A 144,179-nucleotide genomic window follows, 5' to 3' on the forward strand; every position below is an offset into this window, starting at 1 on the left:
TCCCACATCTCGCAACAGTAACACATCACCTGCTCCATTCTATGTAATTAATTAAATTTTTTATTGTTAGTTATGGACACCCTCTGCCCGATTTTAGATGCTAGTATCCCCTTTAATTAATTGGATTTAAATTAAATCAATCCCTCTAGTTACACCAGTTAAATTGTTTACCAACAGTCACTCTGCACCAGAAAGGCCTTATTAACTCCAACCCACAGAGTTAAAGTTTGAAAAGACTTTAAGGGTGAAAAAACACCCCACTTACCCTATCTCACACTTACCCAAACTCAGAGCACTCTTTGATGACTCACACTCAGTGCTTGCTTGCACTAGGACTGGTCTTTTTATACTGTTTGTTTGTTTACAGCCAAATGAGCCACCCCTGCTGATTGGTTAGAAAACTGGTTTCCACTGCCTGCTGTGCCAATTTACTCCTACTGCAGTGTAACCTTGTTTTACTCTTCTTAAACCAACAGAATCCCAAATATTTAACTTTTCCCCTTTACTTAAACTGCTTAAATAATCTTATCAAGAATGATTTAAAGAGAAATAACAATTAAAGAACTCTCACAATTACCTACACTCAGAGCACTCTTTGATGACTCGCACTTGGCAATAAATGAGGCACTTTCTGCCCGGTTCATTAACTGCTAAAAATAATTTTGCACTCAAACCTTTTCATAATTTTGAATACTTAACTAGGCTCCCCTTAATCTTCTCTATTTTACTGAACACTGTTCTAGTTGTTTTAAGAGCGTAGATCTACCAGGAGTAAAGGTTTTTAAAAATTCGTTTATGGGATGTTGGCATCGTTGACAAGGCCAGCATTTATTGCCCATCCCTAATTGCCCTTGAGAAGGTGGTGGTGAGCCGCCTTCTTGAACCGCTGCAGTCCGTGTGGTGAAGGTACTCCCACAGTGCTGTTAGGGAGGGAGTTCCAGGATTTTGACCCAGCGACGATGAAGGATCAGCGATATACTTCTAAGTCAGGATGGTGTATGGCTTGGAGGGGAACTTGGAGGTGGTGGTGTTACCATGTGCCTGCTGCCCTTGTCCTTCTAGGTGGAAGAGGCCGCGGGTTTGGGAGGTGCTGCCAAAGAAGCCTTGGCGAGTTGCTGCAGTGCATCTTGTAGATGGTACACACTGCAGCCACGGTGCGCCGGTTGTGGAGGGAGTGAATGTTTAAGGTGGTGGATGGAGTGTCAATCAAGTGGGCTGCTTTGTCCTAGATGGTGTCAAGCTTCTTGAGTGCTGTTGTAGCTGCACTCATCAAGGCAAGTGGAGAGTATTCCATCACACTCCTGACTTGTGCCTTGTAGATGGTGGAAAGGCTTTGGGGAGTCAGGAGGTGAGGCACTCGCTGCAGAATACCTCACCTCTGACCTGCTCTTGTTGCCACAGTTGTTATGTGGCTGGTCCAGTAAGTTTCTGGTCAATGGTGACCCCCAGGATGTTGATGGTGGGGGATTCGGTGATGGTACTGCCATTGAATGTCAAGGGGTGGTGGTTAGACTCTTGCTTGTTGGAGATAGTCATTACCTGGCACTTGTGTGGCGCGAATGTTACCTGGCACTTATCAGCCCAAGCCTGAACGTCGTCCAGGTCTCGTTGCATGTGGGCATGGACTACTTCATTATCTGAGGTGTTGTGAATGGCGCTGAACACTGTGCAGTCATCAGCGAACATCCCCATTTCTGACCTTATGTTGGAGGGAAGGTCATTGATGAAGCAGCTGAAGATGGTTCGGCCTAGGATACTGCCCTGAGGAACTCCTGCAGCAATGTCCTGGGGCTGTGATTATTGACCTTCAACCACCACAACTTTGTGCTAGGTATGACTCCAGCCAGTGGAGAATTTTCCCCCCGATTCCCATTGACTTCTGTTTTACTAGGGCTCCTTGATGCCACACTCGGTTAAATGCTGCCTTGACGTCAAGGGCAGTCACTCTCACCTCACCTCTGGAATTTTTTTTTACATTTAATTTATTTGTTTTTGGGATATGGGCACCGCTGGCAAAGCCAGCATTTATTGCCCATCCCTAGTTGCCCTTGAGAAGGTGGTGGTGAGCCGCCTTCTTGAACCGCTGCAGTCCATGTGGTGAAGGTACTCCCACAGCGCTGTTACAGAGGGAGTTCCAGGATTTTGACCCAGCAATGATGAAGGAACAACGATATACTTCTAAGTCAGGATGTTGTGTGACTTGGAGGGGAACTTGGAGGTGGTGGTGTTCCCATGCACCTGCTGCCCTTGTCCTTTTAGTTGTAAGAGGTCGCGAGTTTGGGAGGTGTTGCCGAAGAAGCCTTGGCGATTTGCTGCAGTGCATCTTGTAGATGGTACACACTGCAGCCGCGGTGGTGGCGGGAGTGAATGTTTAAGGTGGTAGATGGGGTGCCAATCAAGTGGGCTGCTTTGTCCTGGATGGTGTCGAGCTTCTTGAGTGTTGTTGGAGCTGCACTCATCCAGGCAAGTGGAGAGTATTCCATCACACTCCTTACTTGTGCCTTGTAGATGGTAGAAAGGGTTTGGTGAGTCAGGAGGTGAGACACTCGCCACAGAATATATATATATAAATGATCTAGACAAGGGAACTAGATGTAATATATCCAAATTTGCAGGCGACACAAAGCTGTGAGGAGGATGCCGAGAAACTCCAGAATGATTTGGACAGGTTGGGTGATTGGGCAAAAGCATGGCAGATGCAATATAACGTGGATAAATGCGAGGTTATCCACTTTGGTGGCAAAAACAGGATGGCAGATTATTATCTGAATGGCAATAGATTGGGAGAAGGGGAAATGCAATGAGACCTGGGTGTCCTGGTGCACCAGTCGCTGAAGGTAAGCATGCAGGTACAGCAGGCGGTTAAGAAGGCAAATGGCATGTTGGCCTTTGTAGCGAGAGGGTTTGAGTACAGGAACAAGGATGTCTTGCTGCAGTTGTACAGGGCCTTGGTGAAACCACATCTTGAGTATTGTGTGCAGTTTTGGTCGCCTTATCTGAGGAAGGATGTTCTTGCCATGGAAGGAGTTCAGCGAAGATTCACCAGGCTGATACCTGGGATGGCAGGAATGACGTATGAGGAGAGATTGGGTCGATTGGGCTTGTACTCGCTGGAGTTTAGAAGAATGAGAGGGGATCTCATTGAAACTTATAAAATTCTGACAGGACTGGACAGACTAGATGCAGGAAGGATGTTCCCGATGGCCGGGGAGTGCAGAACCAGGGGTCACAGTCTAAGGATAAGGGGTAGGCCATTTAGGACAGAAATGAGGAGGAATTTCTTCACCCAGAGAGTGGTGAACCTGTGGAATTCTCTACCACAGAAGGCAGTAGAGGCCAATACATTAAATATATTCAAGAAGGAGTTGGATATATTTCTTAAGGCTAAAGGGATCAAGGGGTATGGGGAGAAAGCAGGGACCGGGTACTGAATTTGGATGATCAGCCATGATCGCATTGAATGGCGGAGCAGGCTCAAGGGGCCGAATGGCTTACTCCTGCTCCTATCTTCTATGTTTCTATGTTTCTATGTAGAATACCTAGCCTCTAACCTGCTTTGTTGCCACAGTATTTATGTGGCTGGTCCAGTTAAGTTTCTGGTCAATGGTGACCCCCAGGATGTTGATGGTGGGGGATTCGGCAATGGTAATGCCATTACATGTCAAGGGGCGGTGGTTAGACTCTCGCTTGTTGGAGATAGTCATTGCCTGGCACTTCTGTGGTGCGAATATTACCTGCCACTTATCAGCCCAAGCCTGAACGTCATCCAGGTCTTGTTGCATGTGGGCATGGATTGCTTCATTACCTGAGGAGTTGTAAATGACACTGAACACTGCAGTCATCAGCGAACATCCCCATTTCTGACCTTATGTTGGAGGGAAGGTCATTGATGAAGCAGCTGAAGATGGTTGGGCCTAGGACACTGCCCTGAGGAACTCCTGCAGTGATGTCCTGGGGCTGTGATGATTGACCTTCAATCACCACAACCATCTTCCTTTGTGCTAGGTATGACTCCTGCCAGTGGAGCGTTTTTCCCCCAATTCCCATTGACTTCAGTTTTACTAGGGCTCCTTGATGCCACACTCGGTCAAATGCTGTCTTGATGTCTAGGGCAGTCATTCTCACACACCTCTGGAATTCAGCTCCTTTGTCCATGTTTGGACCAAGGCTGTAAAGCAGGTTATTGGTGAGTAAGTGATGTTTGATAGCACTGTTGAAGTCACCTTCCACTACTTTGCTGATGATTGAGAGTAGACTGATGGAGCGGTAATTGGCTGGGTTGGATTTGTCCTGCTCTTTGTGGACAGGACATATCTGGGCAGTTTTCCACATTGTCAGATAGATGCCAGTGTTGTAGCTGTACTGGAACAGTTTGGCTAGAGGCGCGGCTAGTTCTGGAGCACAAGTCTTCAGCACGATAGCCAGGGATTTTGTCGGGGCCCATAGCCTTTACAGTATCCAGTGCGCTCAGCCATTTCTTGATATCACGTAGAGAGAATCGAATTGGCTGAAGACTGGCTTCTGTGATGGTGGGGACCTCAGGAGTAGGTTGGTAAATGGAGTCGAGGTACAGATCAGCCATGATCTAACTGAATGGTGGAATAGGCTTGAGTGACTGAATGGTCTACTCCTGTTCCTAGGAGAGTGTAGATCCACCAGGAGTAGAGAATGGGCACACACTGATCAGCCATCAAGTCACGGTGCCACTACATTACCACAGGTCAAATAATCCATTAATTCTATAACCAGTTACTGATTTGGAGCTGTAAAAGATTTTTAAAAATCATAATTGTGATGAAATATGCCATTCATCAGGCACTCTGTATTCTCTGTGTTTGATTGTGCCTGTGACTGTGACAAGCAGGGGAGTTTAGTTTCAGTTTCATTTCCTTACCTGTATTGTATTGTGTGTAGGGCTCTGCCCATACCTGGCCCCTACTTAAGCAGGCCCCAGCGTGTCTCACAGGCAGTACAATAATTACATTGACTTAGCTAATATTAAGATAGCATCTTGCTAACACTTTAGGGTGCTTTAAAATAAAATCATAGCTGTATTCTGGGTGCTGGGTTGATTGAAATTTTCAAAATTGAGATTGATAAATTTTTTATTAGGTGAGGTTATCAACCATGATCTAATTGAATGGCAGAACATCCTGGAGGAGCTGAATGGCCGACTCCTGTTCCTATGTTTACTGCCTGGGACCTCCAACAATACTGCCTGCTTGCTCACTCACACAGCTCCAAAAACAGTACAAGTGTCATACTTACACCAACAGCATAACTTCAACAGTCGGCTGCTTAAAGGCACAGGGTTTCGCGTGAACACTTTCAACCATCTGGATAATTGTCCAGACAAACTTTCCAACTCGCTATAATTCTGTGAATTCTGTATAAAAATAAAGAGACCTCGAGTTTGAATGGATGTTTCCCCGGGCTGGGGAGTCTAGAACCAGGGGTCACAGATTCAGAATAAGGGGTCGGCCATTTAGGACTGAGGTGAGGAGAAATTTCTTCACTCAGGGGGTGGTGACTCTTTGGAATTCTCTACCCCAGAGGGCTGTGGAGGCTCAGTCGTTGAGTATATTCAAGACAGAGATCGATAGAGAGCTTTGGGCACGAAGGGAATCGAGGGATATGGGGATAGTGCAGGAAAGTGGAGATGATGTAGAAGATCAGCCATGATCTTATTGAATGGCGGAGCAGGCTCGAGGGGCCGTGAGGCCGACTCCTGCTCCTAATTCTTATATGTTCTTATAAAACAGAAGGGAGAGTTATCTTAGCAACCTGTGTGGAGAGAGCTGGTGTTGAGCAGTTATCAGTCCATCCACCAGTTTTGAAAATTTAAATGGACCCAGCACCCAGACAGGGATGCCTGGCAGATACAATACAATTAAATAACAAAGGTGCATTCACATCTGGTGAAGAAAATTGTAAAGCACTTTTCAACCACAAGGAGGTACACTGACTCACTGAGCCCTGAAAATATTCCATCTGTGTACAGCTAGTTAAACCATTATGCTGCAACGGTATTTGTTATTTGAATCCTCCCTGATGTGGTGACCAGACAAAAATGGAATTTTCAATATTGTCAGCTGTTAAAATGAGCAGGATGTGACACTAAGGGGGCGAGCTTGCCAGTCCTGGGGAGGCGGGTTTGGAGGCGGGACTGCCAGGAAAATGGCAGAATCTGGGGGCGGGTACCCATCCCGCCCTCAACCTGCCTTCATGCCATCTTCCCAGGAGACAGGTACCCGACCCGCGCCGGGTCTCGTCTCCTGGAGGCAGGTAGTTAACAGGCAGTTAAGAGGATTATCCGCATTTTTCCATCAGAGGTGCGTGTTGGATCCGTGCTTCAGTGGATATGCTGTTATTAAATAATCACACGGATGCTGTACATTAACAATAAACAGGTCTTTACTGGAGGAGGGTAGTCTCAAGACTGGGGGTACAGTGGCATGCGCAAAGCTTATATACAGGTGTGGTCACTGCCGGTACTACAGTATACAGGAGCTGTAAAAGTAGTTCTGACTTAAAGGCACATACACTACAATTCCTCCGCTTTTAGATTAGTAGTACCCCTAATATTCAAATAACAATGAACATTTCAACATGTACATTAAACAACAAAAGTCCATTTATAGATTCAGCCTTTGGGGCGGCTTCCTGACCCTTTCAGGATAGCGCCTTTCCGGAGGTTCTTGTTCTTGGTGCAGAGGCGATTCTGACCCCTTTTCATCGGGTAATTCATCGGTTTCCACTGCTACTGGGTCTGAGGTAGATGCTACCGGTATGTCGGGTTCATCCCCAGGTACTCGAGACATGGGGTTGACGCGTTCCTGTGATGCTAAGATCTGATCGACGTGGCGTCTCACAATGTTCTCCCCGACATCCACTTTGTACATTAATGGCCCCTGCCTTGTACATATCGTTCCGGGTTGCCATTTCTCTGTTCGATAGTCACGGGCCAAGACTGAAGCTCCTTGTCGGCTTCTCATTGATGTGCTGGAATTGTTTGTCCTCAACATTTCTTCACACATTTGGTCTGAGCAAGTCCAGACAAGATCTCAACCTTCGGTTAAAGAACATCATGGCCGGGGTCTGGTTGGTAACTGCATGTGTCGCGTTTCAGTAGGCTAATAAGAAATTGTCCATCTTATGCTGTAGTGGAATTTCATTGTCGCACATGGCCTTTATCGCCTTCTTAAAGGTTTGTACGAACCTCTCAGCCAATCCATTTGTGGCTGGATGATACGGGGCGGATGTGTAATGCCTTACCCCATTCCTTCTCATAAATTTTTGGAACTCGTCGGACACAAACTGTGGTCCATTATCAGAGTAAATCTGCTCTGGCAAACCGTTTCTGGCAAATATGGTCCGTAGGACTGCAATCGTTTTCTCTGTAGTGGTTGAAGACATTTTTATCACCTCAGGCCACTTTGAATGAGCATCCACTGCTATTAAGAACATTGAGTCCATGAATGGACCAGCGAAATCAATATGCATCCATTGCCATGGAGAGGAGGGCCACTCCCATGGGTGTAGAGGGGCATGTGGTGGTGTATTTTGGACCTTCTGGCATCCTAAGCAGCTCTTAGTTAGGTCTTCGATTTGTTGATCGAATCCCGGCCACCACACATAAACCCTAGCAAGGCTTTTCATTTTCACTCCCCCCAGGTGACCTTCATGTAGCTCATTTAGCACTCTCTCCCTTAACTTGGGTGGAATCACCACTCTGGATCCACACATCACTGTCCCCTGGCATACTGACAGCTGTTCTCTTCTGGATGAGAATGCTGGCAACAGTGAGTCGCCATGAGTTGGCCATCCCCTCACCGTCAATTCATATACCCGAGACAGCGTCGGATCATTGCGGGTCTCCTTCTCTATATCCGCGTTCGTTACTGGCAATCGTTCAATTATTGACGAATAAAATATCTCGATAGGGTCCACTGCTGGTGCTTCCTCCACAGTAGGCAGTGGCAGGCACGATAGCCCATCAGCGTTCCCATGCTGTTTTGTGCCTTTATATTCTATTTCATATTGAGTCGCCCCTAGAAACAGGGACCATCTTTGTAACCGCTGTGCAGTCATCACTGGAACGCCCTTCTTAGGATTAAAGATGGAGACAAGTGGTTGGTGGTCAGTCAGCAAGGTGAACTTCTGCCCATGCAGATAGCGGTTGAATTTTTTTACTCCCCATACTAGGCTGAGGGCCTCCCTGTCAATCTGGGCATAGTTGCGCTCGGCTGAGGTTAGTGACCGAGACGCAAAGGCTACTGGCCTCTCCAACCCGTCAGGGAATTTGTGCGACAGCACCGCTCCAATACCATAGGGTGATGCATCACATGCCAAACGAATTGGTAGTGCTGGGTTGAAATGGGCCAACACCTCTTTTGATGGCAGATCAACTAAATGCATACTTTGGGTCAGTCTTTACGAAGGAAGACACAAAAAACCTCCCTGGGATATCGGGAAAAATAGGGACATTGGCAAAGGAGGAACTGACGCAAATCAATATCTCTAAGGATATGGTGTTAAGGAAGCTAAAGGGATTGAAGGTGGACAAATCCCCAGGGCCTGATAACATGCATCCTAGGGTACTGAAGGAGGTGGCCCTAGAGATAGCGGATGCACTAAGGATGATTTTTCAGAATTCATTAGACTCGGGAACAGTGCCGATGGATTGGAGGGTAGCTAACGTTACCCCACTATTCAAAAAGGGGGGTAGGGAAAAAGCAGGTAATTACAGACCTGTAAGCCTTACATCAGTTGTGGGCAAAATGCTGGAGTCCATCATTAAGGATGAAATAGCGGAGCACTTAGCAAATGGGGACAGGATAGGACAGAGTCAACATGGATTTACAAAGGGTAAATCGTGCTTGACTAATCTATTGGAATTTTTTGAGGGAGTAACTGGTAGAATAGATGGGGGAGAGCCAGTAGATGTGGTGTACCTGGACTTCCAAAAGGCCTTCGATAAGGTCCCACATAAAAGATTAGCATGGAAAATTGAGGCTCATGGGATAAAGGGGAAAGTTTTGGCGTGGATAGGGAACTGGCTGTCAGATAGAAAACAGAGAGTTGGAATAAACGGCTCATTTTCTGAATGGCAGGCAGTAACAAGTGGGGTACCACAGGGATCTGTCCTGGGCCCCCAGCTGTTCACAATTTACATTAATGACCTGGATCAGGGAGTCGGATGCAGCATTTCCAAATTTGCAGACGACACTAAACTAGGAGGGGGGGTGGGCTCAGAGGAAGAGACCAGGAAGCTCCAGAGCGATTTGGACAGACTGGGCGATTGGGCGGATAAATGGCAGATGCACTATAATGTGGACAAGTGCGAAGTTATCCACCTTGGGTGCAGGAACGGGAGGGCAAATTATTATTTAAATGGCAATAGATTGGGAGAGGGGGAAGTACAGAGAGACCTGGGTGTTCTTGTACACCAGTCACTGAAGGCGAGCATGCAGGTGCAACAGGCGGTCAAGAAGGCAAACGGTATGCTGGCCTTCATAGCAAAAGGGTTAGAATACAGGAACAGGGATACCTTGCTGCAGCTGTACAGGGCACTGGTGAGACCACACCTCGAGTACTGTGTACAGTTTTGGTCGCCTCATCTGAGGAAGGATGTTCTTGCCATGGAGGGGGTGCAGCGGCGATTCACCAGGCTGATACCAGGAATGGCGGGAATGACCTATGAGGAGAGACTATGTAGTTTAGGGATGTACACACTGGAGTTTAGAAGATTGAGAGGGGACCTCATAGAAGTGTATAAAATTCTGACAGGTCTAGACAGACTGGATGCAGAAGGAATGTTTCCCTTGGCGGGTGAGAACAGAACTAGAGGACATAATTTAAGGATAAGGGCTAAACCATTTAGGACAGAGATGAGGGGGAATTTCTTCACTCAGAGAGTGGTGAACCTGTGGAACTCATTGCCACAGAGGGCAGTGTACGCCAGCTCATTAAATATATTTAAGAGGGAATTAGATATATTTCTACGGGCAAAAGGGGTTAAGGGTTACGGAGAGAAGGCGGGGACGGGATACTGAATTAAAGGATCAGCCATGATCTCATCGAATGGCGGAGCAGGCACGAAGGGCCGAATGGCCTACTCCTGCTCCTATCTTCTATGTATCTATGTATCTATGTATGTGATCAATTCTTTACACTTCTGCAAAGCTCGTCGTTCGTCATCCCACTTCCATGGTACCCCTGTTTGCAGTAGGGTGTTCAGTGGGTGTAATACCGTAGACAAATTTGGTAAGAACTTGTGGTAGTAGTTTACCAGCCCGAGGAACGACCTCAGTTGTGACACATTTTCCGGTGCTGGAGCCTTGACTACTGCCTCAATCTTGTCAGGGGACTTATGTAACCCCTCTTCATCGATGACATGGCCACAATACGAGATCTGTTTCTGGAAAAACTCGCACTTGTGGCGATTAGCTCGTAGCCCATACTCCTTTAATCTGGTGAGCACCTTCTCCAAGTTGGCGAGGTGATCACCGTCATTTTCGCCCGTGACCAAGATGTCGTCCAAATAACACTGGGTCCCTGGAATCCCTTGCAGGACCTGATCCATCGCCCTTTGCCTGATAGCCGGAGCCGAGGCTACTCCAAACACCAGCCGGTTGTAATGATAGAGACCTTTATGAGTGTTGATCGTAAGGTATTGTTTCGAAGCTTCATCTACCTCCATTTGCAAGTACGCCTGGGCTAGATCAATTTTGGTGAAGCGTTTACCTCCAGATAGCGAGGCGAAAATATCCTCAATTCGTGGAAGCGGATATTGTACCGTGTGAAGGACTGGGTTCACTGTCACCTTAAAATCCCCACAGATGCGGACCTTCTTTGGTTCCCCAGGTGTATTACTCAACGACCTCTTCATTACAGGAACGATGGGTGTAGCCCACTCGCTCCAGTCCACTTTGGACAGTACTCCTGAACGTTCCAACCCTTCCAGCTCTGCTTCAACAGCTGGTCTGATCGCATAAGGCACTGGTCTGGCCTTCAGAAACTTTGGGCTTGCATTTTCCTCTATTTTAATCGTTGCTGTTATTCCTTTTAGTGTTCCTAGTCCCTCCTGGAACACTTCTTTTGCGTCAGTTAGCATTTTTGACAGTCGTCCAGGTGTGACGTCGTCCTCCTTTTTGGCCTCAACCTTCAGTGCCTGTATGGAATGCCAATCTAATTGTATCTTCCGGATCCATTCACGTCCTAGCAGTGGTTGTCCTCCATCTGGCAATACATATATATCCATTTTAGGTATTTCCTGGCCTTTATATGTCACTTTCACCCTTATTTTTCCTTTGGGGTAGACTTTTTGCTCCGTATACGTCTTCAAGACAATCTCTGTAGCTTTCAAGGGCATGTGTGAAAATAGCCACTTGTAGTCTCTTTGACTTATGACTGTTAGCGCTGACCCTGTGTCCAATTCCATTTTCACTTGGACTCCGTCTATCTTGAGTGTAACCCAGATAGTCTGGTGATCCTCCATTTCTGTCACCTTATGTAGTTTCAGACAACCCAGCTCCTTGATTCCGGAGTCTGTGGTCTGTGTCACTTTTCTGTTCGTCTGAACCACTGTCCATCACCTGGTGTACCTTTTTGTACTTCTCCTGTGGAGATTTCTTACTGTTGGTTTTCTTCCCAGACCTGCAGACTCTTGCTATGTGTCCTGCTTTCCCACACTGTCTGCACACTTGGTCCTTGAACCAACAATCTTTCTGGTCATGTGTTGTTCTGCCGCAGCGATAGCACTTCCCTGTTCCATAGGACATTTCATTGGTGCCATATTCTTGCGGTGTCCGTTGTATCTCTGCAGCGCCCCTTGCGGCTGCTTCATGAGATACTGCCATACTGAAAGCTTTGTCCAGCGTAAGGTCCTTTTCTGATAGAAGCCGTTTCTGGGTTCCTTCACTTTGTAGCCCACACACAAACTTGTCCCTTAACGTATCTGCTAGTCCCGCTCCAAACTGGCAGTGTTTCGATAGCTTACGCAGTTCCGTTAGGTACTCAGCATTGCTTTCGTCTTTGTGTTGGTTCCTTTTATGGAACTTAAATTGTTCTGCTATCAGCAGCGGTGTGGGGTTTAAGTGGTCCTGTAGGATTTCTACTATGCTTTCAAAATTCTTGTTTACCGGCTTCTCTGGGGTTTTTAGATTTTGCAGTAACCCATAAGTTTTTGCACCCATGGAATTTAACAGAACCAGTGCTTTATTAGCATCTGGCACTTCATTCGCCCTGCAGTACGCCTCAATATGTTCCACATATGTCGCCCAATCTTCGACTTCATTGTCGAATGTAGAGATACTGCCACTCTTCGGCATCCTTGGGTGTGAATTAACTGTCAAAAATGGCGCCTCCCGCGCTTCCCCTTCTTCTCCGCTGGCACAAAATGGCGTCTCCCGCGCTTTCCTTCCTTCCCGCGCTCGCCCTTCTTCTCTGCTGCGGCTTCTAAAAATGGCGTCTCCCGCGCTCTTTCTTCTTCTCCGCCTCGCGGACCCTGTTCAGCCCGTGAGCCCTGGCTGTGCTCTGCGCGTTCTTCTTTTTATATTTTTCGACGCCGCTCAGTCTAGAACCCGGCTGTTTCTCTACCCTCTCTCGCTCCGGTTTGTTTTCTTTTTCTCGACGCCGCTCGGTGTTCAACCCCCGGCTGCGCCCTGCGCTCTTCACCCTCTGTCTTACCCCGTCAACGCTGCTCGGCTTTCTCTCCGCTGTCGGTCGGCTCCAGCCGCCGCTGCTCGGGAAGGGTCTGCGTTGGACCTGTCGTCGGTCTCTTGCTGCTCGTCGTGGCTGGGGAACCAAGCCCGGCTCTCCACAGCCTCCCCTGCGAAGTTCAATCTCTGCCTGACTGCTGGGCGATTGCTCGTGGTCGACGCCCGTGTTTCTGGCCTCGACTATATTTATTTTAATTTTTTTTATGTTGCAGGTAGATTCGAATCGACACTCGTCGCCACTGTTGGATCTGTGGTTCAGTGGATATGCTGTTATTAAATAATCACATGGATGCTGTACATTAACAATAAACAGGTCTTTACTGGAGGAGGGTAGTCTCAAGACTGGGGGTACAGAGGCATGCGCAAAACTTATATACAGGTGTGGTCACTGCCGGTACTACAGTATACAGGAGCTGTAAAAGTAGTTCTGACTTAAAGACACATACACTACAGTGCGGGCTTCCCGACGTCGGGAAACCCCGCCAGGGTCAGCGAGGCGAGCAGTGGGTCTGCGGGGGTCGGGGGGGGGTCAAAAACTGTGCTGTGGAGGTGAGTGATGGGTGCAAGTGTGGAGAGGTAAGTATGTGAGGTGAGTGAAAAGTGATAGAAAAAAGTTTCCTTACCTTTGTTTCTTCCTGCAGGCTTCAATCGTTGGGGATGCAGAGGCTCCGGCATCTCAATGGCAGAGATGACATCTGCTTTCTGCTCACAAAACAGGTTTGATGCGCCTTGAGTACAAGAACTCACCAAACAACAGAGAACGTCAGTTTTTGACAGCTTCTCAAAGCTGTCAAACGATGACAATCCATCTGTCAAAAATTTTTGGCAGATGGAACGTCATATGCTGACGTTCTCTGTAACCGGCTTTCCCTTAATTGGCCTGCTAAACCCGCTGGGCGGCCTTAACAAGGTCAATCAAGGGAAAATAGCGTGGGTTGACCACAAGTCGATGGAGGCGGGACTAAGACCCGACAAGCAGCAGTCCCGCCTCCAACGCGCCCCCATTGGCAAAATCACCCCCCTAAGATTTTTCACCTTCTGAATTGACTGGAGACACAGTGAGCATCATTCAGGTTCACTGGTGAGAAACTTACTGTCACTGAGGTTACCGAAACTGCTTTGCATCAAAGCACAAGTAACAATGTAACTGCACCTTTCTTGGAATGACTCAATTGAACAGTAAAGACCGATTACTCACCAAATCCTTGTATGCCAAATTACGGTACATCTGTCTGGAGACCATGTGCAATGAAGCACAGCTCCCACTGCTCGTGGCCTGTCAATCTCAACTCTCCGACTTTGAGCCTGGCTTGTTTCCAGCAGCTGTACAGAACATTTAGGTAAGATGGTGATGGACTGAGACTGATCTGAAGGGTTCAGTCAGTTTAAAAATGTCAGTGGGAATACAAGATAAAACAGGCCTGCTTCGAGAATGACAGAGAAATGAAAGGCTTGTGGAGCTGTCCAGGAGATGAGGTAGAGGTGTGGTAACTTGCGAAGCTCACGCTTGAGAACAACATCTGTCTACTGACAAAGTAAGTAAAGGGGACCTTAAGATAAGGGGGGACAACATCGGCAGGTGCCTGTGTGCTCTGAGTAACCAGATGCTGTTTCCAGGCAGGTGGAGTGTTTATGTGATTTGGTAGCTGATTATTTCCGCTTTCCTTCCCAGTCCATGTGCCTGCCTCAGAGTTTCCCCCCAACCCTAATCTGCTCCACACATCTGCCTCAAAGTTTCACTCCATCCAATCTATGTTCCTGCCTCAGCGATTTCCCCCTCTGTCTGCTCACGCAGCTGCCATAAAGAAAAAGAAAGATGTCCCAAAGCGCTTTACAGCCGATGAAGTACTTTTGAAGTGTAGTCACTGGTGTAATGTGGAAAACGTGGCAGCCAATTTGCGCACAGCAAGCACCCACGAACAGCATTGAGATAACGATCAGATAATCTGTTTTAGTGATGTTGGTTGAGGGATAAATATTGGCCAGGACGCTGATTAAAGCTTCTGATTGGGTGCACCTGCCTACCCCAGAGACCCCCGGTTATTCCCCCTGCCTACCCCAGAGACCCCCGGTTATTCCCCCTGCCTACCCCAGAGACCCCCGGTTATTCCCCCTGCCTACCCCAGAGACCCCCAGTTATTCCCCCTGCCTACCCCAGAGACCCCCGGTTATTCCCCCTGCCTACCCCAGAGACCCCCAGTTATTCCCCCTGCCTACCCCAGAGACCCCCGGTTATTCCCCCTGCCTACCCCAGAGACCCCCGGTTATTCCCCCTGCCTACCCCAGAGACCCCCGGTTATTCCCCCTGCCTACCCCAGAGACCCCCGGTTATTCCGCCTGCCTACCCCAGAGACCCCCGGTTATTCCCCCTGCCTACCCCAGAGACCCCCAGTTATTCCCCCTGCCTACCCCAGAGACCCCCGGTTATTCCCCCTGCCTACCCCAGAGACCCCCAGTTATTCCCCCTGCCTACCCCAGAGACCCCCGGTTATTCCCCCTGCCTACCCCAGAGACCCCCAGTTATTCCCCCTGCCTACCCCAGAGACCCCCGGTTATTCCCCCTGCCTACCCCAGAGACCCCCAGTTATTCCCCCTGCCTACCCCAGAGACCCCCGGTTATTCCCCCTGCCTACCCCAGAGACCCCCGGTTATTCCCCCTGCCTACCCCAGAGACCCCCAGTTATTCCCCCTGCCTACCCCAGAGACCCCCAGTTATTCCCCCTGCCTACCCCAGAGACCCCCAGTTATTCCCCCTGCCTACCCCAGAGACCCCCAGTTATTCCACCTGCCTACCCCAGAGACCCCCAGTTATTCCCCCTGCCTACCCCAGAGACCCCCAGTTATTCCCCCTGCCTACCCCAGAGACCCCCGGTTATTCCCCCTGCCTACCCCAGAGACCCCCAGTTATTCCCCCTGCCTACCCCAGAGACCCCCAGTTATTCCCCCTGCCTACCCCAGAGACCCCCAGTTATTCCCCCTGCCTACCCCAGAGACCCCCGGTTATTCCCCCTGCCTACCCCAGAGACCCCCAGTTATTCCCCCTGCCTACCCCAGAGACCCCCGGTTATTCCCCCTGCCTACCCCAGAGACCCCCGGTTATTCCCCCTGCCTACCCCAGAGACCCCCGGTTATTCCCCCTGCCTACCCCAGAGACCCCCAGTTATTCCCCCTGCCTACCCCAGAGACCCCCGGTTATTCCCCCTGCCTACCCCAGAGACCCCCGGTTATTCCGCCTGCCTACCCCAGAGACCCCCGGTTATTCCCCCTGCCTACCCCAGAGACCCCCGGTTATTCCCCCTGCCTACCCCAGAGACCCCCAGTTATTCCCCCTGCCTACCCCAGAGACCCCCAGTTATTCCCCCTGCCTACCCCAGAGACCCCCGGTTATTCCCCCTGCCTACCCCAGAGACCCCCGGTTATTCCCCCTGCCTACCCCAGAGACCCCCGGTTATTCCCCCTGCCTACCCCAGAGACCCCCAGTTATTCCCCCTGCCTACCCCAGAGACCCCCGGTTATTCCCCCTGCCTACCCCAGAGACCCCCGGTTATTCCCCCTGCCTACCCCAGAGACCCCCGGTTATTCCACCTGCCTACCCCAGAGACCCCCAGTTATTCCCCCTGCCTACCCCAGAGACCCCCGGTTATTCCCCCTGCCTACCCCAGAGACCCCCGGTTATTCCGCCTGCCTACCCCAGAGACCCCCGGTTATTCCGCCTGCCTACCCCAGAGACCCCCGGTTATTCCGCCTGCCTACCCCAGAGACCCCCGGTTATTCTGCCTGCCTACCCCAGAGACCCCCCGGTTATTCCGCCTGCCTACCCCAGAGACCCCCAGTTATTCCCCCTGCCTACCCCAGAGACCCCCGGTTATTCCCCCTGCCTACCCCAGAGACCCCCAGTTATTCCCCCTGCCTACCCCAGAGACAACCGGTTATTCCGCCTGCCTACCCCAGAGACCCCCCGGTTATTCCGCCTGCCTACCCCAGAGACCCCCGGTTATTCCCCCTGCCTACCCCAGAGACCCCCAGTTATTCCCCCTGCCTACCCCAGAGACCCCCGGTTATTCCCCCTGCCTACCCCAGAGACCCCCAGTTATTCCCCCTGCCTACCCCAGAGACCCCCGGTTATTCCCCCTGCCTACCCCAGAGACCCCCGGTTATTCGGCCTGCCTACCCCAGAGACCCCCGGTTATTCCACCTGCCTACCCCAGAGACCCCCGGTTATTCCCCCTGCCTACCCCAGAGACCCCCGGTTATTCCACCTGCCTACCCCAGAGATCCCCAGTTATTCCACCTGTCTACCCCAGAGAAGCGTCCACAACGGGTGCTGCTTCGAATTCCTCCCACTCTCCCATGTGTCTGCCTCCTCCCACTGTTCCACGTGGGCTGCTCACATTTCTTCCACCCACTCGCCGTGCTGGCTGTGTATCCGTCCCGCCTGCTCCAAGCACATCTCAAGAGTAACGCAACTCATGCTACTTTTAAAAAGAGTTAATCCCCAAACCACAGCTCTGTGTTTCAGTTTATCTTTCATTTTCCATAAGTTGGTTTGTAATAGGCACAGCACAGGGAGTGCGGGACAAACTAGTTGCATCTTTGAATTCATTACATTTTGTCTAAATTCATTACACTTTAAAAAAAAAACCCAAAGGAACAGGCAACAAGGCAAAAATAGAAGTGTTAGTGCATCATATTTTCCTTTTAACAAGTGCTGTGGTTAGGCATTGCACTAAAGTTGCAAACTGGGGTATAGCTTAATCCAAAAAGGTACAGCATATTTCAATCTACAGGAAATAGGTTAATTTTGAGCATATCAAATACCACGCAGGCAAAAATGGCTTGATGCAGCTACATTTTGCTAATAATAGCTACTTGGGACAAATTGCCTTATATCCAAACTAACTTTAATTGGCTGAAGCACACTGGTTCAGACACCCTGTCTGAATCTTAATCTAAATCACCCAGCCCTACTATCCTATAAATTAAAAAAAAAAGACTTGCTTTTATATCATGGCTTTCACAACTTCAGGACGTTCAAGTACTTTTGAAGTGCAGTCACTGTGTAATGTTGGAAACGTGGTAGCCAATTTGTGCACAGCAAGCTCCCACAAACAGCAATATGTTAATGACCAGATAATCTGTTATATTTTGTGATATTGGTTAAGGGATAAATATGGGCCAGGACACCAGGGAGAACACCTCTGCTCTTCTTCGATAGTGCCTTGGTATCTTTTACGTCCACCTGTGAGGGCCGATAGGGCCTCGGTTTAATGTCTCATTCGAAAGACGGCCCCCTCTGACAGTGCAGCACTCCCTCAGTACTGCACTGAAGTGTCAGCCTGGAATACCTGCTCAGGTTTCTGGAGTGGGAATTGAACCCACTACCTTCTGACTCGGGCGAGAGTGCTACCCACTGAGCCACGGCTAATATCCTCTCTGTAAATGGGAACTGAGAGATGTGCGAGTGCGGCCCAGGACTATCCTCGCTGTAAATGGGAGATATTGTGAGTGTGTCTCAGGACTATCCCACTGTCCCAGTCCTCCTTGGAAAAGTGACTGGTCTCTACTTATTCCAAAGTAGCTAGGATCAGGACCTTACCCTGAGGGAACTGAGCCTCCAACCTGAGGCCTACCATTCTGTGGTACAGAGCATTGAAGTCCCAGCCCTAATTGCACTGCAGGTTAATAAGGTTCCAGACTTTATGGGGGCGATTTTCCCACTGGAGGCAGGATGGAGGCGGGGTTCGGTTTGGGTGGGTTCGAAACCCACCTCCACTGATAGTTTTCAAAAAATTGCGATTTTCCCCTGATTGACCACTTGATTTCAGAGGTGTGGGATGCCCTTGGTCAGTTAGTGTTTTGGGACTGAAACTCGCCTCTGCCGACATCACTTTTCCAGCCTGATTTTAGGGCTTCTTGATGCCTTGGCTCATTCCACAGGATTTCTGCCTATGCTGCACCACCTGCAACATATTCTGAGAAACCACTATGTCCAATTCCAAGGCAAGGGCCTCCCCGAGGCTCTCGGATGAAGCGCTGCAAATGTTGTTTCAGGGGGTGACAGCTAGCAGGGAGGTGCTCTTCCACTCATCTGGGAGGAAGAGGCCTCCCAAAGAAACCAAGGCTGTGTGGGTCTAGCTGGCAAGGGAAATAACCTCCAGATCTGTGTGCAGATTGGGAGAATGTTTCTGTGTATTGATGGAAAGCATTAAAATGATCTGATGCCAAAATGTTGGCGTTATGTCATCTGTTCTTTCGCCTTAGGCAGCTCCACATTGCGGGCTCCGCCACATTTGCGTTGTCAGGTTGGTGGCCTGAGTGAAAGGAGACCAGAGAGTCATGTCCATTGTCAATGAAGTCCTGGCATGGAGCCAAGGACATGTGCCAACTTGGGCAACCTATGCAAATCTGGCCAGGATAAGTTCATCCCTTGCATCCCGGGCAGCCATGTGCTCGCGTGCTGCCGCTGCCACTGCCGCTGGTCGATACACTGGCGCTCTGACCTCCTCCTGCTCCTCCTCCTCCTCCAGATCCTCCTCCTCCTCCAGATCCTCCTCCTCCTCCTCCTCATTCGAATCTGAGGTCCATGGTGAAAGGAAATGAATGGTTCCCATGCTGCTTGCAGATGCCTCCATTGAGGAAGCGCTCATTGCAAGCGGGGAGAGGGTCTTCCAAGGAGGCCCCACAATTGATAGATTCAAGCTGCAGCATCTCCGACTTCGGAAGGCCTTCTAAAAGTGCTCAAAGACCTTTTAAAGCAAAGTTCTGCCACCTGCAACTAATCCCTGATGAAATAAATGATTTAATGTTGGACCTGCAGCTGTGAGGAGACCACCCACTAGTCAACCCGTCAGGTTTAGCTGGCGTGGTTTAGGAGGGTCATGGAACATGCCGAAATGGTCGAAAAGTCACGAGGGCCTCTCAAAATAGGCTTAGCGAGGCCCTTAACGAGCATTTAATCCTCTTAACAAGCGCTCTGGCCAGCTGGAGGCGGAACCGTTTCCCGCTCTGCAAAACCGGCACTGGCAAAATCCCGCGGAGGCAGGTTGGAGGTTGGTTCCGAACCCGCCCTCATTGTTTCCGATTTTCCCGCCTTTCCCGCCTCCAAGCCTGCCTCCTCTGACATCAGAAAATCTATGCTTCATCATTACTTTACTTTAGGAAAAGGAGTGGGCCTTTGGCGTAGCGGTAGCATCCCCACCACTGGGCCAGAAGGCGTAGGGTTTCGAACCCCGCTCCAGACAGTCCCGGCAAGTGGAGTCGGAGCTCCAGCTCTAAATTCTGGGTTGACATCCAGCAGGATATTTGCGTCCGTGGGTGTGGGTGGCCCCCCCCCTCGTATGGGCTGAGGGAGCCCGTAAAACCCTCCCGCCATAGGATTAACCACCCTAATGGCTGGTACGAAGATGGTTACGGTCACGGAAGGAGCGTTAATCGCAGCCAGAAATCCTTCCACCACTTCATACAGTTCCCCAAAGGGAACAGTATGAAGACACGTACGACAACGACAACAACTTTAGGAAAAAAAATCTCGGTCATTTGCACAATTGAAAAACAAGGTCCTAAAGCTGCCAGATGTGTAAAGTGAGCCAGCACCTACACGGTTAATAGGTGCTATTGACATTATAGCAAAACATCACAATAAGAAATGCAATGAACAACAAGGACCTGTCAAACATCGATTCTGGTTAAAACTAACACTGTAGTTTCCTTTTCAATAAGATTATGATTTAAAATGGCGAATCATTGAGCAGTGCGTGGGTGTATTTTTCATCTTATCACACGATCTTGCAGACCGTGGAAATATTTACGTCAGAAGATGGTTTGGCTGTTTATGCTAAATGCCAACATCTAGAGCATCCACAGAACCTCAAAACTGTTGTTTTTCAACTGTGCCACAAGGAACAAGCTGAATTACTCTGATAGAGAGAAATGAAGGAAATAAGATCTGATTGAAATATGGGATGTAATCAAGAAGTGCTGTGTGATGGAACAGATTCCCTGCAGAGCAAACTACTGAAAGGTAAGAATTCAGTTTATGGATGACAAATTGTTTGTGTGGCCTTTTAAAGGATAATAATGTTTGGAGTGCATTACCTCTAACATGGAGCAGACATTCTAAATGTGCACAATGCTGGAAAAGCAATATCCTGGAATATTGACAGCTGGGTGCTTTGCGTGTAAGGAATTAGCATTTTGTTTTTAAGGGACATGAGTTAGATGACTGGTTTTATTTTGGGAATGATGTTGAACATGTTGAAGTACCGACAAACATTGGCACAGAGAGATGGGATAGGGATTTGAAGAAGAAGACTTGCATTTATATAGCGCCTTTCATGACTGCTTGACATCCCAAAGTGCTTTACAGCCAATGAAGTACTTTTTGAAGTGTAGTCACTGTCGTAATGTAAGAAATCTGCCATTCCCCCCCCTCTATTATGCCCTCCAAGCCCACTCAACAATTCTATCATGGGAGGTGTCACGAAATACCTCCACACGCGAAGGAAAGGAGCAGAGAAAGATCCACTCCAGGCTGCCAGTCCTGGTGACCTGTTTCAGAGCAGCGCAGGAGAAGGCTGGTCACGCATAAGGTCAGCCTCAGGCGGTCGGTGCATGATGCAGGAAAGGAAAGGCAACATAAATATCACCAGTGATAAAACACAGTCAGAATTCTGGAAATGTGAATGTGACTGCCGCAGCAATTAGCAGCAGCATAGAAGATAGGAGCAGGAGTAGGTCAATGATTCAATGAGATCATGGCTGATCATCCAAACTCAGTACCCTGTCCCTGCTTTCTCCCCATAGCCCTTGATCCCTTTAGCCTTAAGAAATATATCCAACTCCTTCTTGAATATATTTAATGAATTGGCCTCCACTGCCTTCTGTGGTAGAGAATTCCACAGGTTCACCACTCTCTGGGTGAAGAAATTCCTCCTCATCTCTGTCCTAAATGGCTTACCCCTTATCCTTAGACTGTGACCCCTGGTTCTGGATTCAGCCTATTTTCTTTCAATAGGCGATCTATTTTATAGTAAAATATTTAACCCTTTCTGGTCCAGAGTGACAAAGCACTGCTTTAGCCAGCAACAGAAATAAAAGCATTTCTCATATAAAGCACTCATTTGGATTCCTGAGTTGTGTAAAACTTCACATTCATTTAGGCTGATGTCGCCATTTTTGAACGTGATGCAGCAAGGGGTTATTTCTAGTTAATCCTGCACACTACCTCATCCGATACATACAGTAAGTTTCAGGAATTGTTTCAGCAGCTAATTGTGTGCGGTACTGATGAGGATAGAATGATTGATCTGCTTGACGGTGAGAACTGGGAGACGTTGCCTTAATATCAATCCTACAATTAGACACAGACTGATGGGTCACGCAGTCAGAAACATTAGAGTCTGTAAGGCAGTAATGAGTTGCTGAAAGTGAAGTTGTTTAAAACCAGAACAGATGAAGTTATTCGTTTTCTTTAGGATTTGATGCTGGATTATTAGGACCCTAAAAATAACATTGTGTAAAGTAACACTAGAGGCCCAACTTTATTAACTTTACAGCACATGCTACAGTGACTAGTTAATAGTGGAAACCGTTGGGAAAAGGGAACATTTTAGCTGCTTTAGTAGAGTTTGGATTCAGAATAGGAAAACTAATGTTCAGATTATTGCTATAACACACTAATCAATGTTTGCTATTTCCTGGCTGGGAGGGAGCAATAGGGGGAAAATGGCAGGTGCAACTCCCAATCCCATCGCTCCGCGCCACGGTGCAGTGGTATTCCAACATGCTCATCATCCTTCACAAAATAAAACCAGCCATCTAATTCGTGTCCCTTCAAAACAAAATGCGAAATACCCACTATTAGTAATGTTGATGTCAGGGGTTACAACAACAACAACTTGCATTTATATAGCGCCTTTAACGTAGTAAAATGTCCTAAGGTGCTGCACAGGAGTATTTTAAGACAAAAAAATTTGACACCGATCCACATAAGGATAAATTAGGGCAGGTGACCAAAAGCTCAGTCAAAGAGGTAGGTTTTAAGGAGCGTCTTAAAGGAGGAAAGAGAGGTAGAGAGGCGGAGAGGTTTAGGGAGGGAATTCCAGAGCTTAGGGCCTCGGCAACAGAAGGCACGGCCACCAATGGTGGAGCGATTATAATCAGGGATGCTCAAGAGGGCAGAATTAGAGGAGCGCAGATATCTCGGGGCGGGGGGGGGGGCAGGGGAGGGGGGGGCTGAAGGAGATTACAGAGATAGGGAGGGGGCGAGGCCATGGAGGGATTTGAAAACAAGGATAAGAATTTTGAAATCGAGGCGCTGCTTAACCGGGAGCCAATGTAGGTCAGCGAGCACAGGGGTCCTTAATGCCTCTAATGTAGTAAAACGTCCCAAGGTGCTTCACAGGAACGTTATCAAACAAATTTTGACCCGAGCCACATAGGGAGATATTAGGACAGGTGACCCAAAGTTTCTTCAAAGAGTTGGGTTTTAAGGAGCATCTTAAAGGAAGAGTGAGAGGTGGAGAGGTGGAGAGGGGAGGGTATTCCAGAGTTTAGGGCCCAGGCAGCTGAAGCACGGCCGCCAATGGTGGAGCGATTAAAATCGGGGATGCGCAAGAGGCCAGAGTGGGCTTATGTTCCAGAAAATGCCTGGAAACTCAAGCCTCAAGGATTTTACAGCAGCTCAGAATCCAGGGAGTTGCTTTTCTAGTTCCCTTTAGCTGGAAGTGTCAGGCCCAGTTCGTACCACCGTTATCGAATGGAGGATAATGCAGCAAAAACTGTACGCAATTGTAGATACTTTAAACAGATTATTCCAAGAACGATGTCAATCAGTATTTTTACTTTTAAGAATATTTCTGCTTTATGAATTCAGCGTCGAAACTTAAGAAATGGCATTTCGATTATATTGATAAAACCTGAGGATAGCATTTGAATATTGCAAAGGATATTCAATAACAACAGGGTTAATATATAAGCACCTTGTGAACTACTGTACCTCCGATCTGTGCTGTTTGTGGTTGAACAATGTCTTCTTTCAGATAAATCTGTCACATTGGCTGGACACTGTTATATTATAAGCCCTGAAACTGCAATGCTGGACATTTCAAGGCTGTACCCACCTTCGGAATGGGCAAACTTGTATTGGTAGCGGGGAGGGCTGGCCTTGCGAAAACGTTGTGAGCTAGCCACGCCCCCTAATTGTAATAGGCTCCCAATGCATGGAAAATGGGTGCTGGGAATTAAGCCCAGCAATCAGCAATACAGTAGGAAAGGTTGGTAAAGAAACTAAGGAAAGATGGCCACCTCCACATCAAGATGGCTAAATTCAGGAGAGGAAATGCAACTAAATATGTCTGTTTCCACCAAAACATAGGAACATAGGAATACATAGGAATGGGAGAAGGCCATTCAGCCCCTACAGCCAGTTCCGTCATTCAATTCGATCATGGTTGACCTGTATCTTAACTCCATCTACCCGCCTTGGTTCCTTAATACCCTTGCCTAACAAAAATCTGTCAATCTCAGTTTTGAAATTTTCAATTGACCCCCAGCCTCAGCAGCTTTTTGGGGGGGAGAGTTCCAGATTTCCACTAACCTGTGTGTGAAGAAGTGCCTCCTGGCATCATCCCTGAACAGCCTAGCTCTAATTTTAAGGTTATGCCCCCCCCTTGTTCTGGACTCCGCCCACCAGAGGAAATAGTTTCACTCTATCTACACGAGCGCATCTTTTACTCAACTAAAGCACTTCAATTAGATCAGCCCTTAATCTTCTATACTCAAAGCAACGAACTCGCAGAGTGGAGATGTAGATATGAGAATGCAACAACTGCTGACTAGGCCGCTGCCTCACTAACGCGCCCCTTTTATTTGGACGCCAGGGGAAACAGAGGCTGAGCGCGTCAAAGCAACGTGAAGTTTGGTGTGGGATCTCATTAACATAAACCCCTCCTTCACGAGTAGGCCGGCTCAAACCAGAACCACAGCCTCCCTTTGTCCTACCTTTCTTTCCTGAAGCAATCCACGTTCACCAATGACATGGTTCCCCTTCCACTAACAGAAGCTAACGATTTTTGGATCAACATTCTCTCGATTGAGAGCTTTTTGACGAAAACATTTTGTGCCCGTATTCAGAGGTTGCAATTGTTCATATTGTTGAGGTGTCTCCTAAAGCTGTTTTCTGCCCATCCTACACATTCCTTGGAAGCGTGCAAGTGCATATTTACTTTTTATGCTGATTAGGAAATACTAGCAGATACATGTTTTATTCACAATTTTTAAACCACTGTCTGGATGTCTGACCTTGAAAGCTTGGCCTTTTAGAAGAAAAAGGACCTCAACAATTATAGATGTTGTGTGTCCAATCTGACCATTGGAGACAAGGGGCAATTATATTCCTTTCTTGTTCTTCTTTATAAGCCGGGCGGCTAATTTTACGAGTTTCAACTGTCGACAAGGAGCCTTGCTGTAGGCTGCACAGAGTATAAGAACATAGGAGGAGGAGTAGGCCATTAAGCCCCTCGAGCCTGTTCCGCCATTCAATGAGATCCAGATGGCTGATGGCTGACCTGTGACCTAACTCCATGTACCCGCCTTTGCCCCATATCCCTTAATACCTTTGATTAACAGAAATCTATCAATCTCAGATTAAAAATTAATAATTGACCCAGCATCAACCATTGTTTGCAGAAGAGAGTTCCAAACTCCTACCACCCTTTGTGTGTAGAAGTGTTTCCTAACTTCACCCCTGAAAGGTCTGGCTCTAATTTTTAGGCTATGTTCCCTAGTCCTTGATTCCCCAACCAGCAGAAATAGTTTCTCTATCTACCCCATCAGTTTCCCTTACTACCTTGAAAACTTCGATCAATCACCCCTTAATCTTCTAAATTCCAGGGAATACAACCCTAGTTTGTGTAATCTCTCCTCATAATTTAACCCTTGGAGTCCAGGTATCATTCTAGTAAATTTACGCTGCACTCCTTCCAAGGCCAATATATCTTCCCTAAGGTGTGGTGCCCAGAACTGCTCACAGTACTCCAGGTGTGGTCTAACCAGGGCTTTGTATAGCTGTAGCATGACTTCTAACCCCTTGTATCCTAGTCCTCTAGATATAAAGGCCAGCAATCCATTAGCCTTTTTAATTATTTGTTGTACCTGTCCATGACATTGTTGTACCTGTCCATCCAATGCACTTTATTATGGTTATGTTTATGTTAATGTATTACAAGCCAAATGTATGTTGAATGTTTAAATGTCTTAATCTAAATGTACACTCTCGGGAGCCGCAAGCCTACATTTCGTTGTACTGCACTTGTGCACTAACAATGACAATAAAAGTTGATTTGATTTGATTTGATTAATGATCTATGTACATGGACCCCTAAGCCTCTTTGAACATCCACTGCTTCTAGCTTTTCACCATTTAGAAATTATTCTGATCTATCTTTTTTAGGTCTAAAGTGGATGACCTCACACTTGCCTATATGGAAATCCATTTGCCACAGTTTTGCCCATTCACTTAATCTATTAGTATCGCTTTGTAATTTTATGCTTCCTTCTGCACTGTTTACAATGCCGCCTATCTTTGTGACATCGGGTCACTTGGATATGTGGCTCTCTATCCCGTCATCTAAGTCGTTAATAAATATAGTGAATAGTTGAGGCCCCAACACAGATCCTCGTGCGACACCACTAGTCACATCCTGCCAATTTGAGTACCTGCCCATTATCCCTACACTCTGTCTCCTGCTGTTCAGCCAATCTCCTAACCACGCCAATAATTTGACCTCAATTCCATGAGCTTCAAATTTAGCTAACAATCTCTAATGAGGGACTTTATCGAATGCCTTCTGGAAGTCCATAGACATTCATTCCCCTGTCCACTACTTTAGTCACCTCTTAAAAAAATTCAATCAGGTTCGTCAGGTATGATCTATCTTTCACAAATCCATGCTGGCTCTCTCTGATCAGCGGAAAATTTTCAAGGTGTTCAGTCACTCTATCCTTAATTATAGACTCTAGTAATTTCCCGACAACAGATGTTAGGCTAACTAGTCTATAATTCCCTGGTTTCCCTCTCTCACCTTTCTTAAACAGCGGAGTGACATGTGCACGAAGTCATGGGCTTGCTGCCCTTGATTAGTTCAAAAATAGCGGGCCATGTGCCCACAACTTCCTGATTTAATACCTCTGGTGGGCAAGACTCCTGCCAAAAGTGTGGACTCAGAAAATTACCTCAGTGTCAAGTCATTACTTGAATAATAGATTCTCTACAAAACTCACTGTAGGATCCGATGTTTAGGATGCAGCAGATACCTTCTCGGGTTCAGTAGTGTCAAGTAAAAATAAGCAGATCTCATGTCCCTTATGTTTCGGAGTTGACTCATACTGCCCAATATGTAATTATGATAGTATAACTGAGGAGATGTAACAATGCGCCCCTTTGACAGATGAACTGGATACTGTTAACTCCCACGTGCACTTTTCCGATTTTCGATAGGTGGAACTCATGAACACTCTGGTGAGACAAAGTCCATAACAAATCAAGAAGCTGGTTTCAGAATACCCGTGACTGAACAAAAGTAGCAACTCCAGACTTTTTAAACTTATAAGTGCTTCCCGTAACAGCATAAAACAATAAAACATGCTATACTATTCCCAGTAGCTGATGGAACATTCACATTTTGCTTTATTTCCTTTTGGGTCAGCTTCTAGCTGGAAAACTCAAACCTGCTGTATCTTATGTCCCATCTCAGGCCAAGACCTGCCTTCTCTCAGTCTTTGTTAGTCCTGCTGACCCTGAATATGGGGTTTTTCACTCTTTGTCCTGACCCCAAAATGTGGAATGTTACTGGAGTACCCTGACAACGACCCCGAACTGAGTCATCTCACCATTTTTTTTATTCGTTCCTGGGATGTGGGCGTCGCTTGCAAGGCCAGCATTTATTGCCCATCCCAAATTGCCCTTGAGAAGGTAGTGGTGAACCGCTGCAGTCCATAGGGTGAAGGTACTCCCACAGTGCTGTTAGGTAGGGAGTTCCAGGATTTTGACCCAGCGACAATGAAGGAACAGCGATATATTTCCAAGTCAGGATGGTGTGTGACTTGGAGGGGAACTTGGAGGTGGTGGTATTCCCATGCACCTGCTGCCCTTGTCCTTCTAGGTGGTAGAGGCCGCGGGTTTGGGAGGTGCTGCCGAAGAAGCCTTGGCGAGTTGCTGCAGTGCATCTTGTAGATGGTACACACTGCAGCCACAGTGCACCGGTGGTGGAAGGAGTGAATGTTTAAGATGGTGGATGGGATGTCAATCAAGCGGGGCTGCTTTGTCCTGCATGTTTTTGAGCCTCTTGAGTGTTGTTGGAGCTGCACTCATCCAGGCAAGTGGAGAGTATTCCATCACACTCCTGACTTGTGCTTTGTAGAGGGTGGAAAGGCTTTGGGGAGTCAGGAGGTGAGACACTCGCCACAGGATACCCAGCCTCTGACCTCCTCTTGTAGCCACAGTTTTTATGTGGCTGGTCCAGTTAAGTTTCTGGTCAACGGTGACCCCCCAGGATGTTGATGTTGGAGGATTCAGCGATGGTAATGCCGTTGAATGTTAAGAGGTGGTGGTTAGATGCTCTCTTGTTGGAGATAGTCATTGCTTGGCACTTGTGTGGCACGAATATTACCTGCTGATGTAATAAAACTCACTACGCACTTGGTTTGAGTATAAAGCAAGGCTTTAATCAACTTGTTTCAGAACATGGAGGTCTAGTTGTACTTCACTAGCTCCTTGTCTTACAAAATGTCCCTGGCTAGCTGGAGCCAACGCCCGAGTATTTATACTCCTTGGAAAGCGCCACCAGCTGGCCATCCAGTGTTATTTTATAGGTAGTTTCTCGATGATGAGATTTATGACACCTGCCACTTATCAGCCCAAGCCTGAATGTCGTCCAGGTCTTGCTGCATGCGGGCATAGACTGCTTCATTATCTGAGGAGTTGCAAATAGAACTGAACAGTGTACAATCATCAGCGAACATCCCCACTTCTGATCTTATGTTGGAGGGAAGGTCATTGATGAAGCAGCTGAAGATGGTTGGGCCTAGGACATTGCCCTGAGCAACTCCTGCAGCTATGTTCTGGGGCTGAGATGATTGGCCTCCAAAAACCACAACCATCTTCCTCAGTGCTAGATATGACTCCAGCCAGTGGAGAGTTTTTCCCGATTCCCATTGACTTGAATTTTACTAGGGCTCCTTGATGTCACACTCGGTCAAATGCTGCCTTGATGTCAATGGCAGTCACTCTCACCTCACCTCTGGAATTCAGCTCTTTTGTCCATGTTTGGACCAAGGCTGTAATGAGGTCTGGAGCCGAGTGGTCCTGGCGGAACCCAAACTGAGCATCGGTGAGCAGGTTATTGGTGAGTAAGTGCCGCTTGCTAGCACTGTCAACAACACCTTCCATCACTTTGCTGATGATTGAGAATAGACTGATGGGGCGGTAATTGGCCAGATTGGATTTGTTCTGCTTTTTGTGGACAGGACCTATCTGGGCAGTTTTCCACATTGTCGGGTAGATGCCACACCTGAATAGGTGTGAATGATTACAGAAATAACCAAACTAACTTTCATTGTCTGAAGCACACTTGTTCAGATACCCTGTCGGAACTCTAAGCTACCTCTACTGTCCTGTAAATGTAACCCCCGAGAACTAAGTTTAACTCAATAGCATCATTTTTAATAAAAACAGAAAATGCTGGAGATACTCAGCAGGTCAGGCAACATCTGTGAAGAGAGAAACAGAGTTAACGTTTCAGGTCGATGACCTTTCGTCAGAACTGGAAAAAAGCAGGAAGTGGTACAGGTTTTTAAGGAAGTGCAGGGGCTGGGAAAGGGGGGAGGGGGTGAAAGAACAAAAGGGAAGGCCTGTGATAGGATAGAAGGCGGGAGAGATTAAGAGACATTAAGAGATATTCAAGGAAAAAGGAGGTGGTAATGGGACAGGTTAAGAGACAAAGGATGGCTCTAGATGAAGTGTGAATTGCGCTGGCAGAATGAAAGACAGCTGCCACGTGGGAGAGAAGAAAAAAAGACACAGACAAAAAGAGTGGATAAAAAATATATATGATAGGGGCCGAGGTTATGATCTGAAATTGTTGAACTCTATGTTGAGTCCAGAAGGCTGTAAAGTGCCTAATCGAAAGATGAGGTGCTGTTCCTCAAGTTTCCGCTGAGCTTCCTTTGAACAATGCAAGAGGCCGAGTACAGTGAGGTCTGAGTGGGAGTGGTGCGAAGAATTAAAGTGACAAGCGACCGGAAGCTCGAGGTCCCCCTTACAGACTGAACGGAGGTGTTCCGCAAAGTGGTCACCCAATCTGCATTTGGTCTCCCCAATGTAGAGGAGACCGCATCGTGAGCAGCGAATACAGTAAACTAGATTGCAAGCAGTACAAGTAAATCGCTGTTTCACCTGGAAGGGGTGTTTGGGGCCCTGGACAGTGGGAAGGGGGGAGGTATAAGGGCATGTGTTGCATCTCCTGTGCTTGCACAGGAAGGTGCCGGGCGAAGGGGAAGGGGTGTTGGGGGTGATGGAGGAGTGGACCAAGGTGTCATGGAGGGACCGGTCCCTTCGGAATGCTGAAAGGGCAGGTGAGGGGAAGATGTGCTTGGTGGTGGGATCACGCTGGAGTTGGCGGAAATGGCGGAGGATGATCTGTTGAATGTGGAGGCTGGTGGGGTGAAAGGTGAGGACAAGGGGAACTCTATTATGGTTCTGGGAGGGAGGGGCAGGGGTGAGGGCAGAAGTGCGGGAGAACGGACACGGTCGAGGGCCGTGTCAACCACAGTAGAGGGGAATCCTCAGTTGAGGAAAAAGGAAGACATGTCGGAAGCACTGGTATGGAAGGTGGCATCGTCAGAGTAGATGCGGTGGAGACGGAGAAACTGGGAGTCCTTACAGGAAAATGGAATAGAGTCCTTACAGGAAGCGGGGTGGGAGGAAGTGTAGTCCAGGCAGCTGTGGGAGTCAGTGGGCTTGTAGTGAATGTTTGTCAATAACCTATCCCCAGAGATGGAGACGGAGATGTCGAGGAAGGGAAGAGTCGGAGATGGACTATGTGAAGGTGAGGGAAGGGTGGAAATTGGAAGCAAAGTGAATGAAATTATCTAGTTCAGGGCGAGAGCAGGAAACAGCACCGATACAGTCATCAATGTACTGGAAAAAGAGGTGAGGGAGGGGACCTGAGTAGGACTGGAACAAAGAGTGTTCCACATATCCCACAAAAAGGCAGGCATAGCTAGGACCCATACGGGTTCCCATAGCAACACCTTTGATTTGGAGAAAGTGAGTGGAGTCACATTGAGAAGTTGTTCAATGTGAGAACAAGTTCAGCCAGGCGGAGGAGGGTGGTGGTGGATGGGGACTGGTCGGGCCTCTATTCAAGGAAGAAGTGGAGCGCCCTCAGGCCATCCTGGTGGAGGATGGAGGTGTAGATGGATTGTACGTCCATAATGAAAAGGAGGCGATTGGGGCCGGGAAACTGTTAGTGGCGGAGGGGGTGGGAAGAGGCTGGACAAGGGGAGAAAAAATAGAGTCAAGATAGGAAGAGATAAGTTCCGTGGGGCAAGAACAGGCTGAAATGATGGGTCTGCCAGGGCAGTCCTGTTTGTGGATCTTGGGAAGGAGGTAGAAGCAGGCTGTGCAGGGTTGGGAAACTATGTGGTTGGCGGCTGTGGGAGGAAGATCTCCAGAGGAGATGAGGTCAGTGACAGTCTTGGAAACAATGGCTTGATGTTCGGTAGTGGGGTCATTGTCCATAGAAACATAGAAACATAGAAGATAGGAGCAGGAGTAGGCCATTTGCCCCTCGAGCCTGCTCCGCTATTCAATGAGATCATGGCTGATCACCCAAATTCAGTACCCTGTTCCTGCCTTCTCTCCATATCCCTTGATCCCTTTAGCCTTAAGAAATATATCCAACTCCTTCTTGAATATATTTAATGAATTGGCCTCTACTGCCTTCTTTGGCAGAGAATTCCACAGGTTCACCACTCTGAGTGAAGAAATGCCTCCTCATCTCTGTCCTAAATGGCTTACCCCTTATCCTTAGACTGTGACCCCTGGTTCTGGACTCCCCGACCATCAGGAACATCCTTCCAGCATCTAGTCTGTCTAGTCCTGTTAGAGTTTTATAAGTTTCGATGAGATCCCCCCTCATTCTTCTAAACTCCAGCGAGTACAAGCCCAATCGACCCAATCTCTCCTCATACGTCATTCCTGCCATCCCAGGTATCAGCCTGGTGAATCTTCGCTGCACTCCTTCCATGACAAGAACAGGTGGAGGTAGGAGGGTGTGTCCGAGAGTTGGCGTTCAGCTTCCGCTAGGTAGAGGTCAGTTCGCCAAACAACAACAGCACCACCCTTGTCAGCAGGTTTAATGACAATGTTGGGGTTGGATCTGAGAGAATGGAGTGCTGCAAGTTCAGAGGGAGGTAGGTTGGAGTGAGTGAGGGGAGCAGATAAATTGAGACGGCCGATGTCACGCCGGCAGTTTGCAATGAAAAGGTCTAGAGAGGTTAAGAGGCCAGAGGGAGTGGTCCAGGTAGAACAAGAATCCTGAAAGTGGGAGAAAGGGTCAGCCGTGCGGGGGGAAGACTCCTGGCCAAAGAAGTGGGCATGGAGACGAAGGCGGCGAAAAAAGGCCTCAGCGTCGTGCCAAGATCGAAATACATTGAGGTGGGGGCGTAAGGGAATGAAGCTCAGGCCTTTGCTAAGGACTGATCGTTCGGGGTCAGAGAGGGGAAGGTCAGAGGGGATAGTGAAAACGTGGCAGGGGGTGAGATTGGGAGAAGGGATGGGGTCATTTTTAATGTGTATTATGCCAAAGTTCCCTTGTGGCAGTATAATGAGAAATCCTGAAATGTGTACGATTGGGTTAGTTAATGAAATGAAAATTGACTTCAGCCTATCACCACTAATACTTTCATCCGAGAATCTGCCATAATGACAATTCCTAGAGATATTCAAGTAGGAGAAAGTTAAAATGACGGAACAGCTGCAATGAACTAGATGAGAAATGGTACCGAAGGATTACTGACATGGGCTCTAATCAAACATTGATTTGGTTCAAGATTCAGAATTTTCTAAACTAAACCGGCCACAAGTGACAATGTTTTCTGAGTCCTACTTACAAATATGGCAGACTTGTAATCATCAAGGCAAATGTCATTTTTGTGGCTCCCAGTCAATGGTGGATAGAAAAGCCAACACAAGACGACATACAACACTTCCCTGTCACACTGGAGCATCATGGGCACAGCCCAATGGTTGTCAGCTGTGGCTCAGTGGGTGGCACTCTTGCCTCTGAGTCAGAAGGTTGTGGGTTCAAGTCCCACTCCAGAGCCTTGAGCACAAAACTCTAGGCTGACACTCCAGTGCAGTACTGAGGGAGTGCTGCACTGTCGGAGGTGCCGTTTTTCAGATGAGATGTTAAACAGAGGCCCTGTAAAAGATCCCATGGCACTACAGGAAACTCTTTTTTATCCGGCACCGATGGGACCGACGTGGTGCCGGTTCATCAAAAATTCCGGATAACCGAGAGCTATAGTAAAAGATACGGAGAGCTGAGAGCTCCGTATAAAGCAACAAACCCTGTTGCTTAGCAACAGGTGCAGAACAATGGCCACAAGTTCCAAACGTCTCTGTAGCTTAGCAACAGCTGCAGCCACACCCAATTGCACAGCAACAGATCGAGGAAGGCAAGTAATATGAAGTAAAACTTACCTGAACCTACTCCTGAATTTTGCCGGTTAACCGAGATTTCCGGTTATTTAGGTGCCGGTAAATCGAGAGTTTCCTGTATTTCAAAGAATTATCCCCGGTGTCCTGGCCAATATTTATCCCCCCAGTCAACATCTCTAAAACAGATTATCTGGTCATTATCACATTGCTGTGTGCAAATTGACTGCTGCATTTCCTACATTAGCAGGAAATTCAGGTTTGCTTGGTTTTCCATCCTGGTTTCACACTCATCCCTAACGGTACTTGACTAGACTCATTCTATGACACCTTGGAGGAGAACTTGCTGAAAGCATGCTGTGGCAAGGTTCATGTAACAGAGAGGATGTGCATTAAGAGGCTATTGACTATGGAAAATATTTTACTCACGCCTTGATCACAAAGACCACAAGCCACATCCCGCCAGTGCTGCTGTGGTAATGACCTGAATATTTTCATCAAGTGTAATTTCCCCCGCTGCATGTTCTAGTTTTCCCATGAAAGTTCATGCATATACCTGCTCTTTAACCACCTTTCTCAATTTTTAGACTCTTTAAAAAAAAAAATATCGCTTATGCCAGGCAGAATATTACTTGCAGTGCTCAGAAACTGGGTAAACGAAAAGCAAGAAACTGCAGGTGCTGCAGTCCTTCCAGTTGTATTTTATATTCACCAATTGTGCTGCATTTCCACAGCGCATTGTTTCTCGATTAACGAGGGCCCATTAACAATGCAGGTCATACTGAGAGTATGCTGTAAGAAGTCACACAACACCAGGTTATAGTCCAACAGCTTTATTTGAAATCACAAGCTTTCGGAGCGCTGCTCCTTCTTCAGGTGAAGTGGAGAAATGCATAAAAACACAGCTTATATAGTCAGAGAATCATGTCAGATGTTTACAGGTAACCTTTCCAACTGCCATTTATCACACCTCGGCAGAGAGATAATCACAGCAGTCAAAGGTGTGAATGGTGTCCAAACAGGTCAGTCAGGGAAACATTACATCAAAGAACAATGAGGTGGGGTCACAAGGGGTCAAGTATTGCAGATGCTGGGGTCTGTATGAAAAACAAAAAAACAGACAAAAAACATTTTTTTTGGCTGGAAATCACAGCAGGTCCGGCCGCATCTGTGTAGAGAGAACAAGCCAATGTCGACTCGAGTCTGGATGACCCTGCATCAGGTGGGGTTACATGTAGCGTGACATGAACCCAAGATCTCGGTTGAGGCCGTCCTCATGAGTGCGGAACTTGGCTATCAGTTTCTGCTCGACGATTTTGCGTTGTCGTGTGTCTCGAAGGCCACCTTGGAGAATGCTTACCCGAAGATCGGAGGCTGAATGTCCTTGACTGCTGAAGTGTTCCCCGACTGGGAGGGAACACTCCTGCCTGGTGATTGTTGCGCGGTGTCCGTTCATCCGTTGTCGCAGTGTCTGCATGGTCTCGCCGATGTACCATGCTCCGGGGCATCCTTTCCTGCAATGTATGAGGTAGACAACGTTGGCCGAGTCACATGAGTATGTACCATGTACCTGGTGGGTGGTGTCCTCACGTGTGATGATGGTATCTGTGTTGATGATCTGGCATGTCTTGCAGAGGTTGCTGTGGCAGGGTTGTGTGGTGTCGTGGTCGCTGTTCTCCTGAAAGCTGGGTAATTTGCTGCGAACGATGGTCTGTTTGAGGTTAGGCGGCTGTTTGAAAGCGAGTAGTGGAGGCGTGGGGATGGCCTTAGCGAGGTGTTCGTCGTCATCGATGACATGTTGAAGGCTGCGAAGAACATGGCGTAGTTTCTCCGCTCCGGGGAAGTACTGGACGACGAAAGGTACTCTGTTGGTTGTGTCCCGTGTTTGTCTTCTGAGGAGGTCTATGCGATTTTTCGCTGTGGCCCGTCGGAACTGTCGATCGACGAGTCGAGCGTCATATCCTGTTCTTACAAGGGCGTCTTTCAGTGTCTGTAGGTGTCCATCGCGTTCCTCCTCGTCTGAGCAGATCCTGTGTATTCGCAGGGCTTGTCCATAGGGGATGGCTTCTTTAACGTGGTTAGGGTGGAAGCTGGAGAAGTGAAGCATCGTGAGGTTGTCCGTGGGCTTGCGGTAGAGTGAAGTGCTGAGGTGTCCGTCTTTGATGGAGATTCGTGTGTCCAGGAATGAGACTGATTCTGAGGAGTAGTCCATGGTGAGTTTGATGGTGGGATGGAACTTGTTGATGTTATCGTTCCTGGACACACGAATCCACCTGAGAGAGCAGGCGCGGCCTCGGTTTAATGTCTCATCAGAAGGACAGCACTCCCTCAGCACTGCACTGGAGTGTCAGTCCAGATTTTGTGCTGAAGGCCCTGGAGTGGGACTTGAACCCACAACCTTCTGACTCAAAGGCGAGTGTGATACCCACTGAGCCACAGCTAACAGATAATGAGATTTAAGATAGAAAAGTCTGCAGGACCTGATGGTTTCCATCCCAGGGTATTAAAAATAGGCGAGGGAATTGCAGGTGCATCAGTCATCATTTTCCAAAGCTCTCTAGATTCAGGAATTGTGCCCTTGGGTTGAGAAATTGCAAATATCACTCCAATATTTAAAAAGGGAGGGTGGGAGAAACCAGGTAACTACAGACCTGTCAGTTTAACATCATTTGTGAGGAAGCTCCGAGAATCTGTCATCAGACACAGCGGGGGGAATTTTTCCAGCCCTGGGGAGGCGGGACTGGGGGCGGAAAAATGACAGAAACTGGGAGCGGGTACCGACCCCGCTCCCAACCCGCCTCCATGCCATCTTCCCAGGAGGCGGGTCCCCAACTCGCACAGGGACCCGTCTCCTCGAGGCAGGAAGGGGATTAGAGCCAATTAATTACTTGTTAACAGGTAGTTAACAGGAAGTTTTGAGGCTTTTCCTCATGTTACGCCTGCAATTGCGGGCTTGCCGACAGCTGCGAACGTCGTCAGGGTCAGCGAGGCGAGCAGTGGGTCTGCGGGGGAGAGAGGGGTCAAAAGGTCCGCTGTAGAGGTGAGTGATGGGTGCAAGTGTGGAGAGGTAAGTATGAGAGGTGAATGTAAAGTGTTGGAAAAAGTTTCCTTACCTTTGCTTCTTCCTGCAGGCTTCAACCTTTGAGGATCCGGAGGCGCCTCATCTCAACGGCAGAGATGACAGAATGGTTGCTGCATTCCCAGATGCAGCAGCCATCTGTTTTCTGCTGAGGAGAGAGGTCTTGGTGAGCCTTCTGTGCAAGGGCTCACCTTAGAACAGAGAGTGTCAGTGTTTGACAGCTTCTCAAAGCTGTCAAACACTGACAATTCATCTGTCAAAAAATGTTCGACAGATGAAGCGTCATACGCTGACGTCCTCTATCACCAGCTTTCCCTTAATTGGCCGGTTAAGCCCGCAGGCGGGCTTAACAAGGTCAATCAAGGGAAAAGAGCGTGGGTTGGTCAGACATCATTGGGGGTGGGACTGAAACCCGAAAACCAGCAGTCCCACCCCCAACGTGTCCCCATTGAGAAAATCCAGCTTAGAGTGACTGAGCACTTGGACGAGTATCAGCTGATCAAAGAGATTTCTGAAGTCTAGTTTCAATTTTTGAGGAGGACACTAGCATGGTGGATAGGGGAGTGTCGACATTGTCTATATGGACGTCCAGAAGGCATTCGATAAGCTTCCGCACAAAAAATTATTAGAAAAATAGAGAGTGCACAGAATTGGAGGCAACCTTGTGACATAGGTCAGTAATTGGTTGGGAGGTAGGAGATGGAAAGTAGGGATAAAGGGCTCATTTTCTGATTGGCAACAACAACTTGTATTTATATAGCGCCTTTAACGTAGTAAAACGTCCCAAGGCGCTTCACAGGAATATTTTAAGACAAAAAATTTGACACCGAGCCACATAAGGAGAAATTAGGGCAGGTGACCAAAAGCTTGGTCAAAGAGGTAGGTTTTAAGGAGCGTCTTAAAGAAGGAAAGAGAGGTAGTGAGGCGGAGAGGTTTAGGCAGGGAATTCCAGAGCTTAGGGCCGAGGCAACAGAAGGCACGACCACCAAAGGTTGAGCGATTATAATCAGGGATGCTCAAGATTTCGCAGGATGTAACAAGTGGTGTTCCCAGGGATCTGTATCTATTTGGGGCCTCAGCTTTTCCCCATATGCATTAATGATTTGCATGAAGGGATAGAGAGTTGTATATCTAGGTTTGCAGATGACACTATGTTAGGAGGCATTTTAAGTTGTGTGGATGGGAACAGGAAGTTGCAAAGAGATATGGGCAGACTAAGGGAGTGGGAAAAAGTTATGGCAGATGGAGTTCAATGTGGAGAAGTGTGAAGTCATCCATTTTGGATCCAAGAACGATGATTTGAATATTTTCGTAAGAGACTGTGGAGGACCAAGTCCTGTTCGCCCATCACCCCTGTGCTCGCTGACCTACATTGACTCCCGGTTAAGCAACACCTCGATTTCAAAATTCTCATCCTTGTTTTCAAATCCCTCCATGACCTCGCCCCTCCCTATCTCTGTAATCTCCTTCAGCCCCACAACCCCCCGAGATATCTGCACTCCTCTAATTCTGCCCTCTTGAGCATCCCTGATTATAATCACTCAACTGCTGGTGGCCGTGCCTTCTGTTGCCTAGGCCCTAAGCTCTGGGATTCCCTCCCTAAACCTCTCCGCCTCTCTTTCCTCCTTTAAGATGCTCCTTAAAACCTACCTCTTTGACCAAGCTTTTGGTCACCTGCCCTAATTTCCCCTTATGTGGCTCGGTGTCAAATTTTTTGTCTTTTAATACTCCTGTGACGCACCTTGGGATGTTTTACTACGTTAAAGGTGCTATATAAATGCAAGTTGTTGTTGACCAAAGGGATTTGGGCGTCCAGGTACACAGACCACTAAAAGCTAGTGCACGGGTACAAAGCAAAATCAAAGAGGCAAATGCAATGTTGGCCTTTATGTCAGGGGAGTTGCAATTCAGAAGTGAGGAAGTTATGCTTCAGTTGCACCAAGGCCCTGGTCAGACCCCATCTGGAGAACCGTGTTCAGTTTTAGGCACCGAATCACAGGAAAGATATATTGGACTTGAAAGGGGTTCAACGCCAATTTATCAGAATGATACCAGGGACTAAAGGATTAAATTATGAGAACCGCTTGCATAAACTCAGCTTCTGTTCCCTTCAATTCAGACGGCGGAGGGGTGTTCTAATCGCGGTCTTTAAAATGATACAGGGATTCGATAGGGTAGATACAGAGAAACTATTTCTTCTGGTGGGAAAATCTAGAAAAGGAGGGTATAATCGCAGAATCAGAGCTAGGCCATTTAGTAATGAAATCAGAAAACACTTTTTCTCAAAAAGGGTAGTGGAAATCTGGGTCTCCCTCTCCCAAAAGGCTGTGGATATTCAGACAATTGTAGCTTTCAAGACTGAGATAGTTTTTTTTATTAGACATGGGTATCAAGGAAAATGGAGCAAAGGTTGGTAAACAGAGTTGAGGTACAGATCAGTCATGATCTAATTGAATGGTGGAATGGACTCGAGGGGCTGAATGGTCTACTCCTGTTCCTATGGGAGCGTAGATCCACCACGAGTAGAGAGTGGGCACATAATGTACTCACTGATCAATCATCGGTCACAGTGCCACCGTATTACCACAGCTCAAATAACCCATTCATTCTATAACCAGTTACTGATTTGAAGCTATAAAAGATTTTCTTTTAAATCGAAAATTAGATGGGTGGTGTGAAGGAAAGTATGTACATTCTGCATTTTGAAAGCTGACAGTCTTTCTCCAAGGGTAATGATTACACAATGATAACCACAGGGAAGCTCTCTAACAATGTACATAACCGAACTTGGACAACCTCAAGTCTAGAAATGCCCCTGCAATAGTACAACCTCTTTACCCTGCCCCAACTCCTAAAGGTATCCTTCTGTGGACATACTGCACAAGTACACCACCCAGCAGTGTTGAGAAGGAAGAGTCTGAAAGTACAAAAATGCCCCTCTTTATCAGGAACAAAAGTACTGAACCAGGAAAGCCCATCAAGCCCATTACCTCCACAGCCCATGTAACAATCAGCCCTATCATAGACTTTGCCTAATCCCGTCTCGATCTTGTGAGGGAGCCTGGTAAACCTCTGCAAGCTTCTGCTGCTGTTGACAAGAAAACAAGTTAGCACAGAGTGGTTTTAAAAAGAAATCAATTGCTCGAGTTAATGGACCATTAGTGGTCACATCCACCTCATCTGACACAAACAGAGTTGTTATACAGCACCTCGGGGGAAAAATTCTGTATCGCCCCATTTGAGGCGCCGTTATCGGCCATGCGCAAAGTTTAGTGCCTGGCGCTAATTATCGCCTCCGACAGCAAACTTGGCTTTTATCGCCCCTGAAGGTGATTGGAGCGCTAAATCAGGCGCTTCACACCTGTCTTAAGGCGCAATGGCCGAGGAGCGGGGCGCTACCTCAGAGTGCTGGCGAAGCAAGGAAGGGCAAATCAAAATAAACCTGCAAAGTGCTGCTCAGTACTCAAAACTCCTTCACACAGCGTTGAATCTCTCCAGAAGTCTCTCTCTCTCTCTCTCTCAGAATGCGTGGTGCAAAAATGTCACCGACAAATAAAGGCAGGAAGCGGTCACCTTTAAATAGTGCTCCCCTAGTCACTTTCTGACAGCATAACGCTCCCCTCAACCTGTCGTTGCTAGCGGCAGGCGGTAAGGCAGGGGGCGCCACTCAATATCCGGCCCGGGGTGCTAACAGGGCGTTGCGCACTCGACTGACGTCACAACCTGCCAGCACAGGAGATCGTGGCGGCAGTGTTTAGCACCGCCGCAAAATGTCTAGTTAATTTCACGAGTGGCACAAACATTGCCGCGCCCGGCCTCTAGTTGCTTTGCGCCCCAATTGGCGCCCTCTTAAGGCGCTAAGGGGAGGCGCAATCAACTGAATTTTTCCCCACTCATCTTTCGATTAGGCACTTTACAGCCTCCTGGACTCAACATAAAGTTCAACAATTTCAGATCATAACCTCGGCCCCTATCATATATATATTTTTCATCCCCACATTTTGTTTGTGCCTTCTGCTCTTCTCTCCCATGTGGCAGCTGTCTTTCATTCTGCCAGCGCATTTCACACTTCATCGAGAGCCATCCTTTGTTTCTTAACCTGTCCCATTGCCACCTCCTCTCGCCTTGAATATCTCTCAATGTCTCTCAATCTCTCCTGCCTTCCAGCCTATCACAGACCTTCCCTTTTGTTCTTTCATCCCCTCCCCCATTTCTCAGCCTCTACACTTGCTTAAAAATCTGTTCCATTTCCTGCTTTTTCCCAGTTCTGACGAAAGGTCATCGACCTGAAACGTTAACTCTGTTTCTCTCTTCACAGATGCTGCCTGACCTGCTGAGTATCTCCAGCGTTTTCTGTTTTTATTTCAGATTTCCAGCATCTGCAGTATTTTCTTTTTGTCATTCAGCTCGTCGGTTCTGCCAGCTCTCATCCTACCTAATCTTTACCAATCCTTTTTTTTAAACATTGTAATCATTTGTCTTCTCAACTTCTGCTACGTTTAAGCTGCTTTTCCAATGACGTTTGTCGATGTAGTATTTCATCCTTAGTTTCTCCTTTTCTCCGTTGCCCTCTGACTGAAGAGTGGCTAGTTACAGGGAACTGGAGGATATGAGCTGGAATGGAACATCTCCTTCCTGTAGCAGCAGGTAGTTTGCTGCAGAGAAACATTCATCCAGTGCCTGCAGCTTGCCCTATCATTTAGATCCATGGCTCCACCGACTGTTGGTAGCCCTCCCTCTATCTCGAGAACCAGCTCTGTATCCTTCTGCTCCCTTGAATTCTGTCCATTTTGAGTTTTTTTTTTTCAGATCTCCAAGACCAGCTCACATTTCTCCCCCTCTACTTCCAATGTCTTCCCTTATCTCTCCCTTCTTAAAAATGGTGACTTTAAAAGGATTAATTAATGGCCCGGATTTTGCGGTCAGCGCCGAAGGAACGGCGCTTGCCGTTCACCTCACTGACGGCTGCCCACCAAGTTTAGGCCAGCTTTAGAGCAGAGACTTCCTGTCACCGGGTGTCTGTTCCAGCATGGCGCCCTCTACAGGGGATCTGTGGCATCTGTGAGCAGGTCAAGAAACAGCAGTGCTCTTCGACCAATCAGATTGAAGAATCCTCATTGAGCCATGAAGAGTCCAAACCAGGAAGTATAAAGCAGGAAATATAAATTAGATTTAAATCATGTACAGAAAGTGAAATAAAGATTAGGAAAGACAGATGGGATTAAGGGAGAGAGATAAAAGAGACAGACGGAAAAAGTTAAAAAAATTACTGTAATTTTTTTTAAATCCCCAATATTAATTTTCTTCTGAGGGAATAAGACTCCACACTTGTAAAAATAAATTTTTCAGTGCCAGAGAGGTTGTTCAGCAGTAATTATCACTTATCACGCCATTAAAAACTCACTTACTGCTGACTGCACCAGCCCTAACCTTTTCAGCCGTCTTTAGTGGGGAAGTAGTGGGCAAGTACAGCAAGTTCATGCTGTTGCAGTCATTTCAGTGCTGAGTCTATCGGCGAGGGCTGTAACACCGCACCCTGTGGAGGAGCAGGGTAACTCTTACAGCAACTTCTGAATTTCCACGTTTAACTGTGCATGTGTGGACCCCAGAAGTTGGTGTCCGATTTACCCCATAATAACGGTGAGCGCTGATAGCCTCACCATTATTATTACTGCAAAATCCAGGCCAATGCTTTTGTAGTAATAATATAGAGAAACTTCATACAGGTCTGTTTCTTATGAATATTGCACAGTCTGACTTCAACTCAAAAGATGAGAACTATTCGGGCTTATTAAATCTTATTAATCTTATTCAATAGCTTTTCATTACCAAGCGTATACAGGTAGTGCTGGGTGGAGTTACAGAGCTGTCCTGGTAATTCCTATTCAGATGTGTAAATGCTGCCCACTAGTGGGGAAACTAAGTCACAGCCAATTACCTGGTATTTATTTGATTTGGTGAAGTTTGGAAATCTCGTACTGAATGTTGCTGACAGACACTGCTTAAATATATTTGTGATGGCAACATACTCTGCTGCATTGGATCAAATCTTTGAGATTTTGGAGGAAAGTATTGGTAAGCTATGTTATGACATATGAATGAAGCAGGATGACCATCGACACTCTCCTCGTGGACACTGCTGGCTGCACAGTGCTGCTCAGAACAAAATCCAACTCGATTTGCAGTTTGTCTTGTAGAAGTCTACAAGGGTTTGTTTCAAATTCAGTCATTGCCTCTAAAACATCCTTATGGTATTCTTTTCTCTTTAGACAGTGGGGGAAAAATTTGGTTGATTAGCACCTCCCTTTAGGGGCGCAAAGCAACTAGCACCCGAGTGCGGCAATGTTTGCGCCGCTCGCAAAATTGACCAGACATTTTGCGGCGGCGTTAAACACTACCGCCACGATCTCATGCGCCCGCAGATCGTGACGTCAGTTGAGCGTGCACCGCCCCTGGACCGGACATTGCAAGTTTGCAGACAACACAAAGCTGGGTGGGCGTGTGTGCTGTGAGGAGGATGCCGAGAAACTCCAGTATGATTTGGACAGGTTGGGTGATTGGGCAGAAGCATGGCAGATGCAATATAACGTGGATAAATGCGAGGTTATCCACTTTGGTGGCAAAAACAGGAAGGCAGATTATTATCTGAATGGCAATAGATTGGAAGAAGGGGAAGTGCAACGAGACCTGGGTGTCCTTGTGCACCAGTCGCTGAAGGTAAGCATGCAGGTGCAGCAGGCAGTTAAGAAGGCAAATGGTATGTTGGCCTTCGTAGCGAGAGGGTTTGAGTACAGGAACAAGGATGTCTTGCTGCAGTTGTACAGGGCCTTGGTGAGACCACACCTTGAGTATTGTGTGCAGTTTTGGTCGCCTTATCTGAGGAAGGATGTTCTTGCCGTGGAGGGAGTGCAGCGAAGATTCACCAGGCTGATACCTGGGATGGCAGGAATGACGTATGAGGAGAGATTGGGTCGATTGGGCTTATACTCGCTGGAGTTTAGAAGAATGAGAGGGGATCTCATTGAAACTTATAAAATTCTAACAGGACTAGGCAGACTAGATGCAGGAAGGATGTTCCAGATGGCCGGGTAGTCCAGAACCAGGGGTCACAGTCTAAGGATAAGGGGTAAGCCATTTAGGACAGAGATGAGGAGGAATTTCTTCACCCAGAGAGTGGTGAACCTGTGGAATTCTCTACCACAGAAAGCAGTTGAGGCCAATTAATTAAATATATTCAAGAAGGAGTTAAGATATATTTGTTAAGGCTAAAGGGATCAAGGGATATGGAGAGAAGGCAGGGACAGGGTACTGAATTTGGATGATCAGCCATGATCTCATTGAATGGCGGAGCAGGCTCGAGGGGCCGAATGGCCTACTCCTGCTCCTATCTTCCATGTTTCTATGTTTGAGTCGCGCCCCCTGCCTTAACGCCTGCCGCTAGGAACAACAGGTAGAGGGGAACGTTTTCAAGTCGGGAAGGGGCTGGGGGAACGCTATTTAAAGACGGGCGCTTCCTGCCTTTTCTTGTCGGCAAAATGTTTGGTTTTTAATGCTGTCCTAAGGAGTTTTGGCCCTCAGCACCACTTTTGAGGTTCCTAAGCGCCGAACGCTTTCCCTGGGCCTATCCATTAGTGCTTCCAACACAATTGCTTTTGAGGTCTCTCCAGGCCGAGATTCAAGGCTGCAATGAGCATGGTGTGGCTGGCCAGCAAGATGGCCCCTCCCCTTCAAGAACTGGACGGCGCCAGTCTGTCTGGCTTCCATAGTAACTGGCATCGCCTGAGCTTCGGTAGCGTTCTGAGGTAGCGCCTCGCTCCCTGCCGTTGGCGCCTTGAGAGAGGTGTGTAGCACTTGATTTAGCGCTCAAATCACCTCCACTAAAGATGGCGATAGAGGCGAACTTTGCAGTCGGAGGCAATAATTAGCGCCGAGCGCTAAACTTTGCGCCCGGCCGATGTTAGCGCCCCAAAATGGGCGATACCCAATTTCTCCCCCAGTAACTTTTCAAGGTTTGTGCTAAAATGACAACTGTAAAGTATGGAGGGTGGTTTGCACGCTGGATTTTAAACCTGATTGAGGTTTCTGTGCTGCGCATTGCCTGACCTCCGTTTGTACAGCCAGAAGTTCCATTTTATTGAGATATAAGTCAAAGGTTTCCCACAGGTAAATGCTGATCATTAGCTGGCCCCCAAGCAGTAATGTGCAATAAAAGCAACACCAACCTGCACTTACATAGCACCTCTCAATGTAGTAAAATGCCCCAATGTACTTCACAAATGAGATTAGTACCAAGCAGGAGTTAGGAGACAAGTTAGATGATAGGATCAAAAGCACCGTGTGCCCATATAGACGCACTTACAGCAGGGGTCACAATACATTGATCGGGCCTGGGAACCCTGGCTGACTTTCCCCTGCCTAACCCAGGAGTGCTGTGGTTAATTTTACCATCTCTACTGCTGCACGGACTGGGGACTTGGACCTTATTGGTGTGTACGGATCAGATATTAGGAAACATGACCATAAGCTTGCTTAAAGAGGTAGGTTTTAAGCAGCGTCTTAAAGGAGGAGAGAGAGAGGTGGAGAGGCAAATGGGTTTGGGGAGGGGATTCCAGAACTTAGGGCCTAGTTGGCTGAAGGCACGGCTGCCAATGGTGGGGCGAAGTAAGTAGGGGATGCTCAAGAGACAAGAGTTGGAGGAACGCAGAGTTCTCAGGGGGTTGAACGAGGTTATAGAGGTTGGGGAGGTGAACCATTGGAGGGATTTGAAACGAGGATGAGAATTTTAAATTTGAGGCATTGGTGGACCAGGAGATAATGTAGGTCAGCGAGCACAGGGGGTGATGGGTGAACGAGACTTGGCCTGAGTTAACCTAGACCGGCGCTTCAGTTACTTACTGTGGCAGTGCAGCATTAACCTGAGGCCCCATCGGCCTACTCAGATGGGTGTAAAAGATCAATGGCTCCATTTGAAGAAGAGCAGGGAGTTCTTCTGGTGCTTTGGCCAACATTTATCTCCTGACCATTGTCACCAGCAACAGATGAACTGGCCATTCCTTCATTTGCTGTTTGTGGGACCTTGCTGTATGCAAATTGACTGCATCCAAATTACTTGCGTAGCACAAGGATCGCACCTCAAAAAGTAATTCATTGTTAATAAAGTGCTTTGAAACATCCTGAGGCCTGGATATAAATACTAAGGCCCTGAAATTCTCTGGAGGTTGTCCCTGTTTTCTATTGTATCTTTGGTGGGAGATAGGCAATAACCCCCCCCAAAAAATAACTGTAACCCAGTAACGCCCGAGTTACGATGAGAGACAACACCCGAGGAATTTTGGGGCCTAGTTCTTCCCTTCAAGTCTTGGCATGGGGCTCAAATCAACTTCCAGACTCGGTGTTGAGAATGCTGCCAAGTTGCAATAGCCCTCAGCTCTGGAATTCCCTCCCTAAACCTCTCCGCCTCTCCATCTCTCTCTCCTCCTTTAAGACACTCCTTAAAACCTACCTCTTTGACCAAGCTTTTGGTCGCCTGTCCTAATGTCTCCTTCTTGGCTCAGTTTCTATTGTTTTTGCCTGATTACACTCCTGTGAAGCACCTTGGGACAGTTTACTATGTTAAAGGTGCTATATAAATGCAAGTTGTTGATAAAAAAAATCTGTATTTACCATCTCCCTATGATTGGAATACTGCTCGTAGAATTGATGGCAGATTGTTCAGAACCCTGCCTTTTTACTTCTGATGCCTGCATTATAATCCAGCTTTGACTGATGGGGCAAGTTTCCTCCCTGCAACAACTATCAGAATCCTTTTATGGAATGAGTTTGGAGAGTTTCAGTTGCTGAAGGATGTGCGGACATAGTAAAAATAAACTATCCATAGGCACGGTGGTAGTGCTAACATGGATGGGGATCTGATAAAACACAAAGGACCGTAGATGAAAGAGATGTCCCTAAATTGTCAGACTGATTGTCCGGCATCCAGTTCTGGATGAGCAGAAATTTCCCCCAACTAAATTTTGGGACAACCGAAGCCATTGTCTTTGGTCCCCGCCACAAACTCCGTTCCCTGGCCACCGACTCCATCCCTCTCGGAGGCTGAACCAGACTGTTCGCAACCTTGGTGTTGTATTTGACCCCGAGATGACATGTCCGCGCCATCACTAAGACCGCCTAGTTCCATCTCCGGAACATTGCTCGATTCCGCCCTTGCCTCAGCTCATCTGTTGCTGAAACCCTCATCCATGCCTTTGTTACCTCTAGACTTGACTATTCCAACGCACTCCTATCCTCTGTAAACTTGAGGTCATCCAAAACTCGGCTGCCCGTGTGCTAACTTGCACCAAGTCCCGTTCGCCCATCGCCCCTGTGCTCGCTGACCTACATTGACTTCCGGTTAAGCAATGCCTCGATTTAAAAGTTTTCATCCTTGTTTTCAAATTCCCTCGCCCCTCCCCATTTCTGTAATGTACTCCAGCCCCACAACCCCCACCCCCCGAGATATCTGCGCTTCTCCAATTCTGGCCTTTTGTGCATCCCCGATTCTATTCACTCCACCATTGGCGGCCGTGCCTTCAGCTGCCAAGGCCCGAAGCTCTGGAATTCCCTCCCTAAACCTCTTCGCCTCTCTTTCCTCCTTTAAGACGCTCCTTAAAACCTGATTCTTTGACCAAGCTCCTGTGAAGCGCCTTGGGATGTTTTACTATGTTAAAGGCGCTATATAAATACACGTTGTTGTTGAATTTAAATTTTCAATCTGCTTTGGTGGGATTTGAACTCGCGGTCTCTGGATTATAAGTTCAGTCATAACCCCTACACTACCGCACCTGTTATCTTTTATTTCCCACTGGGGAGCCAGGCTTGAAGAAACTGAGACAGGGTCTCAACACTCTAGTGAGGATTCTCCTTTCCAGCCCGGCACCACTCTGGGTGTGTGGGGACCAGTGAATTTACCCTTGTATTTGCTTCGTGTTCTCCTCAAAACTGGTCACTTGTTTTTGAAGCTTAAAAATAAAATTTTCATGTTTTGCACCAACCTCCCGTGGATATCCCGTTAAGAGTCTTTCGAGACAAGGGGATGGATTTGGGTCTTCACCGTCTGGGCAGAGGGCAGGAAGGAAAACCTGGCGTGGAGGATCGCACAGCCCTTACAGAACCTGCCTTAATTTGAATGGGAGGAACATCAGCCGGTTTCCGATACCGGCGTATAATCCTCCCCGCCAGAAGTTCCTTTCTACCCAGGCCGTGCTTAACACACAGATGATAAAGAGCAAAATCCACCTCAAAGTGTGTAGGGACCCTAGTGTTGGGTGCGGCTGCCCTGGATTGGGAGTGGTGATATCAGCCAGCTTCCTGCATAGTTATCCCTATCGGAATCGTGTGGGTGTGAATATCGGATGAGGACAGGAGTGGGCTCAGCCCTGATGCCTTCCACAGCTGAATAGCCTGCCCACACTCACCATTACAGTTCCCACATAAGTAACGGACATATGGGTGTGATACTGAAGAATGACCGGCCACCTATGAACTGTATCTCAGTGAAGGTTTCCTTGCTCTCAGCAGAGGAGGTAGTAGAAAGATTGGCAAAGAAATTGGACAGAATTTAAAAATCTAATGTTGCAGCTATGCCTGTCTCCACCAGGTGGAGCTCTCCACCATGGAGAATGAAGGCGCTGTTACTGCAGTGGAACACTGCGACCATTAGCCTGAAGGAATCTAAAATCAGCTGCTTAGTCACTAACCTGGAGAAGACCAGACCAAAAAACAAAGAAAAGCAGAAGTTCCTGAAAATATATTTTAAAGTCAAAATATAAAATGTAACACAGTGTACGGTTTTGGAACTGTGCAGAGCCATTAGCTCTGAGTCAGCCTTAGCCCAGTGTTCGATTCTTGAAGTCAGAAGGTTGTGGGCTCAAACCTCTCTCTAAAGACTCGGGCCCATGATCTGGGCAGATACTTCACTGAGGGAGTGCTGCACTGTCAGAGGTGCCAACTTTTGGATGAGATATTGAACCAAGGCCTCATCTGCCCTCTCAGGTGGACGTAAAAGATCGCACAGCACTATTCAAAAACACAGCTGGGGAGCTATCTCCCTGGTGCCCTGGTCAATATTCATCCCTCAACCAACATCGCTAAAAACAGATTATCTGGTCATTATCTCATTGCTGTTTGTGGGAGCTTGCTGTGAGCAAATTGGCTGCCGCATTTCCTACATTACAACAGTGACTCCACTTCTAAAAGTGCATCATTTTCTGTGAAGCGCTTCGGGATGTCCTGAGGTTGTGAAAAGTGCGATATAAATACAAGTTCTTTCCTTCTTAAATTGTTCACTGGAATTTACCCATGATTACTACTATATCTCCAGTCAATCCAGAAGGAATCCAGAAAGAACCACTTTCTAGATGGTTGGAATGGATATATACTTTGCTGGGCTTTGGGAATAGAGCAGGGGACTGGGACTAATTGGATCACTCTTTCAAAGAGCCGGTATAGGCACGATGGGCCAAATGGCCTCCTTCTGTGCTGTATGATTCTATGATTCAGTCTTCAGGCTAAAGTACTGATTTACAAATAGTTGATTTATAGAGTCAATGATACAGATAGATAACATACAGCACAAACAGCAGTATATAATGCATATGATTAAAACAACTGTTTAAAAGAATCTGTTATCCTACCAGCTTCTTCAGGCAAACTCTTGAAATGATACGACACTCAAGACACTTAAGCCCCGATTTTAACTCTGTGCCTCAGGCTCATCCCGGCTCACCAACGTGAGGTCTCAGGCCATTTTAATTCCCAGGCCTCAAATTTAGATAGACCAGGCCCGAACCCAGCATCAATACCGTCAGGCCAGCGGGTGGGAGTCGGGTGAGTGCAGCACGGGGCTGTGTCCCAGGGACTCGCGGGAACGGTCCCTGGCAGTCGGCTAATGGTGGGGCGGTAGGCGCTCGCGTTCTGGAGAGGGAAGTCGTGGGCCCTAGGTTTCCAGGTGGGGCCTGGAGAAGCTCCTCCTCGCCCACAAGGAAGCTTTTATTTTTAAAATGGCTTACCTTTCTGACCCTCTTCCGGGCCAGTTGCTGCTACGTGCCCGGCGAGGGCGGCAACGGGTGCCGCTGAGAGCTAAAATATAGTCGAATGACATCATCCGACCCGACCATTATATTTCATTGAGGGCCTCGCCAGCTGGCCAGAAAGCTCCTGTTAAAAAAGGCAGGTGGCCCGCCGATCGGGTGAGTAGGTCACTGTAAGGCTTTTAGCCGTCGCAGGCTCTGTTCTCATTGGGCGAAGGGGGCGGGGGGGAGAGGTTAATATCCAGGACTTAGAACAGTAACTCCACTTCAAAAAGTACTTCATCTATATATATAAATCGGTCGATCTGTCATTCTGTCTGTCATTCTGTCATTCTGTCTGTCATCGCGTGTGCGTCTGGCGGGCTATGCGCTCGAAAGTTACAGGGCGTACCTACACGCGCGTTACCTCCAAAGAAAGCTTACGCTTCCGAGACGGTTTTAAGCGTATTTACGTTTCGGCCGGGCTAAAATCGCGCCCGCGGTATCCCAAAAACCTTCAACATTCCGCTCATTAGCATCTCATTATCCGCTCATTAGCGACAGAGTGACCTCGAGCTCGACCAATCGTACGCCGGGTTGCTGGCGTGTGCCGCCGGGCCAATCGGTGCGTGTGTGGCCGGGCCTTATCGTTCTGAACCGAGGTGAGTCGCCGCCATCTTGATTCCAAACTTTTCCTTTCTTTTTCCCGCTTTCTGCGTCTTTAAAAAAAACGTTGCTTTTAAAACACATATTGTTTTTTAAAAAAATGATTTAGAAACGAATTAACTTATCTAATCTCATTAATTTTCCTACCTTTCCCCATTTTTCCAGGTAGGCCTCGAAGCCTCGGCTTCTCCTCCGCGCCCACGCCCGAGCTAGGCACCTCCCGGCCCCACTCAAAGGCTGCAGGGGCGGGCGAGCCTCAGCCCAGCGCCGCTACCTTACTAAAGGGTGCGCGCGCAGCAGGAGCTGAGACGCGGCGTCTCTCTCTGGCTCGGCCGGGGGGCGGGGCTTGCTGAGCGTCAACGGTTACCCTGGCAACCGGGCCCGCCGGCCATCTCGCACAGCCGCAATCGGCGGTCTTCACCTCGGGGGGGGGGGGCGCGACCCTCGGGGGGGGGGCGCGACCCTCTGCGGGGGCCGCGACCCTCGGGGGGGGCGCAACCCTCGGGAGGGGGGCCACGACCCTCGGGGGGGCCGCGACCCTCGGGGGGGGCCCACCGCCCTCCCCCCGCCTTCACCCCCCTTTCCCCCCTTCCCTCTCCCCCCCTCCCTTCCTTCCCCCCGCCCTCCCTTACCCCCCCTTCCCCCCCGCCCTCCCTTCCCCCCCCGCCCTCCCTCCCCCCCCCCAGTCGCTCTCTCTCTCTCTCTTCCAACAACAACATGCCCTCGAAAAAGCCTCGGCACCGCCGGGCACTTCAGCTAGTCTATATATATAAATCGGTCGATCTGTCATTCTGTCTCTCATTCTGTCTGTCATTCTGTCTGTCATTCTGTCATTCTGTCTGTCATCGCGTGTGCGTCTGGCGGGCTATGCGCTCGAAAGTTACAGGGCGTACCTACGCGCGCGTTACCTCCAAAGAAAGCTTACGCTTCCGAGACGGTTTTAAGCGTATTTACGTTTCGGCTGGGCTAAAATCGCGCCCGCGGTATCCCAAAAACCTTCAACATTCCGCTCATTAGCATCTCATTATCCGCTCATTAGCGACAGAGTGACCTCGAGGTCGACCAATCGTACGGCGGCTTGCTGCCGCATGCGGCCGGGCCCTCCTACGGTCGAGTGACGGGACGATTGACCAATCCTACGCTTTGGTGATCTGACGGTCGACCAATCGGTGCGTGTGTGGCCGGGCCTTATCGTTCTGAACCGAGGTGAGTCGCCGCCATCTTGATTCCAAACTTTTCCTTTCTTTTTCCCACTATCTGCGTCTTTAAAAAAAACGTTGCTTTTAAAACACATATTGTTTTTTAAAAAAGTGATTTAGAAACGAATTAACTTATCTAATCTCATTAATTTTCCTACCTTTCCCCATTTTTCCAGGTAGGCCTCGAAGCCTCGGCTTCTCCTCCGCGCCCACGCCCGAGCTAGGCACCTCCCGGCCCCACTCGAAGGCGGCAGGGGCGGGCGGGCCTCAGCCCAGCGCCGCTACCTTACTAAAGGGTGCGCGCGCAGCAGGAGCTGAGACGCGGCGTCTCTCTCTGGCTCGGCCGGGGGGCGGGGCTTGCTGAGCGTCAACGGTTACCCTGGCAACCGGGCCCGCCGGCCATCTCGCACAGCCGCAATCGGCGGTCTTCACCTCGGGGGGGGGGGGCGCGACCCTCGGGGGGGCGGGGGGGGCGCGACCCTCTGCGGGGGCCGCGACACTCGGGGGGGCGCAACCCTCGGGGGGGGCCACGACCCTCGGGGGGGGCCGCGACCCTCGGGGGGGGCCCACCGCCCTCCCCCCCCGCCATCCCCCCCTTCCCTCTCCCCCTCCCTTCCTTCCCCCCGCCCTCCCTTCCCCCTCCCTTCCCCCCCTCCCTTCCCCCCCCTTCCCCCCCGCCCTCCCTTCCCCCCCCCGCCCTCCCTCCCCCCCCCCAGTCGCTCTCTCTCTCTCTCTTCCAACAACAACATGCCCTCGAAAAAGCCTCGGCACCGCCGGGCACTTCAGCTAGTTTATATATATAAATCGGTCGATCTGTCATTCTGTCTCTCATTCTGTCTGTCATTCTGTCTGTCATTCTGTCATTCTGTCTGTCATCGCGTGTGCGTCTGGCGGGCTATGCGCTCGAAAGTTACAGGGCGTACCTACGCGCGCGTTACCTCCAAAGAAAGCTTACGCTTCCGAGACGGTTTTAAGCATATTTACGTTTCGGCTGGGCTAAAATCGCACCCGCGGTATCCCAAAAACCTTCAACATTCCGCTCATTAGCATCTCATTATCCGCTCATTAGCGACAGAGTGACCTCGAGGTCGACCAATCGTACGGCGGCTTGCTGCCGCATGCGGCCGGGCCCTCCTACGGTCGAGTGACGGGACGATTGATCAATCCTACGCTTTGGTGATCTGACGGTCGACCAATCGGTGCGTGTGTGGCCGGGCCTTATCGTTCTGAACCGAGGTGAGTCGCCGCCATCTTGATTCCAAACTTTTCCTTTCTTTTTCCCGCTTTCTGCGTCTTTAAAAAAAACGTTGCTTTTAAAACACATATTGTTTTTTAAAAAAATGATTTAGAAATGAATTAACTTATCTAATCTCATTAATTTTCCTACCTTTCCCCGTTTTTCCAGGTAGGCCTCGAAGCCTCGGCTTCTCCTCCGCATCCACGCCCGAGCTAGGCACCTCCCGGCCCCACTCGAAGGCTGGAGGGGCGGGCCTCAACCGAGCGCCGCTACCTTACTAAAGGGTGCGCGCGCAGCAGGAGCTGAGACGCGGCGTCTCTCTCTGGCTCGGCCGGGGGGCGGGGCTTGCTGAGCGTCAAGCGTTACCCTGGCAACCGGGCCCGCCGGCCGTCTCGCACAGCCGCAATCGGCGGTCTTCACCTCGGTGGGGGGGGGGCGCGACCCTCGGGGGGGCCCGCGACCCTCTGCGGGGGGCGCGACCCTCGGGGGGGCCGCGACCCCCGGGGGGGCCGCGACCCTCAGGGGGGCCCCCCGCCCCCCTTCTCCCCCCCTTCTCTCCCCCCTCTCCCCCCCTTCCCCCCCCTTCCCCCCTCCCTCCCCCCACTCCCTTCCCCCCCGCTGCCCTCCCTTCCCCCCCGCCCTCCCTCCCCCCCCCGGTCGCTCTCTCTCTCTCTCTTCCAACAACAACATGCCCTCGAAAAAGCCTCGGCACCGCCGGGCACTTCAGCTAGTTGGCTATAAAGTGCTTTGAGACGTCCGGTGGTCGTGAAAGGCGCTATATAAATGCAAGTCTTTCTTTTCTTTCTTTTAGTTCCTTTTTAATATAGGTAAAGGCTCTGAATGTAGAACAAAATAGCTCTTTAAATAAAATGTTCTGCAAGGTTAGGAAATACAGGCTTAATGTCTGTAACTGGTTCACATTATCATCTGAGATGGCTTTAGAGGAGGAGGTAAGCGGTTACTTAACTTGTCCCACCCGAATCCAATTTTTGCTCCGTTAATTCCACTAATTGGGGAATATAATGACGGAAAGAGGAAAGGGCTTGTAGCCTGCGGAACTGCTCCAATAGACTTTGTACAAGTCACACCACCATGAGCTCTCCCCAACTCACCCCCTCAAGTCATGAGGGCGAGTCCGTGACAATGTAAGTTGTATGAAATTAGTTCTTTTACATTTATTGCCAACCACATTCTTGATCTACCCAGCTATGTGTGGTCATCAGCGTGATTCGTTTTTGCCTTATTCCTGCCTTCACTGAAATTCTTCCAGGACATTTTCACTCCAGCCCACTTGTGGCATATATTTCAAAACACAGTGGTTCTAAATGAAGATCTGGCTCCCAGGGTGCACCATAATTGCTCCAAATTGGCCACGGCCAATTTAACAAAAATCTGGATTGCACACCCCAGAACACATGGCTCAGTGATTAATATGGGATTACCACATTATTGGCTGGTGAATTTTGGGCCATCTGAAGTTAAGTGTCAGCTTGACTCAGTCCATGGCACTGAGTTAGAAAGCTTCGCCCCTCCGTATCACTTAAACTTCCTACAACCCTCCGAGATCTCTGCGCTCCTCCAATTCTGGTCCCTTGCGCAACCCCGATTTCCATCGCCCCACCATTGGTGGCCATGCGTTCAGCTGCCTGGGCCCTAAGCTCTGGAATTCCCTCCCTAAACCTCTCTGCCACTCCACCTCTCACTCCTCCTTTAAGATGCTCCTTAAAACCTACCTCTGTGATCAAATGTTTGGTTACCTGTCCTAATATCCCATGTGTCTCGGTGTCAGATTTTGTTTGATAATCGTTCCTGTGAAGCACTTTGGGACGTTTTACAATGTTAAAGGTGCTATATAAATGCAAGCTGTTCTCTTTTGGGGCTTTTATACAAGAATATTTTCCTTGGGTCCCCATCACTGGCCACTCCTATAAGTGGACTTCACATCATTTTAAGGTGCCAGCCTTGGCTCAGCCTCACTCCTGCGTCAGAAGATTGCGAACGCAAGCCCCACTCCAGAGACTTGATGACATATCCAGGTTGACACTTCAAGTGCACTGTTGGAGGTATTGTCCTTGGGAGGAGATGTTAAACTGAGGCCCTGTCCGCCCTCTCAGATGGATGTAAAAGTTCCCATGGCACCATTCAAAAATGAGCAAGGAGTTGGTATCCTGGCCAATATTTATCCATCTTGCAAGATCACCAACACAGATTAACTGGTCATTTATTTAATTGCTGTTTGTGGGATCTTGCTGTGTGCAAATTGGCTGGCGCATTTCCCTACATTACAACAGTGATTTTCTGACTTACTTCCTTCCTTCCATAATTCTTTCTTCCTTTGCCCACACATATCTAGGTAGCTGTAGCAGTGGTTAAACAGTGAACCCTTGTCCCTGTACTGCAACCTACTGGAATAGCTCTGGCCATCTTTGCGGGCTAAAGGCTGCACACTCTGCAACTCAGGGTATAAAGCAACAGACACATTTACTTAACACTAAACAAGTAAACGAACAGTGCCCACCGCAAACGGTAATTACAAACTTCATTATTCTCCTTGAACTATCAGAACAGCAAAGAGGCTTTGCCTGCACTAACACCCAACCTGAAATTGATTCTCAAAACATTGTTGCTCACTTCTTACATTTCGTTACCATGCAGTTTCTGATTAACTCTGTATTCCTGGCAGCCTACAGACCGCAAAGATGACCAGAGCTATCCCCATAGGTTGCAGTACAGTGACAGGGGTTCACTGGAATGCAGGCAAGCTGTAACCTAAATTTCTAGGAAGCAAAAACAATCAGCAGATGCTGGAAATCTGAAACAAGAACCAGAAAAATACCGGAAACGTTCACACCATCGATCAACATCTGTGGAGAGAACTGGCAAAGTGTCCACCCCCAAAAATGTTCCCTTGTCTGTTCTCTCCACAGATGCTGATCGCCTTGCTCAGTGTTTCCAGCATTTCTGTTTTATGTCCTAGGAAGAAGACTTGGAACAAAGGAGATTAAAAACCATCACCTCAGGGCTGTCAATCAGGCAGCTACTTCAAAAAGACCCTCAGAGCGTCAATCACACGGGGTATTGGAATGGGATGGAACAGCTGGACCCATTTATCAATCTGTGATTGGATGAAATGAGCACTTCTCTAGCTCGCAGGGACAATGACTTTGAGCAGAATAGGACCAGTGGCGCTGCAATTAGCAGACATTAGCATATTTAACGACCCTTTGTTCTGCACGACCAATTTATAGACACGTATTAATGCTTTGAGCATCAATCATCTTACCATAATGCATATTCTCTTTAGCTTGAAAAAGGTCAACGAGCAGTGATCGATTTTAATCCTGTTTGTACCAATACCCAAGATAAAGAAATAAAATAATACACCATGTTTCATTTTTGCCACATCATAAGAAACACGCTCACCTCTTGAGCAGTGTGTGTTCCAGCTCCACTCCACAACTGGAGCATAATCAGTGAAGTACTGAGGGAGTGCTGCATTGTTGGAGGTGCCACCCTTGGGATGGGATGTTAAACTGAGATCTGTTTGCTTCTTTAGGTGAATGCTGAAAATTCTTAGGCACTACTTGAAGAAGAACAAGAGTAGGCCATTCAGCCCCACCAGCCTGTTCCGCCATCCCATTAGATCATGGTTGATCTGTATCTTCACTCCATCTACCGTAACCGTTAATGCCCTTCTTAACAAAAATAACTGTCCTGGCCAATATTCTTCCCTCAACCAATACCACCACAAATAAATTAATTGCTTGCTCATCTCATGCGGTATATGAGATTTTGCTGTGCATAAAATGGCTCCATTTCAAAAGTAATTAATTCTCTTTGAAGCGCTTTGGCATATGCTGTGACTTGATAAGACACTGTTTACATTATTTGCTAAGCCCCTGAGTTGTTAGTAAGTTCAGTGTAAGTGCAATGAGTGCCCACTTCTAGTGCAGACAGACCAGCTCCAGATTCCAGAGTGCCTGTAATAGAAACCAATCTAACCAAAGTATCACTGGCTGGAGTCTCCTTCAACTGCTTGCTGTGATCGGTAAAACTGTCAGGTATAGGCACCGTTCAAAAATCTCCCATCGCACATCAGCAGCCTTGAGTAATGGAATTGCTTACTTCAAACCACAGCTGAATGTTCTCCGCTGCCCCTCCTAGGCTGGGGCACTCTGAAGCCAGCTGTGCCCATCCCAGGTTGTGGCTGATCTCAGCTAATGACACAGCTGGAGGCTTGAGCCTGGGCCGTACAAGTTGATGGGTCTTTTAGCATTCACACCAAACCAGGCGACTCACATTTCAATCACACAGAATCCCCACAGTGCAGATAGAGGCCATTTCGGCCCATCGAGCCTGCACCGACACATATCCCACCCTATCCCCGTAACCCCACGTATTTAATCCCCTAACACTAAGGGTCAATTTATCATAGCCAAATCAACCTAACCCGCACATCTTTGGACTGTGGGTCTTTTTAATCGCAGGGTAATTCTGAAATCTGAATGTAAAACCCGTTGATGCCGATGCTTTGCTCTTCCCATTGTTTCAACTATGTTCCCTGTGAAAAGCTGAACGGTTTAATCACACCTTTATCCTGTACAAACAGCCGAGAATAGACCCTCTCCTAATTGGACAACCGTGTATTCAGAAAGTGGCAGTGTTTGCTTATGTGTCTGGTGACTGTTTTTGCTGGAGGATACGATGACTTTGAAGTATTGTAACCCTCAGATATTCTTTGTGCTATATACATATTTTGTGGGTGGCGTGGATGGTTCTTTCGCTCTGGTACCAGCTTTCAGATATCTCTCTTCGCGTTTAACAAAGGCTCTTTGTTTTCTGGCATTTGCGCTGTGTTTATTTATCTTTTTCAACACTTTGTCCTTGTTGCTGTTAACTGTTTTTTCTCTCCAAGTGGCTGCTTGTCCACGTCTCTTTCTTTGTAAATGAAATCAATCTCGAAACGGGCGACAGCTTAGAAACATAGAAACATAGAAGATAGGAGCAGGAGTAGGCCATTCGGCCCCTCGAGCCTGCTCCGCCATTTAATGAGATCATGGCTGATCATCCAAATTCAGTACCCTGTCCCTGCTTTCTCCCCATATACCGTGATCCCTTTAGCCTTAAGAAATATATCTAACTCCTTCTTGAATATATTTAATGAATTGGCCTCAACTGCCTTCTGTGGTAGAGAATTCCACAGGTTCACCACTCTCTGGGTGAAGAAATTCCTCCTCATCTCAGTCCTAAATGGCTTACCCCTTATCCTTAGACTGTGACCCCTGGTTCTGGACTCCCCGGCCATCAGGAACATCATTCCTGCATCTAGTCTGTCTAGTCCTGTTAGAATATTGTAAGTTTCAATGATCTTTTTAACTACCTGTCTGGTCTTCAAAATGCATGTACGCTTCTGGTTAGGTGATTAAACAAATAGTCTGTAACTTAATAAAACATTAAATAAAACTTAACAAATTAAATTGAAATTTGATTGGCCGGGGCGATGTTGCACTCCAGTCCCTGTGGCCCCCACCGGTCGCGGAAGGCCTCAAGTGTGCCATCTCAAAATGTGTGTAAATAATCTCCTCTGTCTTCCGTTTCAAAGTGTTCGGGTGCGAGGAACTGCTTTGGCGTACTTACATCATCGCCAGTTGTATTTCCTGTGCTATTTGTTTAGTATTCTGACACCCACGTGGAAATTTAAAGCATAGCACACTGAGCTGGTACAGAGACTTCACACACTACCCATTTTTTTCAGTTTCCTGCCTCCTTCAATTCCCTCCCCTAACCCCCTGAAGGCGATGACGCTCGCAGCAGTACGGTTCCCTGTATCTTTTCCATTCCAAGCGAGCACTGAATGGCTAGTTCTGCCCTCCCCCAACAGCCCCCCAGCCCCCACCCCTCGCCACCACAAATGCCAGGGCACTAGGACAATACTTATCACTTTAACAAACAATTGGCTTGAAATTTTCCAGGAACAAACTCATTCAGTAAACAGAAATAAGAATATCTAGACCTCACTGACAGTTTTTACAATGAGATAGCGTGGTCTAATTTCAGTTACTTGAACTCTAGCTGTATCTCACATTTAGTGGACAGATAAATGGTTTATTGGTAATAACTCTAACCGACCCACTGAAGTCTAATTTGTTAAGAACATAAGAAATAGAAGCAGGAGTTGGCCATACGGCCCCTCGAGCCTGCTCCACCATTCAATAAGATCATGGCTGATCTTCGATCTCAACTACATTTTCCCGCCCTATCCCCATATCCTTTGATTCCCTTAATATTCGAAAATCTATCGATCTCTGTCTTGAATATACTCAATGACTGAGCAGCCACAGCCCTCTGGGGCAGAGAATTTCAAAGATTCACCACCCTCTGAGTGAAGAAATTTCTCCTCATCTCAGTCCTAAATGGCCAACCCCTTATCCTGAGACTTTGACCCTAGTTCTGGACTCTCCATATGCATGAGGGGAAAACAGCCTCTCAGCATCTATCCTGTCAAGCCCTCTATAAGAATTTTATACGTTTCATAGAATCATAGAACAGTACAGCTCAAAAGGAGGCCATTCAGCCCATCAAGTCTGCGCCGGCTCTTTCGAAGAGCAATCCAATTAGTCCCACTCCCCCGCTCTTTTCCCATATCCCCGCAATTTATCCAATTCCCTTTTGAAGGCAACAATTGAATCTGTGTCCACCATCCGATCAGGCAGTGCATTCCAAATCCTAACCATTTGTTGTGTAAAAAAGTTTTTCCTCCTGTCACCTCCGGTTCTTTTGCCAATCACCTTAAATCTGTGCCCTCTGGTCATCGACCCTTCAGCCATTGGAAACAGTTTCTCTTTATTTACTCTATCTAAATCCTTCATGATTTTAATCACCTCTAGCAAATCTCCTATTAGCCTTCCCTGCTCCAAGGAGAATAACTCCAGCTTTTCCAGTCTATCCACGTAACTGTAATTCCTCATTCCTGGAACCAGTCTAGTAAATCTCTTCTGTACCCTCTCCAAAACCTTCATGTCCTTCCTAAAGTGGGGTGCCCAGAATTGGACACAATACTCCGAAATAGCGGTTTATATGAGTTTAGCATAACTTCCTGGCTTTTGTACTCTGTGCCTCTATTTATAAAACCCAGGATCCCATATGCTTTATTAACTGCTTTGTTAACCTGTCTGCCACCTTCAAAGATTAATGAACAAGCACCCCCAGGTCTCTCTGTCCATGCAACCCCTTTAAAATTGTACTATGTATGGTCTCTCCTCATTCTTCCTACCAAAATGTATCACTTCACACTTCTCTGCGTGAAATTTCATCTCCCATGTGTCCGTCCATTCCACCAGCTTGTCAGCATCTTCTTGAAGTCTATTACTACCTTCCTCACTGTTTATTACACTTCCAAGTTTCGCGCCATCTTCAAATTTCGAAATTGTGTTCTGTCATTAATGTACATCAGAAACAGCACTGAACCTTGGGGAACGTCACTGTATACCTCCCTCCAGTCCGAAAAGATAATAAAGGATCAATTACACCAATAGGGGTAGTCTGCAGACCACCTAACAGTGGAAGGGAGGTGGAGGAAGAAATATGCAAACAAATTAGGGAAATGAGTAAAAAACGTAGAATAATAATCATGGGGGATTTCAACTACCCTGATATTAATTGGAGAGCAGAGGTAGGTAAAGGGGATAAGGGAATGGAGTTCCTACAATGTGTACAGGACTCCTTTCTAACCCAATATGTAAAAAGCCCAACAAGGGAGGATTTGCTATTGGATCTAGTAATGGGGAATGAACCAGAGCAGATTAGAGAAGTAAAAGTAGGGGAAAATCTAGGCAATAGTGACCATAATATAATATGCTTTAAGATAATAATTGAGAAGAACATAAGTATGACGAAGACCAGGGTAATAGATTGGAGAAAAGCTGATCTTGATGGACTGAGAATAGAACTTGGGAAAATAAAATGGACAACAATATTGGCAAACATAAAAACATAGAAGATAGGAGCAGGAGTAGGCCATTCGGCCCCTCGAGCCTGCTCCGCCATTCAATGTGATCATGGCTGATCATCCAAGTTCAGTACCCGGTCCCTGCCCTCTCCCCATACCCCTTGATCCCTTTAGCCTTGAGAAATATATCCAACTCCTTCTTGAATATATTTAATGAATTGGCCTCTACTGCCTTCTGTGGTAGAGAATTCCACAGGTTCACCACTCTCTGGGTGAAGAAATTCCTCTTCATTTCTGTCCTAAAAGGCCTACCCCTTATCCTTAGACTGTAACCCCTGGTTCTGGATTCCCCGACCATCGGGAACATCCTCCCTGCATCTAGTCTGTCCAGTCCTGCCAGAATTTTATAAGTTTCAATGAGATCCCCTCTCATTCTTCTAAACTCCAGTGAGTACAAGCCCAATCGACCCAACCTCTCCTCATACGTCATTCCTGCCATCCCAGGTATCAGCCTGGTGAATCTTCGCTGAACTCCTCCCATGGCAAGAATGTCCTTCCTCAGATAAGGCGACCAAAACTGCACACAATACTCAAGGTGTGGTCTCACCAAGGCCCTGTACAACTGTAGCAAGACATCCTTGTTCCTATACTCAATCCCTCTCGCTATGAAGGCCAACATACCATTTGCCTTCTTAACCGCCTGCTGCACCTGCATGCTTACCTTCAGCGACTGGTGCACAAGGACACCCAGGTCTCGTTGCACTTCCCCTTCTCCCAATCTATTGCCATTCAGATCATAATCTGCCTTCCTGTTTTTGACACCAAAGTGGATAACCTCACATTTATCCATGTTATATTGCATCTGCCATGCTTCTGCCCAATCACCCAACCTGTCGAAATCATCCTGTAGTTTTTTGGCATCCTCCTCACAGCACACGCGTCCACCCAGCTTTGTGTCATCTGCAAATTTGGAGATATTACATCTAGTTCCCTTGTCTAGATCATTAATATATATTGTGAATAGCTGGGGTCCAAGGACCGATCCCTGCGGTACCCCACAAGTCACTGCCTGCCACTCGGAAAAAGACCCGTTTATTCCAACTCTTTGCTTTCTATCTGCCAACCAGTTCTCTATCCAAGTCAATACCTTGCCCCCAATCCCATGTGCCTTAACTTTACATGCTAATCTCTTATGTGGGACCTTATCGAAAGCCTTCTGAAAGTCCAAATACACCACATCCACTGGTTCTCCCTTATCTATTTTACTAGTTACATCCTCAAAAAATTCCAGTAGATTAGTCAAGCATGATTTACCTTTTGTAAATCCATGTTGACTTTGTCTGATCCTGTCACTGTTTTCCAAGTGATCTGCTATTACATCTTTTATAATGGACTCTAGCATTTTCCCCACTACCGATGTCAGGCTTACCGGTCTGTAATTCCCCGTTTTCTCTCTACCACCTTTTTTGAATAGTGGGGTAACATTAGCTACCCTCCAATCCATGGGTACTGTTCCAGATTCCATCGAATGTTGGAAGATGATCAGCAATGCATCTATTATTTCTAGGGCCACTTCCTTAAGTACCCTAGGATGTAGATTATCAGGCCCTGGGGATTTATCAGCCTTCAATCCCATCAATTCCCCTAACACCATTTCCCTACAAATACTGATTTCTTTCAGTTCCTCCCTTTCATCAGACCCTATGTTCCCCGACATTTCTGGGAGGTTATTTGTGTCCTCCTTTGTGAAGACAGAACCAAAATATGTATTTAATTGGTCTGCCATTTCTTTGTTCCCCATTATAAATTCCCCTGATTCTGACTGCAAGGGACCTACGCTTGACTTCACCAATCTTTTTCTCTTCACATATCTATAAAAGCTTTTACAGTCAGTTTTTATGTTCCCTGAAAGCTTACTCTCATATTCTATTTTCCCTTTCTTAATTAATCCCTTTGTCCTCCTTTGTTGAATCCTAAACTGCTCCCAATCCTCTGGATTATTGCTTTTTCTGGCCAATTTATATGTCCTCTCCTTGGATCTTATGCTAATTTCCCTCATTAGCCACGGTTGAGTCACCTTTTTTGTTTTATTTTTATGCCAAACTGGGATGAACAAATTCTGTAGTTCATCCATGCGGTCTTTGAATGTTTGCCATTGCCTATCCACCGTTAACCCTTTGAGTGACATTCCCCAATCAATCCTACCCAATTCACGCCTCAGACCATCGTAGTTTCCTTTATTTAAATTCAGGACCCTATCTCTGAGTCAACTACTTCATTCTCCATCTTAATGAAGAATTCGATCATATTATGATCGCTCCGACCCAAGGGGTCTCGTACAACAAGATTGCTAATTAATCCTTTCTCGTTACATAATACCCAGTCTAAGATGGCCTGATCTCTGGTTGGTTCCTCGACATATTGGTCCAGGAAACTATCCCGTAAACACTCCAGGAATTCCTCCTCCACAGTACAATAACGTAGAACAGCAATGGAAACATTTAAAACAGTGTTCAACAGAGTCCAGGAAAAATATATTCCGCTAAAAAAAACCTAAACACTAATGAGACACCATGGGTGAATAAAGCCATAAGGGAAAAATTAAGTACATGGACAGCAGGAGAGAGCACGATAAGGGAGAATTTGAAGAGATTAGGAGAGAAGTCAAAAAAACAATTAGGAAGGCAAAGAGGAACTATAAAATTAAATTATTAAGGAACATAAAACAAAGCAGTAAAATATTTTATAGGCACATAAATAAAAAAGGAAGGTCAGGATGGGAATAGGGCCACTAAGGGATGGACAGGATAATACCACAGGCAATGATAGAGAGATGACAGAAATATTAAATAATTACTTTGCTTCAGTATTTACCAGGGAGATAGACATGACATTGGATGATGAGATTAGTAATGAGATAATTGCATTTAAAATAAAAATGAGGTCACCTCTCATTCTTCTAAACTCCAGAGAGTATAGGCCTAAACTATTCAATCTGTCTTCATAGGACAGCCCTCCTCGTAGTTAAATCTGGAAAGTTTTCATTGAAAGATTCTTATTTAATAGGCATAGTATGACACTCCTTTGTAAATAAGTTCCATATTTAATTTTAAATAGGGTTGTTACATTCTGATTTAGTTTGGTGAATTGATCACTGATGTGAACAATTGTGTTGTTATTAATTGTCAGTGTGGCTCAGTGTGCCCCTGAGTCAGAAGGTTGTGGGCTGAACTTCAGCTCCAAGAGCTGAGTACATTGTCTAGGCTGGCACTTGAGTGCAGTGCTGAGGGAGTGCTACGTTGTTGGAGGTGTCGTCGTTCAGAAACAATGTTAAATCAAGCTGCTGTTTGCCGGCTCAGGTCGGCAGGGCGTTCTCCTCATGTCCTGCCCAACATCACCAAAAGCAGTTTATTTGGCCAACTTCCTTTTCTGGCTCCCATGTTAGCTGACATTGTTAACGGTTCTCTCTCCTCGGGTACTGTCCCCCTCTCCCTCAAATCTGCCTTCATCACCCGTCTCCTCAAAAAAAAACAACCCTTGAACCCTCCGTCCTTGCACACTACCACCCCATCTCCAACCTCTCGTTCCTCTCTAAAGTGATTGAACGTGTTGTCGCCTCCCAAATCCGTGCCCATCTTTCTCGCAACTCCATGTTTGAATCCCTCCAATCAGGTTTCCGCCACTGTCACAGTTCTGAAACGGCTCTCATCAAAGTCACAAATGACATCCTTTGTGACTGTGACAAAGGTAAACTATCCCTCCTTGTCCTTCTCGACTTGTCTGCAGCCTTTGTTGACCACTCCATACTCCTCCAACGACTCTCCGCTGTCGTCCAGCTGGCTGGTGCTGCACTCGCCTGGTTCCATTCTTATCTATCCAATCGTAGCCAGAGAATCACCTGCAATGGCTTCTCTTCCTGCTCCCGCATCATTACCTCTGGTGTCCCCCAAGGATCTATCCATGGCCCCCTCCTAATTCTTATCTACATGTTGCCTCTTGGCGACGTCATCTGAAAACACAGTGTCAGTTTCTACATGTACGCTGATGACACCCAGCTCTACCTCACCACGACTTCTCTCGACCCCTCCACAGTCTCTAAATTATCAGACTGCTTGTCCGACATCCTCCACCCCCCACCACCGACGCACTGTGGCTGCAGTGTGTACCATCTACAAGATGCACTGCAGCAACTCGCCAAAGCTCCTTCAACAGCACCTTCCAAACCCGCGACCTCTACCACTTAGAAGGACAAGGGTAGCAGGCGCATGGGAACATCACCACCTACAAGTTCCCCTCCAAGCCACACACCATCCTGACTTGGACCTGTATCGCCGTTCCTTCACTGTCGCTGGGCCAAAATCCTGGAACTCCCTTCCTAACAGCATTGTGGGTGTACCTACACCATATGGACTGCAGCGGTTCAAGAAGGCGGCTCACCACCATCTTCTCAAGGGCAATTAGGGATGGGCACTAAATGCAGGCCTAGCCAGCGACACCCACACCCCATCAATGAATTAAAAAAAAGGAAAAAAAAGTACTGCATGAACAGAAATTTACTCCAATTAAATATTGGGAAGACCAAAGCCATTGTTTTCGGTTCCCACCACAAACTCCGTTCCCTAGTCACTGACTCCATCCCTCTCCCTAACATCTGTTCGAGGCTGAACCACACTGTTCGCAACCTTGGTGTCATATTTGACCCTGAAATGAGCTCCCGACCACATATCTGCAGCATAACTAAAACCGCCTATTTCCACCTCAGTAACATCGCCCATCTCCGCCCTTGCCTCAGCTCATCCGCTGCTGAAACCCTCATCCATGCCTTTGTTACCTCGAGAATTGACTATTCCAGTGCACTCCCGGCTGGCCTCCCACGTTCTACCCGAAGTAAACTTGAGGTCATCCAAAACTCGGCTGCCCGTGTCCTAACTCGCACCAAGTCCCATTCGCCCATCAACCCTGTGCTCGCTGACCTATATTGGCTTCCAGTTAAGCAACACCTCGATTTCAAAATTCTCACCCTTATTTTCAAATCCCTCCATGACCTCACCCCTCCCTATCTCTGTAATCTCCTCCAGCCCCACAACCCCCGAGATATCTGCGTTCCTCTAATTCTGCCCACTTGAGCATCCCTGATTATAATCGCCGTGCCTTCTGTTGCCTAGGCCATAAGCTCTGGAATTCCCTCGCTAAAACTCTCTGCCTCTCTTTCTTCCTTTAAGGCACTCCTTAAAACCTATCTCTTTGACAAAGCTTTTAGTCACCTGCCCTAATTTTTTTTTAAATTCGTTTATGAGCTGTGGGCATCACTGGCAAGGCCAGCATTTATTGCCCGTTCCTAATTGCCCTTGAGAAGGTGGTGGTGAGCCGCCTTCTTGAACCACTGCAGTCCGTGTGGTGAAGGTACTCCCACAGTGCTGTTAGGGAGGGAGTTCCAGGATTTGAACCCAGCAATGATGAAGGAGTGGCGATATATTTCTAAGGCAGGATGGTGTGTGACTTGCAGGGGAACTTGGAGGTGGTGGTGTTCCCATGCGCCTGCTGCCCTTGTGCTTCTAGGTGGAAGAGGTCGCGGGTTTGGGAGGTGCTGCCAAAGAAGCCTTGGCGAGTTGCTGCGGTGCATCTTGTAGATGGTACACACTGCAGCCACGGTACGCCGGTGGTGGAGGGAGAGATGTAATATCTCCAAGTTTGCAGATGACACAAAGCTGGGTGGGCGTGTGTGCTGTGAGGAGGATGCCGAGAAACTCCAGTATGATTTGGACAGGTTGGTGATTGTGCAGATGCATGGCAGATGCAGTATAATGTGGATAAATGCGAGGTTATCCACTTTGGTGGCAAAAACAGGAAGGCAGATTATTATCTGAACGGCAATAGATTGGGAGAAGGGGAAGTGCAACGAGACCTGGGTGTCCTTGTGCACCAGTCGCTGAAGGTAAGTATGCAGGTGCAGCAGGCGGTTAAGAAGGCATATGGTATGTTGGCCTTCGTAGCGAGAGGGTTTGAGTACAGGAACAAGGATGTCTTGCTGCAGTTGTACAGGGCCTTGGTGAGACCACACCTTGAGTATTGTGTGCAGTTTTGGTCACCCTATTTGAGGAAGGATGTTCTTGCCATGGAGGGAGTGCAGCGAAGATTCACCAGACTGATACCTGGGATGGCAGGAATGACGTATGAGGAGAGATTGGGTCGATTGGGCTTATACTCGCTGGAGTTTAGAAGAATGAGAGGGGATCTCATTGAAACTTATAAAATTCTAACAGGACTAGACAGACTAGATGCAGGCAGGATGTTCCCAATGGCGGGGAGTCCAGAACCAGGGGTCACAGTCTAAGGATAAGAGGTAAGCCATTTAGGACAGAGATGAGGAGGAATTTCTTCACCCAGAGAGTGGTGAACCTGTGGAATTCTCTACCACAGAAGGCAGTTGAGGCCAATTCATTAACTATATTCAAGAAGGAGTTAGATATATTTCTTAAGGCTAAAGGGATCAAGGGCTATGGGGAGAAGGCAGGGACAGGGTACTGAGTTTGGATGATCAGCCATGATCTCATTGAATGGCGGAGCAGGCTCGAGGGGCCGAATAGCCTACTCCTGCTCCTATCTTCTATATTTCTATGTTTAAGATGGTGGATGGGGTGCCAATCAAGCGGGCTGCTTTGTCTTGGATGTTGCTGAGCTTCTTGAGTGTTGTTGGAGCTGCACTTATCCAGGCAAGTAGAGAGTATTCCATCACACTCCTTACTTGTGCTTTGTAGATGGTGGAAAGGCTTTGGGGAGTCAGGAGGTGAGACACTCGCCGCAGAATACCCAGCCTCTGACCTGCTCTTGTTGCCACAGTATTTATGTGTCTGGTCCAGTTAAGTTTCTGGTCAATGGTGAATCCCAGGATGTTGATGGTGAGGGATTCAGCGATGGTAATGCTGTTAAATGTCAAGGGGTGGTGGTTAGACTCTCACTTGTTGGAGCTAGTCATTGCCTGGCACTTCTGTGGCGCGAATGTTACCTGCCACTTATCAACCCAAGCCTGATTGTTGTCCAAGTCTTGTTGCATGGACTGCTTCATTATCTGAGGAGCTGTGAATGGCGTTGAACACTGCAGTCATCAGCAAACATCTCCACTTCTGACATTATGTTGGAGGGAAGGTCATTGATGAAGCAGCTAAAGATGATTGGGCCTAGGACACTGCCCTGAGGAACTCCTGCAGCGATGTCCTGGGGCTGTCATGATTGACCTACAACAACCACAACCACAACCACCACAACCACCATAACCTTATGTGACTCGGTGTCATATTTTTTGTCCTTTGAAGTGCCTTGGGACATTTTACTATTTTAAAGGCACTATATAAATACAAGTTGTTGTTGTTTGATTGAGGGTAAAGCGTTGGCCTGAACATAGGGAGAACTCCCTGCTCTTCTTGGAATAGTGCTTTGGCCATGGGGTCTTCATTATCCACCTGAGCAGGCAGACCGGGCCTCAGTTTAATGTTTCGATCCAAAGACAAAGGTTAGTTGCAAAGAACAAATAAGTTGCATCTTCATTCATTCCATTTATAACTTCAGATAGTTTAATTGTCGGTGTGTTCAAAATAAAGGAAGATACCAGTATGTGGTGTAATTTGTGGAATGTAAATAAGAACAACTGAACAGATGTTCATTGACTGTGATAAGGAAATAAGTAGATTGGAACTGGCGTGATAAGAGAAATGTTATTTGCTCTTGGGTTGTGGCTGGTGCTGGCAACGTCACATTTGTTGCCCATCCCTGGTTGTTCTGAGAAGGAGGTGATGGACCTTCTCCTTGTAGTAATCGTGCTCCCACAACAGTGCTGGGTCAGGAATTCCAGGCTTTAGACCGAGCGTCAATGAGGGAACAGCGATATATATCCAAATCAGGATGGCGTGTGACTGGGAGGTGAAGGTGATCCCACACATTGCTGCTCTTCAGGAATAAATACTGAATTATGGCGTTCTGTTTGGCTTGAAGGGATAAGGATCAGTAGCGACACAGAGTATCAAATACTTCACAACACACGATGGGGGAGAAATTCAACACTGTTGTGCGCGCTTCACGCATTTAGCAGTGAGACAGCCTGTGCCCCATCTGCGCGGGAGTTTGGGCCAATGCTAAAATTCGTCAGGGCCTTTTTCTAGGCAGCCCATGGCGGCTATCTAAAATGAGCACAGGCCACAGGTTTCCGGACGTCTCCCACCTCCACACACAGATTACCCCCATGATCTCTAATGGGCCCTACCCTTTCTTTAGTTATCCTCTTACTCTTAATATATTTATAAAACATCTTTGGGTTTTCCTTGATTTTACTTGCCAAGAATTTTTCATGGGGCTGGATTTTCATTGAGGAGGCGGGACTACAACTTTCGGGGTTGTAGTCCCGCCTCCATTGAGTTCTAGCCAACCCACGCGATTTTGACTTTATTGACCTTGTTGAGCCCGCCCAGTGGGCTCAGCAGGCCAATTAAGGGCCACCTGATAAGAGGTGATGTTACAGATTGATATTTCATCTGTTAAGACTTTTGACAGATGAAATATCAGCGTTTCACAGCTGTTTGAAGCTGTCAAACACTGACAATCTGTACTCTAAGTTAATTCCTTCCTCTCAGGATGATTTAGAGATCTCCCGGAACAGAAAGCTGAATGCTGCAGATATTGACAGATCGCGGCCATTCTGCTTTCTGTGCCGATGAGATGAGGGACTCCCGAGACCTGAAGGAAGGAAGGCTGTAAAGGTAAGTAAAACTTCTTTCAACACTTTACACACACCAAAGACACTTACCTCTGCACTCATGCACCCATCACTCACCTGAACACCGGACATCTCTGTTAAGTCCGTGAATGATTGAGACACGGACCAGCAGGAGTGAAAACAAACAGATCTTTACTGGTGGAAGGCAATAACGAAACTAAACAACAGAGGCTCACTAGCGCCTTTTATACAGGGGTGGTCACTGCCGGTACTGCAGTCTGAGACCAGTTATTCTCTTAAAGGTACATACACAACAATTCCTCCCCTTTTAGATAAACAGTACATAACATTCATTTAACAACTAAATGATAACGAATTACAATCACAATTACTGTTGCTGGATACATTGGTTAAGTTTAAGCAATTATAAGTTCAGTCTTTGAGGAGGCTTCCTGATTCTGTCTGTATAACGCCTCTTTGGGGTATCAGGTTCTTCTGGCAATGTTGAGTCAGAATCAATGTCGTTGTTTGGTTCATCTGCTTCCAATATTACCGGTTCTGCGGTAGCTGCAATTGGAACGTCGATTTCATTACCAGGTGTATCAGATCGTGGTGTGGAGTTGACGTTTTCCAGTGACTCTAGAATCTGGTCAGCATGGCGTCTTACAATGCTCTCCCCAACGTCCACGGTATACATGAGAGGTCCTTGCCGTGTACAAATCGTTCCTGGTTACCATTTCTCAGTGCGGTAGTCCCGGGCCAAAACTGGTTGACCTATCTTAAAACTCCTGGTCGGCCTTTCATTCATATTCTGAAACTGCCTGTTCTCCACATCTCTTCGGACGTTTGGCTTAACCAAATCCAAGCGGCATCGTAGTCTTCGATTGAAGAACATCGTGGCTGGAGTTTGGTTGGTAACCGCATGTGTCACATTCCGGTAGGCAAACAAGAAGTTGTCCACCTTGTGTTGTAGGGGTATATCTTCATTACACATTGCCTTGATAGCCTTCTTGAATGTTTGGACAAACCTCTCGGCCAATCCATTAGTGGCTGGATGATATGGGGCAGATGTGTAATGCTTAACACCATTGTTCTTTAAGAACCTCCGGAACTCTTCAGACACAAACTGTGGTCCATTGTCAGAGCAAATCTGTTCAGGCAGCCCATTCCTGGCGAATATGGTTCGTAAAACTGTGATAGTTTTTTCCGTGGTGGTTGAGGACATTTTTATTACCTCTGGCCACTTTGAATGTGCATCCACCGCAATTAAAAACATCGAGTCCATGAAGGGACCAGCAAAATCAATGCGCACCCTTTGCCATGGAGATGAGGGCCACTCCCATGGATGCAGAGGAGCTTGTGGTGGGGCGTTTTGGACTTTCTGGCATCCTGCACAGCTCTTGGTCATCTCTTCGATTTCTCTATCGATTCCCGGCCACCACACAAACGCTCTGGCTAAGCTCTTCGTTTTTACCCCACCCAGATGACCCTCATGAAGCTCATTGAGCACTCTATCTGTCAACTTAGGTGGAATTACTACTCTGGATCCACACATCAAGGTTCCTCTGCACACTGACAGCTGTTCTCTTCTCGGCGAGAATGCTGGCAGCAGTGGTTCGCCATGTGCTGGCCATCCCTTCACCGTTAAATCATAGACCCGTAATAGTGTCGGGTCATTCCGTGTTTCCTTTTCTATGTTTGCATTCGTCACAGGGAGACATTTGACTATGGTCGAGTGGAATAACTCCATTGGATCCACTGCAAGGTCTTCTTCTTCCACCGTCGGCAACGGTAGACGTGACAATCCATCAGCATTTCCATGCTGTTTAGTTCCTTTGTACTTGATGTCATATTGGTGTGCCCCTAGGAAAAGGGACCATCTCTGCAGCCGTTGTGCTGTCATTATCGGTACGCCCTTCTGAGGGTTGAAAATGGAGACAAGAGGTTGATGATCGGTTAGTAGAGTAAATTTTTGACCGTGCAGATAGTGATTGAACTTCTTCACCCCCCACACTAGGCTGAGGGCCTCTCTGTCAATCTGGGCGTAGTTACGCTCGGCAGAAGTTAACGAGCGTGACGCAAAAGCTATCGGCCTCTCCAAACCATCAAGGAATTTATGTGACAGTACCGCCCCAATGCCGTAGGGAGACGCATCACACGCCAGCCTGATTGGCAGTGCTGGGTTGTAGTGAGCCAATACTTCCTTTGAAGTGATTAAGTCCTTACTCTTCTGAAAAGCACGCTTACAATCATCGCTCCATTTCCATGCTACCCCCGTTCGTAACAGGGTGTTCAGTGGGTGCAGAATTGTCGACAAATTCGGCAAAAACTTATGATAGTAATTCACCAACCCGAGGAATGACCTCAGTTGCGACACATTTTCAGGCGCTGGGGCCTTAATAACCGCTTCAGTTTTGTCAGGGGACTTATGTAACCCCTCTTCATCAATCACGTGGCCACAATACGATATCTGTTTCTTAAAAAATTCGCACTTGGGGCGGTTGGCTCGCAGCCCATGTTCCCGTAGTCTAGTGAGCACCTGTTCTAGGTTGTTAAGGTGTTCACTGTCATCTTCACCTGTTACAAGGATGTCGTCCAAGTAACACTGAGCCCCCGGAATCCCTTGCAGGACTTGTTCCATCGCTCTTTGCCATATCGCCGGAGCCGATGCTACCCCGAATACCAATCGATGATACTGGTAAAGACCTTTGCGAGTGTTAATCGTGAGATACTTCCTAGAGGATTCTTCAACCTCCATCTGCAAATATGCTTGTGCTAGGTCAATTTTTGTAAAACGTTTCCCTCCAGACAGCGAGGCGAAGATGTCTTCTATCCTTGGAAGAGGATATTGTACTGTGCGAAGGAAAGGGTTCACCGTCACCTTGAAATCCCCACAGATGCGAATCTTCCTTGGCTCTCCGGACTTATTGCTTAACGTTTTCTTCATGACAGGAACGATGGGTGTCGCCCACTCGCTCCAGTCGACCTTAGACAACACACCCGCCTTCTCCAGATTCTCCAGCTCTGCCTCGATGGCTGGGCGAATTGCATATGGTACCGGTCTCGCTTTGAAAAACTTGGGAACTGCATTCTCTTCTATTTTTATCGAGGCGGTTATGCCTTTAAGCGTGCCCAGTTCTTGTTGAAATACCTCTTTGGCGTTAGCTAAGATTGTTGACAATCGTCCAGGAGTGACGTCTTCATCTTTTTTACTGTCCACCGTCATTGAATGAATGGAATGCCAATCTAAGTTTATCTTCCTGATCCATTCCCGTCCCAATAACGGTGGTCCACCATTTGGCAGTATGTAGAGATACAATTTCCATATTTTCTTGCCATTGTATTCGACAGGCACCCTTATTTTTCCTCTGGGGTATACTTTTTGCCCCGTATATGTCGTCAAGACGATGGATGTCTCTCTCAAGGGTATGTGTGAAAATAGCCGCTCGTAGTCTCGTCGATTCATGACGGTTAGCGCTGATCCTGTATCCAATTCCATTTTAACTTGGGACCCTGCTATCGTGAGAGTGACCCAAATGGTTCGATGATCCTCTTTTGCGATTACATTGTGAAGTTTGAGACAGCTTAGTCTCCTGTTTCCGGATTCACTATCGCTCATCTGGTCTTTGGAACTACTGTCCGTCACCTTTTGTACTTTCTTGTACGGTTCCTTAGTAGCCTTTTTGTTGTCGCTGGTCTTCTTCCCAGACCTACAAACTCGTGCAATGTGTCCAATCTTCCCGCATTGTCTGCATATTTTGTCTTTGGACCAGCAGTCCTTCTGGTCATGGTTAGTTCTGCCGCAGCGATAACATTTTGCAAATCCCCGTGTCATTTCGTGGGTGCCGTATTCCTGTGGTTTCTGTTGAATTTCTGCAGCTCCCCTGGCTGCTGCTTCATACGATACTGCCACGCTGAAAGCCTTATCTAGCGTCAGCACTTTTTCTGAGAGTAACTTCTTCTATGTTCCTTCACTCAGGAGTCCACAGACAAATTTGTCCCGTAAGGTATCTGCCAGTCCTGCTCCGAACTGGCAGTGCTTTGATAGCTTGCGTAGTTCCGTAAGATACTCAGCATTGCTCTCATCTTTGTGCTGAGTTCTCCTGTGGAATTTAAATCTTTCTACTATCAACAGCGGTGCAGGGTTTAAGTGTTCCTGTAGGACAGCAATAATTTCGTTAAAACTCTTCGCCTTCGGTTTGGCTGGAGTAATCAGGTCCCGCAATAGGCCGTACGTTCTAGCGCCCATTAAGTTTAACAATATCGATGCCTTTTTCCCCTCCGCTATATCGTTTGCCTCGAAATATACCTCGACTCTTTCCACATACGTGGTCCAGTCCTCTAATGTATTATCAAAAGCAGTGATACAGCCAGTCTTCGGCATCTTGCAAATCTAAAATGGCGCCTCCCGCGCTTTGCCTTCTTCCCCGATTTAACAAAATGGCGCCTCCCGCGCTTTGCCTTCTTCCCCGCTGTTGTTAGCACTGCTTTCCATGGTTTCTTGCACGTATTCTTTTTCTTTTATTATTTTCCCGTCGTGGAGCAGACCCTCTGGGACACTTCCCTCCCTCTTCTTAGGTCCGAACGCTGCCCGGCTTCGAAACACTGGCCGCTCCCTGTATGTTCCACCCTCTCTCTCTCTCTTTGCTTCCCGACTCACTGCCCGGCCCCGTTGAAAAGCCACCCGATCGAGCTTCAGCCCGCCGCAGCCCAGGAAGGATCAGAGCACTACCTGCCACCAGCCCGATTAGCTGGGAAACCACGGGCCGAGGAACCCAGCCTGGCTCTGGACAGTCTCTCCTGCAAGTTTTTAAACCGATGATTGACAGTCGACGCCCGTTTCTCGAGTTTCAATGGACTCTATTTTTTTTTTTCTGTCTCCGACCTTCAACAACGTCGTCGGAGCTGCTGCCGAGTTGCAGGTAAGTACGTTTCTTACTCGTCGCCAGTGTTAAGTCCGTGAATGATTGAGACACGGACCAGCAGGAGTGAAAACAAACAGATCTTTACTGGTGGAAGGCAATAACGAAACTAAACAACAGAGGCTCTCTAGTGCCTTTTATACAGGGGTGGTCACTGCCGGTACTGCAGTCTGAGACCAGTTATTCTCTTAAAGGTACATACACAACAATCTCGACCCCTCCAAGCCCTTCAGCCCGACGGCCCGCCTCGCTAACTTGTCGTGGTTTGGAGCCATCGGGAATCCCACATTTCACCAATGAAAATAGGGATTAGGCTAAAAACTGCCCGTTAACTACCTGTTAACAGGCAGTTAATTGGCACTAATCCCCTTCCCGCCTCGGGGAGGAGGGTCCCAGCGCAGGTCGGGTACCCGCCTCCTGTGAAACTGGCATGGAGGTGGGTTGGAGGTGGGATGGGTTCGTGCCCCCCGATTTCGGGATTTTAACCCCCCACATGCCTCCAATCCCGCCTCCACGGCCCAGTGAAAATCCTGCCCATGCTCTCTCTTTGCTTTCCTACTATCCTTTTTAATTGCACCCCTGCACTTTCCGTATTCCTCTAAAGATTCTGGAGTATTTAGCCCTCGGTATCTGTCATACGCCTCCCTTTTTTTCTTTATCCTACCCTGTATGTCCCTAGACATCCAGGGGGCTCTAGATTTGTTAGTCCCACCTTTTTTCTTTAAGGGCACATGTTTGGTCTGAACACTCCGGATCTCCTCCTTGAATGCCTCCCACTGCTCTGACACTGATTTACCTTCAAGTAGCTGTTTCCAGTCCACTATGGCTAAATCCCCTCTGAGCTTAGCAAAATTTGCTTTTCCCCAATTTAGAATTTTTATTCCTAGTCTATCCTTGTCCTTTTCCACAACTACCTTAAATCTAACAGAATTATGGTCACTAGCACCAAAATGCTCCCCCACTGATATGCCTTCTACCTGCCCAGCTTCATTCCCTAAAACTAAGACCAGAATTGCCCCCTACCTTGTTGGGATTGCTACATACTGGCTAAAAAAGTTCTCCTGGGTGCATTTTAGGAATTCCGCGCCCTCTATACCCTTCACACTAATTTTATTCCAGTTAATATTGAGGTAGTTAAAATCCCCTACTATTACTGCCCTATAGTTTTTACACTTCTCAGAAATGTGTCTACATATTTGTTCTTCTATCTCCCTCTCACTGTTTGGGGGTCTGTAGTACACTCCCAGCAGTGTGATCACCCCTTTTTTGTTTTTCAATTCGACCTCAATATGGCCTCGTTTGATGATCCCTCCAACATATCATCCCTCCTCACAGCTGTAATAGTTTCTTTAATCAACACCGCGACCCCCCCCTCCCTTTTTACCTCCCTCTCTATCCCGTCTGAAAATCCTGTAACCAGGAATGTTGAGCTGCCATACCTGCCCCTCTTTCAGCCATGTCTCTGTAATAGCTATAATATCATCGTCCCAATATCTACCTGTGCCCTCAGCTCATCTGCCTTGTTCGCTATACTCCTTGCATTGAAGTATATACCATTTAGTACAGGCAAACCTCCTTGTTGACTACTATCTAGCCCTTGATTCCTCTGTCCTTCCAATTTACTTTCTATGTTTTTGTTTTCCAATTCCAGTTTTTCTTCCCTCCCTATTGACTCTGTATTTAGGTTCCCATCCCCCGCCAAACTAGTTTAACTCCTCCCCAAGAGCACTAGCAAACCCTCCCGCAAGGATATTAGTCCTGTTCCCGTTGAGGTGCAACCCGTCTGGCTTGTAGAGGTCCCACCTCCCCCAGAAACGATTCCAATTCCTCAGGAATCCAAAGCCCTCCCTCCTACACCATCTCTCCAGCCACGCATTCATCTGCTCTATCTTCCTATTTCTGTACTCACTAGCATGTGGCACTGGTAGTACTACCTTTGAGGTCCTGCTTTTTAACCTCTTTCCTAGCTCCCTAAACTCTGCCTGCAGGACTTCATCCTCTTCCTATGATAAAGAGAGAAATACTGACCAACCAATCACTTCCCTGCTTTCCTGAGACGTCACTCCTTGTTTTTGTTGTCAGGTCCGCTGCCTCCGCTCTCGGGCCTCACTCTGCCACGCACGTTCTATCCTTAGGCTCCGCTCTCGCTCCCTCTCAGGTCATAGAAACATAGAAACATAGAAGATAGGAGCAGGAGTAGGCCATTCGGCCCCTCGAGCCTGCTCCGCCATTCAATGAGATCATGGCTGATCATCCAAATCCCTGTCCCTGCCTTCTCTCCATATCCCTTGATCCCTTTAGCCTTAAGAAATATATCCAACTCCTTCTTGAATATATTTAATGAATTGGCCTCCACTGCCTTCTGTGGTAGAGAATTCCACAGGTTCACCACTCTCTGGGTGAAGAAATTCCTCCTCATCTCTGTCCAACAGGTCTGTTGCCTCCGCTACATTCACAGCTCAACTGGAGACCGAGACTTGCAGTAGTAGGAAGGGGTGAAGGGTAATGGTAATAGCAACGATGACCAATGTACAGAATGTCATGCAGCAGCTTGCATTTATTTAGTACTGCTCAGGTAATAGAAAGCCTATTCTGAGCACTTAGCAAGGTGGGGCAGGTGGATACTGGGCAAGACCATTTGTGGGAGGGAAGGAGAAGGCCAATTCTATAGTCAAAGAAAAGGATTTTGAGAAGATTTTTTTTAATTTATTGGATGTGGACATTTATTGCCCTGGAGAAGGTGGTGGTGAACCATCATATCAGTTAAGAGTCAACCACATTTTTTTTTAATTTGCATATGGGATCTGGGCATCGCTGGCAAGGCCAGCATTTATTGCCCATCCCTAGTTGCCCTTGAGAAGGTGGTGGTGAGCCGCCTTCTTGAACCGCTGCAGTCTGTGTGGTGAAGGTACTCCCACAGTGCTGTTAGGTAGGGAGTTCCAGGATTTTGACCCAGCGACGATGAAGGATTGGCGATATACTTCTACGTCAGGATGGTGTATGACTTGGAGGGGAACTTGGAGGTGGTGGTGTTCCCATGCGCCTGCTGCCCTTGTCCTTCTAGGTGGTAGAGGTTGTGGGTTTGGGAGGTGCTGCCGAAGAAGCCTTGGCGAGTTGCTGCAGTGCATCTTGTAGATGGTACACACTGCAGCCACGGTACGCCGGTGGTGGAGGGAGTGAACGTTTAAGGTGGTGGATGGGGTGCCAATCAAGCGGGCTGCTTTGTCCTGGATAGTGTCGAGCTTCTTGAGTGATGTTGGAGCTGCACTCATCCAGGCAAGTGGGGAGTATTCCATCACACTGCTTACTTGTGCCTTGTAGATGGTGGAAAGGCTTTGGGGAGTCAGGAGGTGAGGTACTCACTGCAGAATACCTAGTCTCTGACCTGCTCTTGTTGACACTATTATGTGGCTGGTCCAGTTAAGTTTCTGGTTAATGGTAACCCCCAGGATGTTGATAGTGTGTGATTCAGCGAAGGTAATGCCATTGAATGTCATGGGGAAGTGGTTAGACTCTCGCTTGTTGGAGATAATCATTGCCTGGCACTCCTGTGGCGTGAATGTTACCTGCCACTTATCAGCTCAAGCCTGAACGTCATCCAGGTCTTGTTGCATGTGGGCATGGACTACTTCATTATCTGAGGAGTTGTGAATGGCGCTGAACATTGTGCAGTCATCAGCGAACATCCCCATTTCTGATCTTAAGTTGTCGGGAAGGTCATTGATGAAGCAGCTGTAGACCTGGAGTCATATATAGGCCAGACCAGGTAAGGAGGACAGTTTTTATTCCCTTAAAGGGCATTAATGAGCCGGATGGGTTTTTATGACGATCCGGTCGTTTCATGGTAGCCATTACTGACACTAGCTTTTCCTTTTAAATTCCAGATTGATTTAATTAACTGAATTTAAATTCCCCAGCTGCTATGGCAGGATTTGAACTCATGTCTCTGGCCAGGCCTACTGGATTACTAGTGCCAGTAACATAACCGCTATGCTACCATTCCCCTAAAGGGAGACAGGTGTGGCAAGGGAGCTACTCCAGTGAGCAGGGGTGCAGTAACAGAATGATCAGCCTGTGTTGTTAAAGCAGAGGGGTGAGAAACAACAGCAACTTGCATTTATATAACGCCTGTAATAGAGTGACAAGTCCCAAGGCGCTTCACAGGAGCGTTCTCAGATGAATTTGACACTGAGCCACATAAAAAGATTATCGAAATAACAACAGAAAATGCTGGAAAAACTCAGCAGGTCAGGCAACATCCGTGGACAGAAATTTGAGTTGACGTTTCGGGTCGAACCCTTCTTCAAAACTGGAAAGAAAAGATAGATCGGAGGCAGGGCTGCGATCGGACAAAAGAATAAAAGAAACAAAAGAAGTAAAAAAGAGACAATAAAAGGTATTAGAAGCTAGACGAGATGGTAATAGGCTGAGATTAGGTGTGAAGTGTACTGGCAGAGCAAGAGATAGCTGCCAGGTGTGAGGGAGAAACAAAAGAAAAGGGGGGGGGGGAAAGGAGTGGAAAAATTACAAGAAAAAATGAAATAGGGGCCGAGGTTATGATCTGAAATTGTTGAACTCGATATTGAGTCCGGAAGGCTGCAGACTGCCTAATCGGAAGATGAGGTGCTGTTCCTCGAGTTTAAGTTGAGCTTCCGTGGAACAATACAAGAGGCCAAGGACGGTGAGGTCCGAGTGGGAATGGGGCGGTGAATTAAAATGACAGGCGACCGGAAGCTCGGGGTCACCCTTACGGACTGAACGGAGGTGTTCCGCAAAGCGGTCACCCAATCTGCGTTTGGTCTCCCCAATGTAGAGGAGACCGCATCGTGAGCAGCGAATACAGTATACTAGATTGCGAGAAGTACATGTAAATCGCTGTTTCACCTGGAAGGGGTGTTTGGGGCCCTGGACAGTGGGAAGGGGGGAGGTATAGGGGCAGGTGTTACATCTCCTCCGCTTGCACAGGAAGGTGCCAGGCGAAGGGGAAGGGCTGTTTGGGGTGATAGAGGAGTGGACTAGGGTGTCTCGGAGGGAGCAGTCCCTGCGGAATGCTGAAAGGGGAGGGGAGGGGAAGATACGTTTGGTGGTGGGATCACTTTGGAGGTAGCAGAAATGCCGGAGGATGATCCGTTGAATGTGGAGGCTGGTGGGGTGAAAGGTGAGGACAAGGGGAACACTATCGTGGTTCCAGGAGGGAGGGGCAGGGGTGAGGGCAGAAGTGCGGGAGATAGAACTGACACGGTCGAGGGCAGTGTCAATCAATTAGGGATGGGTTTCTTGAGCAGTATGTAACTGAACCGACCAGGGGACAAGCAACCTTAGATCTGTTCCTGTGTAACGAGACAGGATTAATTAAAAATGTCCTACTAAAGGATCCCCTTGGAACGAGTGACCATAACATGGTTGAATTCCATATTCAATTAGAGGGTGAGAAGGTTGGATCTCAAACAAGCATGCTAAGCTTGAATAAAGGAGACTATGAAGGTATGAGAGCAGAATTGAGTAGAGTGGATTGGGAAAATAGATTAAGGGGTAAGACGATACATGATCAGTGGTGTACATTTAAGGAGTTATTTTACAACTTCCAAAAAATATATATTCCACTGAGAAGAAAAGGGTGTAAAAGAAAAGACAGCCATCCGTGGCTAAGTAAAGAAATTAAGGATAGTATTCGACTAAAAACAAGGGCATATAAGGTAGCCAAATCTAGTGGGAGGATAGAGGATTGGGAAAACTTTAAAAGACAGCAAAAAATAACAAAAAGATTGATTAAGAAAGGGAAGATAGATTATGAAAGTAAATTAGCAAAAAATATAAAAACAGATAGTAAGAGTTTTTATAGTTATATAAAAAGAAAAAGGGTGGCTAAAGTAAATGTTGGTCCCTTAGAGGATGAGACCAGGAAATTAATGGTGGGAAATATGGAGATGGCAAAAACACTGAATGAATATTTTGTATCAGTCTTTACAGTAGAAGACACTAAGAATATCCCAACACTGGACAAACAGGGGGCTATAGGGGGGGAGGAGCTAAACACGATCAAAATCACTAAGGAAGTGGTACTCGGTAAAATAATGGGACTCAAGGCGAATAAATCACCTGGCCCTGATGGCTTACATCCTAGGGTCTTGAGGGAAGTGACGGTAGGGATTGTGGATGCATTAGTAATAATTTTCCAAAACTCCCTGGACTCAGCAAAGGTCCCGGCAGACTGGAAAACTGCTAATGTAACACCCTTATTTAAAAAGGGCAGTAGACAGAAGGCTGGAAACTATAGACCGGTTAGCCTAACATCTGTGGTAGGTAAAATTTTGGAGTCCATTATTAAGGAGACAGTAACAGGACATTTGGATAATCATAATTTAATAGGACAAAGTCAGCATGGTTTTATGAAGGGGAAGTCATGTTTGGCAAATTTGCTGGAGTTCTTTGAGGAAGTAACATATAGGGTGGATAAAGGGGAACCAGTGGACGTAGTGTATTTAGACTTCCAAAAGGCATTTGACAAGGTGCCACACAAAAGATTATTGCTTAAGATAAAAAATCACGGGATTGGGGGTAATATTCTGGCATGGATAGAGGATTGGCTATCTAGCAGAAGGCAGAGAGTTGGGATAAATGGTTCATTCTCAGACTGGCAATCAGTAACTAGTGGTGTTCCGCAGGGGTCAGTGCTGGGTCCCCAACTCTTTACAATCTATATTAACGATTTGGAGGAGGGGACCGAGTGTAACATATCAAAGTTTGCAGATGATACTAAGATGGGAGGGAAAGTAGTGAGTGAGGAGGAGATAAAAAACCTGCAAGGGGACATAGACAGGCTAAGTAAGTGGGTAGAGATTTGGCAGATGGAATACAATACAGGTAGACTATCCTTTATCCGAAAACCTCGGGACCAGCCGTGTTTCGGTTTTTGGAAAATTTTGGATTTCAGAAGGTATTTTATAAGACTGGGAAATTTTTCGGGGTTGGGGGTCGGCGGGGGGTCGGGGTCAGCGGGGGGTCGGCGGGAGGTCGGGGGTGGTCGGGGTCGGCGGGGGGGTCGGCGGGGGGTCGGCGGGGGTCGGGGTCGGCGGGGGGTCGGGGTGGGGGTCGGCAGGGGGTCAGGGTCGGCGGGGGGTCGGGTGGGGGTCGGCGGGGGGTCGGGGTCAGCGGGGGGGTCGGCGGGGGGTCAGGGTGGGGGTCGGCGGGGGGTCGGGGTCGGCGGGGGTCGGCGGGAGGTCGGGGTGGGGGTCGGCGGGGGTCGGGGTCGGCGGGGGGAGCGTAAGTCGTGCGCCACTCTGGTCATGTCATGCGCACGACTTACGCTGAACGAAAAAACTTTCGGTTTTTAGAGGTTTTTGGTTTTCGGAAGTTCGGATAAAGGACAGTCTACCTGTACTGGAAAGTGTGAGGTTATGCACTTTGGCAGGAAAAATCGTAGAGCAAGTTATTATCTTAATGGCAAGAAACTGGAAAGTACTGAAGTACAAAGGGATCTGGGGGTCCTGATGCATGAAACTCAAAAGGTTAGTATGCAGGTGCAGCAAGTGATTAAGAAGGCCAATGGAATGTTGGCTTTCATTGCTAGGGGGATAGAATATAAAAATAGGGAGGTATTGCTTCAGTTGTACAAGGTATTGGTGAGACCGCACCTGGAATACTGCATACAGTTTTGGTGTCCATACTTAAGAAAAGACATACTTGCTCTCGAGTCAGTACAAAGAAGGTTCACTCGGTTAATCCCGGGGATGAGGGGATGGACATATGAGGAGAGGTTGAGTAGATTGGGACTCTACTCATTGGAGTTCAGAAGAATGAGAGGCGATCTTATTGAAACATATAAGATTATGAAGGGGTTGGATCGGGTGGATGCGGGGAGGATGTTCCCGATGATGGGTGAAACTAGAACTAGGGGGCATAGTCTTAGAATAAGGGGCTGCTCTTTCAAAACTGAGATGAGGAGGAACTACTTCACTCAGAGGGTGGTAGGTCCATGGAATATGCTGCCCCAAAAAGCTGTAGAAGCTACATCATTACATAAATTTAAAACAGAAATAGACAGTTTCCTAGAAGTAAAGGGAATTAAGGGTTACGGGGAGCGGGCAGGAATTTGGACATGAGTCTAGGTTTGGATCGGACATGGCCCTGTGGGTAGCGGAGCGGGCCCAGGGGCCATGTAGCCTGATCCTGCTCCTATTTCGTGTGTCTAATTCTGTTAGATTCAGGAGATGGTTCTGTGATAGTAGATTGGTGGTTAGGATCAGATCAGCCATGATCTTATTGAATGGCGGAGCAGGCTCGAGGGGCCGATTGGCCTACTCCTGCTCCTATTTCTTATGTTCTTATGTTCTTATTAATCACGGTAGAGGGGAATCCTCGGTTGCAGAAAAAGGAAGACATGTCTGAAGCACTGGTGTGGAAGGTGGCATCGTCGGAGCAGATACGGCGGAGACGGCGAAACTGGGAGAATGGAATAGAGTCCTTACAGGAAGCGGGGTGGGAGGAAGTGTAGTCCAGGTAGCTGTGGGAGTCAGTGGGCTTGTAGTGAATATTGGTCGATAACCTATCCCCAGAGATGGAGACGGAGAAGTCGAGGAAGGGAAGGGAAGAGTCAGAGATGGACCATGTGAAGGTGAGGGAAGGGTGGAAATTGGAGGCAAAGTGAATGAAATTGTCAAGTTCAGGACGAGAGCAGGAAACGGCACCGATACAGTCATCAATATATCGGAAAAAGAGGTGAGGGAGGGGACCCGAGTAGGACTGGAACAAAGATTGTTCCACATAGCCCACGAAAAGGCAGGCATAGCTAGGACCCATGCGGGTACCCATGGCAACACCTTTGATTTGGAGGAAATGAGTGGATTTAAAGGAGAAGTTGTTCAATGTGAGAACACGTTCAGCCAGGCGGAGGAGGGTGGTGGTGTTTGGGGACTGGTCGGGCCTCTGTTCAAGGAAGAAGCGGAGCGCCCTCAGGCCATCCGGGTGGGGGATGGAGGTGTAGAGGGATTGTACGTCCATGGTGAAAAGGAAGCGGTTGGGGCCAGGAAACTGGAAACTGTTAAAGTGGCGGAGGGCGTCCGAAGAGTCGCGGATGTAGGTGGGAAGAGACTGGACAAGGGGAGAAAAGATAGAGTCAAGATAGGAAGAGATAAGTTCCGTGGGGCAAGAACAGGCTGAAACGATGGGTCTACCAGGGCAGTCCTGTTTGTGGATCTTGGGAAGGAGGTAGAAGCGGGCTGTGCGTGGTTGGGGAACTATGAGGTTGGTGGCAGCGGGGGGAAGATCTCCAGAGGAGATGAGGTCAGTGACAGTCTTGGAAACGGTGGTTTGATGTTCGGTAGTGGGGTCATGGTCCAGGTGGAGGTAGGAGGAGGTGTCAGAGAGTTGGCGTTCAGCTTCCGCTAGGTAGAGGTCAGTGCGCCAAACAACAACAGCACCACCCTTGTCAGCGGGTTTAATGACAATGTCAGGGTTGGATCTAAGAGAATGGAGTGCTGCAAGTTCAGAGGGAGGTAGGTTGGAGTGAGTGAGGGGAGCAGAGAAATGGAGACGGCCGATGTCACGGCGGCAGTTAGCGATGAAAAGATCTAGAGAGGGTAAGAGGCCAGGGGGAGGGGTCCAGGTAGAACGGGAATTCTGCAAGCGGGAGAAAGGGTCAGTTGTGCAGGGGGAAGACTCCTGGCCAGAGAAGTGGGCACGGAGACGAAGGTGGCGGAAAAAGAGCTCAACATCGTGCCGGCTCGAAATTCATTGAGGTGGGGGCGGAAGGGGATGAAGCTCAGGCCTTTGCTGAGGACTGATCGTTCAGGGTCAGAGAGTGGAAGGTCAGAGGGGATAGTGAAAATGCGGCAGGGGGTGAGATTGGGAGAAGGGGGGTCAGAGGAAAGTGAAGGGGAAGAAGGTTCCGGAGGGGCGTTGGTGTCCAAGAGTTGATGAAGCTTGCGATCCTTGACATCGGAAAGGAAGAAGAAAAAGATTATCGGCCTGGTGACCAAAAGCTTGGTCAAAGGTGTAGGTTTTAAGGAGCGACTTAAAGGATGAGAGGGAGAGAGGCGGAGCGGTTTAGGGAGGAAATTCCAGAGCAAGCATTGATCCAGACACGACTGATGATGTTTCTACCTTTTCCAAAATGGAGTTGTGTAGTTAGATACAACGTGTGAGCTGGAATTTGATTCTCTGCAAGCAGTCACACATTTAAGTGGGACATAAACTTAGAGGGGCAATGCTGTCTGCGTCTGTCTTGCTGCCCTCGGAGAATGCGGTCGTACTTAAAAAACATTCAAAGAATTTAGCAGGTTATAGTTGAAACCAAATTACTCCGCATTTCTAAAAGGCTTGCATTCCAGTATCATGGTAGGGGAGTAACTTTCACTACCATTCACAATTTTATATTGTGTTCACGATTCATGTAACAAACAAATGTAAAACTACTCAAGCCATGATGTGGTTGAATGTAGATATAAGGACACAGTCAGAATTTTTTTTTCAATAACCATATCAAAAGCCACTAGGAAATCCCCTGTTAAAGCAGTAATACCTAATGGCCAGATACCCTTCATGTTCCTCAAACCAGACTGAGTTAAGCAGCAGTGTTCTGACGAAAGGTAATTGACCTGAAACGTTAACTCTGTTTCTCTCTCTACAGATGCTGCCTGACCTGCTGAGTATTTCCAGCATTTTCTGTTTTTATTTCTGAGTTAAGTTGTGTTCAGAGCTAAACTAGGAAGGGGGAAGGGAATGTTCCAGTCTGCATAATGGTATGATGCCAGTTTTCCATGTTCACCCATGCAAAGCACTGCTTTGTACAAACACCATTAATGGGGAACTTATTCCCTTTTTGTGAATTCTGTTCGATAGAACTAAAAAGTTGCAACAGTAGACCAGGGGGGCTATTCGTGCCCTTTGCCCTCCTAAGCAAATGAGGTGGAAGTGAGGTAACGCCGCCTCTCACCTCATTTTGCTCTCAGTGCACCAGGCAGATGCCAAATTGCGGCTGAAATCAGGATAACTGGGCACAAGGCCTTGAGCTCAGGTTGGAGGGCCTGAGAAGAACAGGTAGCAAGATGGAAGTGGAAAGGCATGTGATACCACCTTTAGAGTAGAAGGCCCTGCAACCGACGGCCAATAGCGCCTCTCAGGCCTGCAGTGGCAGCAAGACGTACACCCCCAGTTGCAGGTGCAAGGCACTGCTAAGGGCTAGGACTGCAGGACATCAGGCCCACGAATACAGGCAGGTTCAGGTCGGGTGAAGCAGATCACAGTTTGGGTGTGCTCAGCCTGACTTGCACCCAAGCAGAGTTCGGGGAGGGAGGGGGGTTAGCGAAACATTTACTCAATAGATTATGTTTCAGAGACCTAGTAGAATTCTTTAATTAGGCAGCAAAATTATTAATAATAACAACATATTAGTCAAAAAATATCACTAAATAATTATGCCACATAACAAGTATAGTAGTCTGATAGCAAAAGTATAGTAGTCTAGTGGTTATGTTAGTAGCCCAGAGGTCAGGAATTCAATTCCCACACATGGCAAGTTGTGAAACTTAATTCAACAAATCTGATAATATAAACTTAATCAGCGTGATTTTAAAGGGGGTGCAGGAACAGAGAGACCCAGGGGTTTACATACACAAATCTTTAAAGGTGGCAGGGTAAGTTAATGAGGCTGTTAAAAAACTATAAAGGATCATTGGCTATAGAAATATAGAGTACAAAGCAAGGAAGTTATGCTAAACATTTATAAATTACTGGTTAGGCTCCAGCTGGAGTATTGTGTCCAATTCTGGGCACCACACTTTAGGAAGGATGTCAAGGCCTTGGTGAGAGTGCAGAGGAAATTTACTATAATGGTGCTATGGATTAGGGACTTCAGTTACGTGGAGAGACCCAAGAAGCCGGGATTGTTTTCCTTAGAGCAGAGAAAGTTAAGGGGAAATTTACTAGAGGTGTTCAAAATTATGAGGGGTTTGATAGAATAAATAGAGAGAAACTGTTTCCACTGGCAGGAGGGTCAGTAACCAGAGGACACAGATTTAAGGTAGTTGGCAAAAGAACCAGAGGGGAGATGAGGAGAAATTTACTTACACAGTGAGTTGTTGTGATCTGGAATTCACCGCCTGAAAGGGCAGTGGAAGCAGATTAAATAGTAACTTTCAAAAGGGAATTGGAGAAATACTTGAAGAGCAGTGCTGATTCATTCAGTGCGAATAGGCATGCTTCACCATACACAAAGCTCAAATCACAAACAGCCAACTTGCTATCAAGGTGGATTCTTTAAAGTCAAGCCTTTCATATCACGTGATATAAACGTCATCATAAAATGTCGTCTTATATCGTGAGATCGATTGTACGTGGCAGTTCGTATTTACGTGGTTTCCAAGATGGCTATACCATACTTTGAAGGTGTTACCACGGAGGTTGGTAATTCAAACATTTTACAAAACTTTTAAGCGATTGCAACTTGTTAAGTTTGTTCTGAGGACTTATATTGCTGACTTGTTTTTATCAGATAGGATTGAGTTCTGCAGAATTATGCTTTGCTTTGGTTACTTGCTACCTACAATTCACTTAAGATTAATAATTCTATTTATGTCATTATTTGCAATGACTAAGGTAAAAGAGGTGTGAGTTTAGCTATTGGTAATCATTTTCGTCCACCTATTTGAAAGTGTATAAACAAATGGGTTCTGTCATCTCGAACAGACTTCCTCCTGTGTATTTAAAATCATTAGAAATCACAAAGTTCCAGCGTTACATAAGTTAAAACAAAGATGTGTATCCTTTTTGTGATAAAGATCAATTTTTAAAATTGTGTTCAGACTTAAAGGTTTCACTATCTGGTGAGGTTTGCCTACACGGTTTTATTTCTTATCAGCCGTAGAATCTACATAAAGCCACTGTTCATACGCAATGGTCATCCTCGGCAGACCTAATAGTTGTGAAGTTAGCTAGCTGTGCAGCCTCCTGTTCTCTCAGTTGCTGCGCATTTCTCTGCCAAAGGGTATATTTTGTTTTTTGAAAAATCTCTTTGTCGCATCCACTAAATGTTCATTGTTAGGATGTATGCTTTGCTTTGGTTACATTCACTTAAGATAAATAATTCTATTTATGCCATTGTTGGCAATGACTAAGGTAATAGAGATGTGAGCTTAGCTATTGGTAATCATTTTCTTCCACCTATTTGAAAGTGTATAGAACAAATGTGTTCTGTTGTCTTGAACACACTTCCTTCTGTGTGGTTTTAGCTTGAATCTAACTTTTTGTTGCTAGTGTGACGTTTATATTTCAAAAAAAGGCTATGATAAACTAGTGTTGTGCTTACATTTTGAAATCCTAATGGTAAACTGAAACAAGCATTTTGATTTCAGCAGTCAGACAATTTAGCAGAGAAAGGTTTGTCTGCCAGCACCTTCAGAGATTGACGTTCACTGGGCTCTTGTTCAGAGTAGGATGGATTTGACAGTCTTCTTTTACATTTACATTTGTCAGGAACGTACAATGAAGAAACACCCTTTTAATGAATGCTGTAGAACAAACTTATTTCCAAATGTACTCTTCTTACATATTTCCAGTAATAGGATAATTTGAGACCATTTGAAGAGCCTGGATTATGATGTGTAGATCATTAGTTTTATCCGATAGCGGAGCAATGTATAGATTAGAAGCATTTGTTTTTCCAATGGTTCAGCAAGTTTGTCCAGTAAACAGATGGCATATACAAACTAGGAAGGTCCATTCTTCGATCCCCAGTCTGTGCTGCATTAGCTGCTCTCAACTTGGGGCAGGGATAGGGGTGTGGCAATTGATGTCATAGCCCTTGGGTTAGGAAGGAAAAAATCATTCCCAATTTCAATTGCTATTCAGGGAAGCATGGAAGCATATGTGTGCAAACTTTTCTTAATTTCTTGCGAGTAGAAGAGAAAGAATTCTAATCTTATTAACATTTTTAATGTTGTTGCTGAAACTGTCGCATGCTCTTCAGAGAGTCGAAGCATTCTAAATTGAGTCAACTGAAAGGCTGCTCCCTCTAGAACAGTACGTGTCCGTCCTTGCACTATAGCTGTGACTTTGTTGTCTTGTCCTGTCTACCCTCCCAGAAATGTACACTATTAGGTTGTCAAGACGTGATGCAGGATTCCCTCTTTTCTTGCCAGGCAATCATATCGCATTGCTTTGTTTCGTTTAAACTCTTTATTAGTTTAGTTGTGGATGTGGGTTTCTGACTCTATCGAGGGCTCGTCTTTTTTATAAAGTTGATATCATGCAGTCACAAGCAAAGTGCTATTTAAAAGGAGAATCCAATATAAATCAATGTGTGACCCCCTAGAATGCGGGAGTTAAACTGGAATATAATACTTAATCAATAGCAAAGCACCTGCACATTGATAGTTGTACTGCCTCTAACTGTTTAGGCACAAAATAAAGCTGGTACTGACATGGTTACCAGCAGAAAGATAGTAAGAGTTAAATGCTGTGTGGAACACAGTGATCCCAGAGCTACTAGGATCATGCTGCTGTCTTAAAGCAGTTGATGTAGGATAGGTAATTTGGGATTAAATAGATATTGTGGACTTCTGCTTGATCTACTTTTAGAGTCGGGGAGAAAGCTTGCAAGTGTTTTCCTTGGGAGAAAAAATAAATTAGGTGGAGTCCATGATAAGTCTTCTGATCTATGTATGTGTTTAGGTTCAGTATTGCAAACAGATCCCATGCTAATAGCAAAGTCTATTTATTAATAACAATATATAGGAACTCTGAATTTCAATTGGCAATTGCTGTTCTCCCATTTTTTATCAAAATGGGAATTTAATCTTAGGAGTTAGGTATCTAAATACTTAACATATTTGTAACACGTTCTTCTGTCTGTTATTTTAATAAGGCATTAACCTAGTTAAAGTAATGGACAGAGGAACCTCATACGAATGTGTTAAGTGTATATGTGTCAGTGTTACAAACAACCATCTCTAGGCTTAGGTGTTGGACAACATTGTAATTGACAGTGATGTAACTGAAACTAACCTCCTGTGACTGAAGTGATTTTATGAATATTGTCGATCAATTTATTTTCTGGGGATGGGGCGGTTTGCAGCTGCAAACTATTTTCTAATGTACATGTGAGGAAGATTAATAAAATGAAGAAAACATCTTCCAGAATATTTTTTACTACAGATTCCCAATGTGTTGTGTTAAGTCTGGTAAATTCCATAACCTTAGCAGTTCTAAATGTTGCTGGTAAGTGTATAGATTGCATTTTCTGTAGAAATACCAATACAGGGTGCTAGGCAGAATCAGTAGAGCGAGCCAAACTCATCACAAATCTGTACATAGTGGGAGAAGATTTTCTCTGTGTTCTATGTGCAATTAAATCCTAAACCCGTTTATCAAGGATGTGTTTAGAATTTTGTTACACAAAGCACAGAGGGGAAATCTTCCCCATGTGGTGACATAAGTGTGGAGTGGACTGTCAGAAGATGCTGAATTCCACCATAAACAATAGCTTCCATGAGAGAGAATATTTGGCCCATCAAATTCAGCTCTTCAATGGAACAGTAAATTCTCAAATTTTGCCTGGAATATATTGTTAGTTCCTGTTAAGGTAAAACCATTTGTAGTGATGATATTGTACCCCTGCTAGCCTCCAATTCTCTATTCTGGGCTATTCGGAACCAACTTTGAAAATACTACAAATATGTGTCATGGTTCTTATGAAAACTTTCATCTATATTAGCAAGTCAGCACTTTTTCGGTATTGTTCTGCACTGTATTCTCAGGTCCAAACACTGTAAATGATGTAACTGAAAGTATTGCGTTCACAGTATCAACGTTTCAGAGGTCTCAAGAACCCAAGCTACTTTACTGTACCTACTTAGGGGATTCCCACTATAAAGGACGAGAGATCTGAAAGCCATCTTCTGCCTCTGTGAGAGTGTTAAAATGCCCTCCACGTTTGTGCCCACACCAAATAAAATCTGGTTAATAATTCTTTTAAAACTATTTGCTTGAAAGAATAAACCGCACATATAAATCGGACTCTCAATGTGTCACTCTTGAAAACTGATAACAAATACACAGCACACTGCCAGTTTTATTTTTCATGAGTTACATAGTCTTTCTCACTTGTCACATTAAAACTGATTCAGCAGCACCGCATCGTGAATCCACCCTCCATGTAAATTCCCGATGAGTGAAGGCAACGTTGCAAAAAAAATATTATTCACTTAAAAGTAGCAGGATTGTGTTTATGAAGAAAATAAAATGGGAACTATTTTAATAAATAACTGAAACTTCCAGGGGAGTCAGCTCTTCGAGGAGGTTAAGTAAAACTCTGAGAATATCTCATTGGTTTTCTCTTTCCATGGTTGGTTGTGCCTGTATGAGTGCTTTTGTTATTATAAAGTTGTGGATTTTTAAAGTAATTTGGTTGCCTTCTTCTCCTCCTAGGTCCCAGTGGTTTAAACACTGCTTTCCAATCAAGGGACAGAATTGGTGACCCACTTCGGCGCGGACACGATGGGCCGAAATGGCCTCCTTCCGTGCTGTAACTTTCTATGATTCTATGATTCACTCCTGTACCTCTGCTTGATCAGAAAAGTTCACAGTTTGGACTAAATTGACCAATTTGTGTGGCGTCAAATCTCTGTCTTATGACCATGGTACAGTGCATCCGAGCAGCAGCTCATACACAAAGTTCCCCCTGAATGCTGGCTGTTTGGGTCGCTCACGTTAGTTATAATGACACCAAAGCAGATGAGTGACTGACCAATCGTTTGCTTTGGAAACAACCCACTGAGAGCAGGGCAATGATTGAGCAATTCCTCTTGGGCGAGGTTGAAGGGAGCGCAGTCCTCAGGCTGCTGAAGCTATTGTGGCAATTTTCTCTCTAAACTAAGGCAGTGGTTTAAACTAGGAGCTGGAAACTATAACGTACTGTTTAAATTTATAGTTTAACTAGTTAAACTAATTAATATAACTATAAATAATCATTGATTAAAGACTTTAACTAATTAAATAAATAAAATACGACTAGACTAAGATATGGCAGGGCAGGTTGTACAGCGAGACTGTCCCGAGCGAACACGTCTGCAGGAGATGTCTCCATCGCGAATCTCTCCGGCTCAGAGTCATTGAGCAAGACAAAAATAGAATCCATATGGATAGAGATAAAAGATAATAAAGGATCAATCACACTAGGGAAGTTATGCTAAACCTGTATCGAACCTTGGTTAGACCACACTTAGAGTACTGTGTACAGTTCTGGTTGCCATATTATAAAAAGGATATACAGGCACTGGAGAGGGTGCAGAGAAGATTTACGTGGATGATACCAGAAATGCGAGGGTATACATATCAGGAAAGGATGAACAGGCTGGGTCTCTTTTCTCTTGAAAAAAAGAAGGCCGAGGGGTGACCTAATAGAGGTCTTTAAAATTATGAAAAATGTTGATAAAGTGGATACAGAGAGAATGTTTCCACTTGTGGGGAAGAGCATAACTAGAGGCCATCAATATAAGATAGTCACCAAGAAGTCCAATGGGGAATTCAGAAGAAACCTCTTTACTCAAAGAGTGGTGAGAATGTGGAACTCGCTACCACAGGGAGTGGTTGAAGCGAATAGTATAGATACATTTAAGGGGAGGCTGGATAAGCATATGAGGGAGAAGGGAATAGAGGGTTATGCTGATAGATTTAGATGAGGAAAGACGGGAGGAGGCTCGGGTGGAGCATAAACGCCGGCATGGACTGGTTGGGCCGAATGGCCTGCTTCTGTGCCGTATATCCGATGTCATTATTGTTGATATCTGTGTGGGTTTTATTGCTGTTGGTAGCATATTAACCTTCATTCACAATGGATATGAATGGAGAATGTTTTCATATGGCTTTATTGCTTATTATCTGGTATTTGTCAGTTATAGAATTATAGATGGCTGGGAGTACATAAGACTTTAATTTATTATGGCAGTTCGGACTGAATCAGAGCAATGTCACTCAAACTTTCAGATTAAACAGCAGTCTTAAACTTACTGTAAGCCATCTCTAACTTTCTTTATATGTCTGAATACAATGAAGTCATAGACAACAACAACTTGTATTTATATAACGCCTTTAATGCAGTAAAACGTCCCACGGCGTTTAGATAAAAGACTATGAAATACTCACAGGTAGGTACAATAAAGAAATTATTTTGCCGTGTAAGGTATTTAAAAGCTTAGTACAGGTAAATATTAAGAAAAAAATCTTAATTTCTAAAATGTGAGTTTACATTAGGAGTTTCACCCAAAATGCAAAAAAAAACCCCACTGCAAATAAATATAAATGGTTACTATTGAGTGATTAACCCGTCTGACATACGGTGGTGGTTACCTAACATAAACTTGAACTTAAATGTTTCATGTTTGTCAAACCTGTAACTGAAATAAAAATTAAAATATATGTTTTTCTTAAAACACAATTGAATTTAACATATTGTGGTAGAAATGTTGATGTGTACGGAGCTGAAAGTCTAGTTTCTCGCTACGTAGGTCATTAGGGCCAAGGTTGCATTTGGTTATGTGGTCAGGTCAAATGTACCATTCCTGTGTGAATGTGTACCATTACCTTCAGTTTTACTCACTAAACAAACAGCACAACCCATTCTGTATTTAATGTTTTGACGGGTATTACTGTACTTTGGATGAAAATTTGGATTTGTGCATCACTGTCTCACCACGAAAAAGGTTTAGCAACACAATTGGTGTGTTTCTGCATCATTGCAGTCAAGTACAGGATGGGTTGTGCTGTTTGTTAAGTGGGTAAACTTGATGGTAATGATATATATTCTTACAGGGGATTGGTTTATTTGACCTGACCACATAACCAGATGCAACTGTTGCCCTATTGAGCTCTTCAGACTTGACTTTGGCAAAGAAGCCAAAAAGTAAACTTGACTGAACACCTTTTGAATAAAGTCAACGTCTCTTTCAGAGTTTTTAGGGTAAATTTTCAACTTGCCACCCAGAAGTAAAGCTGGCATTGCAGATCAGCCGCCCCTTACAGAGACTGCCACTGATTTCAATGGAAATTAAAATTGGGTGTTTTCTATAATGGGTGGCTGATTCACAACATTAGTTTTACACCCCAATGGCAAGTCATAAAAACCTACCCCTATGTTTTATAAAAATGAATTTTTCGTATGTGTTTTGGATACCTCATTGAGCTGCGAGACACAGAAATCTGACTCTGGCTGCCGAATGTAATACACACAGGCTTTTAAGGAGCTGTGCTTTTGAATATTTCTATTTCCTTAAAGGGCAGTTGTTGCCATTACCAGGGAGGGAGAAGAACCGTGTATTATTATTATCGTCGTGATGTGCTGTACTATGCAAATTCTGCCACTGCACGTGGTTGGAAAATGAATGAGAAGTGGTTGAGATTGAAATACCTCAGGAAGATATTTAACTAGTGCCGGATTGATTCATAGCCCGAGGTAGATGTGCCTTGTTAAAGTGACATTTTTCTTTGTGTCCTGGCAGAAACCCGTGCAGCCTGTGGAGGATCCCTATGGTACAAATGCAGTCGTTGTTTTTGGGGCTTTCACTGTCCCAGTAGCAGTCATGTACCCTGGAAGTACAGTAGTGGACATGGACCCTGAAGGTACAGGTCCAGAGTAAGTACAGCTGCTTTATGTGTTGTTGAGCTTTCTTCAGACTCACAGCATAGTTTTGTAAAATGCATAGAAAACAAATTTACTAAGCCTATAATTTCTCTTCCTACTCCTTGCGATTTTATCTGCCCCCCCCCCATTCTCCTGAAGGTGTTGACTTGTGCTCATAGTCATCCAGCCAACATTCCATCCCTCACGCAAGTGGCCATTCTTCATGTGTGAGCCTAGACAGCAGCCTATTTGAGTGTGTGTGTGTGTATATATGTATATGTGTGTGTGTGTGTGTGTGTGTGTGTGTGTATGTGTGTGTGTAGATGGATGTGCCTTCAGAGCCGAGTCCAAATCTTTCCTCATCTGACATCCAGACATGTGCACTTTCTATCAGAAGTCACAATATGGTGAACAAAAGCAAGAATCCTGTTTGATTTTGCCCTCTCCTCCCCCTTCCTTAGCCCAGAAACATTTACTGTCCCAACCCCTACTCAACAGAGACTGGAGATCAAACCAGAGATTCTTCCTGGTTTGAGATTTAAACCCCATATCCTATCCAGCAACAAGTCTGGTTATTTCCACTTCTGTAATGACATCCACCTCTGCCCTTACCTCCACTGGCAAAGCCCATATCCATACTTTGTAACCTGCAAGCTCAACTTCTGCAATGTTCATCTTGCCAGCCTCCCAAGCTCCACCCTACATAAACTCTAACTTGTCCAAAACTCCATCACCCACATCCCAGTCCCACACTAACCACCTATTACCTCTGTCCTCGCAGACATACACTGGCTCCCTGTCCTCCAATACATTCAATTCAAACTGATTCTCATTTATAATTACCTCCATGGCCTTGCCTCATTCTAACTCTGCAACCTTCTCCAGCCCTGCGCCCCATCCTGCACCCTCAAGTCTTCTGACTCGGGGCACCTGTGCATCACCCCCTCCCAACTTTCTACCATTGGGCGTTGAGTCTTCAACCATCTCAGCTCTATTCTCTGGAACTTCCCCCTGATCTCTTTTTGTTCACCTTCAAAAGCCTTCTCTTCAACTGCACCTTTGGTCACCTTCTCTAACTGTTCTCCTGCCATGTCTGCTTCTTCTCTGTGAAGTGTCTTGCTGGTGTGTTCACCACTTTAAAGGATCTCTACAAATGAAATTGTTTGCAGTTATATGGCAGCATACATACTAACTGAGCCATCAAGGAAACCGCCATATCGTAAAAAAATCTAAGTATCTTTGTTTAAATGTTAAATGCTGGTGACTTCACTAGCACATCTATCTTAAAGGTGTTACTAAGCCCAGTCACGCAAGATAGCTACAGTAACTCAGCAGTACCTCGAGTTAATGACTTTCTCCTCTATTATTAATCCTTTGTACAGTTAGGCCGAGTGACTCTACCAAGTCCAGTACTTTTTAGCTTACTGTTGGAATAACAACAACAGGACCAACAGACAGAAAAAGCAAAGTTAGTCCTAATTCTCTGTGTTTGATAGCTGAAAAGAGAAATTGCTGGTGAAACTCACTGTTTATATGAAGCTGTTGAATAATGGTTTCACTATTTGTCAGCTGTAAAGAGTGGATGTTTGTGTCTGTAGAATATTATCTACTTTCATCAGTGAATAGCGAATTAAGAAGAAGTTAAGGGACATGGGGAGGGGGGGGTAATTTAAACTTTTGCCGATCGTGTAAAACAGGGGAGATCGGTTCAATCGCCCATTATACATCCCTCCCGATTTTAATTTCTATTGACTTCAATAGAAAGGAAAACCAGGAGAGGTGACAGGGCGGTGGAAGCAGATTCAATAGTAACTTTCCAAAGGGAATTGAATGAATACTTGAAAAGGAAAAATATGCCGGGCTACGGGGACAGAGCAGGGAAGTGGGACTAATTGATTAGCTCTTTCAAACAGCCGGTACAGGCACGATGGGCCGAATGGCCTCCTTCTGTGCTGTATTAGTCTCGGATACTATGATCCTTCCATTTGGAAGATTTTCAGGCAGAGGTAGTTCCTGAAGCAGCCAGCGAAGCCTACATCATTTCCACAGTCACGAGATTGACCAGCAGGAGAGTTCACTCGCAGTGTAGCTTATTGACTTTATCATGGCTGTCTTGCCACTTCTGTCAAAACACCTTTTATTTCTAACACGGGTGTGATTGGTACAATGGTGTCACCACATCAGCAATCACTGCTGTGTACCACTTGTTTACAAACCTGATAATGTTACAGGGCTAGATTTTCTAGCCATTTCCCACTAATTTTACCAGGTTGATTCAGCCTCCTTAGATTAGAAATTAGGTTGAACAGTTGAAATAAATAGATTTGACTTTCTAATCTAGGCTTTATTAACTTTAAAAATCCAGTAGCACATCTTTCAACACCAGTCTCCAACCATGACTGGCGAGAACTGGATTTAAGATGGCCACCACAAATCACCTGACATCCACGACCAATGAGTTTACAGCATATATCTCAAGGTAGAAACAAACAACCAATTACAATACTTCTTACTAACACAGAGAACAACCACCCCATTCACCAATCACAATACTTCTTATTAAACATAGGAAATAATCACCGCAACAGTTTAATAATAATAATCAGTACAAGGTGAACATTTCATTTAATTTTTAGAGCAGCAACACTTGGAATTCCTGAAACCGGGGAATAGAATTCTGCATCTTCGACAGCAGCGGTGTAACAGGTTAGTGATCACTTTGATTTTCACTGATTTGTGACCCTTTTCACAGCTTAAAAAAAATTCCACCAAAATATTAATAACCATTAAAGAATCAGAGAGTGATCTAGGAGTGAGTACGTCTTACTTGCAGTGCTTATTCTAACAAGAATGTCTCTCTTTAACAGTTTATTTGGAGTAATATAGTGAATGGATGCATTGCACAATAGAAAATTCACATATTTCATGCTATTTTACTTTATCACTAAAGAATGTGTTTAAGATAGTTGAAAATTGTGTGCTTGTAAATGCATTATTTTAAGGCGGATTTATTGGGCAGATTTTCCTCTTCCTGCACCTGAGTGTATTGAATCACCTAGGCAACTATATAGAGGAAAATTGGATGGACCCCCTTTAACAGCCATGCTAAATTTGCCTCTATTCGCTGTGCTGAGGTGATCCAATATACCCAGGTGGAGGAACAGGAAAATCATTCCCACACTGCAGCATCGCTTTAGGACTCTGTGAATGCCCATCAGTCCTTTAGCCTCTTGTCCCAAGTGCTTAAAAGGACATGAAATGTGCTCTAACTTTCGGACTCTTCATCCAAAGGTCCTACCTTTAAAACTGCTACAAAGTTAGCTAAATCTCAGGGACTGCCATTAAATTATCCTGGTTTCCCCCAATCAGCACATTGCTCCCTGCAATAACCCCAGTGATACGCGTCCATTGCTGATGGTAGAATTGCAAACATTGAGACTACCAGAAATGACATGCCCCGTAAAATGTTATTGAGGTTAAATCATTTTTGATTTGTTTTCAGTTTGTTTCAAATTAAATAATATTTGTGATAGCCTGTCAGAGCTAACACATTGGGCTGGATTTTATCAATGGAGGCGAGTAGGAGGTGGGACTCCCACTTTTGGGGTTGTAGTCCCATCTCCATTGAGTTGTGGCCAAGCCACTCGATTTTCACTTGATTGACCTTGTTGAGCCCGCCCAGTGAGCTCAGCAGGCCAATTAAGGGCCACCCGGCAACAGGTGACGTCACAGATTGACATTTCATCTGTCAAGAGCTTTTGACAGATGAAATATCAGCGTTTGACAGCTCTTTGAAGCTGTCAAACACTGACAGTCTGTACTCTAAGTTAATTCCTTCCTCTCAGGCTGATTTAGAGATCTCTCCAGAACAGAAAGCAGAGGCTGCAACTATTGTACAAAGTCAAAATCTAACCCTCTAATCTCTAGATTTAAATCACTTAATACCAAAATCTTAATGTTTTCCCATTTTAGCCTAATTAAATACATATACTGTCCCCCCAAATCAATAGAAAGTCTTCATGTAAAATACTAATTATCAAAGCAAAATTCAGAACATTAAATGCTGAAGAAAAGTACTCAAAATACTCATGTTTTTCTAAAATAGATGGATACAAGAAGACCTTTTGAAACTTCATTGTCCCAATATCAGGGCTGTGTGAAAACACCCTTGACATTAAAGTTGTTTTTTATATTGCCTGGTTTGAACTGTTTTGCCGGAGTGAACATATAAAGAATAAAAAGATAACTGACACTTTTTTAACTCTTTTTTTATGAGCATTGCAATCGTCAACTTGAAATTTGCTCTTATCGATGTTGCCATCAGCTAACTCAACAGACTGGCAATCAAATCAGGGATCTTCTTGGTTTGAGATTTAAACCCCATATCCTATCCATCATCAAGTCTGGTTATTTCGATTTCTTTAATGACAGCCACCTCACTCCCATGGCCGTTGATCACAGCTTTGTGATACACTCAATGGCACACAATTCAGAAACCCCTGGAATGCTTTGTGCAGTTCTGGTCACCTAACCAGAGGAAGAATATTATTGCCCATGAGAGGGGATGGATGCTACCAAGATGGTACCTGGTGTCAGGAATCTTAAGTTATGAGGGAAGGTTGAAGAAGTTTGGTTCATTCTTTTAAGAAAAAGGACTTCCAATTGAACTAAATTGTTAAGATTATGAAGAAGATTGGCAAAGTTAATGCAAGAAAATTGTTCACCATGGCAATACATTTCAAGCCAAGTAATACAAGTTAAACATTCTGCCGGGAATTTCCTCAGGCCATTTTCCTGATTGGCCGCCTTAATTGGCGGAAACCCAATTTATGTGTCTATCTGGAGTTACGGCAGCTGATCGGGAGACTCGCCAGCTAAGTAATTCCTGGAGCTCAAGCTTAAATTAAAGTCAGTAGTGAAAGAAAGAGATTTGGGTGTTTTCCGAGGGAGATAAACTTGCAGGGCTACGGGGATAGAGCGGGGGAATGGGACTGACTGGATTGTTCTACAGAGAGCTGGCACGGACTCGATGGGCCGAATGGCCTCCTTCTGTGCCGTTATGACTCTATGACTTAAGAGTAAAAAGGGAAGGACTTTTGAACTCAAAGGGATACAGTGCTGTGAAATAGGCTACCAAGAAAAGCCATTGAAGTGGGCATTATCAACGGGTTCAAGTGGCAATTGGACGCGTTTCTTTAGAGAGGAAGGATTGAGGGGTAAGGTGAGAAGGTGGGTAGATGAAAAAGTGTTGACCTTGTTAGGCCAAATTACCTTCTCCTATTCCTATTAGCTGTCATGCACACACATCTTTAAGTATGTAGTATTTGAAAAGCTAGAGCCTTGGACAAATACACAACAAAAGCAATCTGTTTTCTGTAAACCCTGCTGTGAAGTGGCTCTTAATTGCGCACGAATACTATGAAACAGCCTCCCCATGTGGTATTATAGTGGTTATAGATTTGTGCGATAATATGTTGAATAAAGCTACAACAATAAAATTCACTGGAAATGTAAGAGTGTAAAAATCGCAATCATATATGTGTCACACATGGATTGGGCACACAATGGCTGTCATTTACCTTGACGTGTACGTACCATTTTTGGCACAAATTAAAACAGTAAATCAGGAACCACAGCACACAGTGCTGTCAATGAAAAGTCAAATATAATGTTATTAGCAGTAATCAAGATTTATAAAATAATGAAGGGATTGTGTATATGTGGACCAATCATTTCAACTGGATGGCTTAGGGAGAACCAGGGGTCATGCTCAATGTTCCTCTTTAGCTGCACGGCTGCTGTCTGAAGCTCCCACGCAGGCCGCTTGCCGGTTTCTGAATGAAAAAACTGCGCATGCGTGGAAGTTTGAATGGGTCGTACAGCCCCTTAAAGGGGCCATACAGCCCCTTAAAGGGGCTGCGCACCCAAAAAAAATATTAGAGGGAACATTGGTCACGCTGACAAGTTATGTAGAACTAGGTTGGTTTACTGCTTGATTAGTACTAGACTGATATTATAACGAGTGCAAGTATCCGCTCTGTACAGTGTGAGACCACTGCAACACTGATACATACGAACATGTGAAAATAACGGACAGGAAACGACTCACTGGTCCAAACAGCCTGTCCGATATAGTTGTGATGCCCTATGCATCATGATACAGACACTCCCTACCCACCTGGAGCTATGTAATCTCTTGGGAGAGAGGAAAAACTAGATAAAAATTCAGGCCAATTAAGGGGAAAAAATCTGGAAAATTCCTCTTCGATCCCTTTAGGTAATCAAAACTAATCCAGGAGATCACATTGACCCTGATTTATATTACAGGGTACCTACCTCTTGTACGAGGTGATCTCCGCCCCAGCCAGAAACAGGTCCAGCTCTCTCTTGAAGGAATACAGCGAATCACCATTCATCGCAGGAGACAGCAGCCTGTTCTACAGGTTCGCTGTTCTCTGGGAAAAGAAAAACCGCCTAACATTCTACCTAGTCCTGCCCTTGTATAACTTGTAGGCGTGACCCTTGGCTCTCCCAAACCCATCCAGTTGTTCTGATTTGTCCACGTAAACACAATCTAGCCCCTTCATTATTTTATAAATCTCATTCAAATCGCCCCTGAGTATACGGTTTGCTGAAGTATACAGACCCAGCACTTTGAGCCTATCTGGGTAACTAAGGTGTTTTAAACTGGGAATTCATCTTGTGGCCCTCCTCTGTACCCTTTCCAAAGCTTCAATATGCCCCACCATCTGAGGTGACCAAAACTGGGCACTGTCAATACAACCTATGACCTTGTTTGATTTAACTATAGCTTCACAACATTGGTCCTGAACCTTTAGAGCGATGCACTATAGCACCCAAATCTCTTTCTTTTACGACTGACTTTAATTCTGTTCCCCGTTAGGTGTATGTACATTTAGCATTAGACCTGCTCACATGCATAACACAACACTTGTCTAGGTTAAACATAATTTGCCAGCACTGGCCCATTCCCGAACACATCGAGTTCTGTTTACAGTAGCTGAGCATCCTCTACCGTCCTAACGCTCGCACATATCTCGGTATCGTCTTCAAGCTTGTGATTCATTGCCCCAACACTTCATCTAGGTCATTAATGAAAATAATAAATAGCAAATGTCCCAACACCAATCCCTGTGGGACTCCACTGGTAACTGATCTCCAAGCAGATATACTCCATTGACATCAACTTTCTGCCTATGGGCATTCAGCCAAGTCTCAATCGAATGCAGCAGATTACAGGAAACTTTTGTTTATCCGGAGGTTAAATGTCCGGAAAGCTCTATCCACCGGCAAAATTCAGGAGTCGGTTCAGATAAGTTTTTTTTCTTTTCGTTGCCTTTTTTCTGCAGTCGTGACTCTGCAAGGTCTAGCTGAAGCTGTTGCTTAGCTACAGAGATGCTTGCAAGCTACGCCGACTGTTTTGAAGCTGTTGCTAAGCAACAGGGTTTTTTGCTTCACACGGAGCTCAGAAGCTCCGTATGTTTTAACATTAGCGCTGGTTTCTATGGCAGTTTTGATGGGACGGCACCAGCTCGGTCCCATCAGTGCCTGATACCAGAAAGTTTCCTGTACCACTAATTCCCAAAGATTCTATCTTGTATTGAAGCCTCTTGTGCAGCACCTTATCAAAAGCTATCTGAAAGTCCATTTAGACAATGTCTAACAATTTTACTGCTAACAGCACCACTTAATGCTGTCAGTCGAGCATTATCTTCAAGGGTAAAGACCAATGCAAAGACCTCGTTCTGTATCTCTGCCATTGGGACTCTACTCATTGGAGTTCAGAAGAATGAGAGGCGATCTTATTGAAACATATAAGATTGTGAAGGGGTTGGATCGGGTGGATGCGGGGAAGATGTTCCCGATGATGGGTGAAACTAGAACTAGGGGGCATAGTCTTAGAATAAGGGGCTGCTCTTTCAAAACTGAGATGAGGAGGAACTACTTCACTCAGAGGGTGGTAGGTCCATGGAATATGCTGCCCCAAAAAGCTGTAGAAGCTAAATCATTACATAAATTTAAAACAGAAATAGACAGTTTCCTAGAAGTAAAGGGAATTAAGGGTTACGGGGAGCGGGCAGGAATTTGGACATGAGTCTAGGTTCGGATCGGTCATGGCCCTGTGGGTAGCGGAGCGGGCCCAGGGGCCGTGTAGCCTGACCCTGCTCCTATTTCGTGTGTCTAATTCTGTTAGATTCAGGAGATGGTTCTGTGATAGTGGATTGGCGGTTAGGATCAGATCAGCCATGATCTTATTGAATGGCGGAGCAGGCTCGAGGGGCCGATTGGCCTACTCCTGCTCCTGTTTCTTATGTTCTTATGTTCTTATACGCTTAGGCCCCGATATTTATGGAGTGGGTGCGGGGGAGCACGGGGGAAACCTGTTGAGGCCGGGGGCGCGGAGGTCCTACTGAAATTAACGTCAGGACCTCATTATAATTTTTTCTTCCGTTTCCTGCCTTCTCCCTTGTGTAACATCTTCATGGTTGCATCCAGGCTTCTGGCAATGCTGATGTGTAAGTAGCCACGGAGGGTGTGTGAGAGCAGCCTCGAGTGACTCACCCTCTGGCTTAGCTGAGGGAGCAGTCCCTGCCAACACCCTGCTCCAAGATTGGGAAACCTTCACACCAGGAATTTCAGGCCCAACCCCTCGCCCACCTACTCAATCATGCCAAATTTACCTGATTAATAAATATCTTACATTGTGACTATCTTAAGCTAGCACATGTTCCACATCAGCGTTTATATGATTGCATTTGGAATAGTTCTAAAATAGAAACTTTCAACGAGATTAATACATGTCTTTCAGCAGAAAGAAAATGTACTTGGGGTGGGTGTAGTGATGACATTTAAGGGTTTGGTTCCTTGAATTGACATCTCTTTGCCAGTTGCTGTAAAATCTTGTGTACTTTATGGGGCATTATGATATTTATAACACTGCTCCAATTGCATTATATCTGTGTGAACAATCCACATCTATTCAACCCAGTGGGATTATACTGCACCTGGTTGTTATTTTACAGCAACATCTGTGGCGTGTTCATACACTTTGATGTGATGTAGTCAGCTGCTTATGTGTACTTTTACTGCTTTGGACGTGCCACTGGCAGATGCCTCCACAAGCTAAAATGGGTCTTTGTGAACCGCTTTACTGTGCAGTGAAGATATTTTTTTTTTAGTTTTAAGGCCCCATCATTTGTGTTTGCAAATGTGTTTGAAAAGATTTGAACTGCTTTGCAGTTCCTGTGTGGACAGAATTGACAGTTAAGACTGCTTCCTCCTGTTGCTCCCCACCCCTCTAATACACACCATTGCTTCAAAGGGAGGAGAAACATAAGGGGCTGAGACCTCACAGCAGTTCGTCAGAAAAAATGATTGGAACATCAATCAAAATATTCAGAGCTATAATTTTCTTCTGTAAAACGGGGAGAAATTGAACAAAAGGTACAACCCCCTAAAATGTCCTTCCCCTTTACCCAGGGGGGTGATCTGACCACCTGTGTTGACACTTCTTCCCATGCAGTTGGGAGGAACGAGAATAGAACAGGTGTCTCTTCCTCAGACTTTCCCGTCCTCTCATTTTGCAGTGTGTTAAAACCACGAGCAAACCCACATATAATCACTGTATGGTCTGAATTCTAAGTACAAAATGGCTTGGCAGTGTGAGGTTGGAGTGTCTGGACTAACGGTGAGCTGGAGTGTCTGCACTAATGGTGACATTTGTTAAAAGACCAAAAATGAAATTGCATCCAGTGAATTATTTTTACAAACTCTATTTCCAACTTTCATATTTTAAACTTTTATTTTCTGTTACAGAATTTACACCGCATGTCATTGAAATCTGTTCTGTCTGAAGATTCAGTACTTGCACAAGCAAATTATAATGTATATGACAATGTACATTGTCGTTTATAAGCTCTTTGAAAGTAGTTTGATTTTATAGCATTATTGTTTGCTGTTTAATTTTTAAAATTGTGCTTTTCCTTTATAAAGTATCCTGAAGCCACGGAAGTTCATAGGAAACAACTTTTGTAATGTTTTATGGCAGAGTATTTTTTTAAAACTTATACAAGATACATGTTAGTAAAAACAAAACATTCTTGTGAACTTAATCTTTCAACATAACAAAATTTAGATTTTAGGCATGCGGTGCAGGACATTGGAACAGACAGATGGGGTGGAAAGAAGGAAAGAGGTTGACTTGCCCCATGGGGCAGTTTGTGTGTTGCTGTGGAGTAGCAGTAAGTAGAAGCAATCATCTCCCCGTGGGAGATGACTGGAAGGGGGCGAATGGGGAATCATCACTAAGCCACTGTGGCAAGCTTTCAATCTTCACTCTGAAAGGGACGAGGTGGAAGTTTCAGAGTTAGGGAGGGGCTAGGTTACAAAGGGATTTAAAATCGAGCGTACGATCTTAAAATTTCAGATGTTGGGAGATCGGGATCCATTATAGGTCAGGCGTGATGGGCAAACAGCTAAAGTTGAGCTGAAGTTTATGGAGGGGAACTACAGGCTGGCTAAAATCCTCCCAAATTTACAATGGCTGCACTGCCATTGAATACAAATGGAAACCTGTCCTCATGGTTTTCAAAATGTCATTCAAAGGAGGGCAGTACAAACAGGTGTTTTATTTATTGCAACCTTTACCTCCACTTGCTCTTCAGGCTGTCTTTACACCCTCTCCTCGGCACTGAGAATCATAAATGGCTTGAATGTAGTTGGTCCGATATTCCTATATTCTGATCTTGCAGTTATTTCCAGAAGATGAAAGCATTCGATTGGTTCGTGGCCAGATTTACCAGCAATGCTAATCCACTACCATTTACCAAAAGCGAAATCCAGGCCCAAATTCTTACTTTATACAAATCACTCACATTCACACTTCAACCAATACAACAATGTAAATAATAATTACAATATGCCAGTGAAGTTGCAGGAACTGGGGGGAGGGTGAAGGATGTCGCTGATACTTTCTTGAGGGTATATTACTCTTTTCGTTTCCTCCTTCATATTCTCTGCTGTGGTTCCACTAAATCATGCACTTCCTGCAGCTCTTAGTGAGGAAGGTGACTTGCTCAGAAGCTTGTACCTCGTCCCTTTCTGAGTGTGGCCATGCCCTCAGTTACAAAAAGTCCCATTCTCTAGGATTTCCCCACTAACTCCGCCACCTCCCTCTCTCTTTATTTAAGGTCTTCCTTAAAATGCACCCCTTTAACCAAGCTTTTGGTCACCCCTCCTAATCGCGCCTCTTTGGCTCAGTGTCCATTTTCCTCACTTCTATGTGAAGCACTCTCTCTCTCTCTCTCTCTATGAGTGGTGCAAAAATATCTCTCACAAAAAAGGCAGGAAACGGTGGCCTTTAAATAGCGCTCCCCAGGGCGTTACTGGGGCATTGCACGCTCGACTGACGTCACGATCTGCGGGCACAGGAGATTGTGGCGGTAGAGTTTAGCGGTGCCGCAAAAACTGGTCAATTCCGCGAGCGGCGCAAACGTTGCCACGCCCGGGCACTAGTTGCTTTGCGCCCCATAAGTGCCCTCTTAGGGCGCAAACCTGAGGCGCTAAGCAACCAAATTTTTCCCCCTTAATCTCTGCCAGTACTTTAAAACTGGAAAATCAGGACTCCGTTCATAATTTTAATAACTGTCCCCAATTACTATGTTATGACCTTCAGTCACTTCCTCTGTGAAGAGTATCACTTTGCTTGCTATCTCGTTTAAAACAAATTGGCCAGATAGCTGCCTTATTGCCAAGCAAATAGGCCAGGATATGTTTTACTACATTATATTGCAATTTTTAAATTGTAATTAATCTGTATTGAATGTTGTATTAATAGTTAATAAAATATTATGATTATTACTCGCAGAAGTGAAATCTTTAATGAATGACAAGTATATGCATATAAGCTCAGGTCTGTGATCTTTAACAAAACCCGTGAAAAATAATCTTAAACTACTCTTATGTGGAACCTTGCATGACGCAATCAGTGAGACTTATGTGTAATGACCTTAATATTACATTAATTACTTACACTGTCACATGGAATAATAACATTCAAATGGCGCATTTCTCTTGATTTGACTCAAGAACTTCAATGACACGTTTCACAGCATTTTACATCTGAAGCAAACATCTTTTACCAGAAGAAGTCACGGCACAACACCGGAACAAACGCACCTTTCATTATAATATTAAAGTAGCACGGAACATTTCAGCTTTTGGGCAACTGAAACTATGGAAATGTCACGCCAAGACAGAGTAACTGGTCCAGGACCTATCAAGTAGGGCACGATTGGATAGACATTCTGCAATTTTCCTTGATTTACCTTTGGGTGGCATGGAGACACTTTGAAGAATCTTTCCTCAGGAAATTAAACAGGTTTGATAGACACTTGATAGAAGGGGTTGTGGATGCTCTGCCAAAGGATTGCGCTTGATGGGCCAAACATAACTTCTCATCCCATGATTTTTAAATGATCACTGAGCTTTTCCTAGCAAATCTTATTGAACTGGTTGAAATGCAGTAAAGCACATCTAGGATTATCTGTAGCATATATAAAGTTTATTACTGTATATACACGTTATCACATTATCACATTGTTGTTTGTGGGAGCTTGCTGTGTGCAAATTGGCTGCCACGTTTCCTACATTACAACAGTGACTACACTTAAAGTACTTCATTGGCTGTAAAGCACTTTGGGACGTCCAATATAAATACAAGTCTTTCTTTTCTTTTTAGTTGCTCAGACCATTTCATATAGGATCGCATGTAAATTTATTTACAGATTGAAGAGGTTCAATTCTGTCAGTTGACATCATGGTGGCTTGAAGATGTTTTCTGATGTACATTCATTTAAAAAGGAAATAAAGCTATCTCAGGTGTATGTGGTCTAAATTAATATTATTCCATACGCTTTATACCAATAATAATATACTTCTTTCGTCTTTCGTATGAGATGTTAAACCGATGTCTGCTCTCTCAGGTGGATGTAAAAGATCCCGCGGCACTATTTCGAAGAAGAGCAGGGGAGTTCTCCCTGTGTCCTGGCCAATATTTATCCCTCAATCAACATCAATAAAACAGATTATCTGGTCATTATTACATATCTGTTTGTGGGAGCTTGCTGTGCGCAAATTGGCTGCCACGTTTCCTACATTACAACAGTGACTCCACTTCAAAAAGGTATTTAATTGGCTGTAAAGCACTTTGGGATGACCTGAGGTCATGAAAGGCGCTGTAGAAATGCAAGTCTATTTGTTTTAGTTGCTCACACCATTTCATATAGGATTGCACATGCTTTGATTTTGCTTCACACCATTAACCAAAATTTATTGTTATGTGATATAAATGTAATTGATAATAGAAAACACATGGTAATTGGTAATTGCCCTGCAGAATCCCTTTACACATCAGCGCTACGAACTCCGCTGTTTGCAGCACGCTCACAAAGGTGAAGACACAATTAGAATGCATCAGTTTGTATGTTGCACATAAAAAAATTAATATTTTGAGCAGCTTTTAATTCAGAAGTCCACATAGGTTTAATAACTGGGCAATGTACTCGCTGAATGCATTTACCATTGAGACCACAAAGTAACGCACATTCATCCTGAACATGCCAATTATGATTGTACAATGAAAGCAACATAGTTCAACGAGCAGAATCAGGAATTAAATTCAGGAGGGCGTGTTGAAAAACATTGAAAATATTGTAATTGTATGTCTGCAGTTGCCAAGGCACTGTCTGTGTGGATGAGTGAAAAGCCAGCAGGATGGATGAGCAAGCTGACCATGGCACTATGGTGCAGGAGGCCATTCAAGTGGGGGGAGTGAAAGGGAATGTAGTTGTGGTTGGGGACAGTATAGTCAGGGGGATAGATATTGTTCTCTGTAGCCGCGACCAGGAGTTCCGAAGGTTGTGTTGCCTGCCCAGTGCCAGGGCTAAAGTCATCTCCTCGCGGCTGGAGAAGAACTTGGAGTCGGAGGGGAAGGATCTAGTTGTTGTCGTCCATGTAAGAACCAACGACATAGGTAGAACTAGGAATAAGGTCCTGCTGAGGGAGTTTGAGGAGCTAGGATCCAATTTAAAAAGCAGAACCTCAAAGGTAATAATCTCTGGATTGTTACCTGAGCCACGCGCAAATTGGCATAGGGACAAACAGATTAGAGGTTTAAATGCGTGGCTCAAAGAGTGGTGTGGGAGGAAGGGGTTTCAGTTCATGGGGCACTGGCACCAGTACTGGGGAAAGAGGGAACTGTTCCATTGGGACGGGCTCCACTTAAACCGGGCTGGGACCATTGTCCTGGCAAACCAAATAACTAGTGCAGTAGACAGGGCTTTAAACTAATGAAGGTGGGGGGCGGGGGAGGGCGGTGGGAGTATTCAGGAAAGAGTAAATTTAAAAGCAGTGAGAGAAATGTCAAGGCTCTAGAGCAGAGCGGAGATTTGGGTAAAAATAAGCAGTGGGTCAGGAAGGGACAGAGAGAGTAACAAAGGTAATAGGGCATCAGTGACTAAGGTGACATCAGGGAAAAATAGAAATAAGTCAAAGCTAAAGGCACTATTTCTGAATGCATGAAGCATTCGCAACAAAATAGATGAATTAATAGCGCAACTAGAAATTAATAGGTTTGATCTAATAACCATTACGGAGACATGGTTGCAATGTGGCCAAGGTTGGGAACTAAATATTCTAGGATACTTAACTTTTAGAAGAGATAGACAAAATGGAAAAGAAGGAGGGGTAGCCCTGATAATAAAGGATGGGATAAAGACAGTAGAGAGAAAGGATCTTAGCTCCGAAAATCAAGGAGTAGAATCAGTTTGGGTGCAGCTAAGAAACAGCAAGGGGCAGAAAACATTGGTGGGAGTTGTTTATAGGCCCCCAAACAGTAGTTGTAATGTAGGGCAGCGTATAAATCAGGAAATTAGAGGCGCATGCAACAAGGGTAATACAGTAATCATGGGGAACTTTAATCTACATATAGACTGGGCAAACCAAATTTGCAGTAATAGTGTGGAGGACGAATTCATGGAATGTATGCAAGATAGTTTTCTAGATCAGTATGTTGAGGAACCAACTAGGGAACAGGCTATTTTAGATCTAGTATTGTGCAATGAGAAAGGGTTAATTCATAACCTTTTAGTAAAGGGACCTTTAGGGAAGAGTGACCATAATATGATAGAATTTTATATTGAGTTTGGAAGTGATTTAGTTAAATCCAAAACTAGGCTCTTAAATCTAAACAAAGCAAATGATATAGGTATGAGGGGTGAGTTGGCTAAGGTAAATTGGGAAACTACATTAAAAGGTATGACGTAGAGAAGCAATGACAAGCGTTTAAAGAATTAATACATAATTTACAACAAATATACATTCCTTTAAGGCACAAAAACCCCACAGGAAAAGAGGTCTAACCGTGGCTTACAAGAGAGGTTAAAGGTAGTATTAGATCAAAGGAAGAATCTTATATTGTTGCCAAAAAGAGTAGTAAGCCTGAGGATTGGGAGGATTTTAGAATTCAGCAAAGGAGGACCAAGAAATTGATAACGAAAGGGAAAATAATATATGAGAGTAAACTAGCAAGAGACATAAAAACAGATTGTAAAAGCTTCTGTAGGTATGTAAAAAGGAAAAGATTAGCAAAAGTAAATGTGGGTCCCTTACAGGCTGAGACAGGAGAAATTATAATGGGGAATAAGGAAATGGCAGAGAAATTAAACAAATACTTTGGCTGGAATTTTATCAGCGCTCAAAGTGCTGGTTTGGAGGCGGGTCCACTGTCAAAATCGGTATCCCATTGTAAACCCGCCTCCTTGTCAGTTTACCAAGTGTCGGGTCTGTCATCCCTGAACAGACCAGGCACCAAGCGACAGGTCAGCCAATTTAGATACTTAAAAGCTTGTTAAAAGGTAGTTAAGCACCATTTTCCCATGTACTTACCATTTTACCATGATTTTAACGAGGTTCCTGGAGAACAGGTATCACGTCAGGCAAGTAGGTCGTGTTCTCAATGATTCTCCATTGCTGTGAATAGGTGACAGCTACAAAAGTGGCATTAAACCTACCATTTCACAGCTGTACACTTCCCAATCTTAGAAGCTGGAACCTTCATGATTTGGAACCCAATTTTGAGCTTTATGCAGTTTGGAAGTGTTTGGAGTAAACTCTCTATCCACTGTTACCTTCTTGGAGCAACCTCTCTCACCATTGACAGAGCGTTTCTGTCATCTCAACTTCAGCTGCCATCTATTCCAGCAGCATCTGTGCCCTTGAATAAATCTCACCTTGGTCCTCAGAATCCCACCACGATCAGCCTCAACACCAGCAGTACCAGCACCACCAACAACAACACCAAGCTTCTCCGCAATCACCTAATGTTGCACAGGACACAGGGCATCAGCACCCGAGCACATTGCTGCCCAGGGCGCCAGCCTCACCATGGCCAGATTTACTTCACTTGACGCTGTACACCCTGGCATCCACATGATACGCCAAGTTGGCACCACCCCACACCAGCACCATGAAGCATCCCTACAATGCCCAAGCCATTCTTTTCTCATCACCATTGCTGGGGAGGTTACCCTTATGTCTCACCATTCACTGCAACTCACTAAGCCACTTCCAAAGATGCACACAAATCTCTCCAAGAACGCAAAGTGTTGAAAATAAAGGTTTCAATGTTTGACAGAAACTTCACATGAACATTGGCCAGCGCCTGCTCTTGTGTGTTCTTAGCTGGTATGCTTGCAGTAGGATGAGGGTGAGTGTGAGGGGTGGCTAGTGAGATGGGGAAGTGATAATGTAGATCAAGAGGGATGTGTGGAGGTGCAAGATAAGTTGGTGTGAGTAAAGATGTGCAGGAGTAGGGTAGGGAAGGCAAAGTGATGGGGATGTGATGATGGCACAGCAGGATGAGGTTGAGTGTGGCTAGCCATTAACGTTTCGTGATCTACGGAGATCATTGAAAGGTTTGCGCTACTGCAGCCTGGTCCTCCTGACAACATCCCTACTTGTGCCCTCCTGTGCAATGTGCAACCAGGCTACGTTGGTCTGCTGGGGCTGTCTCTTCCAGCCATTAGAAGGGAAGGGAACCCCCCTGCCTGCTGTGACTCCTTCCATAAGCATATGGAGTCATGGGAGAGCCTGGGTGCAGCAGTGCACCTTTGCGCAGTGCTCGTCAGTGTTTGCAGCACCTCAATGCAGTAGAATACTGACAGCACAACTGTCAAAATCAATTTGGACATGGCCCCTTTAAGGAAACCGACTTATGATGCATCATCAAATGACGTCATCAGACCCGCTTCCTTCTAATTGGCTGGGATCCTCGCAGGGCGGGCTAAACAAGCCCAATCAATGGAAAATTCTTCAGGATGGAGCCGGGAGCGGGGTCGCAACTCACCACCTACATCGGCCGCACTGAGCCTGCCTCGGTAGCGAAATCATGGCCTTTGTGTCTGTCTTCATGGAAGAAGACGCAAAAATCTTCCCAGAAATAGTGGAGAACCAAGGGTCTGGCGAGAATGAGGAACTGAAAGAAATTAGTATTAGGTAAAAAAAAAAAGTACTGGAGAAATTAATTGGACTGAAAGCCAATAAATCCTACATCCTTGGGTTCTGAAAGAGGTGGCTATAAAGATAGTGGATGCATTGGTTGTCATTTTCCAAAATTCCATAGATTCTAGAACGGTTCCCACGGATTGGAAGGTAGCAAATGTAACCCCGCTATTTAAGAAAGGAGGGAGAGAGAAAACAGGGAACTACAGACCAGTTAGCTTGACATCGGTAGTAGGGAAAATATTTGAATCTATTATTAAGGCAGTGGTACAGGGCACTTAGAAAATAATAATAGGATTGAGCAGAGTCAACATGTATTTATGAAAGGGAAATCGTGTTTGACAAATTTGTTCAAGTTTTTTGAGATTGTAACTAGCAGAATAGATAAAGGGGAACCAGTGGATATGGTGTATTTGGATTTTCAGAAGGGATTCGATAAGGTGCCACACAAGAGGTTATTAAACAAAATTAGGGCTCATGGGATTGGGGGTAATATACTATCATGAATTGAGGATTGGTTAACGGACAGAAAACAGAGAGTAGGAATAAATGGGTCATTTTCGGGTTGGCAGGTTGTAACTAGTGGGGTACCGCAAGGATCTGTGCTTGGGCCTCAGCTATTCACAACCTACATCAATGATTTGAATGAGAGGACCAAATGTACTATATCCAAGTTTGCTGATGATACAAAGCTGGGTGGGAATGTAAGTTGTGAGGAGGATGCAAAGAGGCTTCAAGGGGATATAGATAAGTTAAGTGAGTGGGCAAGAAATGGCAAATGGAATATAATGTGGAGAAATTGAAGTTATCCACTTTGGTAGGATAAATAGAAAAGCAGAGTATTTTTTAAATGGTGAGAGATTGGGAAATGTTGGTGTTCAGAGGGACCTGGGTGTCCTTGTATATGAATCACTGAAAGTTAATGTTATAGTTATGTTGGGACTACATTGTACAAGTGTACTAACACTTGTATCAAGCGTAGCAGCACTACAATGCTGGGAAAGTAGTGCGCAGGCGCCGCACAGGCAGTCGGAAATATCACCCCGCACCATGCGGCAGGCAGCCATTACAACCCAAATAAAAACAGTAGTTTATAATTACAAACTACTGAGTCCAGAGTCGTCTTTACAAAGCACTACGAGCGCTAGAAGACATAACATGGTGGCAGCGGTATAAGTGAGTAAAACTTACGCAAATAAAAACGATATCAGATTGAAGAAAGAAATTTAGAAGTAAACTCTGCAGCGTTTTAACCGTGAATCGTACAGGCAGCTAAAATGGCGGCGTCCAATGCACTGACCGCGAATATGCTCCCCATCATGAACTGGGAAGCCGACGATATCGTGGAAGCTTTCCGGAAATTTAAGCAAAAATGCGAGCTTACATTTAAAAGTTTCCTGAAAGGCTCCTCCGATGAGGAAAAAGTCAGCTACATTCTACTGTGGGTGGGAGAAAAAGGCTTAGATCTCTATAACAGCTGGAGTTTATCCGAAGAGGATAAAACGAACCCTACGGAGATTTATGAAAAGTTCAGTAACCATCTCGAGCCTAAATCAAACCACCGCATACACAGGTATAAATTCCAAAGCTTAAGACAGGAACCTGGTGAAATGGCTGACAATTTCCTGACGAGATTAAAAAACGAAGCCAGCAAATGCAAGTTTACGGAACTAGAAGAAAGGCTGGTAGACCAATTTATATGGGGATCAGCACATACAGAAGTGCAAAAAGAACTAATAGGAAAAGAAAAGCTCGGAATATCAGAAGCCATAGATACAGCGAGGGCTCACGAAGCCGCAAAACAACAGATGAAAACGCTGAATACTCATACGGCTGACGTGCGGACAACTCTCGAACCAGATCACAGAGTAGATGCAGTGCGCGAAAAGCACAGCACACAAAAACAAGTATATGACAGCGGGAAGAATATGTGTAGAAACTGCGGAAGACAACACGACTACACAGACAAAAGAAAATGCCCAGCGTATGGAACAAGCTGCAACACGTGTGGTAAAGCAAACCACTGGCAAAAGATGTGCAGAGCTAAAAGAGAGGGGCTACACACCAAAAGCAGAGGTGGACAGCAGAACCAACAAAAGAAAAACAAAATCCATACCATGGGTGAGCAAGATGACGAAGACTGCGGGTACGACAAAGCTCTGAACATTGAAACCATAAAGGTTCTCTTACACGAAACGTCCAGAGCGGAAAGCACCCCAAAGAAAGAATGGCACACTATCATCCAGATTAAAAAGAGGATCAAAGGACAGCCCACAACCGTCAATCTAAAAGTAAAGTTGGACACAGCTCAGAGCAACATCCTTCCACTGAGGCTATACCAGAGGATCTTCCCCGAAAACTTGGGCGAAGATAGATACCCGAAAAGAGGATGTTTAAAAGCAAACAACGTCACGCTGACAGCGTATGGGGGGAGCAAGATCAGACAACTCGGAACAACCTATATAAAAGGAACACACAAAAGCAGAAACATCAACTGCCTGTTCTATGTGACCGACTCCGAGGGACCGGCGATCCTGGGATTAAACAGCTGCGAGAAGCTGGGGTTAATCTCGGTAAACCACAAACTAATAAAAACATCACTGAAAGTCGACAGCAACACCCCACTGGAAAATCGTCCACAAATCATGGACACGAAACATTTGATGGACATGTATCCAGAGTGTTTTGATGACACTGTAGGATGCTTCGGGGAGTTCAAGTACCATATAACAATAGATCCAGAGGTAAAAGCCGTCATCCACGCTCCAAGAAAAATACCCATCGAGCTAAAAGAAAAATTATACACCGAACTAAAAGAAATGGAAGAGAAAGAAATAATCGCAAAGGTCACTGAACCCACAGACTGGGTAAACTCGATTGTGGTATGGGAAAAGACGAACGGGCGGCTCAGAATCTGTCTGGACCCCAAAGACTTAAACCAGGCAATAAAGTGGGACCACTACCCCACACCAACATTAGAAGAAATCACACCAGCACTGGCAGGAGCCAAAGTCTTCTCCAAACTGGATGCCAGAAACGGCTACTGGAACGTAAAACTGGACGAAGAATCAACTAACCTGACGGCGTTATAAATTCCTGCGGCTGCCATTCGGGTTGAAAGTCAGCCAAGACATCTTCCAACAAAAGATCGATGAAACATACAAAGGCTGTGAAGGAGCCATTGGAATCGCTGATGACATCCAAGTTTACGGAACAAATGAAAGAGACCACGACGTGCACTTGCACGAGGCCATGAAGCGCACCAGAATGGCTGGCATCAAGCTGAACGCCGAGAAGTGCATCGTTAAAAGTACGAAATGCAAATTTTTTGGCGTGATCTACACACCGGAGGGTGTCAAGCCTAATCCCGAAAAGGTCGAGGCGATAGCAGAGATGAAACCTCCAAACGACAAGAAGGAGCTGAGAAGCTACCTCGGTTTGGTCCAGTATATGAGCTCTTTCATCCCGAACATGTCAGACTACACAGCAAACCTAAGAGAATTACTAAAAGAAGACACCGAATACCAATGGTCAGAATCCCATGAGAGGAACTTCAAACACCTAAAGGAATTATTATGTAAAGAAACCAGCCTGTCTTATTACGATAGAAAAAAACCTGTCACCCTACAGGTAGATGCCTCTACCAGGGGGCTAGGAGCAGCCCTCGTGCAGGAAGGAAAACCAATACCTTTCGCATCGAAGGCATTGACATCAGCAGAGACAAGATACGCAAACATCGAAAGAGAGCTATTGGCAGTAGTATACGGATGCGAAAAGTTCCACACCTACTTATACGGAAGAAAATTCGAGGTAGAGAGTGACCATCATCCACTCAAACAAATTTACAAGAAAAACCTAAGCAAGGCCACAGCAAGACTGCAAAGGTTACTGTTAAGACTCCAAAGTTACGACTTCGAATTAAAATACCGGCCAGGAAAAGAAATGGCACTGGCAGATGCATTGTCTCGATTGTCACCACACGAAAAACACGAGATGAAGGGCCTGACAGTAAAAATACACCACTTTGTAAATGTTACTCCCACAAAGCTTAGCCAAATTCAAGAGGAGACTGGTAAAGAAGAGGAGTTGCTACTACTCATGCAACAGGTAATACAGGGGTGGCTGGAGAAGATCCAGCAGGTCCAAAACCAAATCCGACAGTACTGGACAATCAGAGATGACATCTCGGTGGAGGACGGAGTTCTCCTTGCTGGCTCAAGAATCATAATACCAAAAACGATGCAAACGGAACTTCTCCGCTTAATACACCAAGGCCATATGGGGATGGAGAAATGTAAACTAAGAGCCAGATCAGCTGTGTACTGGATAGGCATGTACAAAAGCATAGAACAAATGGTCTCCACATGCTGCATATGCCAGAAATACTGAAACACACAGCAGAAGGAGGAGATGATTCAAATGGAAGTACCCCCGAGACCATGGCACACGGTCGGAACAGATCTGTTCCTCTGCAACCAGGAGTGGTACATCATAGTAACAGACTACTACTCAAAATTTCCTTTTGTCAGAAGGATAAACGACATGAGAGCCACAACAATCACAAAAATTGCGAAAAACTTATTCGCAGAACAGGGCATCCCAGAGAAGGTCATCTGCGACAATGGGACACAATTCACCTCCAGCGAATTCAGAGCACTGGCTGGAAAATACGGATTTAAAATAATTACCTCATCCCCACATTACCCAAGGGGACACGGATTTATTGAAAGACAGATCCAAACAGTCAAAAGAGCTCTCATTAAAAGCAAGGAGATGGGAGAAGACCAAGACCTCGCCCTTTTGGCAATCAGATCGACACCTTTGAGAGCAGACTCGAAATCACCAGCAGAACTACTAAACGGTAGAAAATACAAAACAACTCTACCAGCAAAGGTATATCCTCCCCAGGACCAAGAGGACGTTCGGCAGAAGCTGATGGAAACACAAGCTACGGGGAGCACACACTATAACAAGCATGCAAAACTACTACCGGAGCTGATAAATGGGCAATCAGTGCATATACAAGATCCGTTGTTGAGAACATGGAGTCCAGCCAAGGTTATTGGAAAAGCTAATACTCCAAGATCTTACTTGGTAGAGATAGAACCTGGAAACCAATACAGGCGAAACAGGATCCATATCAGACCCTCACCTGAAGCTGTCAAACAGCGGACAACATTAACAGCAGTTACAGTACCAGACACGGAAAACAATATAACGCCAGAAACAAACACCTCAAATACAACAACTGCAAACATGCACTCTCCAGAGCCAAACACGACAGCACCGGCAACAAGAAAAGAACACACCAAAACACCGCAGAAAGGAATAGTTACAGCCAAGTCCACAAGATGGAGGAGTAACATACAACCACCTGAGCGGTATCGCGAATAATTATAAAGACAATTATAATTCGCACAGAACAGTAAAACAACATGGACAAATATCTGTATAAAAATTGAGCAAAGAAAGCTCACATCTGTATTTTGTTAACGTTATTCAACTGGAAACATTGTAAAATAGAAAATTGATGTAATTAGTTTTGTTGGGAAAGAGGGATGTTACATAGTTATGTTGGGATTACATTGTACAAGTGTACTAACACTTGTATCAAGCGTAGCAGCACTACGATGCTGGGAAAGTAGTGCGCAGGCGCCGCACAGGCAGTCAGAAATATCACCCCGCACCACGCGGCAGGCAGCCATTACAACCCAAATAAAAACAGTAGTTTATAATTACAAACTACTGAGTCCAGAGTCGTCTTTACAAAGCACTACGAGCGCTAGAAGACATAACAGTTAACATGCAGGTACAGCAAGCAATTAGGAAAGCAAATGGTATGTTGGCCTTTATTACAAGAGGATTTGAGTATAAGAGTAAAGACGTCTTACTGCAATTATATAGGGTCCTGGTGAGACCACACCTGGAGTATTGTGTACAGCATTGGTCTCCTTACCTAAGGAAAGATATGCTTGCCATAGAGGGAGTTCAACAAAGGTTCACCAGACTGATTCCTGGGATGTGGGGATTGTCCTGTGAGGAGAGATTGAGTAGACTAGGCCTATATTCTCTAGAGTTTAGGAGAATGAGAGGTGGTCTCATTGAATCATACAAAATTCTTACAGGGCTTGACAGGGTAGATGCAAGGAGGATGTTTCCCCTGGCTGGGGAGTCTAGAACCAGGGGTCACAGTCTCAGAATAAGGGGATGGCCATTTAGGACTGAGATGAAGAGAAATTTCTTCACTCAGAGGGTGGTGAATCTTTGGAATTCTCTACCCCAGAGGGCTCTGGAGGCTCAGTTGTTAAGTATATTTAAGATGTGGAGATGCCGGTGTTGGACAGGGGTGGACAAATGTAAGAAGTCACACAACACCAGGTTATAGTCCAACAGCTTTATTTGAAATCACAAGCTTTCGGAGCGCTGCTCCTTCATCAGGTGAAGTGAAGTGAGGCATATAGGCACAGCATATATAGTCAGAGAATACTGCCAGATGATTACAGGTAATCTTTCTAACTGCCCTTTATCACACCTCGGCAGAGAGATAATCACAGCAATCAAAAATGGAGCAGAGAAACTACATCATGTTCTTCACAGCCTTCAACATGTCACCGATGATGATGAACACCTCGCTAAGGCCATCCCCACGCCTCCACTACTCGCCTTAAAACAGCCGCCTAACCTCAAACAGACCATCGTTCGCAGCAAATTACCCAGCTTTCAGGAGAACAGCGGCCACGACACCACACAACCCTGCCATGGCAACCTCTGCAAGACATGCCAGATCATCAACACGGATACCATCATCACACGTGAGGACACCACCCACTAGGTACATGGTACATACTCATGTGACTCGGCCAACGTTGTCTACCTCATACGTTGCAGGAAAGGATGCCCCGGAGCATGGTACATCGGCAAAACCATGCAGACACTGCGACAACGGATGAACGGACACCGCACAACAATCGCCAGGCAGGAGTGTTCCCTCCCAGTCAGGGAACACTTCAGCAGTCAAGGACATTCAGCCCCCGATCTTCGGGTAACCATTCTCCAAGGCGGCCTTCGAGACACACGACAACGCAAAATCGTCGAGCAGAAACTGATAGCCAAGTTCCGCACTCATGAGGACAGCCTCAACCGGGATCTTGGGTTCATGTCACGCTACATGTAACCCCACCTGACGTAGAGTCATCCAGACTCGAGTCATCGTTGGCTTGTTCTCTCTACACAAATGCGGCCGGACCTGCTGTGATTTCCAGCAAAAAAATAGTTTTTGTTTGTTTTTTGTTTTTCATACAGACCCCAGCATCTGCAACATTTGACCCCTTGTGACCCCACCTCATTGTTCTTTGATGTAATGTTTTCCTGACTGACCTGTTTGGACACCATTCACACCTTTGGTTGCTGTGATTATCTCTCTGCCGAGGTGTGATAAAGGGCAGTTAGAAAGATTACCTGTAATCATCTGGCAGTATTCTCTGACTATATATGCTGTGCCTATATGCCTCTCTTCACTTCATCTGACGAAGGAGCAGCGCTCCGAAAGCTTGTGATTTCAAATAAAGCTGTTGGACTATAACCTGGTGTTGTGTGACTTCTCTCAAGACAGAGATCGATAGATTTTTGGATATTAAGGGAATTAAGGGCTATGGGGCTAGTGCAGGAAAGTAGAGTTCAGGTAGAAGATCAGCCATGATCTTATTGAATGGCGGAGCAGGCCCAAGGGGTCAAATGGCCTACTCCTGCTCCTATTTCTTATGTTCATATGTTAAGGCAGGGAGAATATTAGAATGCATAATTGCAGTCCAAGGAAAAAGAAAAGACTTGCATTTATATAGCGCCTTTCACGACCACAGGATGTCACAAAGTGCTTTACAGCCAATGAAGTACTTTTGCAGTGTAATCACTGTTGTAATGTGGGAAATGCAGCATTCAATTTGTGCACAGCCAGCTCCCACAAACAGCAATGTGATAATGACCAGATAGCCTGATTTAGTGATGTTGATTGAGGGATAAATATTGATATTTACAAATTATCGAGTGCAAACATGGAATCGGCAAAAACACACAGAAGCAGCAGAAAAGAACAGAAGCTTTATCAATCCTTATTGGAAGAATGTTTCCTTACATTATTTTAAAACCTATCAGGTAGATGTGGAGAAGCAACGTACTTGGAACCAGAGAAAAATAACTGGGAGTAATCATCAGAAGTAGCAAGCAAAATCGCATGCTAAACCTAATCTAAGGATTCATTTCTTCAAATCCACAGTTAACTTATAAGAAAGACTGCATTCAAAATAAAACAACAAAGAATAGAAGAACACCAGCGCAGGATACAAAACTGTGCCTGTATTCAGTAAGGGTGACAAAATAGACACAGGCATCTATTGACCCATTAGCCTCACTTTAATTCCATGTAAAATAATGGAACTGATGATCAGGAGTAAACTTGAGAACTACAATAACGAGTAAACAGCAGCCAACATGGCTTTAGAAGGGGTCCACCCTGCCTGACCCTGTTGCTCAAAGGGTTTGGGGTATCTGCTGACCTACTACTGAGAGCTCAAACTCAAGTATTTCAGTGGTCCAATGGATGGGAGGGAGGTAAATAGGCTCCAAGATGACAGGCATGGCAATGGAACCAAGTCAACCAAGGTGTCAGCTTTAGCTCAGTAGTAGCACTCTCACCTCTGAGTCAAAAGTTTGTGGGTTCCAGATCCACTCCAGGACTTGAGCACATAATGTAGGCTGACACTTCAGTACAATACTGAAGGAATGCTACACTGTCTGATGTGCCATTTTTCAGATGAGACGTTAAACTTGGGTCCCGTGTGCCCTCTCAGAGAGATGTAAAAGATCACTTGGTGCTATTTGAAGAAAGGCAGGGAAGATCTTCCAGCGTTCTGGCTAATAATTGTCCCTGAACCAACACCACAAAAACAGATTATCAGGTAACTTATCTCCATGCTGTGTGCAAATTGGCTGCCATGTTTCCCTACATTACAACAGTGACTACACTTCAAAAATACAGGAAACTTTTTTTTTATCCGGCACAGACGGGACCGACGTGGTGCCGGTTCATCAAAAATTCCGGATAACCGAACGCTATGGTAAAAGATAGGGAGAGCTGACAGCTCCGTATAAAGCAACAAACCCTGTTGCTTAGCAACAACTGTAGAGCAATGGCCTCAAGTTTCAAGCGTCTCTGTAGCTTAGCAACAGCTGCAGCCACACCCTTGCACAGCACAGATGGAAGAAGGCAAAAAAATATGAAGTAAAACCTACTCCTGAATTTTGCCGGTTAACTGAGATTTCCGGTTATTTAGGTGCCGGTAAATTGAAAGTTTCCTGTACTTCATTGGTAGTTAAGCATTTAGGGATATCCAAAGGACATAAAAAGCGCTATATAAATGCAGATGGTTTATTTCTTTAACCCTCTATGGCAGAGTCAATAATCTGATATCAGAGCAGCTGGCTCCATGGTATTGCAGGATCCTTAACTCCAAATAAATTTGCAAGCCAATGCCCCATTGGGTTGTGTCATCCGAGCTGGACAAGCACGGAGAAGCATATTCGTGCTCTCTACTGGTAAGCTGTGCAGTTTTAGCCAGTTAGACTCCAACAGTATCCTTGCACAGAACCAAGCGTTCCCTAAGCTTTGACTCTTGCCAATCTGCACCTGAAAAAGCGGGGTGTCAGCACGGGGAAAGAATGCACACTCCAGAACAGGCTAACTCTACCTGTGTGAATTTTTCAGTAGTTTACTTTGGTTTCCATCAGATACCCAGATGATTAAAAAATGTGATGTCCTACATTATAGGTCGCAACCCTTTACCAAGGTTTCTCAATAATGAGGAATAATTGATGCTACATTAAGGGACAAGTGTTGCAATTGATCATTTATTGGAAGGCATCTATAATAATATAGTTTTTGTCTTGCAAAATGGTCACTAGGGTGAGGAAATTGGCTCGTGGTCCCTAGCGCCCTAAAAAAGTTAGCGCCCCCGCACCCGAAATTCAATGGTAGCTCCCCAAGCAGGAGGCGGGGCGCTACTGGAAGCGCTCCCCCTCCCTCTTGCAGCTCTCCCATTGAATATTTCGCCACTATGTGCCAGTACTGCAGGCCTCCCTCCCCCTAGCTAAAGGAAATCTAGAAAAATTACCAGACCACTGCTTCTGGTCACAGTAGACCCAGCAGTGTCTTTCACAACTCACCGATACCACATAAAGTGAGAAAGCAATTATCTAACACTGTCATGTAATGCGTAGCAAACCACTTTTGCAGTAAAGGAAATACAGGGCGACATTGTAACTCAAGTTAAATCTCACCAGAGTATATTTGTTCTCTCAGGTGTCAATACTACATCTAAAGTACTTTTTCCTTCTCCCTTGTCAGCTGATTCTGTTGCCCAGCCTTCACTTCTGGTCATTTTTATGTAGCAAACCTTTCGAAAGCTGCTTTCTTGAGGTGAGGCAAGCTGCCTTTACAGGCACAACACACCACATCTTTTAACCAATAGGTACTTTTTTGGTTTTTAATCCAGGAGAACAAATGATAAGATTTTTAAAGAGGGGTATGTGGCATAATGCAGCGCCATTAATTAACTTTTAGTGCAAAACGTTTGCCATAATGAGTAGCTATGCAATAGTTTCCAAGATAGTAAACTGACATTTTCACAATTTTAGTATTAATTATAATGCATTAGATATCCACTGCCAAGAAACTCCATAAAGAATAAAAGAAGCTGAACAATCAGGTCTTTATTGTAATACTAACCTGCCAGATATGCTTTCTCGGCCTTGGTGCCTGTACTGCTACAGTCGCCTTCCTGGTTAGAACTGGAGAGGTGAAACACAAAATGATTTTTACTGATAAACTTGTATTATATTAATTGCCTGGAGAGAGTCCCTTCTTCTTGAGATATCAATGTGTTTAATAATTTAATTACACACTTGCTTGAAACCACATCGCCGAGGCAGTGTGGGACAATGATGTACGGTAAAATTTAATCTTTTCATTTTGACCTCCTTTTATGAGTTAAGATGAAATGAGACTTTTTTAAGTTGATGATGCAAAACAGTTTGAGATCTTAATCAATACATTTCTATCAGGATTTGCCTCTATTGTAAAGTTCAGAACAGGTTAACTATTCGGGGGAAATTTCTGAATTTTAGAATGACCCTGCACTGAAATCTATTGAGGACCCCACCCTATATAGTTACCAGTTCTTGTGTGTGGACAATGTACTGCTGCAGGGCAAAAACAAATGAAAAGGATTAAGTTAGATTAATTACTATGCCTTAATGTGAAAAATGACAATATAAAATGGTTATCTCCTAGCTCATGTTGCTTCATTACAAAATTAATTCAGGGACTTGCAACACATCAGTAAAACCTGCACACAATGGTGCTGAGACTCTTCAATTTGTGCTGGAGGAATGGTAAAGAAAGAAAACTGCTGCATCAGTTTAAGGTTACTCTGTTTTTCACTCTTTGGAAAGGAAATTATAAGAAACACCTCCTGAACAAGTTGGACCCCACATCCCTCAGTGTTTCATAAGGGGTGGGGAGGGGGGGGGCGGCGGTTTATAGCAAAGGATTCAATAGCAGACACACGGTTCTCCCACTATTGAAGGTAGTCACAAATATAAAACTGGCCGCCCCCCTGGAAACCAGACGGAATCAGAGACCCACATTCACAAACTGCCATCAGTCTCCACTTACTTTTCCTGGGAAGATGTTTATTCAGGAGCAGCAACGCCAACTGACGTAAGAAAACTACTAGGCACTTGGTCTAAGCGTTAAACAAAGCTTTAATCAACTGTTTTACAACATAGAGGTCTCGTTGTGTCCTTCACTAGTTCCTGTTAAGAATGTCCTGCACAAGCTGGGCCCATGCCCGAGTATTTATACTCTTCCTGGACAGCGCCACCCGCAGCCTGCTCAGTATTATTTCATAAGTCTTTCTTTCATGAATGACTGATTCATGTCATCAACCATGGAGGTCATTGGTCTCTAAATGATTAGAGCACTGCCGGGCTGGCAAATACAGGTAATCTAAAACTGCCAAAGCATGTACAATGGCTTATCCTTCCCCGCCAGCACCTATTTCCACAAGCGTTGAATGGGATCGTGACTCTTAAGATTGTCGCCTTTCTTTAAATGTAGGTACTTATTCTAACATCTTTTATAAGATTTGAGCGGAGATGGTGCCTTTTTAATTTAAAAAAATGGAGCTAAGTAAGATGAATGGTCCCTTCTTTGTCTTCTCGAATAATAATAATTTGTTGATCACTGATCGAGAAGGATGTAAGTGCCAGGCTGACCCAGGCTTCTCCCAGTTAATGAAAGAGCTGATTGTATTCAATCACAGGAATCTGGAATTTGTGCCAACAGTTGTTGTGATCGGGTGTCAGTGCTTCAGCATGGAAACTTATCAATACATTTTTCCCCTATTTGGATGTATGCCTCAAGTTATATTTATTTTCATGATGTTAAGTATTCTTTTATTCAAAATTATTTGAATTAATTTCCACGTTCTCATTTCAGCTATTTGTTTTAATTACCAGCATTGACCTCACCTACTCACCACTGTAGGGAGATCATGACAATCCATTAATACAGGTATGTCAATATTGTAGTGCTTGTTGACTATTGCAACGTTCTACCCTATGTAAACTTGAGGTCATCCAAAACTCGGCTGCCCGTGTCCTAACTCGCACCAAGTCCCGTTCACCCATCACCCCTGTGCTCGCTGACCTACACTGGCTCCCGGTTAAGCAACGCCTCAATTTCAAAATTCTCATCCTTGTTTTCAAACCCTCCATGGCCTCACCCCTCCCTATCTCTGTAATCTCCTCCAGCCCAACAGCCCCCCCCCCCCCGAGATATCTGCACTCCTCTAATTCTGCCCTCCTGAACATCCCTGATTATAATTGCTCAACCATTGGTGGCCATGCCTTCTGTTGCCTAGGCCCTAAGATCTGGAATTCCCTCCCTAAGCCTCTCAGCCTCTCTTTCCTCCTTTAAGATGCTCCTTAAAACCTACCTCGTTGACTAAGCTTTTGGTCATCTGCCCTAATTTCTCCTTATGTGGCTCAGTGTTAAATTTTCTGTCTTATAGTACTCCTGTGAAGCGCCTTGGGACGTTTTACTACATTAAAGGCGCTATATAAATACAACTTGTTGTTGTTGTAAGCACAATACATAAAAACTAATTCTAATGAAAGGGCATAAAAGCAGTCAAGCTTTGTATTAGTATAATGATGTGTACATATAACATGATACATGACATAGTAAAGGAGCAAACATTACATTTCCTCCTTTACAGGCTTTGAGAGCAGCTTTGCTGCTCTTGCTGCTACAACCCAACACCTGCTGCTTTGCTTGAACTCTCATGTGTGAGGTTTCCTGTGGTCGTCTGTGAGATATTAAAATTGATGTAGGTGAGTTCTCAGCCCACATTGGGCCTGGGGCTGAGAGCTTGAGCTCTTAAAAGGCGGCTGGTGAGGAATGCAGCCACTTTAAGGTCTGTGGCCACAAATAGGGGCAAAACAGGTTGTTTCAGATACAAGTTCCAGCTTTTTCCAAAGGCTGTCTTTGGCAATTGAAGGGCAGCAAAAATCCAATGGCTGCGCAATAAATGTGGATAAAAGAATTGGAGTCTGCGGGCTCGTGATGGGATGGCAGTAAAACCACTGTTTGAAGGCAGGCAAAGCAGGGGTGAGGCTGAATGAGATGGGTGTGAAACGAATTGCCCCATTAACCACAACAAGGCACCTTCTGAGGGCAGTAGGGTAGGAGATAACAGCCAGGCTCAATAAGAACATAAGAAATAGGAGCAGGAGTAGGGCATTTGGCCCTTCGAGCCTGCTCCGCCATTCAATAAGATCATGCCTGATCTACTACATCATCTCCACTTTCCTGCGCTATCCCCTTATCCCTTGATTCCCTTAATATCCAAAAATCTATCGATCTCTGTCTTGAATATACTCAACGACTGAGCCTCCACAGCCCTCTGGGGTAGAGAATTCCAAAGATTCACCACCCTCTGAGTGAAGAAATTTCTCCTCATCTCAGTCCTAAATGGCCGACCCCTTATTCTGAGACTGTGACCCTTGGTTCTAGACTCCCCAGTCAGGGGAAACATCCTCCCTGCATCTACCCTGTCAAGCCCTGTAAGAATTTTGTATGATTCAATGAGATCACCTCTCATTCTTCAAAACACTAGAAAATATAGGCCTAGTCTACTCAATCTCTCCTCATAGGCCAATCCCCACACCCCAGGAATCAGTCTGTTGAACCTTCGTTGCACTCCCTCTATGGCACGTATATCCTTCCTTAGGTAAGGAGACCAAAACTGTACATAATACTCCAGGTGTTGTCTCACTCGGGCCCTATATAATTGCAGTAAGATGTCCTTACTCTTATACTCAAATCCTCTTGTAATAAAGGCCAACATACTATTTGCTTTCCTAATTGCTTGCTGTACCTGCTTGTTAATTTTCAGTGATTCGTGTACAAGGACACCCAGGTCCCTCTGAACACCAACATTTCCCAATCTCTCACCATTTCAAAAATATTCTGCTTTTCTATTTATCCTACCAAAGTGGATAACTTCACATTTCTCCACATTATATTTCATTTGCCATGTTCTTGACCACTCACTTAGCTTGTCTATATCCCCTTGAAGCCTCTTTGCATCCTCCTCACAACTTACATTCCCACCCAGCTTTGTATCATCAGCAAACTTGGATATAGTACATTTGGTCCTCTCATCCAAATCATTGATATAGATTGTGAATGGCTGAGGCCCAAGCACTGATCCTTGCAGAACCCCACTAGTTACAGCCTGCCAACCCGAAAATGACCCTTTATTCCTACTCTCTGTTTTCTGTCCATTAACCAATCCTCAATCCATGCTAGTATATTACCCCCAATCCCATGAGCTCTAATTTTGTTTAATAACCTCTTGTGTGGCACCTTATCGAATGCCTTCTGAAATTCCAAATACACCACATCCACTGGTTCTCCCTTATCTATTCTGCGAGTTACAATCTCAAAAAACTCTAACAGATTCATCAAACACAATTTCCCTTTCATAAATCTGTGTTGACTCTGCCCAATCCTAATATTATTTTCTAAGTGTCCTGTTACCACGTCCTTAATAATAGATTCTAGCATTTTCCCTACTACTGATGTCAGGCTAACTGGTCTGTAGTTCCCCCTTTTCTCTCTCCCTCCTTTCTTAAATAGTGGGGTTACATTTGCTACCCTCCAATCCATGGGAACCGTTCTAGAATGTATGGAATTTTGGAAAATGACAACCAATGCATCCACTATCTCTAAAGCCACCTCTTTCAAAACCCTAGGATGTAGGTCATCAGGTCCAGGGGATTTATTGGCTTTCAGTCCCATTAATTTCTCCAGTACTATTTTTTTACTAATACTAATTTCTTTCAGTTCCTCATTCTCGCTAGAGCCTTGGTTCTCCACTATTTCCGGGAAGTTTTTTGCATCTTCTTCCATGAAGACAGACATTTGTTTAATTTCTTTGCCATTTCCTTGTTCCCCGTTATAATTTCTCCTGTCTCAGCCTGTAAGGGACCCACATTTACTTTCACTAATCTTTTCTTTTTTACATACCTATAGAAGCTTTCACAGTCTGTTTTTATGTCTCTCACTAGTTTATTCTCATACTCTATTTTCCCTTTCTTTATCAATTTATTGGTCCTCCTTTGCTGAATTCTAAAATCCTCCCAATCCTCAGGCTTACTGCTCTTTTTGGCAACATTATAAGCCTCTTCTATGTGCACTCCCTGCGAGACCTTGCCCAGATAAACCTACCTAAACATGACCCACTTATGCATCCCAGAAATTGGGGCCAGCAATCTGTTGCACACATACTGTTACCCAATACCAGCCCCTCATACAACCTTACAGTCCTGTCATTGCTGACCATACATATTATCGGGCTATAATTCATGATTGAAATCCTTGGCACATCATCAAAGGGATTTTCCCATAAAAGCAATCTAACTGCATGATGCATGGTCACTTAAAGGCACCCAGGATGGGCTGCAGCATCGGTATTCATCTATCATTATGAATTTGCTCCTTTAACTTAAAACATGACAGGACTACTTCTATGATCGTATGACACGATAGCACCTAATATAAGAGAACAGGCCCACAGTGGAAAATAGAGTATGAGAGTAAACTTTCAAGGAACATAAAAGCAGATTGCAAAAGCTTCTACAAGTATCTAAAAAGAAAAAGATTAGTGAAGACAAATGTAGGTCACTTACAGTCAGAAACAGAAGAATTTATAATGGGGAACAAGGAAATGGCAGAGCAATTAAACAAATACTTTGGTTCTGTCTTCCCAGAAATGCTAGGGAACCAAGGGTCTAGTGAGAAGGAGGAACTAAAGGAAATTAGTACTAGTAAAAAAATAGTGCTGGAGAAATTAATGGGACTGAAAGCCAATAAATCCGCAGGGTCTGATAATCTGTATCCCAGAGTACTAAAAGAGGTAGCATGGAAATAGTGGATGCATTGGTTGTCATCTTCCAAAATTCTATAGATTATGGAACAGTTCCTGCAGATTGGAGGGTGGCAAATGTAACCCCACTATTTAAAAAAGGAGGGAGAGAGAAAACAGGGAACTACAGACCGGTTAGCCTAACATCAGTAGTAGGGAAAATGCTAGAGTCTATTATAAAGGATGTGATAACAGGACACTTGGAAAATATCAATGGGATTAGACAAAGTCAACATGGATTTATGAAAGGGAAATTGTGTTTGACAAACCTACTGGAGTTTTTTGAGGATGTAACTGGTAGAATAGATAAGGGAGAACCAGTGGATGTGGTGTATTTGGATTTTCAGAAGGCCTTTGATAAAGTCCCACATAAGAGGTTAATGTGCAAAATTAAAGCACATGGGATTGGGGGAAATATACTGGCATGGATTGAAAATTGGTTAACAGACAGGAAACAGAGAGTTGGAATAAATGGGTCTTTTTCGGGGTGGCACGCGGTGACTAGTGGGGTACCGCAGGGATCAGTGCTTGGGCCCCAGCTACTCACAATATATATCAATGATTTGGATGAGGGAACTAAATGTAATATTTCCAAGTTTGCTAATGACACGAAACTAGGTGAGATTGTGAGTTGTGAGGAGGATGCAAAGAGGCTTCAAGGCGATTTAGACAAGTTGAGTGAGTGGGCAAATACATGGCAGATGCAGTATAACGTGGATAAATGTGAAGTTATCCACTTTGGTAGGAAAAACAGAAAGGCAGAGTATTATTTAAATGGTGATAGATTGGGAAATGTTGATGTACAAAAGGACCTGGGTGTCCTTATACACCAGTTACTGAAAGCAAACATGCAGGTGCAGCAATTAGTTAGGAAGGCAAATGGTATGTTGGCTTTCATTGCAAGAGGATTTGAGTACAGGAGCAAGGATGTCTTACTACAGTTGTACAGGGCCTTGGTGAGACCACACCTGGAGTACTGTGTGCAGTTTTGGTCTCCTTACCTCAGAAAGGATATACAGGTAGATTATCCTTTATCCGAAAACCTCGGGACCAGCCGAGTTTCGGATAAAGGAGAATTTCGGATTTCGGAAGGTGGGTCGGCGGGGGGGTCGTGCGCACGACTTACGCTGACGCTCAGCGTAAGTCAGTCGGGGTCGGCGCCGGCGGGGTACGCGGGGGGGGGGGTCAGCGGTTGTCAGGGCTGGCGGGGTCGCCGGTTGTCGGGGCTGGCGGGGTCCGCGGGGGGGGGTCGGCGGTTGTCGGGGCTGGCGGGGTCGGCGGTTGTCGGGGCCCGCGGGGGGGTCGGCGGCTGGCGGGGTCGGCGGTTGTCGGGGTCCGCGGGGGGGTCGGCGGTTGTCGGGGCTGGCGGGGTCGGCGGTTGTCTGGGCCGGCGGGGTCCGCGGGGGGGTCGGCGGTTGTCGGGGCCGGCGGGGTCCGCGGGGGGGGTCGGCGGTTGTCGGGGCTGGCGGGGTCGGCGGCTGGCGGGGGGGTCGGCGGGGGGTCGTGCGCAGGACTTACCCTTTATCCGAACTTCCGCAACCGGAACCCTCTAAAAACCGAAGGTTTTTTCGTTCAGCGTAAGTCGTACGCACGACTTACGCTGAACGAAAAAACCTTCGGTTTTTAGAGGGTTTCGGTTTTCGGAAGTCCGGATAAAGGGTAGTCTACCTGTACTTGCCATAGAGGGAGTGCAGCGAAGGTTCACCAGACTGATTCCTGGGATGGCAGGACTGTCGTATGTGGAGAGATTGGGTTGACTAGGCCTGTATTCACCAGAGTTTAGAAGAATGAGAGGGGCTCTCATTGAAATGACGATGTTTCCCCTGGCTGGGGGGTCTAGAACGAGGGGTCACAGTCTCAGGATACGGGGTAGGACATTTAGGACTGAGATGAGGAGAAATTTCTTCACTCAGCGGGTGGTGAACCTGTGGAATTCTCTACCACAGAAGGCTGTGGAGGCCAAGTCACTGAATATATTTAAGAAGGAGATAGATAGATTTCTAGACACAAAAGGCATCAAGGGGTATGGGGAGAGAGCGGGAATACGGTATTGAGATAGAGGATCAGCCATGATCATATTGAATGGCGGAGCAGGCTCGAAGGGCCGAATGGCCTACTCCTGCTCCTATTTTTCTATCTTTCTATGTCTATGTTTCTATGTGGAGGTGGGCTCAGATATTGGCCCAGAAATTCGGGTCTCCACGGGTGAGTCCGCACGGGGTACTCACCCGTAAGCCCAATGGAAGTGCCGGTTTCGTGCATGCACTGCGCATGCGCGGGAAACCAGCACTTCCGTTCCCCTGAAAGAAGGGGTTGACAGGTGGAATGCGTGCGCGGGAGAGGCAGCGCTGTGCGCATCGAACTTACGGTTTTTTTGCAGGTTTTCCCGGGAGGGTAAGTCTCCAGGAGTTACACTTTTAAAAAGCAGGCACAAGGCCTGCTTTTTACAAGGTAAGTGGTGAGTTAATTAAAATTTAAACATTTTTTCCACAGGTTTATTATTTTTAAATACTTTAAAGAAAGGTAAGTTTATTTTTAGCCCCGTTAGAAAATAAAATTATTTTTTTCAAAAATTTAAATTATTGTTTAAAATAGTTATTTCATGTATTATATAGTTCATTTAAAAAATGTGATTTTTAAAAAAAATTTATTTGAAGTTTTAGTTATGCTTTGGGGCTTATAGTATTTATAGGTTTGACAGGTCTGAAGCATTCCCTGCTACCATTGGCTCTCCATGGCCCACGTGATCCCAGGGTGGCAGTTGGAGGAGGCCCAGGATTGTAATTCCTCGGGGGCCCACAGCTCAATGGCCGGCACGCAAGGTAAGTGCAGGTCTGGGGCTTGCACCCGCAGGAAGCCCCCGACCTGCTTGAAGAACATAAGAACATAAGAAACAGGAGCAGGAGTAGGCCATACGGCCCCTCGGGCCTGCTCCGCCATTCAATAGGATCATGGCTGATCTGAATCTAGACTCACGTCCACTTCCCTGCCCTCTCCCCGTAACCCCTAATTCCCTTATCTGCTAGGAAAATGTCTATCTTCATTTTAAATTTATTTAATGTTGCAGCTTCCACAGCTCTCTGGGGTAGCAAATTCCATAGATTTACTACCCTCTGAGTGAAGACGTTTCTCCTCATCTCATTTTTGAAAGGGCAGCCCCTTATTCTAAGATTATGCCCCCTAGTTCTAGTCTCACCCATCAGTGGAAACATCCTCACCGCATCCACCCGATCAAGCCCCCTCACAATCTTATATGTTTCGATAAGATCACCTCTCATTCTTCTGAACTCCAATGAGTAGAGGCCCAACCTAATCAACCTTTCCTCATACGTCAACCCCCTCATCTCTGGAATCAACTGAGTGAACCTTCTCTGAACCGCCTCGAGAGCAAGTATATCTTTTCTTAAATATGGAAACCAAAACTGCACGCAGTATTCCAGGTGTGGCCTCACCAATACCCTGTATAACTGCAGCAAGACTTCCCTGTTTTTATACTCCATCCCCCTTGCAATAAAAGCCAAGATTCCATTGGCCTTCCTGATCACCTGCTGCACCTGCATACTAACTTTTTGTGTTTCATGCACCAGGACCCCCAGATCCCTTTGTACTGTAGCACTTTGCAGTTTCTCTCCATTTAGATAATAACTTGCTCTTTGATTTTTTCTGCCAAAGTGCATAACCTCACACTTTCCAACATTATATTGCATCTGCCAAATCTTTGCCCATTCACTTAGCCTGTCTATGTCCTTTTGCAGGTTTTTTATGTCCTCCTCACTCACTGCTTTCCCTCCCATCTTTGTATCGTCGGCAAACTTGGATATGTTGCACTCGGTCCCTTCCTCCAAATCGTTAATATAGATTGTAAAGAGTTGGGGTCCCAGCACTGACCCCTACGGAACACCACTAGTTACTGATTGCCAGCCCGAGAATGAACCATTTATCCCAACTCTTTGTTTTCTGTTAGATAGCCAATCTTCCACCCATGCCAGTATATTACCCCCAATCCCGTGATTTTTTATCTTGATCAGTAATCTTTTGTGTGGAACCTTGTCAAATGCCTTTTGGAAGTCCAAATACACTACATCCACTGGTTCCCCTTTATCCACCCTGTATGTTACATCCTCAAAGAATTCGAGCAAATTTGTCAAACATGACTTCCCCTTCGTAAAACCATGCTAACTCTGTCCTATTAAATTATATTTATCCAAATGCTCTGTTACTGTTTCCTTAATAATGGACTCCAACATTTTGCCAACCACAGATGTTAGGCTAACTGGTCTATAGTTTCCAGCTTTTTGTCTACTTCCCTTCTTAAATAAGGGTGTTACATTAACAGTTTTCCAATCTGCCGGGACCTTTCCTGAGTCGAGGGAGTTCTGGAAAATGATCACCAATGCATCCACAATCCCTACCGCCACTTCTCTCAAGACCCTAGGATGTAGGCCATCAGGTCCGGGGGATTTATTCGCCTTAAGTCCCATTATTTTACTGAGTACCATCTCCTTAGTGATTTTAATCGTGTTTAGCTCCTCCCCCCCCCCCCGCCATTGCCCCCTGTTTGTCCAGTGTTGGGATATTTTTAGTGTCCTCTACTGTAAAGACTGATACAAAATATTTGTTCAGCGTCTTTGCCATCTCCATGTTCCCCACCACTAGTTTCCCGGTCCCATCCTCTAAGAGACCAACGTTCACTTTAGCCACCTTTTTTCTTTTTATATAGCTGTAGAAACTCTTGCTATCTGTTTTTATATTTTTTGCTAGTTTACTTTCATAATCTATCTTCCCTTTCTTAATTAATCTTTTAGTTATTGTTTGCTGGCTTTTAAATGCTTCCTAATCTTCTATCCTCCCACTAGATTTGACTACTTAATATGCCCTTGTTTTCAGTCGAATACTATCCTTTATTACTTTACTAAGCCACGGATGGCTGTCTTTTCTTTTACTCCCCTTTTTCCTCAGTGGAATATATTTATCTTGAAAGATGTGAAATATCTCCTTGAATGTACACCACTGCTCTTGTACTGTCTTACACTTTGATCTGTTTTCCCAGTCCACTTTAGTCAATTCTACTCTCATACCTTCATAGTCTCCTTTATTTAAACTTAGTAAGCTGGTTTGAGCTCCAACTCTCTCACCCTCAAACTGAATTTGGAATTCAACCATATTATGGTCACTCATTCCAAGGGGATCTTTTACTAGGACATTTTTTATTAATCCTGTCTCATTACACAGGACCAGATCTAAGATTGCCTGCCCCCTGGTTGGTTCAGTTACATACTGCTCAAGGAACCCATCCCTAATATACTCTATGAACTCTTCCTCAATGCTGCCATGCCCAATTTGATTAGTCCAGTCAATATGAAAGTTAAAATCCCCCATGATTATAGCTGTTCCCTTATTACAAGCCCCAACTATTTCCTGATTTATACTCCGACCAACAGAGTTGCAACTGTTAGGAGGCCTATAGACTATGCCCACTAGTGACATTTTCCCCTTATTATTCCTTATCTCCACCCAAACTGTTTCACTATCCTGATCCTTTGACCCAATATCATTTCTGACTATTGCAGTGATTCCATCCTTGATTAACATAGCAACCCCACCTCCCTTTCCTTCCTGTCTGTCCTTCCTAATTGTCAAATACCCTTGTATGTATAGTTCCCAGTCATGATTATCTTGCAGCCATGTTTCCGTAATGGCCACCAGATCATACCCATGTGTAGTTATTTGTACCATCAACTCGTCAATTTTGTTACGAATGCTGCGTGCATTCAGATAAAGAACTTTCAAATATGTTTTCTGACAATTTATTCCTGCTTTTACCCCTTTTACTACTTTACCTTTATCATTATACATTCTGTCCCTTCCTGACACACTCTGGTTTTTAATCCAGAGATTATTACCCTTGTGGTTCTGCTTTTTAATTTGGCCCCTAGCTGCTCAAACTCCCTCAGCAGAACCTCCTTCCTTGTCCTATCTATGTCGTTGGTACCAACATGGACCACGACAACTGGATCCTCCCCCTCCCACTCCAAGTTTCTCTCCAGCCCAGAGGAGATGTCCTTAACCCTGGCACCGGGCAGGCAACACAGCCTTCGGGACTCTCGCTCTCGGCTGCAAAGAACTCTATCTATCCCCCTAACGATACTATCCCCTACCACTACAACATTTCTTTTAACTCCCCCCACTTGAATGGCCCCCCACTCCACGGTGCTGTGGCCAGGTTGCTCATCCTCCCCGCAGTCCCTGTTCCCATCCTCACAGGGAGTAAGAGCCTCAAACCTGTTGGACAAGAGCAAGGGCTGCGGCTCCTCCAACTCTACCTCCTGGATCCCCGTACCTGCCTCACTTCTAGTCACACCATCCTGACTCTGGCCACGGACTACATCTGAATTAATGAATCTAATTGGTGTGACTACCTCCTGATACACAGAGTCCAGGTAACTCTCCCCCTCCCTGATGTGTCTCAGTGTTTGAAGCTCGGACTCCAGCTCTTCAACACGGAGCCGGAATTCCTCGAGCAGCCAACACTTACTGCAAATGTGATCACCGTGAGCATCAATGCTGTCCACCAGCTCCCACATATTGCAGCAGCAACACATCACCTGATCTCCCATTCTATGTAATTAATTAAATTTATTAATATTATTTTTAAATACCCTCTGCTCTGATTCTAGATGATGAATATCGCGCCTTAGAAACTATAAACCACAGAGTTTAAGCTTAAAAAAGAGAGAAATACTTACCAACCAATCACTTACCCGCTTTCTGGTGACCTCACACTTGGATTACTTTTTACCTCTCTCCTTCCCTCCGAGTTCCGAGTTCAGAGACTGGTACACCTTACCTGGTCTCTGGGGCCTTTTATAGCCCTGCTCTGCCGCTCGAGATTCCCGCCGACGCTGTGAGGCCTTACCTGGTCTCTGGGGCCTTTTATAGCCCTGCTCTGCCGCTCGACATTCCCGCCGACGCTGTGAGGCCTTACCTGGTCTCTGGGGCCTTTTATAGCCCTGCTCTGCCGCTCGACATTCCCGCCGATGCTGTGAGGCCTTACCTGGTCTCTGGGGCCTTTTATAGCCCCGCTCTGCCGCTCGAGATTCCCGCCGACGCTGTGAGGCCTTACCTGGTCTCTGGGGCCTTTTATAGCCCCGCTCTGCCCCTCGAGATTCCCACCGACGCTGTGAGGCCTTACCTGGTCTCTGGGGCCTTTTATAGCCCTGCTCTGCCGCTCGACATTCCCGCCGATGCTGTGAGGCCTTACCTGGTCTCTGGGGCCTTTTATAGCCCCGCTCTGCCGCTCGAGATTCCCGCCGACGCTGTGAGGCCTTACCTGGTCTCTGGGGCCTTTTATAGCCCCACTCAGCTGCTCGAGATTCCCGCCGATGCTGTGAGGCCTTACCTGGTCTCTGGGGCCTTTTATAGCCCCGCTCTGCCGCTCGAGATTCCCGCCGACGCTGTGAGGCCTTACCTGGTCTCTGGGGCCTTTTATAGCCCCGCTCTGCTGCTCGAGATTCCCGCCGACGCTGTGAGGCCTTACCTGGTCTCTGGGGCCTTTTATAGCCCCGCTCTGCCGCTCGAGATTCCCGCCGACGCTGTGAGGCCTTACCTGGTCTCTGGGGCCTTTTATAGCCCCGCTCTGCCGCTCGAGATTCCCGCCGACGCTGTGAGGCCTTACCTGGTCTCTGGGGCCTTTTATAGCCCCGCTCTGCCGCTCGAGATTCCCGCCGACGCTGTGAGGCCTTACAGGGCAACTTTGGTTGTAACAGGACTAAGGCAGTAAAAGAAGTTGAAGCTACAGACCTTCCCAAAGCTATTGGCTTCTTACATCAGGCCTCCCTTCTTACGCACTCATGCAGCCATATACTAAATCACACAAGCAGTATCTTGTAACGCAAGTTCAGTTGGAAAGTGTCTTTTGTGACAGCATTGTAACATTCATCAGTTTTATGTTATTGTATTCCTGGGAAAGCAACTTGCCAGCACAGCCAGTGGGCCAGGACAACACAGCACCCACAGCATCGTGTCCCTCTCACAACATTTGCCAACAATAACAACAACAACAACAACTTGTATTTATAAAGCACCTTTAACCTAGTAAACTGTCCCAAGGTGCTTTACAGGAGTATTATAAGACAAAAAATTTGACACCGAGCCACATAAGGAGAGATTAGGGCAGGTGACCAAAAGCTTTGTCAAAGAGGTAGGTTTTAAGGAGCGTCTTAAAGGAGGAAAGGGAGGTAGAGAGGTGGAGAGGTTTAGGCAGGGAATTCCAGAGCTTAGGGCCGAGGCAACAGAAGGCACGGCCACCAATGGTTGAGCGATTATAATCAGGGATACTCAAGAGGGCAGAATTAGAGGAGCGCAGATATCTTGGGGGGTTGTGGGGCTGAATGAGATTACAGCGATAGGGAGGGGCGAGGCCATGGAACGATTTGAAAACAAGGATGAGAATTTTGAAATCGAGGCGTTGCTTAACACCTGCACAATTACACGCATCTGGATGATGCTATTAGTGAGCCTGAGGGGGTAGCACTGGGTGAATCACAGTATGCAACGGAAATGGAGCATGTAGGAAGAGGAACCTGTTGATAATCCACTCCCTCCATCACCGGTGTATCATGGCTGTAATGTGTACTATCTACAGGATGCACTGCAGCAAGTCGCCAAGGCTTCTTCAGCAGCATCTCCCAAACACGTGACCTCCACCACCTTGAAAAATAAGGGCAGCAGGTGCATGGGAACACCATCACCTTCAAGTCCCGACTTGGACATATATCACCATTCCTTAATTGTCGCTGGGTTAAAATCCTGGAGCTCCGCATATACCAGCACTGTGAAAGTCCCTCCACCACATGGACTGCAGCGGTACAAGAAGAAGGTCCAGCACCACCTTCTCAAGGGCAACCAGTGATGGTAGTAAATGCCGGCCTTGCCAGAAATGCCCATATCCTGAGAATTAATTTTTTTAAAGGACTAAGAGACCACATCCCCCCCCCTCCCCACCCCCGCTATACTTTGAGAGATGCAGCAGTGTGTTGACATTAGGCAGCCATGTCACGCTCCTGGTGCTAAGTTAGTGGAAAATCAAAGTGTTGCCTAAAATAACCAATGTATCAGTCATCTGTGCAATACATGTGTGGGCAGAACATTAGCTGAGTCTGCAAGGAGGAAGGGGTAGAAAGGTTGAAGGCGCTCGTGACCTTGACTGACGTCACAGTGCCAACCCAATGCTGCAGGTGTCCTTGCAGCAAAGGCACAGCTCTGAGATTGGCTCCCCGTGGCCTGTAGAGCCAGTTCCCCATTGTCAGACCAAGGTTGTAGTGTATGTACCTTTAAGAGAGAACTACTTTTACAGCTCCTGTATACTGTAGTACCGGCAGTGACCATACCTGTATATAAGCCTTGAGCATGCCTCTGTACTGCCAGTCTTGAGACTACCCTACTCCAGTAAACACCTGTTGATTGTTAAGTTACAGCCTCCGTGTAGTTATTGGAAAACATCATACTCTAAGAATCACGGATCCAACAGTGGCGACGAGGTCGATTCGAATCTACCTGCAACTCTGCATTTCCCTTCAAGGATTCGCTCCGGGAGGGCGGTGGGAGAAAGTCGAGGCCAGAAGCACGGGCGTCGACCACGAGCAACCGCCCAGTCGTCCGGCAGAGAGTGAACATCGCAGGGGAGGCTGTTGAGAGCCAGGCTTGGTTCCCCAGCCACGGCGATCCAGCAACAGACTGGCAACAGGTACAGCGCAGACCCTTCCCGGACAGCGGCGGCTGGAGCCGACCGACGGCAGAGAAAAAGCCGAGCAGCGTCGACGGGGTAAGAGAGAGGGTGAAGCGCACAGGGCGCAGCCGGGGGTTGAAAACCGAGCGGCGTCGAGGAAAAACAAAAACAGAGAGAGAGAGGGTAAAGCAGCAGCCGGGTTCAGGACCGAGCGGCGGAAACGGGAAAGGCGCACAGGAGAACGCGCAGAGCACAGCCAGGGCTCAAGGGCTGAACAGCGTCCGCGGGGAGAAGAAGGGAGAGCACGGGAGATGCCATTGAGCCGCGGAGAAGAAGGGAGAGCGCGGGAGACGCCATTTTTAGAAGCCGTAGCAGAGAAGAAGGGCGAGCGCGGGAAGAAAGGAAAGCGTGGGAGACGCCATTTTGTGCCAGCGGAGAAGAAGGGAGAGCGCGGGAGATGCCATTTTTGACAGTTAAATCACACCCAGGGATGCCAAAGAGTGGCAGTATCTCTGCGTTCGACAATGAAGTCGAAGATTGGGTGACATATGTGGAACGCATTGAGGTGTACTGCAGGGCGAATGAAGTGCCAGATGCTAGGAAAGCACTGGTTTTGTTAAATTCCATGGGTGCAAAAACTTATGGCTTACTGCGAAACCTGATAACCCCAGAGAAGCCCGTGGATAAGAATTTCGGAAGCATAGTAGAAATCCTACAGGACCACTTAAACCCCACACCGCTGCTGATAGCAGAAAGATTTAAGTTCCACAAAAGGAACCAGCATAAAGACGAAAGTAATGCTGAGTACTTAACGGAACTGCGCAAGCTAGCGAAACACTGGCAGTTTGGAGTGGCCATGGTGTGGAGATGCCGGAGTTGGACTGGGGTGGACAAATGTAAGAAGTCACACAACACCAGGTTATAGTCCAACAGCTTTATTTGAAATCACAAGCTTTCGGAGCGCTGCTCCTTCTTCAGGTGAAGTGGAGAAATGCATAAAGACACAGCTTATATAGTCAGAGAATCATGTCAGATGTTTACAGGTAACCTCTCCAACTGCCATTTATCACACCTCGGCAGAGAGATAATCACAGCAGTCAAAGGTGTGAATGGTGTCCAAACATGTCAGTCAGGGAAACATTACATCAAAGAACAATGAGGTGGGGTCATTGTTCTTTGATGTAATGTTTCCCTGACTGACCTGTTTGGACACCATTCACACCTTTGACTGCTGTGATTATCTCTCTGCCGAGGTGTGATAAATGGCAGTTGGAAAGGTTACCTGTAAACATCTGACATGATTCTCTGACTATATAAGCTGTGTCTTTATGCATTTCTCCACTTCACCTGAAGAAGGAGCAGCGCTTCGAAAGCTTGTGATTTCAAATAAAGCTGTTGGACTATAACCTGGTGTTGTGTGACTTCTTACATTTGTCCACCCCAGTCCAACTCCGGCATCTCCACACCATGGCTACTATCGACACCACAAACTGTCGGCTCAAAGTGGAGAGGATCTCCAAGAAGATCGCGCATATCGACACAGACATCAAGTTTCTACAGAGATGCAAGAAAGCAGACAAGATCCCGAAAGGACTACAGATCACTAACCCACTCAAGTCGACCTACAACACAGACTACGCTGAGAGACTCTGCCGTCGTACCTCTCGCACACTCCTCAACCATCTCGTACACCAGCTCTACAGCAGACGCCGCAACCTCGAAACCGAGATGGAGTCCATGTTCTCAGCCTGTGCTCAGGACGTAGCAGACCAGTTACGAGACACCGCCAAACAAACAAGGCAACGGAACTACGCTACCTACATGCACACCAAGAACAGGAAGCTTGAGAAACTTGGCATCACCAGCAGCAGCAACCAAGCCTCCCCCGGTACCACGGTTGAAACCACAGGGAAATCCATCGTCAACCTGTCCGACCACATCCTTCAACCAGATGAAATTGAAGTTCTCAGCCGAGGGCTCAATTTCTGCCCCACCACCAAAATGGACCCCATCGGTCTCGCGGCAGACACAGAGGAATTCATCAGGAGAATGAGGCTCCGGGAATTCTTCCACAAATCCCAAGATGTCAGCAGCGAACCCAATGAGACAATCAATGATCCAGAACAGCAGACAGAGGGATCCGCAGTACAGCAACCGAAGAAGAAAGAGTCAAATTGGACCCCTTCGGAGGGTCGCTGCCCTAAGCTTGACATGTATGCTCAAGCTGTCAGGAGATGCATCAACGCCAGATTCATCAGCCGCACTCACAAGACAGTCCAGAATGTCACCCGAGCACAACGCAACGCCATCCACGCTCTCAAGACCAACCGCAACATCGTCATCAAACCAGCAGACAAAGGAGGTGCCATCGTCATACAGAACAGAACGGACTATTGCAAAGAAGTATACCGACAACTGGACAACCAGGAACACTACAGACAGTTACCCGCAGATCCGACCAAAGAACACACCCGCCAACTCAACAGACTGATCAAAACCTTCGATCCAGACCTTCAAAGCATCCTACATGCTCTCATCCCACGTACTCCCCGCGTGGGAGACTTCTACTGCCTCCCAAAGATACACAAAGCCAACACACCTGGACGTCCTATCGCATCAGGCAACGGAACCCTGTGTGAGAACCTCTCTGGATATGTCGAGGGCATCCTGAAACCCATCGTACAGGGAACCCCCAGCTTCTGTCGCGACACTACAGACTTCTTACAGAAGCTCAGCACCCACGGATCAGTTGAACCAGGAACACTCCTCGCCACGATGGACGTCTCGGCACTCTACACCAGTATTCCCCACGATGACGGCATCGCTGCGGCAGCCTCAGTACTCAACACCAACAACAGCCAATCTCCAGACGCCATCCTACAACTCATCCGCTTCATCCTTGACCACAATGTCTTCACCTTCGACAACCAGTTCTTTACCCAAACACACGGAACAGCCATGGGGACCAAATTCGCACCCCAATACGCAAACATCTTCATGCACAAGTTCGAGCAAGACTTCTTCGCTGCACAGGATCTCCAACCAACGCTATACACCAGATACATCGACGACATTTTCTTCCTATGGACCCACGGCGAAGAATCACTGAAAAGACTACACGATAACATCAACAAGTTCCATCCCACCATCAAACTCACCATGGACTACTCCTCAGAATCAGTCTCATTCCTGGACACATGAATCTCCATCAAAGACGGACACCTCAGCACTTCACTCTACCGCAAGCCCACGGACAACCTCACGATGCTTCACTTCTCCAGCTTCCACCCTAACCACGTTAAAGAAGCCATCCCCTATGGACAAGCCCTGCGAATACACAGGATCTGCTCAGTCGAGGAGGAACGCGATGGACACCTACAGACACTGAAAGACGCTCTTGTAAGAACGGGATATGACGCTCGACTTGTTGATCGACAGTTCCGACGGGCCACAGCGAAAAATCGCATAGACCTCCTCAGAAGACAAACACGGGACACAACCAACAGAGTACCCTTTGTCGTCCAGTACTTCCCCGGAGCGGAGAAACTACGCCATGTTCTTCGCAGCCTTCAACGTGTCATCGATGATGACGAACACCTCGCTAAGGCCATCCCCACGCCTCCACTACTCACTTTCAAACAGCCGCCTAACCTCAAACAGACCATCGTTCGCAGCAAATTACCCAGCTTTCAGGAGAACAGCGACCACGACACCACACAACCCTGCCACAGCAACCTCTGCAAGACATGCCAGATCATCAACACAGATACCATCATCACACGTGAGGACACCACCCACCAGGTACATGGTACATACTCATGTGACTCGGCCAACGTTGTCTACCTCATACGTTGCAGGAAAGGATGCCCCGGAGCATGGTACATCGGCGAGACCATGCAGACACTGCGACAACGGATGAACGGACACCGCGCAACAATCACCAGGCAGGAGTGTTCCCTCCCAGTCGGGGAACACTTCAGCAGTCAAGGACATTCAGCCTCCGATCTTCGGGTAAGCATTCTCCAAGGTGGCCTTCGAGACACACGACAACGCAAAATCGTCGAGCAGAAACTGATAGCCAAGTTCCGCACCCATGAGGACGGCCTCAACCGAGATCTTGGGTTCATGTCACGCTACATGTAACCCCACCTGATGCAGGGTCATCCAGACTCGAGTCGACATTGGCTTGTTCTCTCTACACAGATGCGGCCAGACCTGCTGTGATTTCCAGCCAAAAAAAATGTTTTTTGTCTGTTTTTTTGTTTTTCATACAGACCCCAGCATCTGCAATATTTGACCCCTTGTGACCCCACCTCATTGTTCTTTGATGTAATGTTTCCCTGACTGACCTGTTTGGACACCATTCACACCTTTGACTGCTGTGATTATCTCTCTGCCGAGGTGTGATAAATGGCAGTTGGAAAGGTTACCTGTAAACATCTGACATGATTCTCTGACTATATAAGCTGTGTCTTTATGCATTTCTCCACTTCACCTGAAGAAGGAGCAGCGCTCCGAAAGCTTGTGATTTCAAATAAAGCTGTTGGACTATAACCTGGTGTTGTGTGACTTCTTACAGTTTGGAGTGGGACTAGCAGATACGTTAAGGGACAAGTTTGTGTGTGGGCTTCAAAGTGAAGGAACCCAGAAACGGCTTCTATCAGAAAAGGATCTTACGCTGGACAAGGCTTTCAGCATGGCAGTATCACACGAAGAAGCCGCAAGGGGCGCTGCAGAGATACAACAGAGACCGCAAGAATATGGCACCAATGAAATGTCATATGGAGCAGGGAAGTGTTATCGCTGCGGCAGAACAACACATGACCAGAAGGATTGTTGGTTCAAGGACCAAGTGTGCAGACAGTGTGGAAAAGCAGGACACATAGCAAGAGACTGCAGGTCAGGGAAGAAAACCAACAGCAACAAATCTCCACAGGAGAAGTAATAAAAGGTACATAAGGTGATGGGCAGTAGTTCAGACGAACAGAAAAGTGATACAGACTCCGAAAGCAAGGAGCTGGGTTGTCTGAAACTACATAAGGTAACCAAAATGGAGGATCACCAGACTATCTGGGTCATACTCAAGATAGACGGAGTCCAAGTAAAAATGGAATTGGACACAGGATCAGCCCTAACAGTCATAAACCAAAGGGACTACAAGCGGCTATTTTCACATATACCCTTGAAAGCTACAGAGATTGTCTTGAAGATGTACACGGGGCAAAAAGTCTACCCCAAAGGAAAAATAAGGTGAAAGTGATATACAAAGGCCAGGAAATACCTAAAATGGACCGATATGTATTGCCAGATGGAGGACCACCACTACTAGGACGTGAATGGATCCGGAAGATACAATTAGATTGGCATTCCATACAGGCACTGAAGGTTGAGGCCAAAAAGGATGACGAAGTCACACCTGGAGGACTGTCAAAAATGCTAACTGACGCAAAAGAAGTGTTCCAGGAGGGACTCGGAACACTAAAAGGCATAACAGCAACGATTAAAATAGAGGAAAATGCAAGCCCAAAGTTTCTTAAGGCCAGACCAGTGCCTTATGCGATCCGACCAGCCGACTAGACTGGAGCGAGTGGGCTACACCCATCGTTCCTGTAATGAAGAGGTCGTTGAGTAATACGCCTGGGGAACCAAAGAAGGTCCACATCTGTGGGGATTTTAAGGTGACAGTGAACCCAATCCTTCACACGGTACAATATCCGCTTCCACGGATTGAGGATATTTTCGCCTCGCTACCTGGAGGTAAATGCTTCACCAAAATTGATCTAGCCCAGGCGTACATGCAAATGGAGGTAGAAGAAGCCTCAAAACAATACCTCACGATCAACACTCATAAAGGTCTCTACCAATACAACCGGCTGGTGTTCGGGGTAGCATCAGCTCCGGCTTTTTGATAAAGGGCGATGGATCAAGTCCTGCAAGGGATTCCAGGGACCCAGTGTTATTTGGACGACATCCTGGTCACGGGCGAAAATGACAGTGATCACCTCGCCAACCTGGAGAAGGTGCTCACTAGATTAAAGGAATATGGGCTACGAGCTAATCGCCACAAGTGCGAGTTTTTCCAGAAGCAGATCTCGTATTGTGGCCACGTTATTGATGAAGAGGGGTTACATAAGTCCCCTGACAAGATTAAGGCAGTAGTCAAGGCTCCAGCACCAGAAAATGTGTCACAGCTGAGGTCGTTCCTCGGGCTGGTGAACTACTACCATAAGTTCTTAGCAAATTTGTCTACAGTATTACACCCACGGAACACCCTACTGCAAACGGGGGTACCATGGAAGTGGAATGACGAACGTAAACGAGCTTTCCAGAAGTGCAAAGAATTGATCACATCAAAAGAGGTGTTGGCCCATTTCAACCCAGCACTACCAATTCGTTTGGCATGTGATGCATCACCCTATGGTATTGGAGCGGTGCTGTCGCACAAATTCCCAGACGGGTTGGAGAGGC

General features: G+C 46.1%; 1 long non-coding RNA gene across 1 annotated transcript; it reads left to right on the forward strand.

The window, feature by feature from the left end:
- The first annotated feature begins 20,576 nt into the window (after positions 1-20,576).
- Positions 20,577-105,755, forward strand: LOC147102465 (uncharacterized). Its single transcript, XR_015073266.1, has 4 exons — positions 20,577-20,742; positions 93,736-93,869; positions 96,494-96,563; positions 103,695-105,755. It is a non-coding gene; the product is annotated as an uncharacterized LOC147102465 (long non-coding RNA).
- The last annotated feature ends 38,424 nt before the right edge of the window (positions 105,756-144,179 follow it).

Source organism: Somniosus microcephalus, chromosome 22, assembly GCF_052327205.1.
Source record: "Somniosus microcephalus isolate GS21.2 chromosome 22, FLI_Smic_1.0, whole genome shotgun sequence".
Lineage (NCBI taxonomy): Eukaryota > Metazoa > Chordata > Chondrichthyes > Squaliformes > Somniosidae > Somniosus > Somniosus microcephalus.